Source organism: Spermophilus citellus (genome assembly GCF_964194105.1).
Source record: "Spermophilus citellus genome assembly, chromosome: 1".
NCBI lineage: Eukaryota > Metazoa > Chordata > Mammalia > Rodentia > Sciuridae > Spermophilus > Spermophilus citellus.
Window position 1 is genome coordinate 272,364,262 of NC_138182.1, and position 121,896 is coordinate 272,486,157.

The following is a 121,896-nucleotide window of genomic DNA, read 5'->3' on the forward strand; positions in this document are numbered from 1 at the left end:
AGCACGTGTGAGGCACTGAGTTTGATTCTCAGCACCACATTAAAAAAAAATAAAATAAAGAGATTGTGTCCATCTATGATTAAAAAATATATATATATATATATATATATATATATATATATATATAAATTGAAAGACTCATCAATTCTGATCCTATGAGCAAAGGTCAGGTGGACCCGATTTTAGCCTTCTGCCTTTAGTCAGGGGAGTTGTTTCAATTTGCTAGAACTTTTATCACCCAAGATTGCCTTCTGACAGCTCTCTTCACTCCTCATTATATCCTGGCTTCTGAAGGCCATCCAGTTTGTGACCTGTAGCATAGCAGGTAGGTCAGAAAGCACATACACATCTCACATTTCAACTGAAAAGTACCAAGGGGCTATAACCATAGACAAATGGCTAAGGGAGAACCATCGGGTAGAGTATTTTAGGCTAGTGGCAAGTCATTAAGATAGAATAGTTTGTAGCAAACTTTATTAAAGAGATAAAATTGGAGTTAAGTCCCAAAGCACAGATAAAAATTTGATATATAGCCAGAAGGGATATTCTACGACGTGAACTGTGGATACCAAAGATTATGTGAAATAGAAGCAATACCCTTTAGTGCTAGTACAGCAGCAATATTGGCCAAACCCAGGAAGATGTACTTACAGCCCATCTGCTTATTCTCAGATTATCATTCCTGATCTTATATGAATAAGAACTGAGTAAATTCCTCAGGGGAGAGACTCCTTGTCAAACTGTAAGAATAAAAGACAAAGGCAAGTTAAACTTTTTACATCAGATGTGTTTTAAGAGTGGTTTTCAGAAGTTGAAATTTTTACACATCCCCTTTTATTACGGCTGACATTTCAATATTTCAAGAACTCTTAGGGAATATTTTGATTGTGTGAAAATTTTTCCTTCATTTTGCATGAAAGCAATTCTCAGACTTTTGTAGGGTTTTAAACCTGAAGAATTAAAAAAAAAATGTACTAATTCCTTCTGCCATGTTGAGTATGTATATTAGTTATTGCCACAAAACTGTGAAATAATTGTGTAATAATTCATCTACAAACTCATTGGACTGACACAATAACATTTATTTCAACAGATTTGTGGATTGACAGAGGCGACCGAACTAGGTGGGTTTGGCTTGATGGTGCTGGTGGTCTTGGCTACCTTTGCTATGTCTTAACTTGCTGCAGTAGCCAGATCCAGGCTGGGTGGATTTTTTTGTATGTTTCTTATTCTTCCCTGTGGATCAGGGAAGATGACTAATGGTGCTGATGGAGCTGGAAAAGGCCAAATCCCTGTTTTCAACACGTTTGCATCCATTGGCCAAAGCAAGTCACATGGCTCAGACTAGAATTAGGATGGGAGTTTACTCTCTCTCCACAGAGGACTTTATAAAATTATAAAATGGTAAAAGGTGTTTACAGGAAACGCTAAAGAATTTGGAGCATTAATACAATGGATCACTTGGAGCAGATCAACTCTTATTCAACATGTGCACACAAGGCTGGAAAGCTCAATAGTTTGGGAATTAAAGAACCCTGAAATCACAACTTGCCTCTACTTATTTGTTTGCTCAATTTTACCATCTTGAAAATGGGGATGGTAACACAACCTACTTTTAATGATACAATACCTGCTTTGTATGATTGCATGGAATGCTTAGAATCTAGTCAGGATTTAGCAAATGCTAGATCTCTTCTTCTGCAATTATTTTTTCTCCTGAATTTTTCTCTCTTTATCTTGTTTTTGGGGCTATAGTTTAATACACTCATTTTATAATTTCTATCTTTAGAGAAAGATTCATCTGCTATTGTTTGGTGACTTGAATCAAACACTCATAGAACTTTTTTAATCTTACAGGAGGGATACGGATGAACATATTCTAATGCTATCATACCTTCTCAGGAATAGTGCCTTCAATTATTTTCAAAACATGCTCATTGAAGCTCTCTAGGCATGAACATTTTTTTTTTGACAGAACACAAGTGTAAGCTGGGTGAAGATAGATTTGTGATTTCTAATGAAAGTTATAAAACTAAAAATAAACATGAATTACAAACACACTACAGTGATTTCTGAGCTTTCAGCAGAATGAATTCTAAAATAACAAGGGTGCTGCAGGCTGGCAATGCATGATGTGATGTGTTTGGAGCCAAATTGACATTACAGATCTGTATGGAAACAAATGTGTTGTCATGGTAGAATTGTCAAATTAAAAAAAAAGTTTTTAGGAAAAACACTTGCAGTACTAAAGAATAGAGGTCTTGGTTAGGAAAGGATGCAGATTTGTGTGGGTGAGTAAGAATGAAAAGTTGAGGCCAAATGAAAGTTCCATCAAGAGTGAAAAAAATTCCTGAAATACATGCCATGTTGTCTATTAGGATTATTAGGACAGTTTATCACATATTTCCTTCAAGGGGGCATTTCAGTATTTATTTTTAATAAGCTGAATGGAAGTGATATAATGACTTGTCATATTAGAAATGAAAATAATTCATGATGGTCTGTCTAAACTCATCAGAAATTGAAGTGCATTTATGTGAATGGAGGAGGTCACCTGACTTTGATGGCAGTGTGATCGCCGTCTGATTATAGTCAAGGTCAGCTCCTAAGTGGCCATTTTTGTAATGTCAAAGTTAAGAACAAGGATGAGAATAAGTCTACAGCAGCATTCATTTGAAAAGGGTCATTATTAATCAATGCGCTTATATAACATTTTACCAAACGGAAAGTTCTCGAATAGAATGGATTCAGAAGGCTCAGTCATATAAATTCTTAGTTTGTTTAAAACAAGGTACTGATGGTAATGTCTGCCCTACCACTTCTGCAGGCTTGTTTTGAATATCAAATGAAATGATATATAATGAGAAAGTAATTTTTTAAATGTTGAAGTGTGAAGGTGTAGCTCAGTAGAAGAGCAATGCCGCAGTCTGGCTGGGCAAAATAACCGGTGGGTGACAACCAGCTTGTGAAGATTGAAACTGTGGGAGCTGCTTTATTGTAGGACAGCAAGGTATATATACATAACTGAATACACAGCTTGACTCAATTTAGCATCATCCAGTTACAGCAATTAGTCATTAAGGAATCCTCATTATCTTAATAATTATACACAGCTTAACTTAATTGACATAATCTAGACACAGCAGTCAGTCATTAAGGAATCTCCATAATCTTAATGGCTCACTGGCGTTACTTCTCAAACCACTCCTCCTGGCAAAGTGCCAGGCGCCATCTTGACTTGTCTGTGGCCCTCAACAGAGCAATTGTCTGGCATGCTGGAGGTCCTGGGTTTGATCCCACTACACACACCTATGCATACGTGAACACAAACACAGTACAATAAAATATTTAAGTGCTGTACATATTTCTTTTAGCTGTCACAAAATCCTTATTTTGAAGAACTTTTTCTTTTTTTAGGATCCTTTTGGTCTCGGAAGTTCTTTTGCTGTATTGGTTTTAATTCAACCAAATACCATATTTAAAAAGTATTAGGATTAGGCAACAAATGCTAAGTTCTTAACAGCATTCACTCTTTGTGAACTAATAGTAAGTTCCCAATAAGCAACGAAACATGGAGGCTCATCACAGTGATAATTATAAATACTTAGAATTATAAAACGCAAATATCTTTTAAATCCAAATTGTTCAATAATAAGAGGATATCTGAATAGATCACATTGCTGCCACAACATGGGCATTGTGATGATTTTTTTTAAGGCAATGACATGAGCATAGTGGAAATATTTAACAACCTGTATAGCACAGATTATAATGTATCAGCCATTATGCCATCCTGCTGGAGTAGAGTTCCGGAACTTTCTGACAGCATCACACATATTCCTCCAGCTGACAAAATATGAGAAAGCCTACAGGTTGAAGCCAAGGCATGTTTGCTAGGGGCAAGTGAGGAGACTCAGTGCAGCAACCCTTCCCAAACACTGTGGAAATATATTAAAACTTTAGTAACTCACATGGTTGGACTGCATCTTCTAGCTGAACATCAGCTTACAAGTGAGTTCAAAAATGATGGGATTCAAAGCCATATGTGAAGAACTATCCCATTAAATTATGGGATTAAATTAAGTTGTATGAAAAATGCTAACAATGGCATTATTCTTTATTTTTGTCCACAGGTACTCCATTTGTTCTTTCAATAAGAAGATATTCATCTTTCTAACTCTGGAGAAATTATAGCAGTTATTTGTTAAATTTCCTAAATATCTCCTTGTCTTTATTTTCCTTTTCTTTTGCTTCTGTAATTTCTATTATCAACTTTTATTATGTAGATATCAGAACTTATAATTCTATTTTTCATTTCTGCTTTTTGTTTTTAAATAGCTTTTGCTTTATTTCTCTTTATTTGATCAAAGATAGTTTCTAGAATTCCTAAAAGAATTCACTAGGTCTTTCTTTATGTGTATTCATTTAAATATTTATCTTATCTTTTGTGATTTTAAAGAATTTAAATATAGTTTAAATTTAATATTTTTAATATTAATAAATTCTAGATTTTAATTAGTTTTGTTCTATACTCTTTATTTCTTCCTTTATTTCCTTTGATGTATTTACCCTAATTATTTAAAATTTCTTGGACTATTTATTCTAATTATTTTATTTCCAGTTGTACATTTTGACCATTTTGGGGGAAGTGTTGTGTTTGTACTCTTTAAATCACACATTATTTTGGGTTGTAAGTCTATATTCTTCTAGGGTATTAGCAATTTTTTTTCTGATAATATTCTTTGAGTACAGATAAAATTCTGTGAATTAAATATGAATTTCACATACAACTTTATATCTTTAAGTATTAAGTTGCTAGACATGGAGTTTCTGGGCCAACAAGTATGTATGATATATAGACCACAAATTTATTAATATAAAAAAATCAAATTTAAATTTATATTTACATTTTTTAAAAATCACAAAAGATAAAATAAATATTTAAATTAATACACATAAAGAAAGACCTAATGAATTCTTTTAGGAATTCTAGAAACTGTCCTTGATCAAACGGGGAATGAGAAATAAAGCAAAACTGTTTCAAAAAAGAAAAAAAAGGAAAGAAGCATAAGTGAAAAATAGAATTATAAGTTCTGATATCTACATAATAGAAGTTGATAATAGGAATTCCAGGTGTTAACAGGAGGTGGTGAAAAACATCCCATAATATTCACAATTCCATAAGTTGGGCCATTCTTCCCCTCTTATTTGAACAGTTTTCATATTTATGATATTTTTGTTTGTTTTGAGGAGCCGAAATTCTACACTCTTTGAAATACAAAGGGTTATTGTCTTCATAATTTCTTCATTTATTTTATGCTTACAAAGTATTTGTCACCCTTATTTCCAAAATTTTCTATAGCTATAATGAAAATATATTTAATCCTTTAATCTACTTGGAATTTATTTTTGTGACATAATTAATTGATTGCAACTTTAGTAAGCAGTTGGATATTGATGGGTAATTGAGGGTCCCTTTTAAATTGTTGCTCTTTCAAAACAGCGACAATTATATTTGTTATTGTCTAACAGCACATAATTAGAAAAGTTAACATGTGACCAGCATTTATAAGTGTTCCTTCTTTTACAAATTAAATATTTTTTTGGGAAAAAGAATACAACCAAAATAGTACTTGGCTTCTTTGTGCTCTCAGATTGGCAAAAATGAAAACATTATGATACATATTGTATTATGGAGTGGAAAAAGGAACATAATCAAGTCTCTTTTTGTCTATAAGTTAAACCTTTCAAATGAAGGAAAATTGGCAGTACCAACTGAAATTAGCAGTACCAATTTATGCGTGCTAAAAAAAAAATCACACGAGAATTTTTTTAATTAAAAACTATTTTTAGGGCAATTTTAGGTTTACATAAAAATTGAACTGACAATACAGTTGCATATATCCCTTCTGTCCCTTTAGTTTCTCCTATTATTAGCTTGTTGCATTAGTGTGGTAATTTTGTTGCCATCAATGAATCCACACTGATAACACTATTATTAACTAAAGTGCAGAGTTTACAATTAGAATTTATTTTGTGCTGTTCAATTCTATAGGCTTTGACAAATGGATGTTATAATCTGCCATTATAGCAGCATAGGGAATAGTTTTACTGCCCTAAAATTCCCCTGGCTCCACTTATCCATCCCTTCCGCCCTTCCCTCAATCTTCTAGCAACTATTGATCTTTTTGATGTCTCCAGGGTTTTGCCTTTTCCACAATGTTTGTTAGTTTGAATCATACACAGTGTAATTTTTTTTCAGACTGGCTTATTTCATTTAGTAATATGTACTTAAGAATCTTCCATTTTTTTCATTATTTGAGCTTATTTCCTTTTTTGGTGACTAATATTCCATTGTATGAATATACTATATTTTGCTTATCCATTTGCCTGTTGAAGGATATCTTGATTGTTTATGGATTTTTTAAAAAAATATTATCTGTTTTTTTAGATATACATGACAATAAAGTGTATTTTAACATATTACATATACATGGAGTGTAACTTCCCATTCTTGTGGTTGTATATAATGTGGTGTTTCACTGATCATATAATCATATATGAACATAGGAAAGTTATGTTTGATTAATTCCACTGTTTTTCCTATTCTATCCCCCCTCCCTTCCTTCCTTCCCTTTGTTTAATCCAACAAACTTCTATTCTTTCTCCCCATCCCTCTTATTTTGTGTTAGCATCCACATATCAGAAAGAACATTCAACCTTTGGATTTGTAGGGATTGGTTTATTTCATTTAGCATGATAGTCTCCAGTTTCATCCATCTACCAGTAAATGCCATAATTTCATTCTAGTTTATGGATGAGTTATATTCCATTGTGTATATATACCACATTTTCTTTATCCATTCACCTGTTAAAGGGCACCTGGTTTGATTCTGTAGTTTAGCTGTTATGAATTGAGCTGCCATAAACATTGATGTGGCTTCATTACTGTAGTATGCTGATTTTAAGTCCTTTGGCTATATACTGAGGAGTGGGATAACTGGATCAAATTGTGGTTCCACTCCTAGTTTTTTTATTTTTGAGGAATTTTCATATTGCTTTCCATAATGGTTGTACTATTTGCAGTTCCATCAGCAATGTATGCGTGTACCTTTCCCCACATCTTGCTAACACCTATTGTTACTTGTACTATGAATGATTCCATTCTGACAGGAGTGAGATGGAATCTCAGTGTAGTTTTGATTTGCATTTCTCTAATTGCTAGAGAAGTTGAACATTTTTTCACATATTGTTGACCTTTGTATTTCTTCCTCTGTGAAGTGTCTGTTCAGTTTCTTTGCTCATTTATTGATTGGGTTATTTGTTGTTTTTTTGGTGTTAAGTTTTTTGAGTTCTTTATATATCCTGGAGATTAATATTCTATCTGATGTGCAGGTGGCAAAGATTTTCTCCCATTCTGTAGGTTCTCTCTCATGCTCTTGATTATTTCCTTTGCTGTGAAGAAATTTTTTAGTTTAATAGCATCTTATCTATTGATCCTTGATTTTACTTCCTGTGCTTTAGGAGTCTTATTGAGGAAGTTGGTTGCTAAGCCAACATGATGGCAAGTTGGACCTATGGATATAGAGAAATCAGTTATGAAATTCATTTGGAAAAATAAGAGGCCCAGAATAGCCAAAACAATTCTTAGTGAGAAAAGTAAAGCAGGAAACATAACATATTAGGCCTTAAATTATACTATAACACTATAGTAACAAAAAAGGCATGATATTGCCACAAAAACAAACACACAGACCAATGGTACAGAATAGAAGACATAGAGACAAACCCACATAAATACAGATATCTCATAATAGACAAGGGCACCACCAACAACATCCATTGGAGAAAATATAGCCTATTCAACAAATGGTGCTGGGAAAACTGGAAATCCATATGTAGCAGAATGCAGTTTAACCCTCTCTCTCACCCTGCACAAAACTCAAAGTGGATCAAGGACCTAGGCAATAAACCAGAGACCCTGCTCCTACTAGAGGAAAATGTAGGCCCAACTTTCCATTTTGTCAGCTTAAGAATGGACTCCCTCAATGAGACTCAATATTTACTGTATCCAGAATTGTTAGAATTTTAACCATTCTAATGCAAGAAGTAAAAATCAAGAATCAATAAATGGATGATATCAAATGAAAAAGTGTATGTTTATAGATTTTTTGACAATAATGAATAAAAGTACCATATACGTTTGTGTGCAAATTTTTATATGGATATAAATTTTCAACTCCTTTGGATAAAATTCCAAGAAGCATGACTTATGAATCATACAGTAAGACATCAGCATTGCAACATATAGCATTGTAAGAAACTGCCAAACTGTCTCACAAAGTGGCTAACTCATTCTGCATTTATACCAGCCATGACAGAAATTTCCTATTGTTTCACATTCTTGTCAATATTTACTGTTGCCAGAATTGTGAAAATTTTAAACATTCTAATAGCTGTGTGATGGTATCTTATTGTTGCTTTTATTTTCAGTTCCCTAATGACATGTGACGCTGAACATCCTTTCATATTCTTATTTGTGGTCTATATTATCATACATACTTGTTGGCCCAGAAACTCCAGGTCTAGCAACTTAATACTTAGAGATACAAAGATGTATGTGAAATTCATATTCAATGATGCTCAATAGTGAGTCATTTGTAATAGTCCAAGATTAGATCCTTCTTGATTTCTAAAAATATGGCACTTAATGAAGATGAAAAAATGTGGTCACACCATGTATTCTTTTATGAAACATATGCAGAGCATATAGTTAACTGAAAAAAATGAAGTCATAGAACAACATATAATAGTATAATCCAATTTGTATTCAAAACTATGGGAATTGGAATAAAAATATCTGTATTAATGTAATAAAAATAAATCAATCGTGGTAGCCTCTAAAATGTTTTCCTTTAAAATGATTATATTAATTATTCAAGTTTAACACAGAGTACCATATTATTCTTACAAAATGAGGTTGCCAGATAATCTTAAAAAACTATCAATAATTTTATAAGTTATCTCTTCACAATACTATACAGAACATCTCCCAATTATATGTATCTGTATTATTATGATAAGGTAAATAAAAAACCACATGACTTTTCCTCTACAATCTTACTTGAGCCCCACCTACATGTTAAGAACATTTATCTCAGAGCTGGGACTGTGGCTCAATGGTAGAGAGCCTGCCTAGCACCTGGGTTTGATCCCCAGCACCACATAAAAATAAGTAAATAAAGATATTGTGTCCATCTACAACTAAATATATATATATATATATATATATATATATATATATATATATATTTTTTTTTAAAGAACGTTTATCTCTTGCTAGGATGTTTTGGAATTGTTAGTTGGTTGATTTGTATCATGATATAAAGAGAAACATTCCCTGTGTACATAGACCATATTTAAGTATGATATCTTAAAAAAAAACCTGAGTATTTTTTGTACTAGTTTTCTGGGACTTTCATAGCAAAGTAACCACAAAACTAAAGAATCTGATCTAAATTTCTTATATACATACATGGATATACTACAATGAATCTCACCATCATGTATATTCAAAAGACACTAAGTAAAAACCAAAATAACAAGTAAAAGTAAACAGAAGAAAGATCAATAGAGTAGAGGGAAGGGATCAGGGGAGGGAGAAGGGGAAGGGTAGAGGAAGTACTGGGGACTGAATTAAAGCAAATTATATTCCATGTTTTTATAATGAGGTCAGAATGAATTCCATTGTCATGTCTAACTAAATAGAACCAATAAAAATGAAAAACACTGAATGGTTTAAAACCATAAAAATTCATTGTCTTATAGTTATGAAGGTTGGAAGTCTGAAATCAAAGTGTCAGCAGAACCATCATCCCACTGAAACTTTTGGTCAATTCTAAGCTTCTGGTGTTTTTTCATCAATCCTTGACATTCCTTGGCTTGCAGCTTTGGCATGTCCATGTCTGTTTCTATCACCACATGGTGTATCTGCATCCCTGCATCTCTTCTATTTTGGGGACTCTATTGATATTAGCCTCCTCCAATTTCAGTATGACCTCATCTTGACTTGATTATAACTGCAAGAACCTTATTTCCAAATAAGATCATATTTACCAGCACTGAGGGTTAGGAGTTCATGAGTTTTTTTTTTTTTTGGGGGGGGGATACAATTCGATCCATAATTAATGGATTTGAAAATTATTAAGTAGAGAATATAATCCCTACTATAAAATGTAAAATAAGTAGATCATTATGTACTGATGTAACAAAATGTTAGGATTTATTGCTCATAAGGAAAAAAAAAGATTGCAGACCAATTTGTAAACTATGATCCTGTGTACGTACAAAAGCATCTGTTTTTATTTCTACATAATTTATATATCTATCTCATCTTTACCCATTTTTGTATCTATACATAAATCTTCTTATGAAGAACAATGTCTTTCATAAGGTTTGAAGTAAAATATTTTGTAATATGAATATTATACTATATTTCTGGTATAGTTTTAAAACTACCTAACAAAAATAAAAACAAAACGAAATTTACTAAAGAAAACACTGAGGGACACAGAAATGGGAAAGTGTGTGTGGGGTGTGTGTGGGGTGTGTGTGTGTGTGTATGTGTGTGTGTGTGTGTGTGTGTGTGGAGGAGACAGAGAGAGAGAGAGAGAGAGAGAGAGAGAGAGAGAGAGAGAGAGAGAGAAATTAGCTTCACTCTCATTAACTTCAGCAATGCAAATTATTTGTGGTTTCTGAGATTTGCCTTCTTTTCTAAATCTACAAAAGTTGCTTGCTGCTTTTTCCTCGGTCACACAATTCACTTTATTCAGACAATAATTTTTAAAAGTGACTAAAGGAGCTCAAAGAAAGAAAATGAATAGAGTGATATGATCACTTGAGTTATATACGTGTGACTTGTCTTTGTGGAGACAAGATTTTTTTCAGTAAAAGTGTAGGCAGATGGATCTCACCAACGACCTGTGCAGATAAGATGAACTGGGTTTAAAAGAGCTGGCTGCAATATTAAGCTAAGAAAGCGGTGAAAAACCATGCAATACAGAGAGTAGTTTTTAAACCCAGGATTGGATGGCTTTGAGATCTTAAGGGTCATCTTCTAAGTTCTTAGAAGGCGGTAGCCCTGGCTGAGTCATATTGAAATGCTGAAGTAGCTGAGGCAGAGTGTAGAGGAAGCAAAAACACTAAGGGAAAGAGCGTTGGAAAAGAGACCATGAGCCCACATTTCCTTCACTTTATAGCGGAGACATCAAAAGGGGATAAGGTTTCAAGGGCGGAGTCTTGCTTCTGATGTCTCATGGTCAGCAGATTGACTGACATCCTGGCCAGTCACACCCATCTCAGGTGCTATGTGGGATCACAGGCAGAGCTAGAGGGGGAGGCGCACCTGCATCATGCGATCACTCCCTGACAGGGAGCCTGCAACGACAGGCTTTTCCCTCATTTGGCAACAGTTCACACACACAGCCCGCGGAAGGCTTATGACAGGTGGACAATATTTGACAGGTGGCATTTAAGTTACACTAAAGTTTTGGGTCTCTATCATCCCCCATTATATGTAAGCCTGCCTACCATCTGCTCCTTCTCTTTATCTCTTCCTCTGCTTGTTCCTTCTCTCTCAAGATGCCCAATTCTATTACATTTCAACTTTCTTTCCTTCTTTCATTTAAAAAATCCAAAAATCTTTTGGCTTTGAAATGCTACAGGAGAACAAAAGATTTTAAACTCTCTCATGTGTTTTTGTTGTTTATCTTTTTATTGTAGAAAAATTCAAGTATATATACAAAGTGAGAATGTGTAATAATGGTCATACATGTATCCCCATGTGTCTGTCAATCAACTTTAGTAATTGCCAATATTTTGGTATTCTAATTTTATCTACTCCCTTATACACACACATCTTAAGGTTTTTAGCTTTATTTTGGAGAATTCAAAGAAAATCTCAGATATCATATATCTCAGTTGTAAATAGTTTTGTTTCTGGATCCCTTATAAGTTCTTAAACATTGCTCCTTAGGATATTTTATCTAATGGGCTGGAAGGTAAGACAGTAAAGAAAAGAATTAGTATTCAAGGGTACTCTCTCAAATATAAGATTTAACATCCTGGCAAAGACCCAAACATAAGATTAACATCTAGCAAAGCAGATAGGGAAAGTTAAATCCTGCGTGGCTCTTAGAAGTATAGTTCTTAGAAGGCAATAGCCCTGGCTGAGTGATATTGAAATGCTGAAGTAGCTGAGGCAGAGTGTAGAGGAAGCAAAAACACTGCGGGAGTTTAGCATGCTGGGTGATCACGGTGTGAGGTCAGAAGACCCACCAGAGGATTATGCTGCACAAGAGGATTTGATACCAGAAGGAGGCAAGAATAAAGGAACAACAGGCTTGGAAGGTTGTCCAATTTAATGTTGTGATGCCTTTGTACAGTCATTTTTTTTCCTTGTTGAGCTAATTGTCAGATGAAAACCCAGCGAATTTAGGGGTGGTCAGGTCAAAATGATGAACCCTATCATGGCAAGTGTCTACTATACTATAAAAATATTTCTATTTCTTCCCATTTACTCAGACTGTTGTATATTGAATGCTAGAGAAATGAAGATGTAAAAATATTTTAAAGACTATTGGACACAGAATCTGACCAACAGACATTGATATCCAGACATGTGAAGTGTCATTCTGACTTCCCTGATAGAGCAGAGACTTGTGGGAACTGGGTAATCAATGGAATGCTGCCGAATGCCGGCCTCACCATGGGCACATTTCTTGTCACTGAGTGTCTAATGGCAATTGATAACCCTCATGTTGAGTTTCTGGCTTGTGGCTTAAGAGTGAATAAGATGGGTGAGCTGGGGCTGGGGCTCAGTGGTAGAGCACTTGCCTAGCACGCGTGAGGCACTGGGTTCCATCCTCAGCACCACATAACAATAAATAAATAAAATACAGGCATTTTGTCCATCCACAACTACAAAAAAAAAAAAAGAGTGAATAGATGGGGAAGAACAAATGTTAGATTCTGAAACAGCCTCAGGCCCCAGATACTAGGTATGAAACAGTCCTGAGGTGGGCAGTATATGGAAATTAGTGTTAAACTTAAAAGATACATGATGGTGGCTCCTATAATATTCATCAAATTAGGGGCTGGGGTTGTGGCTCAGCAGTAGAGCTCTTGCCTAGCATGTGTGAGGCACTGTTTGATTCTCAGCACTGCATATAAGTAAATAAATAAAGGTCTATCAACAACTAAAAAAAGTTTTAAAAATTCATCAAATTAGCCAGTCCATCCCCTGTAGAAATCACATGAATGCTTAAGAATTTCTATAAATGTACTTCAGTGTCATCCAAGCAGTAGTCTCAACTGTAGCTGTCATGCGAGATATGTCATGGACAGAGCAAAGTAATAATGACTCAGTTACATTATTTGTAATGTAGCCCTTTATTTGGCAAATATGCTGTTTTCCATTTTTAATAGGAGAGAAATAGTTTGCATCCCATGTGGATCATTGATTTACAGTTTGGCCTTGCACCTGAACCACTTGGATATCCCACATAACCCACACTGATCCATTATACTTACCATGCTGATTGGGCAAATGGTAACTAGTCTGCTGGAGGCCTTGGTATTGCAGAGAGTGGGATATTCTGGAAATTCAGGGACCTGACAGTTCAGAGAAGTTTTTAGGGGTGAAATTGGGGGTGTGTCAGGATATCCCTTCTACAATTTAAAAATTTTAAATTCTGCAAATTAAAGGATATATTTTTGTGCAGTGTCTGTTGGTTTTCTTTAGGTTCCAGAGACAGCATGTTCTCAACCCAACAACTGTACTCTGGCCTACACATAGTAACAAAAGGGCTGCCAGCTTTGACACACTCACCTTTGCCCTTTGTGCCATGTGATTTACAAACATTGGAAGTGTCTGAGGTGAAAAAAAGATTCGTTATGGAATTCATGGTGAGCACCAATAGAAGAATTAAAATGCAGGCCTCTGGTGTTTGGAGAAAGGCCATGTCATCTCCAGTAAAGAATTCTATGCATTTTGAGAGACAGCTCCTGTACTGAATCCTGGTAGAATATATTTGATCACAGGTACCAAGTGACTATCTCAAGTCACCATGCATCTCTAATTTCTAATTATAATCTGGATTTGATCAGACCTGTTGAATCATAAGGTCAGAAAGACCTAGCAGCAGTCTAAGATGGAAGTGGTATGTCCAAATTTGGGACTGTAGAAATCCAAATGATGCATCTAGGATTAAGAACATGAGGTTGCTTTTATACAATGGGCATGGAGAGCAATAGTGTCCCTTTTACTACTCTTTTACCCAATGAGAGTTATGAATGGACAAATGCAGCAACAGTGTTGTGAGAAGAGTGTGATTGCCAGGATCTCAGACTTTTCTGAACCAGGCTGTGGGTAGTATTACTAGGTAGGCACAAAAACTTGCAGAGATGATAACTAAGGTGAGGGGCATTGAGAATAGATGCAGAATTAGGGAGACAATGAGCACCACCTGCAGCTCTAAAATCAAGTAGGGGCTACAGTTTGTCTTATTAAGTTTCCTCTTTTGTTTCCCTCAGTAAGCGAGGCCCAAAAGAAGTTGCTATGGGTCCATGTAGCACAGACAGTGATATCTATGAGACAGGTTGCTCAGACATGTCTTGAAGAGAGAATCTGCTGCAAGGAGTGTCATTAGGTTACAGCCCCCATTTACTTTGGGAGTTGCTACTGCATTCAGCCCAAGGTCATTTTTACTTAGGCTGCTTCCAGATGATGAGTAAGCATGTCCTGGCCACTAGGACCTTTTCTGTCCAATGCATCACCTTTGCTCTGGGGCTGCACATGGACCTGGCTGAGACTTCCCTAGCACTCTATTGCAGTCTGAGGTTCTTTCTCCTTGGTCCACCTTCCCTTTTATTTTTATTTTTTCCCACTGGTGTCAGGTAGAACTTCAGTGTGGTCAGAGACTCCCTGTAGACTTCTGTTTCCTCTTCCTTTTCCTTGATGCCTTCTATCTCACACCCTATCCTGGTGCCTGCTTTCTCTAGGACCCAAAATGATACATTATATTTTGCTTTGTATTTAATGTAATTACTGGCATATTCATATATTTACTATCTTGTTATTTGTCTCAGATTTGTCCTGTTCTTAATTCCTTCTTGTTCTTTTGACTTCCTTTAAATTATATTTTTAATCATTTACATGATCCCTTTATTAACTTCTTGTTTTTTTTGTTTTGTTTTAATATTGTTTAGTTAATACAAATCTAGGGATTACTATCTGCATTCTTGAGATATTAAAATCTAATATGAATCAATACATTTACTACATTCCAGAATATGCTGGGACCTTAATACAATTTAACTCCATTGAGCCTCTTCTCAAATCGTGTCATGCTGCTTTTATAAATTTAATTTTCCCTCTCATAATGTCTTCATATTGTACTTTAATTCTCATGGAAACATCTCCCTACACATATTGTCTCTGTAGTCAGTATTCAACACACATTAGCCTTTTCACTTGCATTACTTCTATCTAGATAATAATTTTCGTTATTTTAGCACAGATGTGATAATGACAAAATCTCTCTGTGTTTCCTTTAAAGTATTTTAAATTTCTTTTATTTTTGAAAAGTGTTTTTGATGAATATAGAATTTATATTAGTAAATGCTTTCTTTTTGCTCCTTAAAATTATCATTGTATTGTCTTTGCCTTCTATTATGTCTGTTTAAAGTCAACTGGGGGCTAATTGTTGATCATTTGAAGATTCTTTCATTTCTTTAATGAGTTTCAAGATTTTTTTTTTATGTTTAGTTATCAACTATTTGACCTTAATGGACCTACATATGGTCCAATTTAGCATTATTTCTAAGTCTTAGCTATAGAAGGTTCAGTTAAACCATGAATTACTTATGAGGAACCATGTTTTTTGTGTGGTTCCTGAACTCAAATTTTTGCCACCTCATGAATTGAACTCATGAAGCTCTTCACAGCTGCTATTTTCAGAGTGGCTTTACTAGAAGAAGAACTTACTACTCTGGACCTCACTCTCTGGAACTTGTACCACACATTCTCACTCACTTGATAGTTTTCTGATGCTTCTGTACCAAGTTCTAAAAAAACTTACCTAGATTTCATAGTTGCTCTCAGTTCGAAGGTTAGTGTGGACAATTCTGGTGCCAGGTACAGACAAGGTACCCAGAGTGATGTACACACTGATAATGTCAATCCATATAATAACATTCATGGTGAAGATTTAATATGTTCTAGTGTACGCCTAGTATTTTCTTTCTGATGACTTCTGTCTTTAAGTCATGAAAATTATCAGCCATGTTTCCTATTCTTTAATTTTAGAACAATTATGAGTTATATTTTGGAACTTCTTGAACTGTTGTATATATCTCTATATCTTTAAATGCCTTTTTTCCTTTTTTATTCTCTTGTGTTGCATACATACTTAGCTAATATCCCCCCCCTTCACAATTTCTCTAGTTGGATTCTTATCCTGTCACTCATTTCGGTGATTGTATTTTTCATTTTTGTGATTTCAGTTTTCCCTCATCTCTGCTTATCCTTGATCCATATTTTCCTGTCTTTGTTCCATAAGTATTGAATTCAGGGGAAGGAAGGGAAGCTCATAGCCCAGCATTTGGCACCATTTTATTTTGTCTTGAGATGTTTTCTGATTTCAGACTCAGGAAATTGAGAAGCTAAACCAAGTTTCTGTGAATTAATAGGAACCAGGTAAAAATTGCAGTTCCTCCCTTTATTTCTTTCAGTGAGTTGTTGTATTAAATGAATCAGTGCCCTTTGGAAGCGACGTAGGCATTCAGTGCATTTTAGCTGCCATTATTTTGTTGCCATTGTTGTCGTATTTCTTCTCATCTTCCTCCCATCTATGAAGATTTTCAAGTCTTTCTGAGAAAAATATCTTGCTATTATTTCAAAGTGATTTCTCTCTCTCTCCTCTCTCTCTCTCTCTCGAGCCTTATGGCATTCACTGTTCTTGTATTCCTGGGCATGTTCATCTTGTGTAGAATTTGTTATATGTTTATGCATGCTTTTATTATATGTTTTATTTCATTTATATATTTTATTATATGTAGAATTTATTATATGTTCAGCAGATTAGCTGAACCCAAGTTTAGGATCTGCTGCTCTTTAGTTAGGAGGGTTCTTTTAATAAAGGCTTTGGTTACAGCAAAGTCACCATTAGATTCATGCTACAAAACTGACCCTGGTTGTCTAAAATATGTGTGACATTTTATGTTGTAACTAACCACATAGAGAAACTGATCACCTACATATTTGTTCTTATTCTATCCTGAAACTCAGTTTCAAGGAGTTCAGCACACCTTGATTTGCCTTTTGGGTCATGAATATTTGGCTAACTTTTAAGAACAAATAAAATTTAAAAATGTTTGTGCAATTTTTAAAAAATTTATAATAAAGATTTATTTATAATAAAGATGTCTATGAACACATCATATCACTTTGACTAGAATTATTATTACTACTATCATCAGCACTAATAGTACTAACAGTAGAAATAGTAATGGCAATTATTGCAGTATTGGCTCACTTTAAGATTGTTATTCCCTAGAAGTCTGATATTTTTTTCAGCTGAACTGTTATAAAGCCTGTATTTGATTTTCTACATGCACAATAACATTTTTGTTGTATATTCATATACTTTTCCAAGCAGAAGGGAGAAACTAGAACATTCTTACAGTCATTAAAACCTATATTTATAACAAACTATATAACAGTCAAGTCATAACAGGTATCTTGAGAACAAGAAAAATTAGTTAGAAAAGTTATGAAAATTCAATGCAAAAGCGATAATAAAACTTTTAAAATTTTAACTTGATAGCAATAGTTCTGTGGGTCATATACTTTTGAGATATTTCATTGCTATTTAATTGTTTCATGAATTCCTTAATTGATTCAATTTTTGTCCTTTTAGTAAATACGTTTTTAAAAATTAAGCATGTAAAAGACATCCAGGCATTTTGTCAAAGGCACACTATGCTGATACCCTGGCAGATTTGGTTCTATATTAACACACTTAGAAATTACAAAGCTGGCAAGAAGCATCTAATTTGAAAGGCTTCCCAGTGAAACACACACAATTGAGCATTTTCTTTGATCATTAAGCAATTTAGTAAAATAGCTACAAAGTAGTTCTTTTCACATCAGTTTTTGTTGTTGTTGTTATTGAATACCCATATGCTGATGTATCCCTGGCAGCTTCTACTTTGTGATTCTTCTCTTCCTCTTTCTATTGTCTCTTCCCTGGGTGATGAGGTTGAGGATTCAATCTCAAGGGAACAATAAATGCATCAGGCAAGCTAATCCAATTAATTTATTTGGATTTTAGTTGTAAAAGGTTGGATTAATCATAATCCCTGGACCACATTTCTCATCATTAGTTTAGGCATGGCCCTCTGTTAGATTTCTGTTTGCTTATGGAATCAAATTTGGACTTCTATTTTGAATACAGATATGCATGGAATTACAAACACGTTGCCATTTTCAATGTGAGGCAGAGCAGAAGGAGGGTTCTCAGACAGGACTCATCTATTTTTTCTTTATGTTTAAAGGCAAAATAATGTATTACTAAGAACATTTGCATTTACGTAGCAGGAGTTGGTAAACTGTATATAAACTTATTTTAAGTGGCCAGAAAAGTCACTGAAATAGTTAAAAAAAATTGAATCAGAGTGTCTTTAGGTGGTATGTACACTGCAGTTTCATCAAAAGAGCCTCTTCCCCGTTCTCCATGATCACATAACTTCATCTTCACCATCTTATATTTCCTGGCTCTGAAAGCATTTGCATTGGCTACCCATATTGAAAACCACAAAATTAACATTTGACCACTCTTGGAAAGTGGAATCCTAACCAAACATTTTTCTGTGCATTGTTTGTATAAATACAGACAGACAAAATAGTACCAAATAGAATTTCTAAACGAAAGTTGATTTAGTATGGTAGAGAGCACTGGAATAAGAGTCAGGATCCTTAGATTCTAAAGTTCTTGTTTTGCCACTATTTGGTGATTATAAGGAAAACTCTGAATTTAAATGGGATTCTCCTTACCATCCTGTCTCATCTCATTCCACCCAGAATCCTGAGACTTAATTTTTGGTGTCTGTCTTTTTCCAATCAATTACATCAAATCTACCAGCAAGTCCTGCAGATCCTACCTTTAACATGCCTCTTGAATCTAGCTATTTCTCTCTTCTGGGTAGTTCTTGCATGACCAAACCTTACCTTCAATCTAATATCTCACTCTTATGTGATGTAGCTGCATTGGTATTATTTCCTCCTCCTTTAAAACAAAAACAAAAACAAACAAACAAAAGCCCCCAAAACTTCTTGAACATAATAATCACAGCTATTTTAATGTCCTATCTCTTAATTCCAATATCTGAGTCAAATGAAAATCTGCATATATTATTATTTTTTTAGGTTATTGGTTATATAACCATTTTGTGGTCCTATTTACATGCTTAGTAATTTTTGATTAAATATCAAGCATTATACATTTAAAAAAAAAAGTAACACCAGAAAACTTTCACCCTTTCCTGACTAAGCAGATTGAGGTGGAGTCTACTGCCTGAGGTGGGCTGAGGTGGGGTTTCAGTTACTCCTAGGCCACTGTGTTCTTAAGGCCTGGTCTTTCAGAGCTTTTCATTGAGAGTCTTATGAGATTTCCTCTCATCCATGGTGAGACATGATACAACTTTCACTCTAATTTTTTTTAAGTTTTTTTTTTCTTTTTTAGCAGGTTTTTCAAGAAATAATTTAAAAACCATAAACTTTGCCTATTTTAAGTGTACAGTGCTCTTTAGTATATTTGCAGAGCTGTGCAGTCATCACTATGATCTCATTTTAGAACATTCCACGAGGTGTTTGAATTGGTTCTTTAGCTTTCCACCTTATGTGGCTTCAGAATTGGCCGATCTCTTGAGGAAGACTTCTGCTATGTGGATGTCCCATAAGTCCCCATTTTTATCACTACCTACCCTCCAGCAATGGCTCATTGTTGGTGATGCAGATTGAATTTTCAGCCTCCAGATGTGCTGATGACCCCATAGTGGCAAATGCCTCTGTGAAAAATGTGGCTGGATGTTGCCAGGGTCAGTCATTTCAGCAATCCCCCAAAGACTGAATTCTTACTTGTTCCTTTCCTCTCAGATCTTCTGCTATTCAGCACCTGGAAACTGTGGCATATACTTGTCTGTTTTTCTGAGGCCTGGGTTTAATGTTTTAGCCTTCTGTTCGGCATCTTTGAAATCTATGTCAGTGTTTGGGGAGATCATGCCCCTGTGCCTGAGGCTCCTCACTTCTCCCATTTTATCACTGGAATCCTATATAACCAAAAGAGCCCCATGGTTTCTCTGGCCCTCAACAGTGGCTCACTACCTGTGTCTGATTCACAGCCGCTTGCCTCGGTCCAGATTCTTCATGTGCCCCCAGAGACTATGGCAGACCCTCAGCTCACCTCTCCAAGGTTCTTTCTCTGAATTGTTGTCTCCTTCAGTCCCATTGCTTCTACAGCCTTCCTGTGCCTCAAATAAATGCTTTTCATATCTGTCTGGCTTTTTGTCTCCAGAGACTTGTTGATCTCTTACCTATGTGACAGCAGAAGTCAAATTAGCGTCATCTCTTGAGAAAGGCCCAGACTCTTCCTCAGCTTAGGTCCTTCACATAAATGGTTCACACTTCTGTCTCCCTGAGACTTCCAGCATCTGGCTTCTGCCACATCTTCAGTTCTCAGCTTGGATGTCTCCTTCCCACAGACATACTTCTTGACTGCTATTTAAAGCAGGTTTTTTTTTATCCTTTCTTCTCATTACCCTCTATCAGAGCATTCTGTTTTCAGTTCCTTCATAGAACTTGTTGCATTTGTAATAAATTATCAATAATTAACAATTATTTTTTATCTGCTCCACAAAAACAGGAGATAACCTTCTCTGTAAGAATTATTTGTGTCCCTAATGGTACTCTTAGTAAGCTCTCAAGTGAATGAATAAATAAATGCTGAAATGAGTTATTGAATGAATAATTCAAAAAAGAATTGGGCTTTAATCTCTTAGGGAAATTGTTTACTTATATAGCTTCTTTTGTGTCACTGGTAGATGATTTCCAATTTCATATTTCTAACCCAATGTTTTCTTTATTTTTCTATGCTTTGACTTTAATCAATTAAATATGCTTTGATCATTTGCTGTGTAAATTGCTTTGCACCAGTTATTCTGAAGTACACCAAGATTTTTAACATAGCTACTTTCTTCATGTACATTACCATCAGTTTGATGAAGCACAATTAGTAAAGCTTACAGTTTTCCTTTGTACATGACAGTCAAGATGTCTCAAACTAAATTTATTTTTTAGCCCAAAATGTTTTCTTCCTGTGATCCATATTTCTACTCAAATAATTGTCATCTTAGATATTGAAGTAAGACCATTTAAAATCACCCTCAGTATTCCTTCTTATTCTCCAAAGGCTGAAAGACTTGTGTTGAAATCTTAACCAGTTCCACTCATGGCCTTGGGAAAGTTATTTTCTTAGAACTTTCCCAATAATGCTGGGCATGGTGGTTCACACCGGTAATCCCAGCTACTGTGGAGGCTGAAGGAGGAGAATCACAAGTTTGAGACCAGCTTCAGGGACTTAGTGAGGCCTTACCTCAAAATAAAAAAAATAAAAAAAGGAATAGGGATGAGGCTCAGTGGTTATGTGCCTCTGGGTTCAATCTCTGGAACCAATCAACCAAACAACAGCAACAAACAACAACAACAACAACAACAACAACAAAATCCTTTATCTGTAAAATTGAGGATATTAAAATTTACTTCATGTGGTCATAAGGTTAACTTATGGATCAAATAAAATATGGACATTATAAGAAAAAAATTTCTCCAGGTATGAAAAGATTAATAAAAGCAAATACTTAATGTATACTATGATTGCATTAATGTATAGGTTTGGTTGGTCAATGTACTAGCAGTTCAGCAGAGGAAGTGTGTAGGAACAGGGCAAGGGGCTGATGGGTTTGTACTCCAGGATAAGAACCCTCCCTGGTCTCCCTCCCCTCTCTAACACTTTCATGAGAACAAGTCCATCTGTAGATAATCTACTCTGGGGCATAGGTGTCTCACAGTATGTATGAGAACACTAGTTGCTGATCCCTGTTAACCTAGGGGGAAGTTCAGTGAGGGCCCCTGGAAGAATACTTTTCCTGTCTTGCCCAGTAAGTTACCAGAAAATGCCTCTCAGATCATTCACCAGGTAGTCTTACTTGTTTCTTTTCATAATGACACATCTTGACACAACCTAGAACAGAAATCAGTTGGATATTTAATGGTTCCTGTTTTTGTTGTAAATGATAGAACAGGGCTCAAAGAGTATTATAAGGTCATTTGTGAAGCTCCCCCCGAGTCTCTCACAATGTAATCGTGGATCCATGTTGAACTATGGAAAACAAAGTCTAAGGCTGAGATGAAAAGGTAGCCTGGAACCAGACTTTGCCCAAGAAAATAGCAAGAGAGTCTCTAACATTTAGAAACGCAGACCTGGGGGATAAAAATATGGCACTACTCAGAATCTGTTGCAGGTTGCCCCCTGCATTCATCTTCCATTGCCATTGTAGATGTAGGAGCACAGGAGCACAGGGGATTGGCTGTCACCAAGAGGCAGAAGCATTCATGGAGTTACAGAAGTGAAGAGAGAATTGTCTCTTAATCTCTCTAGACTACATGGATTAAGGCAGAACACTTAGTGCCATGCAAAATCTTTAGTAGAATCTATATGACTTGGTAATGTTTGGTTGGGATGTGATCAGGTATCGTTTCCTGCTTTGAGATGAGGTACTGCAGAACTGTCCATATAGATTCTAGTTACTGTCAAGATTACATATGTGAAGTGCTTTTTGCAGTGCGTGGTCCATGGGGGTACTTAATTATTAAACTAAATTTGGTCTTCAGCACATCTCTGATATCTGCTTTTTAAAAAAATTTTTATTTCTCCAGCTTTAGTAAGACCCTCTTCATCCACATGGACTTATTTTAGGAGTCTTGTAAGAAGCTTTGGTTTCTCCCAATATTTCCTGCTCCAAACCAGCTGTTTCCATTAGACTAACAGCTACCTTTCTAATCTAAAATTCAAATCAGCTATTCCCTACTGTAACACATTAAAGGATTCTTTTCAGAGTTGACAACCTGAATATCTATTTAAAACAAGACTTCCTGGGTTCTTTACTAAAATACTTCATTAGATTTATAAGAGAAATAACTTTCCATATCCCTCTGTTCCCTTGAGAAAATTACCTGAATTATTTCTAAATTTAAAAAAAGGGGAAAAATATTACCGATCTCATAGAGTTGTAAGCAGGTTTCAGTGTATTAATTCATATCAAGTGCTTTGAACTCTATCCTCAGGTAGGAAATGTTAAATATATTATTGTTACTATTGCTGCATAAATTCAGTACTAGGTCAAATATACTTAAAATGTCTGTCATAGAACAGGTTTTTGCTGGTTTTCATGTGACAAGAGGACTGTGAAAGAATATATTTTAACGTTATCACTAATTGTACAGCTTGCTATAGCCAGATTTTTGTTGTAGCATCAGAAGTTTGTTGATTTACATTCTGGAGTTGGGTCATTATCTTGTTGGAGACCATAATAATAACAGACTGCTCACTTGAAGTACTTGAGGTAATGTTGGTATATGATCTTTGGCACCTTTTTTGATGATTACTAACTTGCAGTACAAATTGCATACCCCTTAACATGACACCTCCATTTGTCTTTGTACTCCTTTACTGTCCATCATTTTTTTCTTCTTATTTTTCCTTTATTCTTCAGTATTTTAAAGAAATAAACTGTGTGGAGGTTATGAGCAGGAATGAAACAACTCTCTAAATAAGCAAGTGTGGATTTCTCTGATTCCAGAATTTTTTTATTATTTATATATTCTAATTTGTTATACACAATGGCAGAATGCAATTCATCTCATATTACACATATAGAACACAGTTTTTTATGTCACTGTACACAAAGTATTTTCACACCATTTGTGTCTTCATACATGTACTTAGGGTAATGATGTCTAACTCATTCCATCATCATTCCTATCCCCTTGCCCCCTCCCCTTTGCCCTATCTAAAGTTCCTCCATTCCTCCCATCCCCCCCTCCATCGCATTATGAGTCAGCATCCTCATATCAAATAAAACATTTGGCCTTTGTTTTTTTGAGATTGGCTTACTTCACTTAACATTATATTCTCTAACTCCTTCCATTTACCTGCAAATGCCATAATTTTATTCTCTTTTAATGCAGAGTAATGTTCCATTGTTTATATATATATATATATACCAAAGTTTCCCTATCCAGTCATCTACTGAAGGCCATCTGGGTTGGTTCCATAATTTAGCTATTGTGAATTGTGCTCCTATAAACATTGATGTGGCTATGTTCCTATAGTATGCTGTTTTTAAGTCCTTTGGATATAAGCCAAGGAGTGGGATAGTTGGGTCAATTGGTGATTCCATTCCCAGTTTTCCAAGGTATCTCCATACTGCTTTCCAGAGTGGCTGCATCAATTTGCAGTCCCACCAGCAGTGTATGAGTGTACCTTTTCCCCCACATGCTCACCAACACTTATTGTTGTCTGTATTCTTGATAGCTGCCATTCTGACTAGAATGAGATGAAATCTTAGAGTAGTTTTGATTTGCATTTCTCTAATTGCTAGAGATGATGAACATTTTTTTTCATATATTTGTTGATTGATACTCTTCTGAGAAGTGTCTGTTCATGTCCTTGGCTCATTTATTGATTGTGTGTGTTTTAAAGGTTTTTGAGTTCTTTATATACCCTAGAAATTGTGCTCTATCTGATGTGCTTCTGATAAAGATTTTCTCCCATTCTGTAGGCTCTTTATTCACCTCACTGATTGTTTCTTTTGAGAAGAAGCTTTTTAGTTTAAATCCATCCCATTTATTGAGTCTTGGTTTTAATTCTTGTGCTATAGGAGTCTTATTAAGGAAGTTGAGGTCTAAACTACAGCACACTAAAGAAAGAAATTAAAGAAGATTTTAAAAGATGGAAAGATTTACCTTGTCCTTGAATAGGCAGAATTAATATTGTCAAAATGACCATACTACCAAAAACACTATACAGATTCAAAGCAATCCCAATCAAAATCCTAATGATATTCCTCATAGAAATAGAAAAAGCAATCATGAAATTAATCTGGAAAAATAAGAGACCCAGAATAGCCCAAGCAATCTTTAGCAAGAAGAGTGAAGCTGGTAGCATTGCTATTCCAGACCCTAAACTCTACTACAGAGCAACAGTAACAAAAAATAGTATGGTATTGGTACGAAAACAGATTTGGTAGACCAATGGTACAGAATACAGGACACAGAGACTTACCCACATAACTAAAATTATTTTATATTAGACAAAGGTGCCAAAAATTTGAGAAAAGATAGCCTCTTCAACAAATGGTGCTAAGAAAACTGGAAATCCACATGAAACAAAATGAAATTAAACCTCTATCTCTTACCATGCACAAAACTCAATTCCCAGTGGATCAAAGACCTAGGAATTAAACCAGAGACCTTGCACATAATGGAAGAAAAAGTAGGTCCAAATCTCCATCATGATTTCAGAATTTAAAGTTAGAATTGGCCAATGGATTTGATCAAACTTGAAGATTTAGGAAGGATGGTTAAGGAATAAATTTTTAGAAAAAATATCTACAGCCTTGTGATATAGTTATACTGACACCTATCTGGGAAAGGGGTGGAGACTTTAAAGTAGGTGTAAGAAAACAGATGAGGTATATATACACATTGGAATATTACTCGAAATAAAAGAGAATAAAATCATGGCATTTGCAGGTAAATGGATGGCGTAGGAGAAGATAATGCTATGTGAAGTTAGCCAATCCCAAAAAAACAAATGCTGAATGTTTTCTCTGATATAAGGGGGGTGACTCATAGTAGGGTAGGGAGGGAGAGCATGAGAGGATTAGATTAATTCTATATAAGGAAGATGGGTGAAAGGGAAAGGGAGGGAGAAGGGGGTTAGCAAGGACTGTAGAATATAATGGTCATCATTATACAAAGTACATGTATGAAGACTTGAATTGGGTGTCAACACACCTTATATACAAACAGATATGAAAAATTGTGGTATATATGTGTATTAAGAATTTGTAATGCAAAAAAGTACATGTATAATGGTATAAATTGACGTGAACATACTTTATATACAGAGATATGAAAAATTGTGCTCCTATATGTGTAATAGGATTGTAATGCATTCCACTGTTGTCGTGTATTTAAAAAAATAATAAAATCAATTTTAAAAAAAGAAAACAGACGAGGATAGAGTTTGGACTAGGGGCAATGTTCAAGGTTTCAGAGCTGGCAGGCAGTTTAATTCCTGATACAGACTGCCTGCCTCAGCCCAGACCTTGAACAGTTAGTTTTCTTGACTAGGTTTTTATCGAGTGTGTGCTATTATTCAAGTTCTTGAGATTTTTTGTTGGTATCAGGTAGCACTAGGGAAACAATATATTGAAAAAGCACTCCAGAAGATTTTGATAACCACCATGTTTGATGAACTGCAATGGTTTGGATAATTGTCCCCCATAGGTCCATGTGTTAGGGTTTGGTCCTCCCCCACAGCCTGTGGTACTATTAGAAGGTGGTGGAACCTTTGGGTCATGGTGTGGGGGGATGTTTCCATGGGACCCTTGTTCCTTTCTGTCTCTCTTTCAGTTCCTATCCATGAGGTGAACAGGTTTTGCTGTGCCATGTACTTCTGCCATGATGTGCTGCCTCACCACAAGCTCAAAAGCAACAAACCAAGCAAGTTACAAACTGAAACCTCCAAATAAGCCAAAATAATTTTCTTCCCTTTATAAATTGATTATCTTGAATATTTGTTATAGTGACAGAGAGTGAACTAACACATGAACCATTGCCAGATCTCGTATTGGAACAATGTCTCCTTTTTCTGAAAGAGGTATTAGTATTTCAGTTCAAGATCCTCATTGATCAATGGGAAGTTTATACTTGGCTGTGCCATTGGACCACCATATGAGTTACGGTAACCAGTCTCAAGGGAAGGAAACCCCACCCCACCCCATGCCAGCCACACACATACTCCCAGAAGGCTAGTGCCATCACATGAACTTACTCCTTTGTCACAGTTGATGGTCTCAGGGGCCAACACCTCACTGAAGCAGGACTAATGAGAATCTTTTAAGACTCATAGAACACAGGTTTAGACCCTTGTATATTTTAAAATCCTGTTTGTCATGTTTTCTACTATGAAATAAAGAATACAGAAGAATGCATATGGAAACTTACATAGGAGTTAGAAAGATAGTTTTGGCAGCTTTGGTTTTATGAGATCAGAAACAAAGATGTTAGATACATTTAGTATTAGGAGGGATGATCTTGCTTTTCTACTTTGTAAAATGATTGTACTCAATCTGAAAAACTTTCAAGTTCTTGGGGGATCCTAAATCCATCAAGGATAATGATATCTGAAGTATAGCAGATGTGATAGACAGAATCAGATTCCCCAAAGATAGTCCTGTACTGATCTTCATAACCTGCGAATATATTACCTTATATTGCCGAAGAGACTCTACAGATGTGATTGATTAAGTTAAAGTTTTGAACTAGGAAGGTTATCCTGAATTATCTGTTTGGGATCAGTATAATCACACAGGTCTTTATAATGGAAAGTGAGAATAAAAAGAACATAAGGGGAGGGAGATGTGACAGAATCAGAGGTTGGAATAATATGATTACTGGCTTTGAAATGAAGAAAGGGGCCCTTGAGTTGAGGAATACGGTGGCCTCAAGGAGCTGGAAATGGCAAAGTAAGGGACTGTCCTGTCCCATAACCTAGTAAGAATACAGTTGTGTTGGTGCCTTGATTTTAGCCAGTGAGATCCACTTTTTGCTTCAGGATTCCATCCCTGAACCAAAAAATAATAAAATTGTGTTGGTTTAAGCCATTAAGTTTGCTAATTTGTTACAAGAGCAATAAAGTCTAACGAGCCAGGTGAAAACAAAGGCACAATTAGAAATATTGTGGCGCTAGTCAGTGGTCAGTTTTATGATGCCAAAACATGGTTTCTGAATTGACCCAGAAAGCCCCAGCCTTAGTTACCCTTCACTTTCTTGCCCATAGTTCTGTGAAAGCATGTTCCATGGCTATAGATTTTGATGCCCTTTCATTGACAGAGGGCCTCAGGCTCTGATTCAGCCCTCCTTCTTTGTTTGAACTCAGTTTCTCTCTTTGAGAAGGGAGGCAAGAAATAGAGTCCTACAAAGACCAAAGGTATTTTTTTTTAATAACTAAGAGCAAAATGTCACAATTATATGGAAAATGCAATTTCTAATTGTGAATTAAGTGGGCATATTGACCAGAAGAAGAAAACTGATAAAGAAAATTTATCCCACAACTCCACTTTAACCTCTGCTCACCTTCTGTTAGTAGAAGCTGTGATGGTCAGTGTATCTACGCAGTATTTCATAGATAGCTGTGGTCAGCTCACCTGTGAAACCAGGCAAGAATCACAAAACAATTCTACTCATAGTTCAATTCTGTTTGTAAAGAACATTTTTTTTTGTATTTTCCCCAATCTGTTGTCATCTATGTTTTTAAATTTGTAAGAGCAAACGTCTTGGCAATGGATGACTGTCTTTGAAGAGTTATCAATTCTCTCTCTCTCTCTCTCTCTCTCTCTCTCTCTCTCACACACACACACACACACACACTCACGCCATATATATATGTGGATATACACATAGCTATATATAGTTCCTAACTCTATGTTCTCTCTCTCTCTATATATATATCTATATCTATCTATCTATCTATCTATATAGATATAGATATAGATATGTTTACAAGTATATTTTTTGTTTTCCCTGAGCCACTGTGAGTAGAAGGTGGACTTCTGTGTGTGTGTGTGTGTGTGTGTGTGTGTGTGTGTGTGGTGCTGGGGATTGAACCCAGGGCCTTATGTATGCAAGGCAAGCACTCTACAACTGAGCTATATTCCCAGCCTGAAGGTAGACATTTTATCGACCCAGTTTCTTGGTGCCAATTTATTACCTTTTATTTATTTATTTATTTATTTATTTATTTATTTATTTTAATTTCTTTTTTTTTATTGGTTGTTCAAAACATCACAAAGCTCTTGACATATCATAATTCATACATTAGATTCAAGTGGGTTATGAACTCCCATTTTTACCCCGTATACAGATTGCAGAATCACATTGGTTACACATCCACATTTTTACATAATGCCATATTAGTAACTGTTGTATTCTGCTACCTTTCCTATCCTCTACTATTCCCCCTCTATTTATTACCTTTTAAATAATTATACAAATAAGTGTTTTGGGAAACAAGCTGTGGCTTTGTCTTGTAGACGTTTTTCAGACAGAAAATAAGCACATGTCAGAATATGTTCTGCATTCCAGATAGTCACAATGCTCTTGTGATTCTTGTTACTCACTGTGAGATGGAAATTCTATTTTACTTCTGAATAGCTCCCTTGCAGATGAATAATGATGCACAGAAATGGAATTATGTAGTCTGTACTATGTGGCTTAACATAAAATTGGATACTACTTTGGGTTGTTAGCTATGGTTTTTTTCTAGGTATGATTTAATCCATGTTATGGTGGAAGGCTTATTTTTAAATACTTTGTAATTTATAGAAAAATCTCAAAAGTAATACAAGGAACTTCCATAGACATTTTACCCAGATTCACCAATTCTCTATCTCTGTCTCTGTCTCTGTCTCTCTCTCTCTCTCTCTCACACACCCATACACACATACAAACACACATATGTTGTGTTTGTGGAAGTATGTATATATATGTATATATATGTATATATATAAAATTTCTAATTATATTCTCTTGCACATGCTCTCTCTATATATATTATAAATATATTTTCCCTTCAGTCACTTGAGAATAAGAGCTGGACATTGTATGTTTTATTCTTAGATATTTTGTTGTGTATGTCCTTGAGAACAGAGACATTCTCTTGTACAATGATTTTGCTTAATTATCACAATGTAACAAACAAATCCACACTTAATAATGTAAAACAGCAGTTACTTTCCATTACTTGTGTATTCTGGGGATCAGGAATTAGGAGTGAGAACAGTTGAAATGGCTTATCTGTTCTTGCTATCAGGAGCTTCAAATGGGAGGGACTCCAAACTCAGAAGATTTCAAATACCTGAATCTGGAAATGTCTGAAGGTTCCTTTATTCACATGTCTTGGGTGGGATTTCTCAAAATTTGGGCTAAATGGTGACTGTTGGCCAGGGTCTTTACATATGGCTTCTTATATGCCTTTGATTTCTTCACAGCGTGGTATCCTCAGGGTCATTGGGCTTCTACATGGCTTCTAGCATGGGCTTCTACTTGCTCAGGACACCAACAGCAAGTATTTCTATGAGCAAGATGAAAACTTCAAAGACTTATTTTTAATAAGCTCTGAAGTCACATAGTCTCACTTTGCCAGGTTCCACTAGTCAAAGTAGTCACAAAGTTGCCAAGATCTAAGGGGAAGGGATTTTAGAACCAGATCTCAAAGGGAAAAGTGCCAAATAATTTGCAATAAACTTTGTAACCACTACCGTAAGCACAGTACAATTCTAAAATCAATGTCACTTTAATATAGTCAGCTGAAGTCCTTGAGTTGGACCCACCATGTGTGAATTCTGTCTTTGCCTTTTAGAAAATGTATGACATTTGTCAAGTAACTGGTCTCTGATCTTTAGTTTTCTCATCTCCAAATGAGCTCTATAACAGTATGCGTCTTAAAGATGTTGTCAGGGTTAAATATTTTAATTATATGATGAGTCTGGGACCTAGTAGTGACTTTCTAACCTTTAGATCTCCCTCCTCATAGAATTAAACATAGTGTTGAGTGCTCAGGGTGCCTATCATTAATTATTGCTTATTTGGGAAGTTTTAGAGGTGGCTGCCTTTGTAAGACATAATGAAGTAATTTATTGTAAATTTATACTTTTTATCTATGAAGTTCAAATTTCGGAAGACTCATTTCCCCCTTTTTAGATGTGAGATAAGTATCTTCAACTCAGTTGGGGAACAATCCTTATTTTTATACAAGTTATAGCTATTTTAGGAGCAAAACTTGTTCTGTTAATCTATCACAAATACGAAAATAAATGTTAACATGATTGTTTCTGAATCAGAATACCTTTGGTTACAAGTAGCAGAAAATCCAACTCAAAAATAGTTCAAACAATAGAGAATTTGATTTTGGTAACAAGACCGGAAGCCTAGAAATTTCTAGTCCAGAATTGGTCAATTCAGTAGCTCAGTGATGTCATCAAAGGTCCTATTCTTTCTATGATTGGCTGGAGTCTCCTCTCTGTGTTGGCTTACACCAGGGACATGCCATGGTGACAAGAGGCCTGCAGCTGTCTCATTTTCAGGTATGACAACTTTCAGGAGAAGAGATCATTTCTTCCTGGGAACTCTTCAAGAATGAGAAGGTCCTCAGAAGTACTCTGGAAGGTGCCCCTCGCCTCCTTCTGCCAACCTGCCTCATGGGCACTCACAGATGTGTCAGAGGAAGAGGGACCTCTTTTCTGACAACAGCCAGTTGAGATCCACTTCTTGTAATTTGTTATACTCACAGTTAACCACAGACAGGTAGGTTAGGTAATGATGTAACAAATAAATCATCCCCAGATTTCAGTGGCTTAAAACAAGAAACGTCTGTCTGTCTGTGTATCTAACCATCTATCTATCTATCTGGACACAACACCTTTATTTTATCTATTTACTTTTATGTGGTGCTGAGGATCAAACCCAGTGCCTCACATGTTCCAGGCAAGTGGTCTACCACTGAGCCACAACCCCAGCCCTAGAAAGGTTTATTTTTGCTCATCCCACATACCCCGCAAAGTTCAAAGGAGTATTAGGAGCTCTGCTCATGTTAGTGACTCAGGGACTCAGGCTGATGGAGTAGCCACCATGTCAAATATGCCACAGGGACAGGGAGCTTTGGGTGAATCTTCATGGCAGCAGTCACATGTTCAATCAAGAAGCAACACATGTGGGCGGAGGCTGTGGCTCAGTGGTGGAGCACTTGCCTGGCATGCCTGAGGCACTGGGTTTGATCCTCATTGCCACATAAAAATAAAATAAAGGTATTAGAAAAAAAATCATGCAATACTTTAAAAAAGAAAAAGCAACACATGTACTTCTGTCACCTTTTATTGATCCAGATTAATTTCATTAATTGCAAATCCCCAACCCTTGGGAGAGCTGGAAAGTGTGGTCCTCCCAGGTCTCCTGAGAGATGTACCAGTATCAGTATCAGTCATCAGTATTTTTGAAGGCTGCAGAGATGTGTCAATGTATATCCCTACATTTCAACTCAAGGGGAGACATGTTCCAAAGCAACTATTTGTTTTCATTTGTAATAAATAATGGAAATGTTGGGCTGGGATTGTAGCTCAGTGGCAGAGTGCTTGCCTAGCGTGTATGAGGCACTGGGTTTGATCCGAGGCACTGGGTTTGATCCTCGGCACTGCATAAAAATAAACAAATAAAATAAAGGCATGCTGTTCATTTACAACTACAAAAAAAAAATAATGGAAATGTTTCCCACTCAGGGTGTTGCTCTAGAATCTGGTGTTATTACAAATACAGTTTTATGAGGGGTAACAACAGCTGCTTGTCGCATGGCTTTGAACCATGATTTGGCTTTACTCTCATGTTAAGGGTCATGTTTTGGTAAAATGGAGACTTTTCTAAATCTACTGTGTTCTTACCTACTGTGGAAGGATTGATGAGGATAATAAACATATAATTCTTGGGGGTGTGTTTCCAACAACCGACTCTAATTTTACCTACTTTTAAATTCATGAATCTTCTGTCCACATGTTTTGTGATCATAGATTTTTATGTTTTTAAGAATTTTTTTAAAAATTTTAAACATCGGGTCATTTCTATTTATTCAGCATGAATAATGTCCTACTCCATTTAAAAGATTTATTGCTTTTTTTTATCAAGAACATCATATGAAGGGTTCATAACTTAATATTGGATATTTAGGGTTTGCCAATATTTGATATTATAAGCAACATTTTGATGAACATCTCTCTGTATTGATCTTTGTGAGCATAATTTTCATTGCACCATATGTCCCCCAGAGAATGTGTTCATTAGTACAGTGAACAAGCACATCTTACCACCTTAGTTTGATATGGATTCTGAATATTTCAGCCATGTCTCTCACCTAAATGATCTAAGTAAGTCCATGGGCTCCTTAACACATCAGGCTTCAATGGCAAGACTGGCAAAGTGAAAGTGTTATGTTACAGAAAATAGAGTGTGAAGTCCAGCCACTCTTTTTCATTGGTGCTAATAATGATACCAAGTAACTGAATGGACATTTCACTGTAGGCCCTTGAGTAGTAGTTGTTTTATCAGATTATCTATCTATCTATCTATCTATCATCTATCTATCTATCTATCTATCTATCTATCTATCTATCTATCTATCTATCTATCTATTTTCCTTTTGCTCTAGCCAAACCTCAGAACAAATAGAGTGAGCTGATATTTTTACCCTGAGAAAAATGAGTGTGGGAGAGGTTTGTCTAAGTTTAAACAGCTACTCAGTCCCTTCAACTGTTATCAGACTTTGAGGATTTAGCTTGATTTTATTTTATTAACTGTTTAGTTTTTAAGACTTATTTCCTGAAGATATTACCTGTACCTGTAGTTTTTAAGGTGCTGTTCACTGTCTTCCACTTTGTACAACACTGGCTTAAGTAGACCTTTATAGTCTTTCCTTTATACTACATATGCCTCCCAAATCTTTGCATGATTAGAGACCTAACTCACAGAAAAACTCAGAAAGTGCATGTGAATGAAGGAATGACCAATGTCCGTCTGTCAAGCTTGGCTAAAAACTCCCTGTGTAGACAAGGGCAGAACAGGGAGGTGTGCTGTACACAGCCCACCACTGTCTGCACATGGGTAGAACTAAGTGTTCTTACCTAAATGGAAGAGAAAAATGTTCAAAATGACTGTTTATCCCACTTAAAAATAGTTACCTGCTGATTGGAGAAAATCTAGACAGTACAGAAAAACATAAATAAGAAAATAAAATTCACTTCAACTTTCAGCAATAGATGTTGTTTTAACCAGTCATTCTTTTGAAAGGCATTTATACACATAATTTGCACAGCTGTAATCACATATACTTTTGTATCCTGGTTTTTAACTTTTTATTGTGCCCATTAAAATGTTTTCAGAAAGACACTATTTGCCTCATATTTTCCCATTGTAGGAACGGTCTTAATTCATTATTGAATATTTGGGGTCTGTCAGTGTTTGGTATTATAAATAGTGTTGTGATGAACATCTTCCTATATAAATCTCCGTGAGCATGACTTTCAATGCACCATCTGTGCCCCAGAGCCCCTTGATTGGTGACACGCACCTCTACTAACTGACATTGGACATGTGAAACTGGAACTATGCAGCCAGAGCTTGTCAAGAAGACAAATAGGGTAGCAGTGGCCTGTCAGAGGAAGAGGGACCTCTTTCATAAAGCAGACTGGAAACAACTATAATTTTGCAGGCCATTTGTTTGGATAGAAGCTGTTTGCCTCATTGATTCCACTCATGATGTATTCTGAAAGAATGAAGGTGACCTTAGAGAGAGCCAGCCATTTGGAATCCAATTAATCAAGCTTCAGGGAAGTTTGGCATCCAACAGCAACCCGAAATATCATGATCTGTCAGATTCTTGTTACTCAGAATTAGAGTCTAGGAAGGGATGTAGATTAGGTGTAGCCTGTGGGTAGTCTTCTGGAGACAACAGAAGAGCTCAATCATCAAAACTAAGCAGTGTTTCTTATAAGAATTGAAGGGTTTTTATACAAAAAAAAACCAAAATCGTATTCTCAAATTTAGTGAGTCTTACTGAAGATTGCCATGTAGAGGAAACCTTAGTTAAATTTGAGTGTCATCTCACCTGAGCTCTAGAATTTTAAGATAGTAGTTTTAGAATCAAGCTTGTGTCTTTGCTCCCTGGGACATCTGAAATATATAATCTGCTATTCATAAAGTTCTTTAAATGGAGGGGTTCACTTATTTTGTCAGTATGTTGCAGAACCAACAAAAATTAAAATCTGTATTTAAAAAAAACACATGAATTGATTTTCAGTTACTTAAGCTACAAGCATGAATGCTTAGCATTCATCTCTAACAGCCTAAGAGGAAAAAGCTTTTACCTTTGATCTAGAATTTATTTAATCTTCTAGGACAGAGTTGGAGAGTCTAGGTCCAAATTCCATGTATTTAATATGCTCCAGTTTTACTGTTTCATGATGATAATTTTATCACTAGCTCTTAACACCTTTTGTACTAAATTGCTATATTAATATTAATATCAGACTGTGAAAAATTCAGCTGGTAAGTGGTATGCAAATTAGCCTAATGCAAACTTTAATGGATTAGTGCACTCAAAAATTTCTTTGAGACAAAGGTAACTGGAATTGAAAAAAAAGACCAACTAATCAACATTAAATGGAAAGATTGCTACAAGTAAAATAATAAAATGCTACAAAGCAAGTGTGACTATTTTAATCAAACAATATGAATGTAATTGCTGGTATAACCCTTGTATTATATGAGGGGCTGTAAACAGGAATTATTTTTGTTCCCAGTCTCAGTGATAAGAGTTGAATAGCATCCCCCCCAAAGTACGCTGAAGTCATTACCCCTGGAACCTGTAAATTTGACCTTATTTTAGAATAGGGTCTTTGAAGATGCAATAAAGTTAAGACAAGGTCATCAGAGTGGGTCTAATCCAATATGATTAATGTACTTATAAGGCAATGGAATTTGGGCAGCCATTCACAGAAGAAAGATGGCAAAGAGGCTGTGTGATGGTGGAGGCAGAAAATGGAGTGCTGCATCTCCAAACAAAAGAATGTCTTCCACACGGTGGGGAATTTCAGGGAGTAGTAGAAGGAGGAAGGCAGCTTCCACTCACTCCGGGTGGATGTTGGCTGGCTGAGGTTTTGAGATCAGTTATAAACTCGGGGTCAGCTGTCTGGTGGCTCATCTCTAAACCAGAGGTTTGCAAAATGTGACTGCCTGATGGCCATCAGCAGTACCACCTGTGATGCTGTTAGAAATACCAATTCTCATGCCCCAATTCAGACTTGCTGATCAGAAATCAGAAGCAAGCCCACAGAATATGTGTTAACACACCCTCTAGGTGGTTCTGAAGCACCCTAATATTTGAGAACTGCTGTTCTAATGATGCCTCTCTTTCCCAATTCAAAATGACACCCTGACTTTTCTAAGAAACAAGTGTCTACTTCATGTGGCTGAATAAAATGATTTGACTTACTTAAAAAATTATTCCTTCAAAATTCTCTGACAATTTTCTTTGCTTATTTGCAATTTTCAGATACTTTAGCTTAAAAGCTTTGTGATACATTTTAGCTGGAGCAAAGAGAATCTCTTTTATCCTGCCTCAAGAATGAAACTCCAGAAGTTTATTTTTAACTACTTTCAACAAGGTGATTTCCACTTGAGTCCAATCTTGCTTAAAGTGATGTTTACTGCTATGGAATATTCCTTGAACAAGATGAGGCTTAAGAATGGGATCCACTCTTGTCTGCTTTGTTCCCTTCAACGTAATGTTCAACATCAAACTTACTACACGTTTTACATGCTTGTTTTGTTTTTGATATTTCTAAATCCATGTGAAGGTGAGTCGTATGTAGGGAGGAGTTTTGCCTACATAATGCTGATTCCCCCAGACCTTGACCAGTATTTGGCACAATGCAGTCACTCAAAAGTTATTTGCTAAATGAATATGTGGATGTTCTTAGTTTTCCAGAATGTGTTTTACAGGTTCTGTAGATTTCAATGTTTATTAATTCATCAAAATGAAAATCATGATTTTTGTTCTTATTTTAATTGTGAGGATGCTTCCTTTCATAGGATCCTCAGAAAATCAATTATTTTTAAGTAACCTGAACAAAAGAATTTGTTAGATGGATGTGGAAATATAACTCAGGGTTACACTCTAGGGTGACATAGATTGGAACATAATAGAGGAGGCTAAAACAGGAGAATTAGAGGTGATTTATGATATAAAACTAACACAAAAGAATTTTTCAGTAACTTCTGGCCATGTGAACATCTCTTTTTTAGGGATTATGTTTATATACAAATCTGAAAGTAACAGTGCTAGGCCAAGCACCTCCCAGGGTGCAGTATTTCCACCTTCCTGTCTGCACACCTCACGGCTCCCACTTCACAGATGTTCGCTGTTTTCTCGCGTGTTGAGGATCCAATTTTGATACAGTAGAGTTGGTTTCCACCCTTGAAGCACTTGGGAGGCAAGAGGCAGACACAACTAGAAGTGGAAGCTACGATGAGAGAGGGAGAGAGACAGTGTGACTTATCACAGGATTTAAAGGGTGTTATGGTTTGGAGATGAGGTGTCCCCGATAGCTCAGGTGAGACAAAATGGAGGAAAGTTCAGATGAAATGACTAGATTATGAGAGCTGTAGCTTAATTGTGGATCAATCATGTGACGGATAAATAATTTGAAAATACTGCTATACTGTAGGCAGGTACAGTGTGGTTGGAGGAAGTAGGTGGCTGAGGGCATGATTTGGGAGTTTATATTTTGTCCGTGGATCCTTATCTTCTCTCTGCTTCCTGGTTTCCCTGAGCTGGGCAGTTTTCTTCTGCTATACCTCTCTGCCATGATGTTCTGCCTCACTTAAACCCACAACAAATGAATCAGTCGGCTGATCATGGACTGAACCTCTGAAATCATGAGTCCCAACTAAACTTTTCTCTTCTAGGTTGTTCTTACCAGGTAGCTCAAGCACAGCAAAGAAAATCTAACTAACACAAAGGCTTAGTTTTACTTGTCCCAAGTGCGGGGGCGGGGGGGGGGGACTCCCTAGTGGCAATGACTGAGAAAGCTGAAACAATGGCAGTCAACCAAAAGACCCAACAGTGGTTAAATGGAGAGGCCTGAATGCAAGACGGCAGGGTGCACCCCTAAGCAGGATTCAGGAGTTGGGCTATCTCTGACCTCTGCCGGTTTCACTGCTCATATCCAGTCAGGATTTAAGCTATCTCTAGCACCTCCCTCTCAATCACCGCCCACATGGAGCTGCTAGTGTTTACCAAGCACTTCACATGCTTTATTTAATTGTCTAAAAACTATACTAGCTCCATTCTACATGGTATAGATTTAGTCAGATTTCAAAGGTCATTCTCATTTTCTATTAGTCTTCCCTTTCCAGTATTAATATTTCTACCTTCTCCATTCCAAGTGGATGAAACTCATCTCAGTTAAAAAACAAACAAACAAAAAGTCCCCAAGTGTCCAAGGTGCCAAAGTGTTCCAGTGTTTGTCCTTCCCTTCATACCACTACCTTATTTTGCCAGACTAAGGTGTTCTTTTCTATTCCAGCCCCCAAGTGTACATTTTCTATAAGTCTCACCTCCTCTATGAAGCATTTCACAAACACTTAACCCCATCTTTTCCTCTACTAACTTTAAGAGTATACATTTTTCAGTACCACATTTGACATTTTCTTGTTAGCTTTCATATGTCCTTTTTCCCAAGACAATTTTAAGTGCTTTGTTTTTAGAACTTCAGTGGTTGCTCATACACCTGTATGTCCTACTCAGCTATTAAACAGATGCTCAACTAATTCTGCTGGAACAATTGATCTTAAATTCTGGATTTGGGGTGAAGATATATGTATAGAAGAAGAATTATATTTTATGGGTCTTGGAAACTGATGTTAACACTTTAAGGGAGTCAGCCTGCATATCAGCAATGCTGTCTTTAATGCCTATCTTCTATTAAGCAGAAGATAGTTATTACCTTTGTGTCTCATAGGAGAAAACAGGGAAAGGAAGTGAAGAATTACTTACATGCACCATATGTACAGCCATCTTGCCCTTGGTAGGAAACATTTTGTGCAAAAATGCATTTCCTTTCTATGTTCTCTGCCAACCAACTAGAGAAGATTCTAGTTGTGGAAAGTCTCATCCATCATTGGAAGGAATAGAGTTTAGAGAAATTCAAGGTACTATTCCACCTCTGGTAAGGAAATTGGTTTTCTTAGCTTTTGGAAAGGCCATGGTCACCCTTCTTTTAGTATGATCATAGTTTAAATGCTCTTAATCTGCTATATATATTTTTTTCAGACTACCAACACCAAAGGGCCCTTCCCACCACTTCCACTAATCAATCCTTGCACAGTCAGTTTTCACATTCTCATGCTTAGGAAACCCTCCCAGGTCAGAAGATTTCTCTCTCCTACAGCTCTTATCACATGTTGCTGTGCATTAAAGTGATTCATGCAATTACTGTGCAATGTTACTCCTCCAACTACTGTGAGAAATTGGAGAGATACAAAGGGTCCTTTATCTTCAGCCCACTCCACAGGCCTTGTTCAGTGACTTCCACATATTGGATGCTAAATGGATTTTTTGCTGAATGAGTTTCCCTTTCTTGTTGGTTGTTGGTGGATATTTTTGAAATTTAGACGGAACATTTAATATTCATAAAAAATAAGCTCCCTGGGGAAGCCATTTCTTTTAACTTTTGAAAAGTGAACTTTATGTTACTTTGAAGTTCTATTCTAAAGTTTTCCTTATTTCATTTTAGATAGAGAAGGAAAAGAGTAGCAAAGAGCACAATGTAATCAAGAACACCATTTAATCAAGGTGACATTCAATTCAACTCAAAATTACTAATATCCCAACTTGCTATGAGTAGGTGGAGTATAAAACACATTTCCAGCTTTCTCTTCCTTTGTAAATGCATTAGCTTGTACACTGATGCTATTCTATAGTGCTACTCCAAACATAATTCTTGGTGACACTAACTTTTGTTCACCAGTTTAAGAAGCCCGGCAGAGACAGACCATATCTTTAGGGAAAAATGCTTTTAGTTTTCTGATTATGTTTGGGATTAAAATATATTTTAAATTACTTAAATCTCTTATTAAGAAATGAACAAGTGTTGGGTTGATTGCCTCAAAATGTCCTGCTAGTTTGAGGAATACTGGTTAAGTATTCAAAATTTTTAGCAACCCCCGCCCCCAACTTAGATTTCTGAAGTCTTTGGGCACTTAGATGCAGGTATAACAGAGGGGTTATAGTAAAGCAGATATTTTGATGAAAGTGTATGCTGTTAGTTAATTTTTGTTTGGACAGATTTGAAAAGAACAATTTGTAGAAAAATAGCCAGAAGAAAAAAAAGAAAGAAAAGAAATTATTTTTAATAAAAGAGTTTCATGAAGACTTTTCTTCATAACAAACAAAGAAGAATGGACACTAACCCTAAACACACTCCCAAATATCTGACCCATCTACCATAGTATGAACAGGTAGATGGGTCAGGTATTTGGGAAATCCTCCCTGATATCCATATTCCTCTTATTTTCTGTGTGTGTGTGTGTGTGTGTGTGTGTGTGTGTGTGTGTATTTGAGAGAGAGAGAGAGAGATTTTTTTAAAATATTTACTTTTTAGTTCTCGGCAGAAACAACATCTTTGTTGGTATGTGGTGCTGAGGATCGAACCCGGGCTGCACGCATGCCAGGCAAGTGCGCTACCGCTTGAGCCACATCCCCAGCCCTCTGTATATATTTTTAATGATATTCTTATGTTAAATTTTTTCAGAGAAAAAAAAAACTTAAGAGTTAGTACAAGAAGAATGCTGTATAATGCCTTCAGGTTTTTTTCTACCCAAATGATTGTTTCTGAGAGAGCTGGCAGTTGGGTAATGGTGTTAACCAAGAACCCAAAATATGAATAATAGAGTTTTTAAATCTATGAGATGAATTAAAAGTGTTTACAGTTGGGCAGTGTACATATAGGGCTCTGTTCTTCTTCATTTTGTGTGAAATTGTTTGGTTCAGATGTGGCATGAAGGTCAGCAGTCCCAGGTATTCACCTCCTGACCTGTGGCCACTAAATGGCCTGTTCATCTGTGCCACTTGTGTGTACCCTCTCTCATGGGCCAACCTTTTGGCCTGTCAAAGAAGTTGAATCTTGATGAACAGCTTTACATGGATCAGGAAGAAATGGGTTTGGGTAATACCTCTTTTCTTTTTAGGACAGTGCTGATTGGGCCAGATAATGAAAGAGAGAGTAAGGGGAACCCTATGATTTCTGCATTTCTTCTTGTAAACTAAGGAGGTTTTAGCAAAAGTTAGATGTAACAATTCAGCAAGTTCCCATTGGATACTTTACCTGCAGATTTGAGATATATTTTTGAAAATGTATTGCAAGGCAAATTTAGATGCCTATTTGAATTCTATTGATTCCTAATCTCTGACCATCTTTGTGTTTTATATGAAGCTTAGTTGGGGCTATTTCAGGGTCAGACTTCATCTTACATCAAATGTACTGCTGTGAAAATCCTACTTCCAAGAAATTCACAAATGTACTGCCAATAGCAACATACTTATGGAAAATGGAGATTTAATGCCTCTTCTTAAGTATTAAATTGGCAGAGATAGGAGCATGATTTTGAGACTTGGTGAAGGTGTGGGAGGACAGTCTCTATTATGTGTTTCAGATTGGAATACAATATGGTAAAATCATCTCTGGAAAGCAAGCTGATGCATTAAATCAGTCAAAACTTTATTCCTAAAAATAATACTTACTTAGAAATTCTATTTTCTGAGTTTTATCCTAAGGAAATAATCTTAAGTTATATATCTCTCTGTGTGATAGATTTATCCATCATAGCGCTGTTGATAATAGAAAAATGCAGGGGGAAATTCAAGAATCAAAACAAAAATTGGTTAAATAAATCACAGAATGACCATTTTGCAGAAATTGAAAATTATATGGAAGAATAACAGATAATGATGAGAAATTTGTTTTATGATCTATTAAGTGAACAACAACAATTTATATATCACATAGAAAGTAATTATATTTTATTTTTTAAAATTTGCATTATGTGCAGGGTCACCCCTGGGGTATGCAAGGCCCCAGGGATAATTTTTATGAGGGCATCTGTCTATGTAAATAATCAGTCACCCAAATTAGTGTGTCAGCACCATACCAGTAGTCCAATATTAAGAACAAGAAGACCCTACCAGTTAATAGGAGCAATCTTGGTTGCTCTCTGGGAGTAAGGATCTACCTCTGGGCTGGAAGTGGCACCATAGGCATGAGTCACACAGCTCTGGGGGGCATTTGGTTGATTTGCATGCATGGTGAGAAAGAGAGGCAGCAGAGGGTTGGAGAATTTCTATAGGAGAGAAACCAAGCCGGGGTCTCTGTGTACTACTGTTTGCTCAGGGTATCTACTTGAAAAACATTGCCAGCCTTGGCTGATTCCAGGTACTGGAAGATATATCTAGCAATTGTTATCTATGTGAAACCTAGTCCTTCCTGGACTACACTGTTGGCCCCTTGTATGTTTGAACCATCCAAAAAAAAATTAGACAATTCTGACCTGAAGCATGAAATCAGAGAAATGCTCTTCTCACTGGGATCTAAAGGTTTTACTGATTTCACTTGAATAGGAAAAAAATTGGAAAGATATACATCCACATTACAGTAATTATTTCTAATCATGGATGGTTTTGTGATGTTTAAATCATTAAATTTTTTTTTTGTATTTGGAATTGAACCCAGGGCACTTTAACCACTGTGTTACATACCTAGTCTTTTTAGTTTTTATTTTGAGACAGGGTCTCTCTAAATTGCTGAGAGTCTTGCTTAGTTTATGAGACTGGCCTCACACTTGGATCCTCTTGTCTCAGACTCCTGAGTCACTGGAATTACAAGCATGTTTCCCCACCTCCCCTTCAACAGATAAATGGCTAAAGAAATCGTGGTATATATACACAATGGAATATTACTCAGTCTTAAAGAAGAATGAAATTTTGGAATCTGCCAGTAAATGGATGGAACTGGGGAATATTATGCTTAGTGAAATAAGCCAATCCCAAGGAACTAAAAGCTGAATATTTTCTCTGATATGTGGATGACAGTTCTCAATAAATTGAGGGGGGCTAGGTAAGAATAGAGGTACTTTGTATTATATGGAGGGGAGTGAAGGGAGGGGAGGGGGTATAAGGAGGAAGGATAGTAGAATGAATTGAACATTATTACCATATGTACATATATGATTACACTACCAGTGCGATTTTACATCATGTACAACCAGAAGAATGAGAAGTTATACTCCATTTATGTGTGACATGTAAAAATTCATCGTACTGCCACGCATTACTAATTAGGACAAATAATAATAAGTTCAAAATGTTTTTCCCCCCCAAAAATGTATTTTTTTTAAATTAAGGAAAGGTTAGTTTTAAATTGATGAAGTGTAAATACCAAGATTCATCATATCTCTTCTGAGCTGCATCATCAGGGAGAGCATGTCTAGGGACAGTTGCGGCTATGGCTTACCTGAACATTTTTCCCAGTCGTAGCACGTATCATAGCCACAGGGTTCCTTCTTTGTGCTATTGGATGCAAGTTTTATCCTTTCAAGTCTCCATTTTAACTGTGGTCCCTCTTGGCAGGTACCAATATGCAGGAAATGGAGTTTCTGATCATTTAAACATTTCTCCGCCAAAAACTTACAAGCAGATGAAGTCAAGTAATGGCTGGAATCCATATCAAACACACAGATATCTTCTGAGTAATGACTGTCCAAGGAAGGAAAGCAAGCATTTATATATGAAGATCGGAAAACATAGATGGCACTTAGTCGATTTAATACGTAAACTTACCACCCAGTTTTCTTCCCTCATTTTTTTTTTTTGCCCAATTTCCCCACTTTCAATCCCTCATTTCATCTTGCAAGCTGCCTGGGATTCATTTTTTTATTCTTGGTATTCCTCCAAATTGACTTCAAGCTAGTCTAAAGAATGCAGTAATAAAGATCTTCCATAATTTGACTCCAAACAACTTTCTTTTCTAAAATTATTTTCTCATTCTCCTAGACACCTCTTTATTACCTGATGGTTGCTTTGATTGCTTTCTTGACTGCTAAGATAATTCTTCCTTTGCTGCCATCCAGCCCTGCTCAGTCGGCACTGTGTTATCTCTCTTCTCTACCTATGTATATCCAGCTCAGTTTCTGGTGACATTTTCAAGTTCACCCAGATCAACCCAGCCCATGACCTTGAGTAGCTTCTCTGAATTCTAAACTACTCATTAATTGAAACATCAACTTAGAACATGTAATATGGATTCTAGAACATTATATTGCTTTTCAAGCGTGTGCTGTACTGTGATTAAGAGGATGAATATTTAAATCGTTCCCCATATAACTTGTTTCATCTTCCTGAGTAGATGGATGGGGCCCGTTACCATCCAGAGGTAACAAGTGACGACAGTTTTTTTTTCTTTTGTTGAGAAATCAAGGTCTCCTTGATTATTCCAAATTTGAGTTTCTTGTCCAATGTCAACCTTAGAGTCAACAATCAATGTGCCAATATGAAAGACTGTTCCCAGGAACTAGAACCCAAAACTGAGAGCAAAAAGCTGTGGCTCCTGTAACACCTTAAACCCCACATTAAAAAAAAAAAAAAAGATCTGAAGTATATAGGAGGAGGGTGGAGAGGAAAATCAGAGATAAAATAGGATTTCCAGGGCACAGCTTGTATTCTCAAGATTTGGTATCACACAAAAAAAGAAAGAAGGTTCCTCTGATTAAATAGACAACGTGAATATCCTGTGTATCTTCCAGAAGACCATCTACTGGTGAGGAGACTGTAGTGGCAAGAAGCCACATGGAGGAGGGTAAACAGAGTCACCTTTGGGCTGAATTATGTCATGGAGATAGATGAAAAGCACCCTATTGGGGCTGGGGCTCGGACTCAGTGGCAGAGCACTTGCCTAGCATGTGTGAGACACTGGGTTTGATCCTTAGCACCACATAAAAATAAATAAAGGCATGCTGTCCATCTACCATTACAAAAAATAAATTTAAGAAATTTTAAAAAGTTGGTGAATAATTTCAATCTTTTAAAAAATATAAAATAATGAAAAAAGAAAAGCACCCTGTTGGACTCTCCGAAAACAACATTTGCATCCTTACAAAAAAAGATATGAAGTATATAGGAGGAGGAATATGACAGCACAGAGGAATATGAGAGCCCAGTCAAAGTAAAGTGTGAAATATTCCCAACTGGACAGAGTCTTGGCTTTCTACCCAAGCATCCATTCTTTCACCTCTTCAGTAATTGAACTCTAATTTTACTCAGAATGGTCATGTGTCCCACTAAAGAAAGGCATTCCTTGCAGTTGCCTGTGGCTCTGGGAATAAGAAAAAGTTAATGAGATAGAAGCAAAGGGTAAGTCTTCTGGGAAAAATTAAAAAGAAAGAATGCACTCTGATTTTGGTCTCCCTTCCTGTTCCAGCAGTTTTGACTGTGAAATAATTTTAAGGATGGTAAAACTGAGAGCAGAAAAGAAATTCTGTCTTATGGAAAATGGGGGAACCACCAAGCTAGCTCTGGACCACCCATCTCTATATTTATTTTGTGACATAAAGAAACAGTATTTTATCTTCAGTGAATGCTACTTTGATTGCTTTTAAATTCAGCCCGAACTACCCCTTAAATTAATGAGCAATGTTGACACTCCAGTTTTGTTTAGTAAGGAAAAAGCAGTTAATCAACAAAGAGGAGACAGTCATGGAAGTCATGTGAGGACATGTCATTTTTCTTCTTAATGATTCCCAGCATGAAGAAAAAATAATCAAGTGGCAAAGATGTGTGTGTGTGTGTGTGTGTGTGTGTGTGTGTGTGTCTGTGTGTGAGGTCCATGATCACACCACTTCCTCTATTTACTTCAAGCTATTGTAGTTGCAACCTTTTCCTGTTCTTAGTAGGGGAAAGAAAGGCTTTTTAGTATAGGTGAGTTTGACATTTTAAAGTGGAGAAGAGTAATTTGAAACCAAAGTGAGACTGTTAAAAAAAAAAAAAAAAGCTATGCAAACTTAGGGAAATAGGCTGAGAAATAATTTTAAAATTTGCTGCCCAGTGGGGAAGGAGCAGTTGCATAGAGCACAGGGTCATCAGTTATGTGGAAATTAATATGCCTCATGTGTGTGCATCAGGAGCTCAGCTTTTCCATCCAGCCGGAAAGACAGTTTTTTCCAGTTTGCCAACACAGTCCACTTACCCACAGTCTTCTTCGGGAGACATACAAATGCATTCAGATCCTGACTGTTTTTGACCTGGCTGACAATGCCCTTTTAATTTTGTCAGAATATCTGAAACAAAAGAAAAGAGAGAAAAGAACCGTGCACAGTGTGGATTCCCGTTGATAAGCATGAATTTAGGAGAAAAAAACCAGGGGCCAAGGGTTCTCATTTATCTCCTAGAGTTCAATCATTCATTTCAGCTTCTTCAAATAGGTTGTCATGAAATATTCCTGCTGAAATGTCTTTTCCAGCTCACCTACACCGTCATTTCCCGTCCAGAAATGCTCTCAAGTTCAGAGAACTAAAGAAAATAAATTGATGGGATTTTTGTTCATTTGTTTTTCAAGTGCTCATTGAACATCTGTGATGTTCCCAGCACTCTGCTAGGTTCTGGGGATAGTGGGTTGGGCAAAACCTGACCTGGTCTGTGCCCACAGAGTTTTCAGTCTTGTGGGGCAGGCGGACGTTGATCAAATACAATAATACATATAGAATTGCAGCCATTATTAAGGCTATTCAAGACAAAGCATATAATCAAGCAAAGTGATGTAGTGGAAAGGTTAGGAATGGCCAAATAGGGAGGAAGACTGTTTGAAGCAGAAGGAACATCAGGTATGAAAGTGCTCCCCAGGGAGGCAGCATGTGACTTTCCTGGAACTGAAAGAAGGGCAGGTTGTGTGGTTGAAGTGCGGAAAGGCTGAAGCATGAAATACGAAATGGCCTGAGAAGCAGGAATGTGGTCAGCTGTGCACGGTATGACAAGGGCCTTTGTCTCTTCATTTTCTAAGCAGTGGAAGGTCTTTGATGGGTTTTAAGCAGGGGGTGGTGTGAAAAAAAGTCAAGTATGGGTTTTGAAAAAGAAATGGATCCTGGCTTCTGTGCAGAGAATAGATTTGGAGAGGCATGGGGATTCAAGAGAGGCATGTCAGAGGATCCGTGGGGCTATTATGGTAATTTGGGTGAAGGGGATGGTAATTTGGGTCAAGGTGCCGTAGGTGAAGTGAAGAGAAATGGATGCATTTGAGTTATACACAGCATGTTAAAACCAATGATATCACATATTATGGTAAGTTGTGAGAGCTTTCAAGTATGATCCTTAGGTGTCTGATTTACATAAGAAACTAGGCATTGTCGTCTCATCTGAATGCAAAATTCTTAGATGATGCTTAGTTTTAGGGAGAGAAAGGAGATGAATGAACAGTCCTCCTCTACATTTGTTGAATTTATCATATCTTTTAGGGGAAACCAAGGGGAAAACCTTGGTTACCTTTGTTTACACTGAGGTCCACCTAGAGAACCTTTAGACTGGTTCTGTTGGGTCTGAAACTGACCTCCTGAGCATGTTGGATGAAACCAATGAAGTCAGAATTAGACAGGCAGAGAGGCAAGGGTGATCCAGAGAATGGAGGCATTGAAATATTAATTCCTTCAGAGCCCTTCCTCCACCCTCATAATCTGCCCCTGCTGCTAAGGTAACCTGTCCCAGGGATTGTCCCTCTTCACAGGGAGTTGGTAATTACCATTCCTTTCTGACTGGATCGCTGCTTCCAGTCCCCTTGGCCCACCTGTTTTCCACCTTTTGGCCATCCAGCTGAGCTTTCCTGGGCCTAGTTGTGTATGCACTTCTTGGGATACCAGGATACCAGCTATGGCCCTTCCTCTTCCTCCAGGGAGAAGTCTATGTTCCCGTTTTAAAATAAGCTCTGCTTTATATGCTTGCCTCGGTGTGCTTCTCTAATATTATACTTCAACATATGAGGGAGCAGAAGTCATCACCGGTAACTGGTGGTATCACCACCTTCTTTGATCTGGATCTGATGAATCAGACACCCACAGGACTAGAATGGCCTTTGGGAACCAGTTAATTGTCCAGGGTGGAAAACTGGCAGTATGAAGAAATTGTCATCGACTGCAGGACAGAACAGTGGGCTCAACCCACAGTCTCTCCTCTTAGCCTATTAGGTGAAAGGTCTGAAAAAGGAAGGAGAGGGGTTTAGGCAAAAAAAAAAAAAAAAAAAAAAAAAAAAATTGGAAAGATCCATAGGTTTTCCTCTTCACAGCTATTTCCATTTCTTACTATTATCCTCTGTTAAGACCCTCATTCCCTCTGGTGAAGTCTGGCCCAGAACCTTTATAAACATAGAGGCCTGTAGTTCTGGAAAGCGGCAGCTACTAGGATTGACAATGACAAGGGATTGATCTTCTTTGTTTTCTTATAGAGTTTTGCTTCTTTGCCCTTTGTAAAGGCCAGAAAAAGGCCCCAAAGAGAACCAACTGTCGAGTAGCCCAGAGCACTGCTCTGTCACTGCTGGTTTGAAATGGTCAGTGGCCACATGCTAGGGGCCTTTGGTCTTCCCCACAGCCTCACGTTGAAGCTGCTGCTGGCTCTAAGCTGCCCACCACCATGTGCAGCACAGGGGCAACTTGGAAATGAGCAATTCTTTCATCTTTGACGTGCTGAGGGCAAGAGGATCTTCTGAGGTGCTGCTGGAGGTGTTGGGTTCTCAGAAGGAAGAAAAAGAAACTGCAACATCTTGCTTCTTCATGGGTAAAACCCTTTTTCACACTGAAAGAATCAAGAATCTTTCCTGGCTATGTGACAGCTTAAAAGTCTCTTTACCTCCTGAGTCCAGGTTGTCCTGTGAAGGTGGTCGATAAATCATTGCTTTGAACTATGAGAAACCCTACGTAGTGAAACGTTGCTTTGGGGAGCCTGGTGGTAAGAGGGTGCCCAGGGAACACCCATTTGCAAGATGATTCCTGTTGATAGGGGAAGTTCTGTGTTTGTCATGGAACTCACTAATTCAAAAAGCTTTGATTTCTAAATCCCATCCGGTCCCGAGGTAGAAAAGATGGGCATAACCTGCTAAGCCCCAAACAACTTGTTTTTCCCATCTTCCTTTTGTTTTCCTGAAGAAGTTTTTCACACTGAGTCCTTTTACTGTACCTTCCCAGCAAAATGACTGCTTGGGCCCCATTTTGATGTTAGATCCAGTCTCCATCAAAGCTGGACCATCCCACAGTGTCCCTCACTTTTCACTAACAAATGAGTCTAATCTTATTTCATAGTTTAATTAATTTTCCTGGTTTAGCTCATCCGTGTGTCGGTTAAGCATCCAGCCGCTGCACTGGCTGTGGCAGACAATACCAGGTTATTATCTTTTTCTTTCTCTGACTGCTTTCCTTAGTCTTTCTGTCAATATTATGTAAGATACGAAATTCACTTCCTTTATACAGATATAGAGCATGAGCAGACGCCCCCAGCCCCCACACCAGCTGACTATCTCACACTGAACTTGCATGGATTGAGGGCCATTCTCTTCTAAAATTTTGCATTATTTGATTTCAACACATCTGGTTGTTTCCTGAGAGTCAGCTTTGTTTGTTTTCAAATCTACTTATGCCAGATATCGTTGTATAAATTGATTCAATATATAAATTGGCAGAGGGGGAGAAATAGAGTTTTTAAAATAAAAACCAAGGTGAAGGTTTTGATCAAGTAAATAAAAGAGATTTTCAAAAGTGACTTTTGAATTAGTTGTGGATGAAACCACTGAAAGATTTAGGAGAAGGTATACAAAAATTCAAAACATTCTCTAAATATTTTGCTTTAAAAATGTTTTTAAATTTTCCTCTTCTTTTCAAAATAATGGTTCTCACCTCTAGTAGAACATTTGGATTAGCTAGGAGAGTTCTTATTAATTTTGCTTATTTTAATTAGAATTTTTATTAATTGACACACAAAAATTGTCCACATTTATGCAATCTCATGTAATGTTTGGATACATGTATACACTGGATAATGTCTAAATTGGAATGAATAAATCTATGTCATCAAATAGTTGTCATTTCTTTTTTGATGAAAACATTCAAAAGCCATTCTGACTAGAGGATTAAAAGAAAAAAAGAAGAAGAAAAGAAAGAAAACCCACAAATGCTGATCCCATTTTAGCTCAATGACCATAGTCTGAAGAATGTGTCTGGAGCAGATTTTTAGAAGTTCACCATCTGGAGGTAAAAGCCTTTGTTTTAGAGAAGTTGATACAAAAAAAAAATGTAGATGATCGTTACGGTTTAGATATCAGGTGTCCCCCAAAGCTCATGTGTGAGATATTGCAATAAAGTTTACAGGAAAAATGATTGGGCTATGAGAGTCTTTCCCTAATCAGTGCATTAATTCTTGATAAGGATTAACTGGGTGGTGACCATAGGCATGTGGGGTGTGGCTGGAGGAGGTGGGACATTGGGGGCATACCTTTGGGGTATTTATTTTGTCCATCATGAGGGGAGATTCTCAGTCTGCTTCCTGGTGCCATGTCCCTAGCTGTTTTTCTCTGCCACACTGTTCTGTTATGATGTTCTGCCTCATCTCAGACCCCGAGGAATGGAGTTGGCCATCTGTGGACCTCTGAAATCATGAATCCCCCCAATAAACTTTCCTCCTCTAATTGTTTTTGTCAGGTCTTTTTAGTCATAGCAGTGAAAAAGCTGACTAAAACAATGATAAATGAAGTTCATTTTGTTCAAAGAGCATTAGGAAATTTCTGTTTTAGGTTAATAGTAACATGTGTACTTAATTAGTGTGTTTCTTACTTCTTTATGGCTCCCCATTTGAACAAAAATTTCAGTTATCCTTCAATTTATGTTGTTTGATGAGAGATCTTCAACTTCTTCTAAATATTAAGGTTTTATATTGGAAGAAACTCAAACTCACCCTATAAAATTTGAAGACATCCACTCAACCAGTTACTTATTATTTGCTGCCTGAAATCATCTACGTGGGGTAGACTATGACCTAGCCTTCCAGTGGAATCTTCTGCTTTCTGACTCCAAAACACAATGAAGAAATAGCGCTGTTGTAGATATAATTTCAGGGATCTTGGCCTTATCAGAATCCTGAATCCTGAGCTGCTACTTACCTTTTTCACAGGTGAGTGAGTTTGAAATGGGTGGTGTCCAGGAATCCCCCTGGCATGTGTACCGTGATGGCCCAGCAATCACAAAACCTTTGGGGCAGGTTAGCTCAATGGATTCCCCAATTTTATATGTTCTCTGGAATGGTGTAAGGGTCAGGCCTTCTTGGACAGCTGGCTTGAGACACTCTACCCCTGCAGGGAGAGAGCAACATTTCAGATGTGGTTAGCGATGCAAATGACTGTAGGCAGATTGTTTGTGACTCAAAAGGTGATGTGAATGAGATTTGTTTAGCTGTTTCCTCTGAGACAATTCTCTGAAAAACTTCTGTGAGTCCTGGTATCTGAGATTGCTTTCTATCGAACTGAGTCCAGGCATATCCAACTTTTATTAGTACATCACTGGGACCTTTTACTTTCAAAGAACAATTTGCTTTCCTTTTCTATCTTTTGGGTTTTCCCCAAAGTGAGTTACCATGTTTGAGTGGCACAGAGGTAGAACATTATAATTGACACTAGTCTTAACTCTGATGCAACATATCCCATAATAATGCATAGGGTCCCCATTTGGGCATTTTTGAATATCAGTGTTTACTGTAGCATGTCTGTGCACAGGACCTACAAGCTCATTCACTGTCTCAGCAGAGGATGTCAGTGTGCTCCAAGAACTATGCCCCAGAGAAAACTGCATCTCACATGGAATCCCATTTCTGATACACAAAGAGTCTAAGTATCATCTTCTTGGGACTCACCAATTTGTATCAATTTGTACACAAGGCAAGACAGATGTCTGCAGTTAGCTATGGTTTGCAGACTTCCTGTATTTCTTTTTAAGAGCATGCTTCACAGTTTTGTGTGCATGAGGCTAATATGCAGGGGCAGAAGAACTGAAATATGAGACATTTTGAAATCTAATTTTAGCAAATGAGCTCCATTTACTGCTTCACTAAATCTTTTCACCATAGTTACTAAAAAATAGTAAAGTATACTGATCTGAAGGTGTGATTTTTCTCTATTTATATTGGGCACATTCAGAGTAGTCACACAAAATGTTTGCCCAGTTCTCACGTTGGCATTCTATATCTCCTTGACTCCAGGTCCCATCTGGTAAGCATCTGAAGTACTGGTATCCAACAGCTCTGAATCCAGTAAGGCATGAAATCTCAACTTCTTCCCCAACTGAGTACAGTTTCTTTTCATTCTAGAATTAAAACAGAACCCCCCAAATTATTAATTCAACAAATTACCATATATAAACATCTCGGGTCAACCTGAATTCTGTCTATCCTATCACCTACAAATAATTTATTCCATCACCTACATATAATTTAAAAATGTTATTCATCTTGTAGTAACCCATTTGTTATTATATACTTTTCTAATTAATAGATAATTAAAGTACAAATACTGTCATGTAGGGATAGGGCTTACTAAAATCTTTAACCAGTACCACCAAAAAAGGAAGAATAAGATTTTCAAGATGACAATGGATCTTATATTTCCAAGTTTTGAATATTAACTTTCACCTACTTTTTCTTTTCTTTTTTTTTTTTGAGAGAGAGAGAGAGAGAGAGAGAGAGAGAGAGAGAGAATTTTTTAATATTTATTTTCTAGTTTTTGGCGGACACAACATCTTTGTTTGTATGTGGTGCTGAGGATGGAACCCGGGCTGCACGCATGCCAGGCGAGCGTGCTACCGCTTGAGCCACATCCCCAGCCCTCACGTACTTTTTCATCTCATAAAACCTATATGCTAGTGAGACACAATTACCTACCATTCTTCAAACATAATTCTCATCTGTGCCTCTATTTCTTCAGTTGCCCCTATCTCTCCACTAAACACCTTTTTTCCTCTCTCTCAAGAATCAGCTGAAATAGAACGTCCTCTGTGAAAACTGCCTTGGTTTCCACAGCTTGTGGTATATCATCCTTTCAATGCTGGGGGCAACCGAAAGAGCTCTATTTTATAAGGTTTATCACATTTATAAGCCCCATGTTGACACATGGTGGCAACTCTACAGATCTCTGTCTCCCAAATACTTATCCAGGCCTTAATAACTTTGAAACTATGCAACCACTATCGCTCCTGGGGGGACTTGTAATGCGACATCCTCTCCTTTTACTAAGAGGCAGGAGAGTGCCAGGAACTTCTTGGTCAGTTATTCTCTGAGAACTGCGGTTGGGGTTCTGAAGGGAGGTGAAGGCTCAGTTGTCAATGTTTACTATTACTTGGGCACATGATTTAACTTGTCCCCTGGAAGAGTCCTAATTTCCTGGATATATAAAGCTGTCCTACTGTCGATTATTGCAGGTGTGTCTTTGTTTCCAAGCAAAATGGAATGATGAAAAGGATTAATGATTTCAGTGTCTTATTCAAAGGCTGCACACTATTTTTGCATGAATTTCTCCTAAAATAAATGATTGTCTTGAACATTTGTTGTTTCCATTTCTCTTACAAAGCTATTATCTACATGTGTATGTTGTAACCATTAAGCTTAAACCACACATCTGCTAGACTGACTAAACAAGAAAACTTTATCTAAAGTCACTGTCACTTGCCCATAGGAATAGGACTTGTCTTGATCACTGAACAGATGTCCCCATGCGTAATAACATGATTATTGTAACCTGGAGTTAGGTGTGTCTGTCTCTGAATCCATACAAGGAGCATTTTCCTGTTGTAACACGTGACTAAATCAGCCAGGGTCACTCCAGGAGAACTAGGCTGGCATGAATTAATGACACACAGACAGAGAAATACCTTTTTATCTGGGTTCTGTGACAGTCCCTCTGACCCAGTTCCCACGAAGGAGGCAAGGCAGGCAAGAAAGGAAGGGAGCATGCCTCCAACCTGGGTTTTATTAACGGGGAGAGCTAATCCATGGAATATTCTATCCAAACAAAACAAAACAAACAAACAAACAAAAATGGCAAAAGGTAGAATTACAACAAACAGGTGGGTGTAACTCAACCCCATCTGGTGATGCCCACTCCCAGAGCTGCACCTTTCTTATCAGAGCAGAGGTAAAGTTCACTTGCATTGCAGAGTGCAATACCTCTTTGCTGAGGACTTAAAGATGTGTGCATAGCTCCTGTTCAGGGTGGCCGCTGAGATTTTCCTACTAGGAAATCCAAAAAGTGCTCATTTGGAAAAAGTAAGGCTGTATTACTTTTGAGTAAAAACTGTTAGCAGATAGAGATCAAACCTTTATAATAAAACAAGGAGTGAATTTATTAATGCAAATAAAAACATACTGCTGTGGTTTGAGTGTTCCTCTTCTAAACTCATGTTGAATATTTAAGTGTTATTGTGACAGTATTAAGAGACAATTAGGTCATGAGGGCTGGTCACCCTCATGAATAGATTAATGCCATTATCCTGATGAAAAGATAAGTTCTGCTCCATCCTTCCTCTGTGACTCAGAATGCTCACTTGCCCTTCATCTGTGTTATGACCTTATGATACATCACTAAGCCCTTATTAGTGTTGGTGCCATAATTTTGAACTTGCCAACTTCCAGAATTGTGAGTTAAATAAATATCTTTTCTTTATAAATTATTCAGTTCTTAGTATTCTGGTATATCAACAGAAAATTGACTAAGACACATAACATTTAATTTTATAATGGAGTCATAAGAATCATAAATTACAGTTTAGAGACTTTGCATGTTTTTAAAATTAGGATGTCAACAGTTTGAACATTTTTTTTTCTGTGAAGCTATAATGGATTGAAAGTTATTTAGGTAGTTGGATCTGATCAAATGTAATTTTGACAATACTGTTTTAGAGCAGGACCAGCAAACCTTTTCTATAAAGAGCTGGATAGTCAGTTGCAAGCCATAAGGTGTCTGTCACAAGTAGTCACCTCTGCCATTATTGTGTGAAAGTAGTCATAGACAGTATATAAATAAGTAAATGTGACTGTGTTCTAATAATACTTTATTTTAAAAGAGTAGGAGGCCAGATTTGGTCATTAGAGCATAGTTTGCTGGCCCCTGTTCTAATGGGTTAATTCTCAAGGTGAGACTTCCTGACCTAGCAGCATCAGTACTGTGTTTGATATGGATACTTTGGGGCTTCACCCAAGACCTACTGAATCAGAAACTGTGGGGAAGGGACAGTGACCTAACAAGCTCTTCAGTGCTTTGGTGAATTTGAGAACCTCTGTTCTAGAATAAACACTAGCTAAAATTACCTCCCTCCAATAATTTTCCTCCTCTTAAAATCTTCAGGCATGATACTTTGCACATAGACAGAACATAAGTGACCAGGAAAGACACATTAGCTCAGCCTATAGCCTATGGATATTTATGTGCTAGGCTTGGAGAATCAAGGGTTATTGATCTTTAATCATAAATGTGATAAAATTAGAAAAACACTAATTTAAAGGTTTAAGAAATGTAAAATGAATAGGGACCATGCCTTCTGTGATCAATTTTAAGTATTATGTATCTACTGAAAGATTTACATCTTAAAGCCAGACTGTTTGAGGACTGCATTTGATTTTCAGAAAAAGCATAAAACCATTTTGTGGCTTAATAAAAACAGATTAAATTAAAAGGTGCATTACAATGGTATTGACTGCTTCAGGATTCTACAGATTCCTCACCTTATCAGACAGTACAGACACAGGGACTTCTATGATAGATTATGGCTAACTCTAGTTTATCTTTTTTGATGACATACCTTAAATGAAGGAATTATTTTTTTCTCAAACTCAGAAATAAACAACCAGACTTAGTTGAAGATTGTTACAAGTCATCCAAACCTATATTATGCAGGAGTTCCATTCTCTATTCAACAAATATACCATTATCATTTGACTAAGTGGTACCAAGGAACACAAGCAACCTACTGTCCTTTGATCAAATCAACAGGTATGAAGACATCTTCAGTGAGTTCAAGATGAAAGAGTGGTCAAGCATTCTAAATATTACTTTGATTACATAAAAATATTACAAAGATTATTGAAATTGAAAAATAATAACTCCACTTAAAAGAAAATACACATTTTTCAAGTTTGTTTTTGTTTTTGTTTTTTAACTTCAAAACAAACTGAAGGTCAAGATACTTACCCAGATAAATCCATTTTCTGGAAGAACTGGCTGACGACATCCAGAGTCTACTTCTAGCTCAGGAAGATCTACCTCTTTAATTTCTTCATTATCACTGATACACGGCTGCCCACTAAAAGGGGAAAACAACGTGTGTATATGTTCACATATATTTACACACTGATTACATACAGTATGTAGATTGAATGGAAAATATTACTCAGAGACAAGGGTAACAGCAGATTCAATGCTTCACTAATAAGTTGTGTTGACATAGATAAAATTCAAATTATTTCTTTACTTAGCAGCAGAATAATCAATATCCAAACTGTGTTAGTGAAGGAAATGACTTCACTTTCCTCTTTCCTTTTACCCAAGCTTACATATTTTCCATTATTGAAAATGTGCAGTCCTCCTCTTGACGCCCCTCTCCCTCGCAGCCCCTTCCTCCCTGTTGAGGAGCAGGGTTATTGCACTCTCGGGTTCTTGATCTCTTATAAGTGGGATTGCACATGCTCCAGGAAGACCAGCAGCCCCAATTTCCATCCACTGCACCTGGAAGAAAGGAAAGCCCCCCTGTCATCATGGTGCATCTGAGAGAATTTGCGCCTTGAAAAAAGGCCAGCCTGACCTGCTTTGTGGAATATTACAGGATCCTAATAAAGATTAAAATAAATAGTTGCTGACAGGGATCTGATACAAGGCCTGATTTTCTATTCCTGTTCCCATAGGTCTTAATAAAATGGCAGAAATTATGGATCATTTTCACTATAAATGTTTTATGATTTAGATATGGTATCCCCCGAAAGCTCAGGTGTGAGACAATGTAAGAAGGCTTGGAGGAGAAATGACTGAGTTATAGCCTTAGCCTAACAGGTGAGTTAATTCCTGATGGGATTAACTGAAGTGGTAGGATGTGGCTGGAGGAGATGAGAATTGCTGAGTGGCTTTGGAGTATATATTTATATCTGATGGGCAGACTCTCACTCTCTGCTTCTTGATCACCATGATATGAACTGCTTCCTTCTGCCACACACTCCACCATGATGTTCAGCCTCATCTTGAGCCCCCAGAAAATGGAGGCCTTCTATGGACTAAGACCTCTGAAACCATGAGCCCTCAAATAAATTATTCTTCCTCTATAGTTATTTTGGTCAGATCCTTCAGCCACAGCAGCAAAAAAGCTGACGAGTAAATATATATATGCATGTACAGATACACATATGTGTATATGTACAAACATGAACATTTTCTGAATAGAATATATATCAAATTATTTTTCAAAGGTAGTAGGATATGTTCTTAATCCCATGCATTATTCTCTTTCTAAGGATAATTTGGGGTAATTTTGAACATTACTTAGCTCTGAATGAAAACTTTGGTTGTGACTTAATCTATCCCATATTGCAATGTCATCCTTTTATATTATGATACATTAGAGGTTTATGATAATACTATCATAATTTTATAATTTTTTACTTTTTATTTATTTAATGTTACAGGTATTATGTTATGTATAATAAATCACAAATAAACAAATAAATACATTTTATTGCTTGGATACATACTAGGATTATCCTCATTTGATGGATGAACAGATTATGTCATGGAGATTTTCCAGCATCACATAACTGGTAGGTTGTAGCTGAGACTAATATGAAGTCATTTGACGTTAGAGTCTTAATTTTTTGAAGGCTTATTTTCTTTATGCATTTATAAAAGGTGGAGTTTGCTAGAAAAATTGTCTTAATTGGCCAACCTAGAATATCTTTTGGAGGGGAAAAGGTGACTACCACACAATCAAGTACTGATACTTACTAGATTTATAATCTGGAGACCGTATCTCACAGTTCTTGCCATAGGTGCCACTCTGACACACACACAGACATTCGGTCCCTGAGAGCACAGGACGGCCATTATTAGGGCATGGAGCACACTGGCAAGGGTCAAACTTGGCTGTGTATTCTTGAAAAGCTTTCCTCAGGTTGTTACGTTTAGTCACTGCACAGGGAATGTTTCTTACTAAGTCCATGATGGGAGCAAGCTAGGAAGAGCCAAGAGAGAGGAGATCTAGTCACATGCCATCTGACAATACACTGCCATCACTGTCCAGTTCTCATGGAATGAGAGGCAAGGTCTGAGAAAATCCTGACTTCAAAGGTATTATTGTAAAATCTACAAGAGCTGCCCATTAAGCCAGTAGAGAAAGGCCCTCTACCTGAGGGCAGGTGTGAACTACCTGAAACTCATCTTCCCTGCACTTCTACTGTGGAGGAAGTCATATGTGACACATTGCTTACTTGGACTTGCATCATGTTATTCATTAAGGATCAAAGTACTGAGATGGTTGACCAAGGGCTATGTAGCACACAAATGCTCTGCTGAAACCTCATCAAGTTTGATTCATGCAAAAAAATCTAGAGAGGCTGCTGAAGACTATTTTTCTTGTTCTCTGTATTGGTAAGGACAGTACTGGCTTTTGGTGGAGCCAGAAGAGAAAATGTGGAATAGGAGAAAATGAAGAGAGGAACTTGCCAGTGGGATGGATAGAAAAATTACAGTAACAAATAAGGAAGCTAACAACAATAAAAGAAAGGCAGTGCTTATTTTAATTTTATTAGCATTTTAAAATCCCAAAGAAATGGCCGTTTAAGGTGCTATATGACTAAAAAGTGCCCAGATGGGTAGCCCGCGCCTCATTTTTCCACCACAACCTTTGGAGCTCAATATGTTTTCATGCTGCATGTAAATGGCTCCATTTTCATAATAATTGAATTCCTTTATCTTCATTTAAATGAAGTAAGCATAATAGCCTCTTTGGAGGCCTTTTAAAATGTGGTTGTTAAATGCAAAACTGATTCTAAGTGGAATATGACTGGTATGTGGGCAAAGTACTCCATAAATAACAAAAATCAACTTTTAATGTAATTACAGCAAATACAAAACTGGTAAATTGAATCAATGGTGATAGAAACAGGAAGTCAAATGGATCTAAAATCCCATTTATCCCACATCATTATAAATAAAGATTTATAAGTGCTCATCAAATGAAGAGTTGCCAGAAAGATATAGAAACTAAATTTATTTTATGCATGGGTGAGATGAAGAGTACTACTCATGGTGAGTTTGAACAGTTTTATTCACAAAATTTCCTTTTCCAGTGTTTCATAGATGCTAGGAATTCTAAATACTGTACCAGAATGCTTGTTTGAATAGCAAAAGCACTAGATGTGCATTTTTTAAAAAAGCATATTGTGCGTACATATTAAAGAAATACATTTCCTTATCATCTGAAAAGAAAATGGAAAAAGAATTGCACAATGTAAAATTTGATTTCTAGAGAACTACTTTAGCTCTCTTACCTTCAATGCATTTTAATCTTACCTCAAAGTCAATCACAGCAGGATTTTCCTTCACTGATTCCAGCCACTCAGAAAATACTTTTTCCTCTGGACCTGAGGTCCCTTTCTCCCAGGCCAAAGCTGCTGAATACTTGCTCCTTCCACCTTGGACCAAAGATATAGACTTTTCTGCTCCCTGCAAAAATGAACCTACAAGGTGTTCAAGAAAATTATCCATTAAATTGTATTGAAAATTTATTCTTTAAAGAAATGTCAATTTGCACAGGACAGAGAAGTAGATGGTATAGTCAAGCATCTCCAATAAGAAAAGCTAAGTGGAAAAACAAGAGAACAATTCTCATTCCCACAGAGACTTCAATAGAGACATGATAATAACAGTGCAAACACTACCACTTACTTATTGAGAATATGGCATCTGCCAGGGACTTCCTACACATTGTGGTATATAATTGTCAAAACAACCCTGAGCAGTAGACATTAGTAGCTATTAGTTTAAATGTATATATTGAAACTGAAAATAATTTGTCCTGGAACACATGTTTAGGGAGAGGCATTACTGGCATGCAAATACAACAGAGTTCTTGAGTACTTTTCCCTTTATGGTTTGATGCCAACTCTCCAGCTTTTGATTTACAGACATGGGCCCCTAAAATAACATAACCACATAGCTCTGGTATTTGATCAATTGCCTGCCACATTGGAAACTTTCAATTGCAGATAAAAAATGATAGAATGCCTTTAAACTTAAACTTTAAACTTAAAAGCATTATATGTAAAAGGAAAAAAATACTGGAAAAGGAAATTTTGTGAATAAAACTGTTCAAACTCACCATGAGTAGTGAGTTTGAAACAGTGTTGACACTGTTTCTTTAGAGGAACTACACAGCACAGATATTTAATACAAATTTCAAATTAATTCCCATTAACTAATGATAATTTTAACAATATGGGTAGGATCTGAGTAGTAGGCAATTATAGTGAGAACAAATATCAAATGAAAACTTCTTGTGTTCATGTCAAAATTTCAAGGAGTTGCTTTCTTGTTAATAGGAAGACTTGGTCTAAGCATAAGTAGCCACCACTGTGGGGAAAACAACAAAAAATTCTGTTTATTTCATCTAAACTGTCTTCTGTAACTTTTTTATATATTTGCATATTTTGGGCATACTATATTTTTAGAATAATAAATTTATACAACTCGTTAGTAAGTATATATATCCATACATGTATTAGGTGTATTAGTTTAAAATAACTTTCTACAATATTTTGGATTTGAAAAGTTTGGAGTCCAATTGCTTAAGTGAAAAAATTTAGAGCTAGAAATGGACAAATCTGTGTTGCCGTGTATGCTTTTTCCTCAATATGCTATTGATTTGGGGTAAATGACATTAACAAGAAGTTGTTGAGAAGTTGCCATATGCCAGAAGACTGAGAGAAATGTAAAATATTGACCCTCCATGAGGAGACAGCATAGGTACAGAAATACACTAGCAAAACTATAAAAGAAAAAATTAAATGAAGGATGAGGAAGGAAGGAAAAGAGGAAGGGAAGGACAATATGAGGCAATACTATTATTGTCATCAGACTACTAGAAAACTGGGTGGACCTAAAGGAACTGGAAGAGAAAATGTCCAGCACAGAGTCATAGTTCTCCATTTATAGAGGGAGATGGGAAGGGGAGGAAGGGAGAAATGGAAAGAAAAGATATAAAACATAACAAAAGAACAACAATGCAAATAGTTTTGCCAAGTATTACTGAGTAGTGTGAGCAATTCATGATTCTGGAGTTAAGAAGGTGAAAGAATGCCATGATCTGGGAGTTAGGGAGGGTGGCACTCTGAAAAGAGGACTGTCGTGACCATGGGGCATAGGTAAGACTTGCTATGAAGATGGTGGGCTTCAAAACCTGGGACACCACAGGCACATGCCCAAATCTGGTCGATGTGCTATATCTGGAAGAGAAGGCAGATGGGCATCAGTCTGAGTTAAATTTGAAGAGGAAGAATGGCAGAATTAAGAAGATCTGAATGGAAAATGAAGAAACCTGGGTTTATTCTCTAGGCTTCAAAACCACTGCATTCTCTAGAATCAATAAAAGGTTTTGTGATGGGGAAGGGAGAGGATTCGGGTACATTAGCAGTACTGTGCCAACTGGGTAGCCGTGGGAGACTGACACACCAGTTTGAAAACTATTATGCCTGTCCCTAATTTTGCAGTGTCCTCTCATTCCAACAAGTTGAAAACCAGGCTCCGTATATGGTATTTTCTAATCCCAATACCTCTCTATCAATTCAGTTTCCAAAGTAGTCCTGATTCTAATCTAGTATTGCCTCTCATATATTTAAGTAAACTTTTCTACTGAAGTATAATTTTCACACATAAAAGCACACCATCGTAAGTATGCAACTCAATTAATTTTTTAAAAGTGAACATGCCCTCATAGTCATTGCCCACATTAACCAAGAGCACCAGCAGCACCCTCAAAGTCTCCTTGATGGCTTCTGTCAACTGTTATTTCATTCTCAAATCCAACCCACAGCTTCACTATCCTTGTATATTAGTTTTGCCTGTTTCTGAATTTCAAATGAAAAGGTATAAAATGTGTACTTTGTTGTGATGGTTTTTTTCACTCAGACTTATGTTTGTGGGATTTGTCTACATTGTGTGTAGCATTCATTAATTCATATCCCTGTCCATTTTATTCTTGATATAGACACTTGAGTCATATCCAGTTTTTGATCAGATATTTGAGTTGTACCCAGTTATATATGTATTCAAACTAACATTTGAAAATGTTACTGTGCATATTTTTGTACATTACTTTTTTAGCATATTTGTCCATGTTTCTATTGGGAACAAACAGTAGTATAATTGCTAGATTATTAATACATACATTATATATACATATATTCATGTGCAGAAACAGACATAGCTATCAATAAACATTTTATATATATAAAATTTATATATATATAAATTTTTTATATTTATATAAATATATATATATAAATTTTTATATATAAAAAATATATAAAATGTTTATTGATAGCTATGTCTATATATATAAAAAATACCACTTCAGTAAGCACTTCCAGTGTCCAAATAGTTTCATCAATTTAAATTTCTATCAGCAGTTTCGGTGATTGGTTCCATACTCTGTCAAAATTTGTCAATTAAAAATTTTTTACCTGAAAGGGAGGGACATGAGGAAGTACCAAGGAACAAAATCTACTAAATTATGCTATGCCTATGTACAAATATACCACTCCATATATATATATATATGTATGTATGTATATATATATATATATACACATACATACATATATATATATACATACATATATATATGTATATATATATAAATTTAATGCACTACATAATAATAATAATAATAATAATAATAATAATAATAATAGAAGGGAGATCAATAGAGTAGAGCAAGAGGTTCAGGAGGAAGGAGGGGAGAAGAGAAAGGGGAGGGACTGGTGAGTGAGACTGATAAATTTATGTTATGTGCAGGTATGAATATGCCATGCTGAATCCCACTATTATGAATAATTATAATGTACCAATAAAAACATGAAAAAAATTTAAAAAATTTCAGCAAAAGCCAAAACAAAAATTAAAAATTTCACCATTTGTATGAGGTAGTATCTTATGGGATTTAAATTTATTTCAACTCCTGATAATGTTCTTTTCATGTTTGCTCTTTGAATATCTTCTTTCATGACAGGCTTACTTGATATGTTTGCCTATTTCTAAATTTCTACTATTTCCCTACATTACATGTCTTTACTATATGTCACCTAGACAAGTGCCAAAGGATAACTTATACGAGCTCAGTATTTAGTACAAGACAGGCTTTATTCTTATCATTTTATATAGACTGTTAAGTTCTCATGAAACATACATTAAATAAATAATATTAGTTTCATTTTATATGTCAAAAACCCAAAGCAAAGCAAAGAAGGGTCTTGATGTTGGTTACATTGTTAATCAATAGTGGAGCCAAAATTTGAATTTATATAGTTTGTCTTGTAAATTTAATAGAAATGCAATGTACTTAATCCATCACAGCTAGAAATAATCTGTAAAGGAGAGTTTACTTCCATACTTAGTAATTTTTACTGTTTTTCTACTGAATTCACCAGAGTGTTTGGCCCAATACTAAATCTAAATTTCTTGGTTAGGCCTTTTTTTGGGGAGAGAGGGTGTGGTAACTGCATACCATATAGGGTTATTGAAAAAAGAAAATCATAGTGTTCTTCATGATTTTAAAAACTTAGAGGAGTTCTCTTTAACTATTTTTTACACTGGGAGTTTTCAAATTTAAAGATGCAACAACTCCCTTTTCACACTTAACACCTATTACCGTCCTGAAGATCCTAAGTGCTATAGTGAGAATATTTAAATAGGATTAAGTCCAAATATTTAACCAAGGCATACAGTCCTGCTTTTTTAAAAAATATTTATTTTTTAGTGGTAGTTGGACACAATACCTTTATTTTACTTATTTATTTTTATGTGGTGCCGAGGATTGATCCCAGGACCTTGCATGTGCTAGGCGAGTGTTCTACCGCTGAGCCACAACCCCAGCCCCCAGTCCTGCTTAATACAGAAAAAACTGCTTTCCGTGGTTTATTTCACAAATTTATGCTAAAAAAATAGAAATATTCACTTATGTATTCAACCTTTGCCTCTCTGTGCTTCTGTTTCCTCATCTATAAGGTAATAACTGAAGCAGTCTCCTGGGGTCACTAAGAGGATGAAAAGTTCACACACACAAAGCAATTAGAGTGGAACCTGGAACATAATAGGAACTTACTAAATGTTGATCATTCGTGCATCATTTCTTTCAATTTTTCATGTTTATAGAAATACATTGATTAATGGGAGATGAGATTGATCAAATCATGTTATATGCACATATAAGTTTGGCATAACGAATCCCACTATTCTGTATCCAACAATAAAAATAAATACATTGATTAAACATTCATATTGTGTTAGGCATGGTGGACATAAAGACTATATCACTGTCCTAAATTTGTTCACATCTTAATGAAGGAAATAGGAAGTAAACAGTGCATTGAGTGCTATGATACTGTGAATAGGGGTTGCAGTGAGATTAAACAGAAGTGTAGCTACTTTAATCATGAATAACAACAGGTGGTAAACAGAATGGCTCCTTGGACTGCCTGATAAGTTAATAATTTATAGACTTGTTTGTTTTGAAACAAATATTGCATTTTGAGCATATTAAATATTTAAGCAATTCAGAAAAACAAAATCCTCATTCCCCTTACTTAATGTTAGTTTTATATATTAAATGATTCAGTCTTCCTTGACTCGTGTTTGCCCACTGTTTCTTCACTCCTAAATTCTTTTTTTATTTATTGGATTAAAGTCTTGGTATTAACTCTTGTCTGTTTCCTTAATTTTTTGGTCTTCAGCAATTTATTTATTTATTTTTTGTTCTTTTTTTGTTACACATGACAGTAGAGTATAATTTGACATATTTATACTAACATGAAGTACATATTATTCTAATTAGGATCTCAGTCTTATTGTCAATAAGCTTTCCATGTGTTTTTAAGCTCTATCTCTGCCATTCCTCTCACAATTAAAGCCACATCGTGGGTTTTTCAATAGTACAGCCTCAAAATAGAGAAGATTGACAGAAAAAAAGAATAAAAAACCTTTCTTCTGAATTCTCAAGTATACTTTTGAATCTAGCAGAAATTATAGACCTAAAGGCCATGGTTTTCAAAGTCAAGAACCAGGCTGTTGAAAGAGAAAAGAATTCTTGGAATTCTTAAAACTTTAACTTAAATACCAAGAGCCAAACCTGCTAGGATTCAAACCATAGAATTTATAATACCAGTCATAGAATGAAAAACTGAACAATGACATAAGAACCCCTTTCTTTCTCAAATGGAAAAAAAAATAGATTTTTGAGTGGAAGGGAAAATGGAGAATGTTAGATATGGTATAATGAAAATTTAGACGTGATGAATTTCTTAGCTCAGACCTGGGATTCTATTGCACTGAGCAGTCTTGGGAGGGATGGTAATACAAGAGAAATTTGATAGCAATGCATAGTCGTTTGTATCTAAATCTTCTCTATGAGTAGAATGAGAATGGTGACACTTGTAGAGAATATTTTATATCCCACATGGTGCCCAAGCAAATGGTCCCCTGAGTTGCTTTAAAGGCACTCACAGTTTGCTATTATGTGTTCAGGAAAGAGTTAGGAGTTGCCTAAATCTTAAAGAAGATGAGGAAATCTTGAGAGAGGGTTTTAGACAAAGGGGCATGATGTTGGTTGATATGAAGAAGATTCAAAGGGTATGGCAGGACCATTAGCATTGGTGGTGGGTGCCAGTATCTAATGATGAGGACCAAGGTAGGCAAATAATAGATCAGCTGAGGGCAGCAAAGACAAAAGGGCTTTGTGCTAACAAAGGTTTCATTTTTCCTCTGATGCTAGGATACCCTTCCCCCAATGCATGTACAAATGTACACACATACACATGCATGCACATGTACACACACATAAACACACACACAGAATATCCCTGAGAAACATCAAAGGAGAAAGGTGAGGGAATCTTACATTTGACTGAAAATTGAAAAATGAAACACTGAATAACTGTGTTACATTACATTGGGCATTTTTATATTTTTTATTACTTAGAAGAAATGGGCATTTGAGAAAGACTTTAAGTTCCACTTTATAAAAAAGCCCTATCTGAACATGCGAATTATTCCAATTGTTCTTTTTCATTTTTTTCTTTGTGACATGATTTTGAGTATTTTTTTTTATCAGTAAGTACTCAAGAATGTATATCACCAGAATTCTTTCATGTTTTGATAACGTCTTCCTGTTATTTTTCCATATGGAGGCATTTCTTTCCCCTGTTCAGAAATCTGTGGGATTTCTCCAATAGCTTGTTACGCAGAATGTTGTTATGGAGAAGTCTAGGACAACCAGGTTTTGTCATTGTTGTGTATAAAACTTGTGTTTTTCAACTGAGATACTTGTAGAGTTCATTTTCTAAATCTTTGGATTTAGTAAAAAAAAAAAAATCAGTTTTTTTTCCCTTGAAGTTGCATACGTAAACCATATGTCTTTTCAATGTTTTTATTAGTATCTTATAGTTATACATAATATTGGGGGTTAACTCTGACATAATTATACATATAAAATTTATTCATTTATTTTGAAGACTCTTATTTTATGGTACTTGTGATTGAATCCAAGGTACTCTACTGTAGAGCTATAGGCCTTTTCTTTATTTTTTGTTTTGAAACAGGATCTTGTTAAGTTGCTGAAGCTGGCACTGAACTTCCGATCCTCCCGCCTCAGCCTCCCAAGTAGGTGGGATTATCGGTGTGTGTCACCCAGGATAGATTCTTACAAAACACTGCTATTATTGTTGTGTGCATGTTTTAATAGTTTCATTATTTTTTAAATTAAAAAATTTTATTGGTGCATTATAATTACACACATTAGTAGGATTTGTTACATATTTGTACATGAACTTACATGGTTTGTCATTCATTCTATTTTCATTAGATTTTCTTTAATAATAACTGATTTTTTTTCTGTACTTATTGTGATTTCTTTAGATAATTCTTACATGTGTTTAACTTTATTAATTTTATATTCAGACCATTATGTTTTGTCCATTCAGTGTCTAATTTATTTATAATGATAACGGTAATGCTGCTCAATGTTTTTACCTTGACTTTGAAGTCTTCCTTTTCCTTTAATTTGCACATTTAAATTTTTATCTTTGAGCTTTCGACTTATCGAATTCATGTTCTTATTAAAATATTCTCTTTCATGATAAGCTAGTAAAGAATCTGTATCCATTCTTTGATTTATATTACTAAATTACTTGTCTGTTTTGTATGTTGTTTTGCCTTCATTTTCTTTCCTTTTTTGTTTTGCTAGAATGCAAATGTAATTGTTAATACAGTTCTTCTCATTATACTTATATTCAAGCCAAATTTCTATGTATTTAGAATAATATATTTATTATTTTGGTGATGAATATTACATTTTTATTTTTCTTTCATATTCCTTATGAGAGTGTCAGTTTCAAATCTAGGAGTTTCTGTGATCCTGTTTCCTTTCCTTTGTTCTGAAAAAATGAGTGGCAGTCAGGCAAAGTAAGAGAATAAAAAAAATTGTGCACAGAGTAAAGAGTTATTTATAGAGGCAAGGCATAGCCGAGAGCATGACGTGTTTAGGAGATGACATAAAGTTGAGCTATGCAGAGAGATGTGCGGGCTTATCCTTGAGGCTATAAGGGACCATGACATATTTAAAGCATAAGGGTTTCATGAATAAGATTTGTCTTGGAGAAAATCCCTCTCACAAAAATGTGTAGAATAGACTGCAAGAAGGGAATACTCAGAACAAGGAGACCAGTTTTAGAGACTTTTGTGATAGTCCAGGTTGGATATAATGAATGGAGTTATGTACATGGAATTAAAGAGAAGAGAACACTTTGAGAGGTATTCAGGAGACAGAATTGATTATACATGGTTACTTATTAAATATGGGGGTTAGAAAGAAGGAAAAAAATCAAAGGCGATTCCCAGATTCCTGGCTTGGTTGACCTGGTGGATGGCACCACCATGCCTCAAGCCTGGGAATGTTGAAGGAGAGGGGAAAAGAGGTAGGCACAGTTTGCTGGTTCCTATGCTAGTCGTACTGTTAAGTCTTCACAATAGTCCCTATAGGCTGTGAAACTAAGGCAACACTAGATAATGATGAGAACAGCTTGAGAAAGGAAAGAACATACTGATGTTCAGGTAGATTTGCTTGGTAAACATCTGGTGTCTGGAGCTCAGAAGAGAAATCTGGGTTGGGGATTAGGATGTAAGAGGGCAGTAGCCAAAACACTGGGAAAGAGGAAGATATTCTGCAAAACCTGACTAGTGTCTTTTTTCTTTGAAAGGTTGGCCTGGATTTTCTTTCTCCTCCTCTTCATTTGCCAAAGTCAACTTCTGCCTTCAATGCATGGCCCCCAAATAGTTCTTGTCACAAGACCATCTGCCCATCTTTTTCAGCCCAATGTACTTTCATAGCCTTTAAAAAATACCTCTTCTAAACATTTATCAGTCTATTTTTAATGGTCATTTATATATATCCTTACTCTGTAAGTTTCTTAATAAGAATGTCCAGATCTTACTCCTTCGCCTTACAAAGCTTCATACTGAATTCTACCCATGGGGATACTTAGAAATTGTTCATTAAATTAAACAGCTTTAGCCAGGCGCAATCCCAGCAGCAACTTAGTGAGGCCCTTAGCAACTCAGTGAGACCCTGTCTCTAAATAAAATACAAAATAGGACTAGGATGTGACACAGTGGTCAAGTGCCACTTGAGTTCAATCTCCAGGAGCCTCTCCACCCAAATTTAACAGCTTAAGAATTAGATAAAGAAAACTTTAGCCACTACTTGAAAATATTTTAAGTAGTGCTAATGTTATTTTATTTGCACCTTTCCCCTGTCACACACAGGGCTGTGAGGCAGGTGAATGAAATGTTAAATGTTAAAGATAGCACAGTCATATGCAATATAGTACTTAAGTTACAGGCAGTCCCAGGACACACTGGACAAGTGGCTAAGAAAGGACCATTACCTTCATATTTTTCTGACAGCTTGTTAGTAGTACATTTCTTCTCTACTTTTGTTTTCTTAACAAAAAGAATACGCTTCTTCTTTTCAATATGGATACAGTTTCGGATTTCTTCCTCTGTTAACCCTAGAAAATGGAATACAAACAAAACCCACTTAGACTGTGCCATTGAGCATTCAGAGGAGGAACATGAAACTCTGGTCCCTTTTAGAGTGAGACACTCTAAGCCTCTGTCCTTAATTCCAGTAGACGGTGTTTTATACTGATTCAGATTTGCATAGGACCAGAGATAATGAACAGAAAGTGTGTCTTTGAGTTCCTGCATCTCCTGCTGCAACACTGACCCTAGGAAGCATCTATGAGAACACTGTAGCCCACCCCATAGGGTTGTGTTAGCTTCTCCCTGTTTCTATTCACTGTTGCCCAGGACCTTAAAGCCTATCTTTTCTTCTGCACATGGCCATTGAATATCCCTGAAAATCAAGAGATTTAGACATGCTCTGTTCTGAACCCCACTATAAGGCCTGCTTTCTGGGTCACAGCTGATTCCATGAGACCTAAGCGTATTTCACCTGTACATGACCTAAAATGTAAATGCCGAACATCTCTCCTTCCCTGAACACTCATTTTCATCTTCTATGCGTCCTCTCCAGGACTCAGCTTTTCACTCTTTCCTACCTCCCAACATTTCTTATTTTAATCCCAGAAATTCTGACTCCCTGAACTATGAGCTCTTCATCTCCTCCCTGGCTCTCCTGAATTCAAACCTGTATTCCATCCTGTTTCCCTGTTGTCTCTGCGGGAGGTCGACACTGCCTTATTTCCACCCCTTTAGTTGTGGGATCTGGGATTGACATCTCCCTAGTTTCTTAAAGTTGCTTTTACTGGATGACTTTTTACAGTCTTATAAGTCTTGTAAAATCCTTGATGCTCTAAGGCTTGGGTTATATGGTACCTTTAATTCTCATTGTTTTTGTCCTTTTCCAAACTCCCAGTCCTCATCCATTGAATATTTTGCCATCTGAATCACTCCCACTGCAATGTCTGTGGTCATTCTCAGTGACCTCAATACCACGTATGAGTAGAATACAGTGCAAGGAAATAGACTGAGCACATTTATACACCTAGTGGTTCCTACCTATCTGGGCTAATTTGAAGGGAATCCATGATTGAGTTCCTGCATCTCCTGCTGCAACACTGACCCTAGGAAGCATCTATGAGAACACTGTAGCCCACCCCATAGGGTTGTGTTAGCTTCTCCCTGTTTCTATTCACTGTTGCCCAGGACCTTAAAGCCTGTCTTTTTCTTAAAACAGCTCTCCAATCTTCCTGACTCACTGCCAGAAATATCAAAATTAGAATCCAGGTTTTTTATTTAGTTGAAAGTTGCCTTACAAAAAACAAGTTCATGAGAGTTATCACTGTTACTATCAGATTTTAAGCACCTTAAAGCAACATATTTTTTTTCAAATACTGATATTTAGGGTTGTAGGTTATAATAAACAGGGAAGAGCACTTTTAAAGATTGAGGCACCAGTTGGGCATGATGGGGCATGCAAACCTGAAGGCACAGATCTCTGAGAAATAAGGCTGGGTATTGTGAATTAGATCTGCTTTCTACACAGGTCTTTTCTTTTTTGGCAGTTTGACATATTTGAAGAGATGTGTTACTAGTTGGGAGTAAAAAATTATTAGCTTGGAGCCCTCATGTTTACCTGGCCTGTTCAACGCTAGCAAAAAAGATGACTATTTGAAGCTGGCTAAATAAATACAGTTTCCTTTTCTTGGTGGTAGCACTGTTTTATAAGTGGATCAGCAAAATCCTTGGGAAACGCTAGGAATTTAGTTTCATAACACACAGTTCCTTTCTTTAGGTTTTTATTATTTATAAGTGAAAATTGAATTTTATATGTCCAGTTAATTAACTATGACACACACACACAAAAACTATAAACTCAATTTTATTTCCTGAGGGCTATCTGTGAATCCCAAAGAAGCTGAAGTCTGAGTCTTTCTTATGGCATTGAAAGCAGAATCATTAAGATATTAGTTCTTTATCAATAAATTTCTGCACAAGCTTTTTCTTCCCCATCATATGTCCTGTCATTGCTGCCTGGTTTCTATCTACTAATTAACCAAGGAGCTTCCAATATCCAAATTTCACACCTAAGTGTCCTCCTGCTGCAACACAGGGATCAGTATTTCTATCAGGTCCTCAGGTACTCTAAGTCAATAGTGTTAGTGAAAATATCATCCTAATACATAGTATTGTGAATACTTTTTCACCTCAAATTCAGAGCAGAAGATGACTTCCCAACAAAAGTTTTAAATTACCATTTTTTATGATACTTTAATTGCTTAATGTTTTCACTGTGTTTCTGAAATTCTTTTCATCTTGCACACTGAAGAAATGTCAACTTTTATTCAAAGTTTTAACATGACTATGGGACACTGAATAATAGAGGAATAAATCAAGGAATGAAAACAAAAAGCAATTTTATTTTATTTCATTCAAGTTTCAAGTAACTTTCTCAAAGGCAAAGAGTATAATGCTCATTGAATATAGTATAACAGAAACTAATTCTATACTCTACTTTCATATTATGTCTAGGTAAAGGGTGAAGAAATAGAAAGAGAGAAAAGAGAGAAGACCAGAATGTATGTTGCAGAAGCAGGCAAGCCCACCCATTGTCTAATTCCATTTTATTGAGCTTTGTTTCTATGTGAATGTGCTTCATTTTAACTACAATTAAAATTGCACAGCCATATTATTATTGTGACTTAGAAACATCTATGTACGTATAGGTATAATATGTCTATTTACTGTACATCAGAATATTCAGAACCTAAGAATATTGAATACAACGTTGTAAAGTATATTAAATACATACACATATATATTCTGTTCATATGCACACTATAAGTAATATATATATAGTGTGAATTTATGTATAGCATGTGTCTATGTATATCTGGTGTGTACATGGATATATAAATATGTATGAGCATTAATTTTAGTGACTCAATGCACCTCAAACTCTCTCTTTCCTTCATAATGTATGTCTAATAGTCAATCTCTATTTACAGAGAAAGAGAGGGGAGGTGAGAGTGTTTTAGCTGTAAAGTTTAGCCTATCAGTCTTCACCTATTGAAACATTAGGTGGTTGATTAGAGATCTACACAGTTCTTTAACTGACCTGATCTCTAAGCTTTTAAAGGCTTTGCTTTGAATATGTGAGTATACTCATCAAATAGGAAATTATTGTCTGGGCTCCACAGCATCTAAAAGGAGCTAGGATTTGCCCCAGCCTTTTTTTGCTCAGGATTAGCATTGATACTATAGCAGTGGCTGAAGACATCAAATTCATTATGTAAGCTTGGCTACAGTAGAATGAATAAAGAAATGGAACTCAAGGGGCAGACAGTATAATAGTTAAATAAAATAATATTATAATAATAATATAATAGTTAAATAAACAGCATAAATAGTTTGGATTTTAGTAAACATGTCAGATAAAAATTTATTAAAACCTTCTTATTAAAAATCCTTCTGAAAGATATTTTTCCCAGTATTTTTCTTAGGAAATAGATTATAAAGTACCTTAAGATTTGGAGGGACTCAGGGAAGCCATATTAAACATTAGTAGTTGCCACAATGAGATATAAGAACAGAGGGACTAAAATTGTATTGACCCAAGGGCTAGCCTGTTACTGTACTTTAAAATAAATTTCTGGTTTCTTCTGATAAAAGTTTAATGATGAATAATTTTGATTTATTTAGGGGAATTGATGAGTTCAGTTCTGGTTATCATAGTTTCCCAATTTTATCCTTTTTTTTTTTTTAAGAAAACCATTTTTTCTTTAGTTGTCAATGGACTTTTATTTTTTTTTTTAATTTTTATATGAGGTACATGACAATTGAACCTAGTGCCTCACACATGCTAGGAAAGCACTCTACCACTGAGCCACGATCCCAGGCCCCCAGTTTTGTTCTTAAGAGAAACATGATAGTCATCACAAGGATCCTTGGTCATTTCACACAGGAGCTAGAAAAAAAATAATAATCCAAAGGAACTTAAACTATAATGATAATTAATATTGACAATTTCAGATAATATTTAAGAAAGAGGTTTATGTTGTTATTTTATATGCAAGCACAAAAATGTCTGCTCCAAACCTCAAGACATGAAGTTGTAACCTTTCCTCAAATAAAATAACTTCAAATTTGGTTTCATGTTCTATCACTAGTAGTATGTACGGGCCTGTAGTAACTCAGTCCCTTTTCAGTTTCCTTATTGTTCTTCCACTTTATGCCCTTGACTTTTACTTAAAATCATTAAAAGTAAATGATTGCTATTGAATTTGCTATAAATGTTGCTCTATATAATTATCTGCAATAAAAATGCTATAAGTAAATTATCTTCAGAATGGAGTTCCAGGACAACCTTTGTTTTCCTTGTGGTATTGGAAAACCTCTCTCTTTTATGTATCTTCTGCTGTGTAGCTTATGATGCTTTGAGATGTCAGGAAATTCAGAGACAAATACAATGCCCAATCACAGAGACTAGGCATACTTATTTTTTGGTACAATTCTCTATTTTTAATTTATCTGAGTATGAACTTTTTATTGTTCTTCATATCATTCTGGAAATAAAGCAGGTCTAAATAAAGTCAACGAAGAATTATTCAAATAGCAGAGTAGGAGAAAAAAATGTATTGCATGCCATCCTACCACTTTAAAAAGGGGAGGGGGCGGCTGAGGGAAACGTACCTGAGTTCTTCAGCTCTTCACGGCTAAACTGGTAGAGAAGGTCATACACACCTCCCAGGGAGCCGGAGGTGAAGTAGTGTGTACCAAAGTTCTCAAATATCTGGCTGTATAGAGCAGAGTTGTATTCTAAAGGCAGATGGTTAAGGGCTTTCAAAAAGATGTCAGAAAGCTGCAGATCCTCTGCTTTCATTGTGAAGTTTAAGACCTTTATCACTTTATGGATCCTAACGAAACTAGAATCCTAAATGAAATTTAAAAAAAGTTAAGAAATAAAAATAAAAAGGAAGATCAAAGGTAATGAAAGCTTTTAAGTGCCATTAATTTATCATTAAGCTTGTTTCCTTCCACAGTATGAGAACAATTTTAACTCTATTGCATATTATCTCATACACAATTATAATTTTCATTTTATGTTCCAGTACCTTTTCCTGAGATGTTCAGAGCACTAAACAGATGAGATTATCTCAATAATGGGAACTGTGTGACTGAGGCCTATGTTCTGTACCAAAAAAGAAATGATCAATCTTTCTCTCTTGATTGCCCACCATGGCTGCATCCCCACTGAGTTTTTATTTAGAATGCCTTACTAATGCAAACCATTGAAAAATGATTGTGTAAAGATTCAAGTGGAGTTTGGCAACTGTGTAGCTTCATCACTAACTGGAAAAAGCATTTAAATTTTCTAAACTTTTGTTGTCCAGTGACAAGATGAGGGCAGTGCTCCAAGGAATACTTTACACTTCCTTTCAATGACAAAATGCTGTGATTCCAAATGATTTAGGGGTGAATTTGAAACAAATTTTTTTATATTCTTTCTCCTTTACCCATAGGCAAAAATAGATGTGGGTTTTTGTTTGTTTCATCATTTCTTTTTATGTTAGGTTAATTAGGATTAGATGGTTGTTATAACGCTTAAAATCTCATTTCTTGCCAGGTACGGTGGGGCACGCTTGTAATCCTAGGGACTCCTGACTCCTGAGGACTCCAGGAGGATTACAATTTAGAAACCAGCCTCAGCAATGTAGCAAGTTCCCAAAACAACTTAGCCTCACCTTGTCTCAAAATAAATAAAAAGAACTGGGGATGTGGCTCAGTGGTTAAGCGCTCCTAGGTTCAATCCCTGGTAATAAATAAATAAATGAATAAATAAATAAATAAATAAATAAAATCTCTTTTCTTTATATTGTCCTAAATGGCCACTGAGGCCTATGAGAATATTCACATATAGTAGCTTATTAAAAAATAGATACTTTATTTGGTCTTTCAATTATAACACAATGTAATGTTTGAATAATAGTAACAGAATGAATGACCATATTTTAACAAAAGAACTATAACTGGTAATTATTAAGCAGCCATCCATCTTTCTGTATACTATAATTATGGCACCAAATGACTGCTAAAGCAAAAGAAAGAAAATCACAAGGATCAAAAGACTCAGGGTTCATTTTCCTCTCTTTGCTTTTTCCTTTCTCCTTCTTACCTTTTTGCCTTCCATTAATTTATTTTTCAGCCATCAAATACTATGGATGTAGAAGGCACAAGGTAACCAAAGATTGTGCCCTTGTGGAGCTCACATTTTAGTAAGTACCCATTAATTCTATTTTTAACTTTAACACTTGAATTTTGTGATAGAACCACAGTTTTCAACAGTTAGAGGGGCTTTTGCTTTTAGAGAGAAGTATATAATCTCCCTGGGTATCTGAAATGCCTGTTATGGGAGGTTCAATATTTCCATTTTTTAAAAAAATGGAATGATAGAAAATACAAATTAAACTTAGCACAAGCACAGGCATACTATTCTTCTCACCAATATGGGATAGCTGGAACTGGCTGTTTTAGACTAAAGAATACTATTATGGTAGTTTATTAAAAACATGCATTTAATCATTTGTGAGATCTTACTGCATTTTAGTCATATCTATGTAGTTTCAATTTTGTAAATCAGAAAAGCCCTGGATCTTACAGAGCTGATTGTTATTTTTTTTTAATAGATTCTTTGCTCACCTCCCCCCACCCCCCAAAAAAGTCATTGGTTTCATCCAATAAAATAAAGCATTAAGATCAAATGAAGGGCTTGGATTAAATTTCAAGTGTGTGGCATGCTGATTTCACTGCTTGAAGATGGAGAGGAGTTGCAGTAGCATTTTCATCTAGACTAACATTTCCTTATTCTATTCAGATCTAATTGAAGATAGCAGTCATGATTTTGGATGACAATTTTGTAAGACAAAATTGTTGAATGACAGTAGTTTCATATGTTCTGACTTGATACTGCAAATGACCCTGCATGTTTCTGCTTGGGAGAAAATTCTTAGGGATCAAAAAATGCCTGTTTATCTACAAATGAGGGTTTTACACCTGTTCTTTAGAATGTTTAAAACATTTATAAACCAACTCGGTGAAAATGTTTTAATATCAGGACTGATACCTACATCTGTGTCTCTTTAGCATCTCCATTTCCCTCCCATTTTTTTGGGATCTACTTGTAGGTAGTTACTTTGAGTCCTGAATGCTATATTAGAGATTTTAAAAAAGAAAAGCCAAAGGACCAGACATGTGCAGCCTCAGATATTCCAAATCAGTAGATTAAAAGAAGCTCATAGAGATGTGTATTTCACTTCCTGGTGATACTGGCACTCACTTGTCTTACTAATAAGTTTAGCTAAATTTGGAGGAAGTATAAAAACCATAGTCCATTTGAAACTAAAGGAACAATATGTTATTAATGGAATCTATTTTATTCTCATTTTCTACATGCCTATCACCAGGGCTGTACTCTTTCCACAGTTTGTTAAAATTAAGAATAAATAAATGAATGATTATCAAATATATTGAAATGTAATGTAATGTATAAGAACAATGGATAAAAGTCAGGATAACTGAGTTCAGTTCCTAACTCTGACATTTACTGACTGCCAAGATCACTGAAAGTCACTTAGCTTCTTTTTGGGGGTGGTGCTTTTGCTAGGGATTGAACCCAGGGCGTCACACATGTTAAACATACATTCTACCACTGAGCTACACCCCTAGGCACACAGCATCTTTACTGAAGTGCACTGTCTTCCACAAGTAGGTATTTAATAAGTGTTTATTGAATTAAAAATAAATACATATACTTCAACTTGTTCTTCTACCAAAATGTAATATGATATCTATTCTGATTACCTCTTAGGGTTTCTTTGAAGATAAATGGAATGCTTAGGAAAATTATCTGTGAGGTGATATAAGGTCCCATTTTGATATAAGTAGATAAATGTGTCAATGATAAAGTATGAGGGACTCTATGGTAAAGGCAGCAGGAGCCACATAATGGTCCCTCCAGTTGCTGGTCTCATTGGCTCCAGTGTTAGTCCTGTCCTTTTCCCTCCTCACTGCCAGGTTCTACAATTCAGAGCTCACTCTCCTAATTCATCTCTTGGGGAAAAAACAAATGCTACTCAGAATGGTGGTTGTAGAGGAGAATGACACTATTTTAAAAGACCTTTGCAAATGTATGAAAATTTCTATCAGAAACCTGTTTCCTATAAAATTTAAGAGTTGCAGGATATACTTAAGAGATTTCACATGCCACAATGGAGAAAGTGAAATAGATGAAGAAAGATTAACAAAGATTTCCTTATACATTGAAAGTATTTTGTAAAAAGCTTTTGGCAAGGAAAATAGGAAAAATCTAATACATAGTTATACCCTAAATTCTAAGTGTAAAAAAAATAAATTCTCATAAATTTCCAGACAGTGAAAATAACAACAAAAAATCAGCTTTTCATATTATTTTCCTACACAACAATGGAAATCAGAAGACCATGGAATATCATCTACTGTCAAGAGAAGAGGACTATGATACAAACAGGATATTCTTTATCTTCATTGCTCAGGGAAAAGGCAAATAATTTTAGATATATAAGGACTTAGGAAATAAACCTCATGTGCATCCTATTTGAGGAAAACACTAAAAAAATCTCAGGAAAGAGAAGATGAGAGTAAAGGAAATGGTGGCACATGCATAAAGATACATATATTATATATTACACAAATATAAAATATAGATTATTGTTAGGCACATTGCATTATATGAGAAATCTTTATAAAATAACCAGAATAAAACACAAACTAATACAGATAATATTTTAAAAAATACAAAACAATCTCTAGGAACAGCTTAGAATGTGTAGGTTTTTAACTACTTCAATAAAGCTATGGTATTGGAAGCCTATGAACAAGAAAGCAAATGTACCCTCAAGAAAGGGGGCTGGGGTTGTGGCTTGGCAATAGAGTCCTTGCCTAGCACCTTGCCTAGTTAGGTGCTGGGTTAGGTCCTAGGCACCGCATAAAAAAATAAGTAAATAATATAGTAAAAACATACTTAAAAAAAAAACAGTGGGGTCAGTACCCTAGAACTTAAAAGTACAGTAGAAGTTCTAAAATGACCAAAAAGACAAATGGGAATAGATAAAAATGTGAAAAAACAGAAAAAGTAAGAAAACTAAAATATATACACTGTGTTCAAACACAGTGAGATGAAAAAAAAATTAAAAATGGAAAGAGTATGATCAAATGTTTCAGCGAGTACACTAATGTAACTTGGCTGAATTTCCCTAATAAAGGCTTGAGATTTTTATGTTCCACAAAAAGACAAAGTTTTCTTACATGTGATTTATAAGAGAAACACATCTATAATGACATAATGAAGAAAATAGAAAACAAAAACACAATCAAATGTTAAAAGGAAGCATTCATCTATCTATCTATCTATGATATATCATAGATAGATAGATATATCTTCTGTAACTTTTAAAGTGGTATTTACAATGCAAAACAAAAAGGACATCTATTGAAGTGTGTGTTAGAAATTCAACTGTTGGGGCTGGGGATGTGGCTCAAGCGGTAGCCGCTCGCCTGGCATGCGTGCGGCCCGGGTTCGATCCTCAGCACCACATACCAACAAAGATGTTGTGTCCGCCGAGAACTAAAAAATAAATATTAAAAATTCTCTCACTCTCTCTCCTCTCTCACTCTCTCTTTAAAAAGAAATAAAAAAAAGAAATTGAACTGTTAGTATATAAAAACTCTCCCCTTTTTGCACCTGATTGCTTTCATTGGTGTTAATTTTTCAAGAAAGAATGAACAGATAAGAAAAGATTTTTATTACCTTTGTTTTGGAGGCCTGAATGGCTTGTTTGAAGCCTGAGTTATGTTGGACATTTTTACTTTTTTGTGAGGAATAAAAAATTGGTACATAAAAAGAATTCTCCTTTTCCCCTGATGATAAGGCTTGTTGTTTTTCATTTTTTTCAAAGTCAATTAAATCCCTGTAGAAATCGGTCTTCAGATCATCTTCTTCAGTTTGTACCTGAGAAATGATCCATATGAAGTAAAGTATAACATGGGAAATGTTAAAGCTGCTTGTGAATATCAAATGCAATGATCACTCATTCATTTGTGCATTCAACAATTCAACGTGCATTCATTGAAGACTCATAGTTAGAGGACAAGGAATAATGTTAGTGCTTACATTCAGGGAGTTAATCAGGGAGTTAGGGAGAGTGATAACCACAAACACTTAATGCAATGTGGTATGTGTTGTGCTGCCAATCAGATTCCACGGATAAATACAAGATCTATAGGAGCAATATTTCCTGAAACGGTGCCTAAACTGGGACTTCATGATAAACAATGAAGGCTAGTTTTAGTCTGTGCCTTTGATTCAGTGTTCAGTGTAACTTAAGGTACCTTTCAGAAAAATAATAACTAGCAAAAGTGGGGAGAGATTCTGTCTGATCCTGCTTTCATTCTACCTGTGTGCTCTTTGCTTTATTGAGATCTTGAACTTCAGTACTCTACTGGCCATGTTTCTGAAATGGAAGACTATTGATCAATTGGTTCTGCCCGGTGGGTGATTAATAGTATTACTTGGTTTGAAGTAGGAGTAAGAGGAAAAAAATACCTGGTGGGACCCATTTGAGCTAAGGGTAGAAAAGTGAATTTCTCAAGAAGAAGTAAAACTATTATGATTATGCAGGTATGAAGAGATAATAGATGAATTTCTAAAATTTCAAAATTGAAGAGAACTTCTTAATGTTAAATATACCTGTCTGATTTGCAATGGAAAATATCTTGTTTTGAAATACTTAATATTAAGTAAGAGGCCCTGAGAGATAAACCACTTGTCACCATTAAATAACTTGCAAAATTAGTCAAGACAAAATAACACAGCTGCAAAAGAGTATAGTTAACAGTAAAATATAGTCAAGAGTTCAGTGTGACTTTCAGATATTGTAGTGTATGCTAGTTCACATTTAAAGTGTTCACAAAGTAAAGCCCTTAGTTAATAACAAAGAAATGAAATTATTTTATTTAAATATATTGTTGCTTACATTTTCTTACTATCTCTTTAAAAAACTCAGATTACAAATATTTGGTTTTACAAATTGCTCTCAAGAAGAAAATATATGACACACCAAAGAAAAAGATGTTAGTGTGTCAACAGGGAGCACTGGGCATCTTGAACAAAAACTCAGAGAAAATCCGACTGTATGTATTATGGTGGGGCAGGAGGGACTACACATGAGCAGTAGTGAAAAATTAGACTGGGACATTGGAGCCAGATTTTGTATGCCCTCCAAAAGTATTTGGATTTTATTCTAAAGGCAAGAATTTGTATATTATAATATTATGAGTTCTTAATAAATATGAAGTAAATGAGTGAAATATTCAGAGTGCCCATCTTTTGCAAAGATGGTGTTGCCAAGATATTGAGGAGGAAAATTAACAGAAGTCATTGATCAAACAGATGTGGGGAAGAGAAGAAGGAACGGACAGTGTAGATAATGGGTATGCTACTTTGTAAAGGGAATAGAGAAATCCAGGGCCACTTTTGAAAGGAGGTGCAAGAAATAGCAGGTAGGTACATTAAAAAAAAAATGTTGTATTTTGAAAGTGAGCTTATGAGCTGGTTGTTTAGGAACTAGAAAGATTCTTCCAGTAGAGTAACATTATATATAAATGTTTACCTTTTATCTCTGTCTGCAAATCCTGTTGAATATAATGCATCTTAATAGTAGTATCGTTCGTCTTCCCAGAGGTATTTAAATATGACAGTAGAGTCCCACGCCTTCCCAAAATTTATTTATGTATATTAGACGATTTTAAATTGAGTGTATCAAATTTAAAAATGTCTGTATTTACATGTATAAGAAGGTCTCTTTAAAGGAAGGGTCAAATGACTGCTTGGTGAACGCATACTGTCAAAAACTATAGTTGGATCTTTTGAAACTTTCTCCACTATGTCACATTTATATGCATGGATTTCACAATTAAAATCATGTATTTTCTGTTTCACTTAACACAAGTTAAGTAGTTTGCTCACCTTAGCATAACAAGTATGGAGCATTTACATGTGAAGCACTGGGGTAGATTCTGAGAACAGGCAGTTGCTACAGGCAGTAGCTCATTGCTACTTTGAAAAACAAGCAAAAACAACCAAACCAACTAATACAATAGAAAGGAAGGTAAGCAGAATTAGTTTATCATACTTGGATTACTCCTGATTTTTCTTGGGTTCCCAACACTTTCTTACGTCTAAATGTCATTGTTATAGAAGAAAACTAGATATGATATGAGAAAATTTGGAATAAATTGAGCCTTTTATCTATGTGAGATATGCTAGAGGTCTATCTTTTACTGGAGAAAAGATGAATTTTAATCAGGGAAACCTGGACTTGGCCCTCTAATCCACTTCTTCCTATAGTTTATTTAAAGTTAGATGTCTTAGATTTTTTTCATCTGTAAATTTACCATAACACTAACCTCATTGGGTTACGGAACAATTAAATTTAAAATTGTTCACTACCTTTCTATTCTGTTCATTTCTCACTAATTTTTCATTATAATTTTAGTTTGTAATCATGGTGGTGGAGCTGCCACCATGGTAGACTAGCATACCTTAAAGTTGACACTTTCCAGATTGGCCGGAACACGGTATGGATTACTTGCTCTACTGCTTTTGACAGTCTTACATATTCCTCCAGTGAAAGAGTTATCGAGGACTTCTCCTCTGGGCTCTCCTGCCAGAAAGTGAAACCTAGAAACAAAGTAATTTTCAAAAATTCAATAGATGTAAACCAATCTTTAAAATTTACCTTACTTATATGAAAGAAATTTCTTTTCCTGGACAATTTTGACTCATGACAAATGACTGGAAGAAAAACCCATTTTTTTCTAATCCATGGTGAAGCATCCAAAGAGGGATAAAAGCCCAAACTCTGTCCCATGACTCAATAAAATTCTCTTTTTTTCTAGATTTTCAATATAAAATAAAAATTGAATTCATAATTTTTTATGCCTTAAAAAGCCAGTGCAAATTTTGTAATCAGATTATAAAATAATGAGTATCATCTGGGGCCACTCCCTTCAGTATACTACAATAAAGGAATTCTTATAGAGAGGTAGTAATGAGATAGTAATATCAACATGGTAATGAAATTAGAATAAATTATTATTCTTATCAATTGCTCATTATAATATTTAAGATTTATTTAACAAATGCTTATAGTAATTGCTTTGCAAATATTAACTCATTTGATACGTATTATAACCATATGATATACATATACATATACGATTATTACAATCATTTTACAGATGAAGAATTGAGGCACAAAGAGGTTAATTAACTCAGCACAAATTTAAGAAGTTTAACTCAATCACACATTTAAGAAGTTCTTTTTGATGGATGAAAAACTTCTTCAAGATGCTACTATTTTTTCAGATTCATAGAGATTGTAAAATGCATTCTGTAAATAAATAGTTTTTGTCAAAAAGTTTAGTAAATGTATTATGTAGTGATAAATATATCTTCTGTCATGCCAAAGCCTTTAAAAATATGAATTTTCTGTTTTCAAATACATTTGATGAGATAACCTTGTATTCCACAGAGCATATAACATAGTTAGAGAATACCTTTGGGAAATTCCATGTAGCAGAGGAATATCCCTCCCAGCCTCCCTCCTTCATGATCCATAGGTACACCTGTCTGTTCTGGTGGTGGTGGGGTACTTGAGAGGACTTAAGAAGGTCATCTACCACCTACATGTCTATTTATTTTGTACATCTATAATATTAACTCAAAAGGAAAAATGAACTGAACAGATTTCACCCCTCTCAGAGGCTGCAATATTATATTCCATAACTACCTTACAGAGGTGAGAAAAGACAGACTCACCTGGTTGGGAAGACATCAAGAAGTTAGGTCACTAGATGAGACTTTTGTGATCTTTTATTACACATTTGGATTTAAAGTAAAAAATTCAATCAATTATTTAGACACTTAATCTAATCAACTAACAGCACCATTCTACCCAAGAAATGCAGGGATAATTCTTGAAGTTGTAAATTAATGTTAAAAATAAATTATTGGCTGATAAAAGTGCTTGTGAATTCTCAACTAATATAATTACATTGATGTAAACACACACACACACAAAGAATTTAAAGTTCTTAAAATAAAAACTACAATGAGATATCATTTTAATCTAGTTCTAATGGCGATTATAAAAAAAGACAAAAATAACAAATGCTAGCAAGGCTATAGAGAAAGGAGAACTCATATATGTTGTTCGTGGGAATGTACATTAGCACAACCATTATGAAAAACAATGTGGAGCTTCCTGAAAAAACTAGAAATAGAACTATCACATCATAAATCAATCCCATTGTGGAGTATATATTTAAAGGAATTGAAATAGTGTGTCAAAGAAATACTGCAGTCACATGTTTATTGGAGTCCCATTCATAATAGCAAATATATAGAATCAACTCATGTGTCTACTGACAGATGAATGAAATAAGAAAATATGGTACATTTGCACAAGGGAATATTATTCAGCCACAAGAGTAAAATTCTGTCATTTGCAGAAACATGGGCAGAACTGAAGGCTATCATGTTAAGCAAAATAAGCAGGCACAGAAAGGCAAATGCCACGTGTTCTAATTTGTATGGGGATGCTAAAGTTGATGTCAAAGAAGGAGAAACTAGAATAGCTGTCACCAGAGCCTAGGAGGACAGAGGGATGGAGAAAGGATGGTTAATGAGTCCAGGAGTATGGTGGTATAGAAGAAATGGCTTTTAATGTTCTATAGCACAATATGGTAACTATGGTTAGCAACAATTAATTGAATATTTCAAAATACCAGAGAAGATTTTGAGTATTCCTAGCCTAAAAAATTGTTATATGTCTGAGATGATAGACAGGACAATTACCCAGATCTGATTAATACACAGTGTATGTGTGTACTGAAATTCCACAATATACATCATAAATTGAATTAGTATTCAAAATATTGAATATTAAAAATCAAATATATTTCTATATAATAGTGATGAACATGTCAATAATAAAATTAAGAAAAAAATTCTATTTATAATAGTATCTAAAAGAAATAAAATCCTAGGGATGTATTTTTAAAATGTAGCCTAAAACCTATATACTTAAAAGTATGAAAAACTGTTGAAAGATACTAAATAGGATTTCAATAAATAAAAAGACATTGCATAGGGCTGGGGATGTGGCTCAAGCGGTAGCGCGCTCGCCTGGCATGCGTGTGGCCCGGGTTCGATCCTCAGCACCACATACCAATAAAGATGTTGTGTCCGCCGAGAACTAAAAAAATAAATAAATATTAAAAATTCTCTCTCTCTCTCTCCTCTCTCACTCTCTCTTTAAAAAAAAAAAAAGACATTGCATATTCATGGGATAAAAGATTTTAGTTAAAATGGAAGTTCTTCCCATATTGACCTACAGATTCAAAATATTACCTATCAAAATCCAAATTGCCTTTATTTTCTAAAAATTGATAAGCTAATCTTAAAATTCAACTGAAAATAAAGGAGATCCAGGATAGCCAAAACAATCTTGAGAAAGAAGGACAAATTTTGAGGAAACACATTTCCTGGTAGAAAGATTGCTTTAAAGCCAGAGTAATCATGAGAGTGTGGTACTAGAGTAAGGACAGACATATTAATCAATAGGGAAGATTAAGAGTCCAGAAATAAATCCACGTCAGTTGATTTTCAACAAGAGTGCCAAGAAAACTTGATGAGGCAAAACTGATTTTTAACAAAGAGTGGTGGGACAGCTTGAAAGTCATATCAAGTCATAAATGAAGTTGGAACCTTTCTCATATTATATGGAAAATTCATTCAAACTAGATCAGAAACTTAAATTTTAGAGTTAAAACTACAGAATTCTTAGAAGTAAGCATAGGATTAAATCTTTGTGAACTTAGATTGAAGAAGGCCTTCTCAGATATGACACCAAATGCACATACTACAAAATAAGAAATTAATATATTGAACTTTATCAGAATTGAACAATTTTGTGATTCAAAGACACCTTTAAGAAAGTGAAAAGACAACTCACAGTGGGAGAAAGTATTCGTAAATCATATGTATGCTGAGTATCTTGTATTCAAAACAGATAAAATCTCTTAGAAACCAATAATAAAAAATCAAATTATTCAGTTAAAAATTGGGTAAGGGATCAGAAAACTAAATATTTCTTTAAAGAAGACATGTAAATTGCCAAAGAGTACATGAAAAGATGCTCAATGTTATTAGTTATTCAAGAAATACAAATCAAAACCACAATGTGAGGTAGCATTTCACAGCATTTTGATTACATGGCTGTAATCAAAAAGATGGATGAAAACAAACTGTGGTGGAGATTTGGAGAAATAGATTTCAATCAAGCATAACTAGTGTGAATGTAAAATGATGCAACCATTTTGGAAAACAGGTGCAGAGGGTTTTTTTTAGGGGCACGTGTGTGTGGAGGAATACAGGTATGAAAATATTCTAAAATAATATTGTGATAGTTACATATGTCTTTGATTTCACTAAGCACTATTGAATTTTATACTTTAAATGGCTGAATTGTATAATATGTGCATTATAAATTACATTTTTTTTTAAAAAAGAACGATTCTTGTGTGTTCTCCAAGATGCACCTTACAATTCAGGAACTGAAAGCACAACATGAGATGTGCTTTCATTCATATTTGAATTTCTATCACTGGGTGTTTGAAGGAGAAAGTATGAGATATTGATCGGGGAATTACTTTCCAAACTGCTTATATTCACATGACAGACACAAGTGGGCTTGAGACTCATTTTTTGCATTTTCTAAGTCAAGAGGAATTGATGTGGAAAAAAGAACTCTTGGTCTTATAAGGCCTCATACTATGTACTTCTGTTTGTTATTTGAGGAAAGTGGCTCCCAGGCTGGGGGAAATCTATGAAGCTAGCAGCCACCTGCAGAGAGTCTGGAGATAGGATTCTGATGAAGGAGGCTCCATCAGGGCATGCCCATGGAATCTTTGGGGAGCTAAGCTAACTATGGAACAGTTTTTATCTTCAATCTTGCCCTCCCCTCTGAGATGTTTATATTGACTTTAAATGTTTTCATGTTTCAAATACATAGTGACATGTAATACCTTTTCTTTCTCAAGTGCTTTTATTTCATTTTCTTTGCCTGTTTACTTTGTAACTTTTTTAGTTTTTATTTTTGTCTGAGCTGGACAATGCAGGACCTTGCAAATGTTAGGCAAGGGTTCTACTACTAATTAAAAATATATAAACTAAAATTATACATATATAAACATGCATATTTACACATACACACACACACGAATATGTGTACATTTATATTTGCACCTTGAATGAGCCTGATTAAAAAAAAAAAAAACAAGCAGCATACTATTATTGCCAGATTCTTAATTCAGATGTAGGACCTGGTGACTAATGTTGGCAATGTAGGGATTTTGGTATATTTTGTTAAAATTTTTCTTGGAGTGATGTCATTGTACAAAAGGAACAGCCACCTTAGGATATCTTTTGTGGATTGAAATGTGCGTGGGCAGGGCAGGAGAGGAGGCAAAGATTCTAAGGCCAGCAGATGAGAAAGAAATTACAGTAAGCAACTCTTAATTCTCAGTCCCTGCAGAGCAAGGAGAGGACTGGCTGTCCCTGAGCCAGCAGTTTTTGCTCATTTCTGAGAATCCTTGGGACAACTTCTCAGGTTGGCAGAAGGCCACACAGTCCTCCTGCCAAAGTACACATAGCATGTGGTCCTTCCCATCTGTAACTGCAGAGTCTAGACCCACAGAACAAGAGGTAAGTCTGTAATGTCTCCTTTCACCAGTAAGAATATTAGAAAATGTTATTATTAGTAGGAGTTTTTGGCTGAGGATTTCTTCAGAGAAAGGAAAATAAGGAAATCATTTCTACACATTGATTAAAAAAAAAAAAAAAGGTCTGTTGACGTGCTCTCAGTGAAATCAGCAGTAATTAGAAACTCTTAGAACAGAAACTCAAATCAGTTTGTAACCTTCCAAAATACAGATGAGAAAACTGAGGCCCAGAGATGTTAAGTAACTTGGCTGTGATGTAGTGAGTTATTGGAGCACCAGGCCTACAACCCAGCTCCTCTTACTTCCATACTAATATCTTTTCTTTACTGGTGCCTCTGAGTTTGGTCAATGGCTTCTGGCTTTTATTCTAAATCAAAAGAGGTTACATTTACAATTGTGGCTGTTCTTCAGGCCTCAAGATTTCATATTATGCAACTCTGGCAACATAAGTGAAGACTTACATTTTTAAAGTCCAGTATGAAGCAATAGATGCTGATAGCAGCCTGCCTGCCCTCAGCCCAAATGGAAAGGGGGAATGGAGGGTACTGGAGACTGACCTTACTGATTTTTTTTTTTTAATGATTCAAACTAAGGATCAACTCTTCTGTTTCCCCTGATTTCTCTTTTATCTCCTAAACTATCCCAAGGTACTGGCTCAGCCTAATGAATTTGGAAATTCTTGCTAAACTCCCAATGCCCTTCATGACTGAATATTCCTGAAACAGGAAAATTAGAATTTCTGGGCTCTATTCAAACACAGGGCTGTGTGGTCTCTTGAGGATTTCCCCAGTATTTTTCTGTCTTTAAGCAGATTTTTTCCTGAATCAGCATGAAATGAAAGAAATAATAACTTGAATTTTGAAGTCTGGATTTGAATCCTGTTTTCACCATTTACTACTTGGTAGATTTGAAACATTACCATATGTTCTCAACTTCTGTCTTTAGACTATATTGGCCTATCTATGCATCCCTAGTCATATTCATAAAAATTTTACTCTTACTTTTTTTCTTTCATATTTTCTGTTTTCCCAACTCCTTTCTTTCTGCCTTTGTCTCCTATTATTGACTCTTGGGCTTGCTTCTTATACCAAAGGACTGACTATACTTCTCTCCTAATTATGAGTGAGTGACCTCAACACACTCACTCATAATTCTGCAATCTCATCATGGTGAACCTGCTGTAGAGATCATGTTCCATAGAAATAGAATTTTCAATAGGTTCAGAATTTTCTTTTCATTCAGACTTTTCTGATACCCTCCTTCTCAATTTGCTCCTAGTATTTTTAAGTGGTTACTTATCTATTCAAGACCTAGTCCGAAGATTCCATGCTGGTGACTCCTAGACTGGCTTGCCTCCAGCTAACCTACCTGATCCATAACAGGGCTTTCAGAGGCATGTGTGAGAATTAGAACAAGAAAAAGAACCCATAACATTTCCAAATTATTTTATACCCTAGCAATGAGGATCGGGACCACATGCTGCCTGAACGTGATAGCTAACACAGTATCAGACGGGGCTCGTGGAAATTGTAAGAAGTTAATGAGGAAGATGGCTCATGATGTGGCTCTCTGTTGCACTGCTGCCTCTAGCTCACTCATTCTGAGATACCTTTCCCCCAAATGATAAAAAAACTGTTACATACCCAGCGCCCATCAACTCTACACTGGGGATGGGATTATACTTCCGTGGGCATACCGCCTTTGTTATTCCACAGTCCCTTTCATCTGAATTATCTCCACAGTCATTTTCTCCATTGCATTCTAACTTGCTGGCAATACATCGCCCTGGTCAAGGAAAGCACACAACAGTGTTGTAACACATTCACATTTAAGAAAGTGTACTAAGTTGAGACACAAACATTTTACATTTTAAGGGAAGGGTGACAGAAGTTTTTATTACTTTTCATAACAGTTTAGTATGGAAAGGGAGTGCTAAACTGATATTTTCCCTTAGATTTTGAGTCTATACGAGTCACCATAGGATGATTTAGTTGCTGACAGTTCTCATTATTTTTTAAAAGAAAAGTAATTCTGCAATCTCATCATGCTGAACCTGCTGTAGAGATCATGCTCTATAGAAATAGAATTTCCCGTAGGTTCAGAATTTTCTTTTCATTCAGATGATAAGGCTGGGCCCCTGGGTTTTTTGTTTCTTTTGTTTTGGTATCCAGGGGATTTTACCATTAAGCCACACCCTCAGCCCTTTTTATTTATTTTGAGACAGGGTTTCAACAAGTTGCTAAATTGCTGTGGCTGACCTTGAACTTGCCATTCTTCTGCCTCAGTCTCCCAAGTTGCTGAGATTACAGGTGTGCACCACCACATCTGGCTTGAGTCCTTTTTATTGAAAAAAATATTATTTTACACTCACTCACTCACTCACTCACTCACTCTACTGGTACCAAGAATAACATGGCTGAATCTCTAAAGATTTATGTTGAGCAAAAGAAGGCACACATAAGAGTCAAGCTGTATAATTCCTGTATGATTTTCAAGAACAAGAATAAGGTGAGGCATTGACTAGAAGGAAGAGGGGAACTTTTTGAGCATATGGAAACTTTCAAAATCTTCACTGGGGGTTGTTTATATGGTCGTAAAAAAATGTGTACACATTTGTTAAAATCAAACCGCACACTTGGGATCTGTGTGTTTTAAATAAGTCACTATTTCACTGTAAATTGTTATTTATTTGATAAAATAGACTTGCTATATATTTTCCTAGATATAATTACTGTATATAATTGTTTTTATACATGTAACTTATCATCTGAAATTATATTTTTGGACAATTTAAGTGCCATGGTAACAAAGTAAGTGCTGAGGCAGCAAGTTACCTGAGTTTGACAAATAATACAAACTCCATGAACTCAGATAATTTCCTTCCCTTTTTGTCTTGCTGACTTTCATAAGGATCCTTGAAATCAGTGAGTAACTGCATATTGTGCAAATTAAAATGCCTTGGCTATAATGACAGCCCTCCTTCCTATCCTTTAGTCTCTTGCTTTGTGTACCGTTGTTACTGGTATCACTGGCAAAAATTAAATGCCTTACTCATGATTATCTGGTTGACTAGTTTAAATGGTGATTGGAATCTCACTATAGCTATGCATTACTCTTTTGACTAAAATGGTTAGGGAAATTGGGTATTCTGTTCAATCAAATTTTTGAAATATTTTTCCTTATTTTACTAGCATGATATATTGAGGTCTAACTGATTTATATGTTGTTAGAGCCAGTTTTCTGAAGATTTTTTTTATCCACAATCAAGAGGGATATTGTTTTATAATTTTCTTACGACACTTCTGCTTGGCGTAGTGGTATGAATTGGGATGTGTTCCTGTCTCTTTAAAAAGCATTTTTAATAGTACATTATAGTTACACATAATAGTGGGTTCATTTTGATATAATAATATATGCATGAAATGTTGCTGCATTTCAGTTCCCAGTGCCTCCTCTTTTCCCTCTCCTTTTCCAACTTCCTATTCCTCATCCTCTACTCCACTGTTCTCCCATTATTTATTTATTTATTTATTTATTTATTTATTTTTAATTGGTGATTTACAGATATACATAAAGGTGGAATTTACTGTTATATTAATATATGAACAGAGTACAATTTGGCCAGTTTTATTCTGCAGATCTCTCTTTTCCCATTGTTCCTGCCTCCCCCTTAACCCACTTCCTCTATTCCTCTGATCTTCCTTCTATTTTAATGGGATTCCCTGAGCATCTTTTCCCCCTCATTTTGGTCTAGCTTCTACACATGAGAGAAAATATTTGGATCCTTAACTTTTGGTTCTGCCTTATTTTACTTAGCATGATATTCTCTAGTTTCATCCATTTACAAGAAAATGCCACAATTTCATTCTTTATGGCTGAATAAAACTGCATTTTGAATATATACAACATTTTCTTTATCCATTTGTCTGTTGATGGGCACCTGGGCTGGTTCCATGACTGGGCTATTATGAACTGAGCTGCCATAAACATTGATATGCCTATAGCCTATATCACTATAGTATTCTGGGTTTAGGTTTTTTTTTTTTAATAAATACCAAGGAGTGGGATAGCTGGGGTTCCTCAAAAAGCACTTAGTTTCAAGTCTTTTATTTAATAATCTTCACATAAAAAGTAGGGTGTAATGAAAATAATTATCTTCCTTTGATTATTCAAGATCTTGCATTGTGTCCAGACCATTATTATAATTATACCTGCAAGAAGCATAATCATACAAAAATGAAAATGTAGATGAAATTGAATTTCTGTCAATCTCAAGATATAACCTGGAAGAGGTGTCTAAAAAAAAAAACATACACACACACACACACACACACACAACAATGTATCTTTAATTTGCTTTAAAGGAAAGAACAGAATGGATGATTTAATTTGAAACAGAGATGATTCCATTTGAAAAATGAAAAAATGAATCTACATTACATTTAGAATTTTTTTGAACCTGGCACTTACAAATTTAAGAAGAATCTAATTTTTGGTATAGTTTCACCTTATGAAAGCATGATGTTTTATTAAGAAGTCAGGATACCCATGCAGGTTATGTTTGTTATTAGCCTAGCTTTGTAGTTAGGGCATAGGATACAGGAGAATATAAGCAAATCTATTCATTTGATACTGAAAGGGGCCAATTAGCAAGTAGAGGAATGAAAGAAAGATGATACCTTGATGAGGACCACAACCAAGTCAAGATGGCGCCTGGCAGTATGTTAGGAGGAGTGGTTTCTGAGTAACGCCAGCGAGCCATTAAGATGATGGAGATTCCTTAATGACTGACTGCTGTGTCTAGGTGATGTCAATTCAGTTAAGCTGTGTGTAATCATTAAGATGATGAGGATTCCTTATGGGTTGACTGCTGTATCTAGTTTGTGTTAATTAAGATAAGCTGTGTGTAATTAGTTAAGTATATATACCTCTGCTGTCCTGCAAAAAAGCAGCTCCCGCTGTAGTATCAATCTTCACAAGTTGCTCATCACACCCCCCCCCCCCCTGTTGGTTAGTTTGCCCAGCCAGACTGTGGCAATACCTCTTGAGTGATGTTTAGGAATATGTGACAACAGTAATATAGTCCTAGTGGGACATAGCTGAGAATAAAACTCAGTGGAATACAACACAGAAAGGAACCAATATTCTAAGTCACAAATATATCTTATAGGCAGGGAAAGACGAAGGGCAGTTTTAATATTACAGGATTCATAGAGTTAGTATATTTTAGCTAGCACATGCACATACAGCCTTCTTAATATGTGAGAATTAGGTTTCAAGACTCTGTGCCTGAAATTTCTGATAGTGTCAAATCCTATATATTAACTATGATAGTGTCAAATCCTATACATTAACTAAAGTGCCTTTTACATCTTAACTAAACAGCTAACACACACTGTGACGATAACTTTGGCAATTTGAGGTCTGAAAGCCAAATCAGCACACGTTTCTTTTTCCTGCTTCATAATTTGATCGATAGTAGATTCAGTCTTATCCTAGATCTTAGCGACCTCAGCTTACTATTTTAAAATGTTCTTTAAGTCAAGAACTTTTGCCTTTTCACTTAAAGGAAGCACTTTATGGTTTCTCTTTGACATATCTGAATTTCCACCACTACTGTAGAGCTTTGGAGTACATTATTAATGATTTAGTAAACACAAGCATTGCCACAAGTTGGTAGTTGATCTGATAACTGAAACTAATGGGTGGGTAGTGTATACAGTGTGAATATACTAGACAGAGGGAAGATTCATGTCCTGGTCAGGACAAAATGTAATGGCACAAGATTTCATCACTCTATTCAGAATAAAATGTAATTGTGCAATTTAAAATTTAAAAATTGTTTTTTTTTTTAAATTTTTCCTTTAGTATTTTGGGACTGTAGTTGACCATGGGAAACTAAAACCATGAAAGTGAAACTGTGGATAGGGGGTGATTACTGTATATACTGACCCTTGGAAATATGCAATCCTTTAGATGTTGTTCAGGTGTTTCCTGCCTACTTGAACTGATTTCTGTTACTGCAATACCAGGGTTGTTTTATTTTGTTCTGTTTTATCAATAGTTATGAACATATTGCTGGTCAATGAAAACCTGCTATACTTGCACTGTTTTTTTTTTTAATCAGTGTAAATTCTCTAATCTTTTATGCTTAAAATTAGGGCTTTGAGAGAGAAGTGCTCACAGGGCATGGGAATTAGTCTTATGAAGAATTCTCAAAATCCATGTGTACATTAAAATAATATATTTAATCTTGGGGACTCTTGGGATAGTCTGTACAGTGATTATGAGGGAAGAAATAAAACAAGGTGAGTCTGTTTAACATAGAGTATTAGTTTTAACTAATTCTTGTTAAGTGAGGGCCAAATAACATCCTAAGTCAGGCAAACAATTGTCCATCCAAACCCTCATTCTCATCCCCAGTGGCATTTGTGGGTTTTTAAAAGGATCATACAACAGCATATCACATACAATGGAATAGTTAAAGACAAAAAGCCATGGAATCCCTAAATCAGAAAGGATATCAACCAAACCTGTGCTGGGGGCTAACCAGTCAGTGGATGGACTGTGGGGACATCTAAAAGCTCTGGGTAAATGGGTCTGGACAGGGGAGCTCTGGGTGTTATCTGCTTACCAAATACTACAGACATGCAATAATGCAGGGTTTGGAGTTGTGCGTGTATGTGTGTGTGTGTGTGTGTGTGTGTGTGTGTGTGTGTATGTGTGTGTGTGTTTTCCATCAAAAATGTCTATGGACATTTAACTGATGAATTGGAAACTAGCTGTACTTACACGGCTAACTTTTCTGAAATCAGTCATTGTGTCCTGGTGATTCATGGATAAATCAAAAGCCTTCTCAAGCTTGTGAATATTTTTGGCTTATTAAAAACTCTTTTGTAATGAATTTCATAACATCTACTGAAATAAAGGAGCCTTTTCTGGTTATTTGTTGCAAAAACCATCTTTACAGCTTCAAATAGTTGTAATTCAGTTCTAAATCTTGATTTTAACTCAATTTGTCGCATCATTCCAAAATGTGGGATGATCTGGAAACATGTATGAAAGTTTCAATATGGTACATGATGTACAATATAATTATTGGGGCTGGGATTGTGGTTCAGTGGTAGAGAGCTTGCCTAGCACATGTGAGGCAGTGGGTTCCATCCTCAGCAACACATAAAAATAAATAAATAAAATAAAGGCATTGTGTCCATCTACAACTAAAAAATTAAAAAGATAATATAATTATTCTATCATTATTGTATAACTATAGTTTAATTTAATAATATATATAAACTAGATTATTATTTCCAAATTATTTTAATGCAACTGTGCCAATTTCACTGAAATATTCACACAGTTGAAACCTGGTTAATATTCTGGATGTAATGCTCTCATCTGTATCACCCTCAGCCATTGTCATTAAAATTTTGTTTGTTTTTTCTCTTCAAGTCAATTTGTGACATGACCTTATTCATGTAGACATGATGTATATTTCCCTACCCAAATCCCACTCTCATTTCCCAGAATTGGGGTAGCATAAAGGGAAAGTGTGACATCAGAATTTCTGCCTGACATCCAGAAATGTTGGCAAAGCTAAAGGCAAGAGGCAGGGACTATTAAGCAGGTGGTGGGGGTTGTGTGGGGGAGGGTTAGTTCCAAGCTCTTGGGTAAATTTTCTAAGGAATTTGAAATTTGCTATCTTGTTATAAATACTTTACTTTTCAGTAGATCCCAGAGTACATAGAAATGACATAGAGTTTATTCATCTGAAATCTAATTTAGTTGTAACTTCACATTGACTATTTAGACAGGATGTCAGTGAATAAGGGCTCATGTGCTAACACTGACCTGTTTCTGTATAAAATTTTAATGGAGCATGGCCATGCTCATTTGTTTATATACTGTCAAGGACAGCTTTGGTACTATAGTGCCAGAGCAGAGGGGTAGCAAGATAGACCATATGGCCTACAAAAGCTAAAATATTTGCCATCTGGTCCTTTACTGAAAGTTTGCAGAAATCTGATGTAGAATATTCAAAATGGTAACCATTAAAGAGCTGTTAATTAACAAAAGAATACATAAGATTAATATAGTCCAGATTTGATTATAATATGATACTTAGATATCAGATTTCATGCATGTGAAGAGGATTGGACTTGTAGATAATGTTACCATCATTCAAATCATTTTCATCTTGTCTTCTGGAATTTCCTTTGAGTCGATCTAGAAAATTTGCTACATCATTTCAAGTCATCCCTCTAACATATTTCAATATTATTGTCTTAATAAACTATTAATATTTTTTAATCTGTTACCTCTTTTCAATTATTCTTACATACAGTCGTGTTTATTAATAGCCAATTTTTAAAAAAATGTGCCTTTATTTTTTTCCCATTCTTCTCTCTGTAGGGGCCTTAGCACCACTACTTGGTAAACAAGTAGTCAGTTGTACTAGCTTTGATTTAGTCAGGTCATTTTTTTATGGCGACTGAACATTTTACAAAAGTACATTACCACTGTCACAGCGGAATTTATTCTTGCAGTCAGTCTCTTCAATTTGGCAGAGCTTAGATGGAATGCATGGTTGGAAGGTCACCAGGGGCTCTGTACATGGTTGTCCCTCAAATTGACTAGGACGCAAGACAGATCTAACTTTAGTCTAAAAGGAAAGGAGAAAAATGTAAGTAACTTCAAGGCAGGACGAAGGTCAAAATGCATCTAAGAAAACTGGGCTTTCCAATTACAGTGGTGATTCCTCCTGTGGTAGTGTTTCCTAAGTTTTATTAGCATATTTAGGGAAACCGTTACCTTCTTGGACCTCAGTTTCCTGACGTGTAAAATGTAGAAGTGGGGCAAAATGATTTCTAAGGGTTCCTCTATTGCATCAACATCAAATGTATAACTGTTTACTGAGCATCTCTTGAGCACAGTAAATTCTTCCAAGCAATAACAATAGTCCTTCTATATCTCAAAGACTTTGTGAGGTGAGAGATATGAAAGGATTTTGAGGTTCTTTTTGCATAAGGAAGTCACCATGGAAACTAAGGTTGACACAATCTCCACACTTTAAAAGGATTTTAAATGGTGAGTAGTAAAATTGAGAGTCAGGGAAGGACAGAAATATGACAAGACTAACAAGTATTGACTTTGACAATGGAAAAGTTCAAGTTCAAAATGTAGCTGCTTCATTAATTAATGGTATATATTCTTGGGCAACTTATTTAACCCTTAATGAGCTATAACTTACTCTTCTATAAAATGGGTAGAAAAATATTACGTGATGTGAAGTTTGAATAAAGTGGTACATGTAAGGGACCCAGAATAGTTTTTCTCAGAGAATGTGTGCTCCATACATGAGTTTCATTTTCTTCTCTAAAATGTGCATACTCAGCACACATGACCCTGACTGGGTTCACATGGGTCATTGCCCTTACAGGAATGAGCATGAGGTGGGTAAATATTGAAGCTGGGAACAATAAACATAATGGGGGACTTTCCTACAGGGAGAGGTGACTTAGAGGTAGAGCAAAAAGTCAGGCTTTTGATTCATTCCTCTCACCTCTGGTTAGTTTGAAGCACTGGACTGGAATCTGTACCTGATTTCTCTTTCAAAATTCTCAGAAGGTAAAGGCAGTGGAATTCAGATATGGATAAAAATAAGAGCAATCCTGGAAGTAGAATTTCCTTTTGGTATTCATAAGACGTCAAGGCATAGAAAGTGAATCCTTCTTCCACCCCCTCCAAAAATCAACTGCTAAATGAAAAAATTCTCCCAGTGGTAGTGGAATAGTTTATCTTTAGAATCTGAAGCAATTTAGTATTTCTGTGCTGTTAAACCTATCAGGGATCAGAGAACTACTGGGTTGTGATTCAGATATCCTGGGTGAGTCCAGGCATTACTTACCTGTTTTTGAATACATGGGTCACAGTCTGACCACGGCCCATAATCTCCCAAGAGGCAGTTGATAGGACATGTTTGCAAGTTACATAGCCTGGTCTCCTCTTTGGTACAAAGCTGGTCACATGAGTTATCCCAATAGTAATTATTTACTACTATTTGTCTGCAACAATAAGGAAAAAAATTTGCTTAGAGTTATTCACTTTGGCCCTAACTCTGTAAAAAAAAAATGTCATTAAACATTACAGAGAATAAAAGAAGAGCAAGTTTTCATGGGAATTTGGGCAGGTTGGCATATTTATGGTTTACACACTAGGAACTCAGATCAGCTCCAGAATTTTTGAGGCCCAGTACAAAAAAAAAAAAAAAAAGGGATCTCTTGTTCCAAAGCAAAGAATTTCAAGACAGTGATGACAGATCATGTAACCAAGCATGAAGCCATTCTAAGCTTGGGGGTCTGTGCCACTGTACTGGTCACATTCATGAAGCTGGCCTTATAGATCTCCTGGAAAGGACCAGAAGGAAAAGAAAAGAAAGAATACAGGAAAGAAAATCCCTGTAAATTTCTTAAAAGGTGAAAACAAAATGTGTAAGTACAATGATTCAGACAGGGTCAGGGTAATGTGAGGCTGAAGATCGAAATACAAAGTGACAGGAGAGACATCTTGATTAATGTATGTGAATTCCCCAGATAAAAGGCGTAAGGTATTCAGAGGGAATGACAAAATTAGAGTTGAAAGAGAGAGTGAGAAGCTTGTATGACCATCCAGGAAGGAGTGTGTGATTGAGAGGCATGGCATATATTGTACTTTATTTGGTAGGTAGAGAGGTCCTGAAGGACTCTTGAGTAGAAGAGTATTATAAGCAAATCTTTTGTCATACACTTAGTGAATGATTTATTGGAAGTCAATTGGTACTTTTCATGTAATTCACACTACATATGTAAAAATAGTTTTCTAAAATAAGTCTGTAAAATGTGCTATAATAGTTAAAACAGATTAACCATATGCCCTTCTCTCTCAAGTCATGTGAGCATCTCCATGGTACAGAAACATTTAACAAAGTTACAGAAATTATGAGGGGTGGGTAATATGAATTGGTGAAAAGACTAAATACTACATCCTATCAAGTAACAGTTTTCTTGCCATCTTGTGTATGCCAACAATCAGTGCTGCTCAACTGAGGTCCTGTTAGGCTCAGTTTAATGAGTAGAAAATTCTTTGTAATTAACTTACTCACTGTAAGCAAGCAGAGTTATATGTTGTTTGAAAAAAGCTTGCAAAGCAATTCTGAGTAAGTCAGTCAACTGAAGATATCACACAGATTCTTAATTAACTTTTTTGGTGTCCTTTGTTTTTATAGAGAGAACAAAAGTAGGCTTTGCTCACAATTCACAATAGCCAAACTGTAGAACCAGCCTAAGTGTCCATCAACAGATGAATGAATAAGGAAAATGTTGCATAGACATGATGGGAGCTTTATTCAGCCACAAAGGAAAACGAAATGATGTCATTTACAGGAGGGTGGATGGAAGTTGAAAACATTATGTTAAGCAAAATAAGCTAAATCTAGAAAGTCGGGGGGTTGTTATGTTTTCTGTCATATATGGAAGCTAGAGAAGAAAAGGTGAAGAAAGGTCTTAGGAGGGATTTCATGAAAATTGAAGGGAGATCAATAGAATAGAAGAAAAGAACCAAGAGGAGGGAGGAGGGAGGGAAAGGGGAAGAAATGGGGTGTGATGTTGGGCCTAATTATATTGTTACATTGTGTGCATTTACGAATATGTAAACAACAAATCCCGCCCGTATGAAAAACTATAATGCGTTAATAAAAATATGGAAGAATAAAAACAAATACAAATAAAAATACAAAAAAAGTTTGTTTTAACTTTATGTGCAAAAGATTTCAAATTCCATTCAAATTTATTAGCTCTTGTTTGAGATATATTTTTCCCTATATCTTAGTGTGGCACCTCTGATACTGTTCTCTCCATCCTCAAGGTCTCCCAGGACACAAAGGAAAACTACATAGCTCACACCTACCTCTGCCTTCTCTGGATTCCAGAATTGCAGGTTTTTGAGCAACTGGACCACTGAGTCCATGGGTAGTGATCACAGAAGCAGCATTGTGCTCTGTCAATCAGCGCAGTCAGCAGGATGAAATAGAAGATGAAGTGTCTGGCCATGTCTTGAGAGCCTCCAGGCCCTGGGGTGGAATAATGTAATACATATTCAATATTTGTTGGGGATAATACTACAAGTCATTCTAAGTCACAGACTCAAATGTAATTTTAGGAAACATTTGCATTTTCTACCTTCCTTAAGGCAAGTGAACATACAAATTCATATGTTTATGAGTACAAGTTTGATTTTAAAGATTTTTGGGGATGGAGATTACCATGGCTATAAGATCCAGTATATTATATTAACTTTCTTTGAACTAGAGTGGTAGAATACAAGATAAAGTATGTAGTAAATATCTGTAACTCATTTCATCCCATAAAATGTTAGAGATTTATGTAATCTTATTTTTTTCTCAAAGTGACTGCTCATTTTATGTGGGAAGTACCCATAATTACATTTCCGCTTTATGCTTTTTGGGGGACTGGGGAAAGTAGCTTGGGCTACTTCTGTACATCCTAAAAACCTGCTAAAGAAAGTTCGATGTCTTTCTCCACGATGTATGGAGTCACAGAAGTTATAGCTGGAATGGATCTTCAAAACCTGTAAGTCAAAGTCTTTCTCATTATGGAGATGAAAATGAGGTACAAGGAGGAGGAAAAGGATTGAGACAGAATGAGAAGACTTCAAGACTCCTGGTTCTTAGGTGAGGTGCATTCCTTCACTGAATTTCCAGCAACACTAATTACTGTGTTAATGGAGCATCAAGCTGCCTGGAGCTCTACAACCCAGGTCACAAGAGAGTTTGATCCATATATACCAATGAAAACCTCTACCAGTGGTTCCCTACTATGTGCTCTAGACACATGAGCACCTGTCAATTATTTGCAAAATCATGTATGCCCCCAAATATTGCTAATTGGATCTTCATATAGCTAACAAAATGCAACAGGATTCATACATACATACATATGTATACACATATATATGTGTATATATATGCAGATATACATGTTTATAGATATAAATATACACAATATTGCTGGATTAATATAGTGACTCTCACTTCAAAAAGAGTAATGCCATCCACCTAACTTCTTTTTCTCTCAGTTTCATTATCTACAACATAATACTTTTACCTCTTTTGTAAAGTTTTTGTTAGAATTAAATAAGAAAGCTTAGAACAATCCTTAGCTTAGATTCATCATTCAATAAAAATTAGCTTTTCGAATTAGAAATGACATTTAGGAGTGTTACAGACTTACAGGATACAAATCAGCATACAAAAAATCAATAGTTTTCTTATACACCTATAATAAATTTTCTGAAATCAAATCAGGAAAACAATCCCATTCACAATAATACCCCTCCACCCACAAAATAAAGTACCAGAAATAAAATTAATGAAGGATATGAAAAAGCTCTACAATGAAAGTTATAGAATACTGAAGAAAGAAATTGAAAATACACTATAATAAGGAAAGACCTTTTATGTTCATGGATAGGAAGAATTAAGATTAAAATGGCCACATTACCAAAAGCAATACACAGATTTAATGCCATCCCCATGAAAATATCAAAGGCATTCTTCATCACAATACCCAATTTCAAATTATATTACAGAATTATAGTGACAAACACTGCATTGTACTGCAGCGTATGTGTAGTCCGTTAATGACTCATGAAATCAGTTCTGTGAATCATTTAAAAAAATGAACAACTTTTTAAAATAAAATAAAATATAAAATATCCAAAAGCTTTGTGTAGACCCTTGGCCTAAATTGTACATGTTTCAAGGAATTTGGAGGTACATTTTAATATACAAGAAAAGCATTTGATGGAAGGGATAGGATGAATAAAATATATATTGGCAAAGGGATGATTTGCTACCTTTGCTTGCAGCTGTCAGTGTTCACAGCAAGTATACTGTTGTGCAGTATAGCTTGATATTAACATGACTCTCAGCGAGATGAAAAGTCTGAGATAGTCAACTCAGTTCATGTGCAAATTTCGAGTTCAATTTTTGGAAAGATGTTACCTATATTTTTTCTTTCTTTGAGTTAGCAGCAATTATTATACTTTATGAAAATTAGAATAAATTACTGTTAAAACCGATCATTTCTTTATAAAAAGAAAGAGGATAATGAATGAAATATATAGAAAATGTGTTCTGGATCCGTAATTGTAGAAATTGACAATACTGAGCAAAATATTGACTGTAATCTTCCAACTTCAACTTCATTTGAACCACATTTCAGAAAGGAAAAAGTAAGTACAAAATATTATAATGAAGAGTACTTAAAATATGGTTTTATCAAATGTGAAAAACCTTTTGAAAATGACAGACCTCAGTGTGTTATTTGTAATAATATTCTTGCAAATGAAAGTTTAAAACCTTTAAAATTAAAAAGATACTTAGAAACTCAGCATACTGAACATATTGATAAGCCTCTTGAATATTTCCAAGGAAGAAAAAAGACATAAAGATATCAACACAATTTTTCTTCATTGGCCTACTGCTAATGGGGAGAAGATCTTACTGTCATCATATTTTCTTGCTAATCAAGAAAAGGTTCAGACAACTGTTGAAGAAAATTGTCCTTCCAGCACGTTTGGTATATTATAATTTTGATGACAATTCAGCTGATAAATTAAAAACTACACCTATGCGGAAGACAGTCTAAAGGAAAAGAGAGAAAATCAGTGGGGGTGGGAGGATTCCATCAAAATAGAAGAAAGGTCAGTGAAAGAGAAAGAGGGGGGTGAGGGGGAGGGAGGAGAGACAAGAAAAGGGAATAACAAATATGAATATGTCACAGTGAGTCTCAGCATTATGTACATTCATAATACATTTTTAAAAAAAGCTGTAGGAAAAGAGCAAAAAGTCAGTAGAGTAAAGGAAATAGAGGGATGGAGGAGAGTAAGGGGAAGTAATGGAACCTGAAAACAAAACAAAACAAACAAAAAACCAGTACTTAGTTATAACACAATATCTCTTGGAAATTGTACTATTGAAGAACATTTAGAAACAACACTTATTATTTGGTTTCAATCTGGTATAAATTTTTCAATCCAGCTGGATGGAAACACTGATATTGGAAGTTACACAGCCCTTCTAGTTTATGTTAGATTTTATGATGGATTTTTTTGTACCTCTTAAATTTAAACTCACATCCAAGTGAATTTGATACAGAAAAATGAAAGCGCATTGTGGGTCAATATAAATTCAACTGGAAAAACTATAAAGTATTACAAGTAATAGAACAGCAAGAATAACTGGAAAACATTGCAGAGAAATTAAAAAGTTGCTGGGAGTTACTAATAATGCTGCTGTGTGGAATCATTGTTTTATAAATCATGAAGCTTTAGCATCCAGAGAAATTCCAGAGTCTCATGGAAGTATTGGAAAATGCAGTAAATGCTGTTAATGTTATTAAAGGAATCTCACTGAATAGCCAGCTTCTTGAGGCAGTTTGTTCATAATTGGAACTAATCATATGCATGTACTGCATCATCCCAAAGTTATTTCTTCATATATACTGACAAACAATTATGAGACTTAGGTTTGTTTTTTTTAAAATTTTGTTTTGTTTTTCCTGGTGGTGCTGGGGATTGAACCCAGAGCCTTGTGGATGTTTGGCAAGCACTCTACCAACTGAGCTATATCCCCATTCCTGAGACCCTAAGTTTATCAGCATTTCAGAAGATATTCCTTTGCTAGATAGAAGGAGTATCCTGCTATTACTACTATTCATGAGAACTAGTTAGTGTGAGCTGGAGTTTTCAATTTAACCCAGTTAAAATCAAAGGAAGAAATGGGCTGAATGGTGTGGTAGGTATGTAGATAGAGTTATCTTCTGTGCTCCTGACTGGAAGGAGCTTTTAAACAGGAAAACACACTCATCACATTAAATAAAATCTTACTTAGCTTTTGTTTTTGTATTATTTAATGTTATTTTGTAATATTTTCTATTTCATATAAATGTTAATGTGACATTGTATGTGACAACTTTGTTATGTTTTACAGTTGCTATATTTAAATATTAATACAATCAAGTGATTCCATGTTCATAGAAAAAAGAGAGAAAAAGAAAAAGGAATTTTTGTTACTTGTAGGAAAATGGATGGAACTTGATACTATTAGATTAAGTGAAATAAGCCAAAATCAGAATGCCAAGGGTCATATGTTTTCTCTCTTATGTGGAAGCTGGAGAGGGAAAAGGAAAACAAAAATGTGTGTGTGTTGGGGTGGGTGTCTTATGAAAATTGAAGGAAAATCAGTAGAGGAAAGGGACCCGAGGGTTAGAGGAAGGAAAGGGGAAATACTGGGGATTGGCCAAATTTCATATTGTTATATTGTGAATATTATGAATATGTGACAAAGAATCCCACCATTATGTACAACTATAATGTACCAATAAAAATACGGAAAAGAATGCAAACAGTAATAAATGCTGGAGGGAATGCAAAGTAAAAGGAACAATTTTACACTGTTGGTGGGATTGTAAATTAGTACAGTGACTATGGAAATCACTATAGAGTTTCCTCAAAATACTAGGGATGGAACCACCATCCTTGGAAGAGTAGATTAAGAAATGTGGTATATATTCACAATAGAATTTTACTAGGCTACAAAAAGAATAACATTATGTCATTTTCAGGAAAATGGATGGATCTTGAAGGCATTATGTTAAGTAAAATAAACCATCCTCAGAAAGTCAAGAGTCATATGTTTTCTCTCATATGTGGAAACATGAGAAAGGAAAATCAAGGTATGTATTGATGAATGAAGATAAGAGGACCAGTAGAGTGGAAGAAGGATATCAGGAGTGGGGAGCCGGGGCGGGAATGGAGAAATACTAGGGAGTGATAGTGACCAAATTATATTGTTTTATTTTGTGCATGTATAAGTATGCAACAGCAAATCTCATTATTATTTGTAAGTACAGTGCATCAATAAAATATGGAAATAAAACCAAAAAGAGTAACATACAATAATTTCATGAGCCTGTATATTTAGCTTCTGTAGTTATTGAGGAACTATTGGCATGATTTTAAAGTCAATTTTATTTTTTTAAAGAATTATGATTATTTGCAACAGATTCCATCTTACATTTTTGTTCTGTTCATGACATCATCAAAATTAACTTTCATTATTTGCATACTTCTAATAGTATGGACTGGGTGATATGATCAGTGTGGTAATATGCATTAATATATAAATAAAAATTTTTTAGATATTTCCTGTGAGTTTCCAAACTAAGTGATACTGTATTGTAAACCTTCCTGCCAGGTGGTATTAGTTATAGCATAAATGGTGATGAATTCTTGTATACCTGTCACCAGGTCTGCACACATATAATTACTTTTTCCTCTTTAATACAATTCCAGGACACAGTCCATTCTTGACCAAAACAGCAGGCGGTGTACAACTTTACATATTTATTTTACATAATTTGTAAAATAACAGAAAAATATAAAAATGTTACTTATTTAAAAAGGTGTTACAAATTTAATAGCAACTGTTAGTCATGCATTAAAAAAATGAGGAGTTTCCCAAATTATAGCAAACAAGGATTAAAAATATGTTTTGAGGAATGCCATTGGGATTTTGATCAGAATTGCATTAAATATGTATAAAAATATGTTTTGATATTAAATAAGGCTATTTATTTGCAAAATATTTAGAAGTACAGCTTTAGTTACTTTGCTTCTTACAAATAAAATCCGATTTCTGACCATGGTATTTGAAACAGCAGTTTTTACTAGTGTTTCCTATGTACCTTTACTGCTTTATTTTCTGTTATACATCTGCTTCTAATATAGTGTATTATTTATATTTAATTTTATTTACATTTAATACATTATTAGTTAAGTTTAAATATGTCTCCTCTTCCTTTTATCTTCCCTCACTGGAATGCAAACACTACGATGGTCTTTCCTGTCCCTTTTGTTCATTTTAGCATTTAGAAGAAGGAAAGCAAACATAGCATATATTGAATACAAATATTTGCTGAATTCAGTAAGTCCAGGATAAATTTTAGAAACAGGTTGGAATCATGCAATTTGGGCCTATTCTTCTTGCCACTTCAGCATAATACTAGTCTAAAAATTTCTAGCAGACTGTGCATATTTCATAGCCCTTAGGGTTGGACTTGTCTGTCCAGGAGTCACCTGTTGCTTCTGCAAGAGTGACAGCCTGCAGCGAGACTGGTTTATCACTAGTTTGTAGTGATCATGGATCAAAATGGAAAATTAGGTTTCTCAAGATTCAGATTTATTTTTAAAAGACACAATTCATTTAGTCTATTTTTATTTGATATTGGTTATTGTGTTTTGAAAATATAGAAATGTATGAAGAAAATTTACACATCTTACAATGCAACCAAATGGAAATCCATCTCTAGATTTGAAAATTATAAACAGAATAAAATGTGTGTGTGTGTGTGTGTGTGTGTGTGTGGTTGTGGAAATAAAACCTGGTTCTTGTATACCTGTCATCAGGTCTGCACACGTATAATTACTGTTTCCTCTTTTTTTATAGGATATATATATATATATATATATATATATATATATATATATATAGGAGAAGATAGGATATTTTATACCATATGGATGAGGTATTGGATTTAATCATTATCCTTTCTGTGGACATTCAGTACACATGCTGCAGTATCTTGGTAATTATATCTTGGCATATATTTATTGTATGTCCATGGAACCAGCAAGTATATTGCTAGCAATAGAATGGTTCAGTCAAGTGATTTATAAATTTCAAATTATTAATACTGCCAAATTGCCCTATGGATATATAGCTCCCTCAAGTGTCTTAGAGGCTGAGCTTCTGATTGCATTTTAACAGGATTAGTTTATGTTTCTGAATTGTGATGAAAGGATACTTTGATAAAAATAAAATGGGGTTAATCATTTCATAAATCTTGGTTTAAAACAAGACATCAAGGGTAGATAAGAAGTGTTTTGCCAATATTCTCAGAAATGAGAGCATTTCTTATTAATAAATCAGTACCCTTTTTGAAGTCTTCTACAAGCTGAGAGAAAAATGATGGAATAAAAGTAACCAAATCGATTGGCATATGGCTGAATATGTCCAATTTAAAATGGAATCCATACATATTTAAGTGTCCATTCTGTGCTGCTGGACAGTACATAGAAATAGAAACCATTATCACTGTCTGGGGAGGGTGGAGGGACCTAGATATTTAGATATTTCCTGTGAGTCTCCTGGTCCCCTACTCCCTCCCTTCCCAGAACCATTCATGCTTTTTATCCAAGCTTTTTCATCCAACTCATAGATAAACTGCTACATCCCTAAGCTTTTTCAATAATAAAAATGAGAATCTCCTGTAAAGATCACTCTACTCACCTGCTGATTGTGGTTTCCTAGTAAACAACTCATGTCCTGTTTTTTTCTCAGCATCCCAGAATGACTGGATCAAGAATCACCAGAAAGAATCTAGGTTGGGATGAGACTGAATGGTGTGAGTCCTAAATACCTAACCTGAGTTCCAGATTGAGTGTTTTTTTTTTCTTATTTCTTTTTCTCACTGGCTTTTATCAGGGCCCTTGGGAGCTGAGGGTCCTAAACAATGTGAAGCTTCTCTGTCAAACATTAAACCCATTAGAGATATCCCGCCTTCACCACCACCCCCCCCCCACTGTTGAAATTAAGTTCTTCTCATACAGAAAAGTTTTCAGTAAGAAAACCTAAACTCAAATGAGAGTACCAGGGTTCTCAAGATGATGGATTAGCATGAGGCAGCATTTCTCTTAGCTCAGCGACCCAGAACTCAAACAGCAGGAATAACACATCTCCCCAAGGTCTAAAGAGAAAATTCCTGATTCTGAAGGGCCTGTCTGCCTTAGCCTATCCAGAGACTGTTTTACTCATTAATAAGATACATATTAAATAACAAAAAACAAAAAAAACCCAAAAACCCTCTCCACTGGTTCGAGACTCAGGATCCATCCTGAGACTGCAAGGCGACAGAGCCTAAGGGAACTGGAAACCCACATCCATGACTTTGCACTTCACCCTATGAAAACAGATGAGATGCAGGAGAAAGCTGGACTCTCCCCAGCTCCATGACCCCAGAGGCTCCTGGGGACTGAGGGACTAGTTACAGTGGGTAGAAGTCAGAAGGTTCGAAGACGGTGTGAGGGCATTTTGCCTCCAGCTTGCCCAGCCAGCCTGTCCAGCACCCACCAGGTTCCTGGGGCCCACCTAGGGCCAGCACTTGGCCAGGACCCTGTACAGCCTGGTCCCCTGCTCCCTCCCTTCCCAGTACAGCATCCACCACTCCCTGAGTCCAGTCCAGAACCCAATAGGTGCCTCCAGCTCTCCAGAGTCCCCAGTCTCTCCTTGGCCCCTGACCAGGCCCATCACTTGCAGCTTTGTGGCCTGCCCACAGGTCACGGCACCCAGCCTTGATCCGTCCTGTTGCAGAACAGATGACAATAGCACCTGACTGCTGCAAAAGGAAGCTGAGAAACTTGAACTCCAATAGAAACAACTGTTCAATTTTTCATCAAGATCTTTCTTTTCTCTTTTCTTTTTGCTCACATTTCTACTATTTTTGAAATCAACTATTTTTCATGCATCAGTTATGTGCCACCTGATGTTTTGGTCAAGAACAGACTGTGTCCTGAAATTGTACTTAAGGTGGCCCAGTAAGAATTTATCACCATTTGTGCTGTAACTGATACCACTTGGCAGGCAGCTTTACGATACAGTATCACTTAGTTTGGAGACTCACAGGAAATATCTAAAATGGGATGTCTGAATATTATATTTCAGTTTCGTTTTTCATTCTTTCATTTATACCTCTTTCTTTCTATTTTTAAACTTTAATTTTTTTATTTTATATATATTTCTCTCATGTATCTGTTTGGTTCCCTTGATTCTCTCTTTTCCTGCTAAAAATCAACCTCAATTATTCCCTCTTTCACTCTTATAATTTTTTACTTCTATCCTCTCTCTTCCTTCCTCATAAACATCCCATCCTACACCACTCCTGTTTTTTCTTGGTCCACCACCTGAAATTGTAAACCCTTTTGCAAACTCACTGCTTTTATCATAGACGATAACTAAGCACATCGTTTCTGTTTATTGGGACAATACTGGTGTCATAGGAGGGGCTATTTGGTTTATGGCTATATATAGCATGAAAAAACAAGGGAACAAATCGTCCAAAACCAACCAAGATGCACCAACAATAGAGACCAATGACATCACAGTGGAAAAAAAATGTCAGAGAAGGAGTTTAGAATGTACATACTTGAACTGCTCTGTGAAGTAAAGTAAGGAGTGAAATTGGAGAGAAAATTCAGGAGGTAAAAGAATACTTCAGTGAAGAGATAGAGATTCTGAAAAGAAACCAAGCAGGCAAAGACATCCATAGACCCAAGTTAAAAGATGGGAAAAAAAACATATCACTCACATGGATTGACTAAACAAGCAATACCATAAACACTTTATCTTAATATCAGATATAATGGACTTTAAGCCAAAGTTACTCATAAGGACATTCCACACTGCTTAAGGGATTATATATCAGCAAGACATAACAATCATACATATTTATGCCCCAAACAATGGAGCGTATACATACATCAAACAAATCCTTCTCAATTTCAAGAACCAAAAAGACCACAGTACAATAATTCTGGGTGACATTAATACACTTCTGTCACTACTGGATAGACCCTCCAAATAAAAACCACACACACAAAAAAAATTACAGAACTAAATAATACAATCAATAATTTAGACTTAACAGACATTTATAGACTATTTCATCCATCAACACATGAATACACTTTCTTCTCAGCAGCACATGAATCCTCTAAGATAGACCATATCTTATGCCACAAAACAATTCTTATCAAAGAGAGAGAGAGAGAGAGAGAGAGAGAGAGAGAGAGAGAATACTCTTCATACTATCAGATCATAGTGGAATGAAATTAGATATCAATGATAAAATTTTAAAAATAGAAGCTATTTTAAAGCCTGGAGACTAAATAATATGCTATTAAATAACAAATGGATAGCAGAAGAAATCAGGGATGAAATAAAAAATACTTAGAGGTAAATGAGAATACTGATACAATATATCAAAATCTCTGAGATACTGTGAGGGTAGTGCTAAAAGGAAAATTTATTGCATTAAGCTTATCCATTAAAATAATAGAAAGTCAATAAATAAATGACCTAACATTACATCTCAAAGTCCTAGAGAAAGAACAAATCAACACCAAAAGCAATAGAAGACAGGGAATAATTAAATACAGAGCTAAAATCAATTAAATTATAACAACAACAACAACAACAAACAACTCTGAATATTGACAAAAGTTGGTTCTTTGAAAAGATAAATAAAATTGATAAACTCTTAGCCATGCTAACGAAGAGAAAGAGAAAAATTCAAATTACTAAAATTCATGCTGAAAAATGAAATATGAAAACAGACACTACTGAAATACAGAAGATAATCAGAAATTATTTTGAAAGTCTATACTGCAATAAAAAAGAAAATCTTGTAACATCAACAAATTTCTTGAGACATATGACCTACTCAAACTGAATCAGTAGGTCATGCACCCTTTAAACAGATCAATTTCAAACAATGAAATAAAAGATGCCATCAAAAGCCTACTAATTAAGAAAAGCCCAGGACCAGACAGATTCTTAGCTTAGTTTTACAAGACCTTTAAAGAAGAATTAACACCAGTATTCCTCAAATTATTCCATTAAATAGAAAAAGAGGAAACTATTCAACTCACTCTATGAAGCTAGTGATATCACCCTGATAACAAAACCAGATACCAAAACCAGGTAAGGACACATAAAGGAAAGAAAACTTTAGACCAATATCCCTGATGAACATAGATGCAAAAATTCTCAATAAAATTATGGCAAATTACATTAAAAAACATATCAAAAAATTCAAATGGGGTTAATCCCAGGGATGGAAGGTTGGTTTAACCTATGGAAATCAATAAATGTAATACATCACATCAGTAGACTCAAAGACAAGAATCAGATGATCATAACGATAAATGCAGAAAAAACATTTGACAAAATATAATACCCCTTTGTTCTCAAAACACTAGAAAAACTAGGGATAGTAGAAGCATACCTCAACATTTTAAAAGCTACATATGCTAAACCCAAGGCCAACATCATTCTAAATGGAGAAAAATTGAAAGCATTTCCTCTAAGAACTGGAACAAGACAAGGATGACCTCTTTCACTACTTTTATTCAACATTGTCCTTGAAAGTCTGGCCAGAGCAATTACACAGAAGAAAGAAATTAAAGTGATATGAATAGGAAACGAAGAACTCAAACTATCACTATTGGCCAATGACATGATTCCATATTTAGAATATTCAAAAAAATACACCAAAACACTTCTAGAACTAATAAATGAATTCAGCAAAGTAGCAGGATATAAAATCAACACTTATAAATCAAATGCACTTCTTTATATCAGTGATGAGTCCACTGCAAAAGAAATTAGAAAAACCATTCCATTCACAATAGCCTAAAAAATATTTGGTAATCTAACAAAAGAGGGGAAAGACCTCTACAAAAAAAAATACAGAACACTAAATAGAGAAATTGAAGAAGATATTCAGAGACAGAAGGATCTCTCATGATCTCAGATAAGCAGAATTAACATTCTCCAAACTACCAAAAGCATTATACAGATTTAATGTAATCCCTATTAAAATCCCAATGATTCTTCCTAAAACAAGAAAAAGCAATCACAAAATTCATTTGGAAATATAATAGACCCAGAATAGCCAAAGCAATACTTAGCAAGAAGAGTGAAGCAGGAGGCATCACAATACTAGACCTTAAACTATAGTATAGAGCCAAAGTAACAAAAGTGGTAGGGTATTGGTATCAAAACAGACACATAGACCAATGGTACAGAATAGAAGACAGAGACAAATCCACATATATACAGTTATCTCATACTAGACATAGGCATCAAAAACATATATTGGAGAAAAGATATCCTCTTCAATAAATGGTGCTGGGAAAATAGAAAATCCATATGTAGCAAAATAAAATTAAACCCCTTTCTCTTCACCCTGCACAAAAGTCAACTTGAAGTGGATCAAGGACTTAGACGCTAAAACAAGAGATCCTGTGCCTAATAGAAGAAAAAAGTAGACTTAGATTGTCAGCAGGTCAGCTTAGGAAATGATTTCCTTAACAAAACCCTAAAGAACAAGAGGTAAAATCAAGAATCAATAAGTGGGACGGAATCAAACTAAAAAGCTTCTTCACAGAAAAGGAAGCAATCAAAAATGTGAATAGAGAACCTACAGAATGGGACAAAATATTTACCACATGCACCTCAGATAGAGCATTAATATCCAGGGTATACAAAGAACTAAAACAAAAAACCTTAACACCCCCAAATAAATAAATAACCAACCCAATCAATAAATAGACTAAGCACCTGAATAGACACTTCACAGAAGAAATACAATTGATAAACAAACATATGGAAAAAAATGTTCCATATCTCTAGAAATTAGAGAAATGCAAATCAAAACTACACTGAGATTTCATCTCACTCCAGTCAGAATGGCAATTATCAAGAACATAAGCAACAATTAATGTTGGCGAGGATGTAGGAGAAAAGGTACACTCATACATTGCTGATGGGACTGCAAATTGGTGCACCACTATGGAAAGAGGTATAGAGATTCCTCAGAAACTTGGAATGAAACCACCATTTGAGCCAGTTATCCCAGTCCTCAGCATATATCCAAAGGACTCACAATTAGCATACTACAGTGATGCAGCCACATCAATGCTTATAGCAGCACAATTCAAAATAGCTAACCTATGGAACCAACCTAGGTGCCCTTCAACAGATGAATAGATAAAAGAAAATGTGGTATATATACACAATAGAATACTACTCAACCTTAAGGAAGAATGAAATTATGGCATTTGCTGGTAAATGGATGGAGCTGGAGAATATCCTGCTAAGCAAAATAAGCTAAAACCCAAATCCAAAGGCTGAATGTTGTCTCTGATATGTGGCTCCTAATTCAAAATAAGGCTGGGCGTGGCTAGGAAAGAATAATGTTTGGATTAGACAGAGGGGAGTAAAGGGAGGCCAACAGGTATGGAGGTAGGAAGGAATGTAGAATAAATTGGACATTATTACCCTATGTGCATATATGATTACATTACATGTGTTATTCTATATTATGTACAAGCAGAAGAATGAGAAGTTATACTCTATTTATGTATGATGTGTCAAAATGCATTCTACAGTCATGTATAACTAATTAGAATAAAAAAGAATATATTCATTGAAAAAAAAAAAGAAAACCTAAACTCATGTTTGTTGTTGTTGTTGCTTATGTGTGGTCAGCATGGAAATGATGGCAGGAGTGAAACTGGAAGAAATGATCAGTTCTCAGTTTTCATCAGATATTATCTGTTTTAATTTATAAAAGCTTGAAGGTATAGGTGGATTTTATTTCAATTATCATAAAAAACTGCAAGAACAGAACCTATGTAAAATATTTTGATCTCTTCTTTAGTTATAAGCATTCTGAGGCAATTTGGAAAACATTATAAATTAAGATGGTAACATTAAAACTGGATGAGGTGAAAAAGAAGATCTAATTATAGCTTTTCATTTAAAAATACTTTGCAGGAGCTGCCGAATTAAATGAAACAGCTGATAAGATGAGAGACAATTTAAAATCCAAGTGAACCGAGAACACGCACTGAGCCCTGATCTGCTGAATTCAAACTCCCGGTCACCTGCTTCCCGCAGACAAACAGTGATGACTCGGCATTAATCCATCCGGCTGAAACAACTGGTCAGCCCTTCTCATCATACGAAGGTAAATGCCTACCGAGTCTTCATAAGTAGTGGCCACAGGTTTGAAACGGGGCTTGAGAGAGAAGGACCCACCCGTTGCATTGGTAGCCCAGCAAAGGGAAACAACGTCATCAGACTGCTGTGGAGGAGATAACGTCGTTGAAACCAACAGCTACAGGTGTGTGATCCCACAGCCTTCCCTCTCCACACATCGGGAAAACCTTAAGGGCCACTCCCAGCTCTCCCGTAAGGGCCCCTCCCAGCTCTCCCACGAGTGCTACAGCCAGCCCGAGGGAATCAGAGGTGGTGCGGGTCCCGCGGCGCGGATCTACCGCTCCCACCAGGGCTGACTGCTGAGGTCTCTTGCACCAGCTACGGGGAAGTGGATACCGGAGGGCAAGTAAAATCCGCTGAGGATTCTCAGCCCCAAGCTCTACAAACTTAGGGTCTGAGGGAATGGCAAACTGGAAGAGTGTGCCCAGTCGTTCATGAAAACAGGGCTCCCGGGAGCAGCAGACCTGGCTTGTAGCCAGTATTGTGGTGAGAGGGGCCTGGCTAGAGAAAAAGTGGGAAGTGACTAGACACAAGAGGAGGCCCTAGACACTCAGGATTGGAGACTCGCCCAGTCTGGGAGGAGCTGCTGCACAGTGATTGGTTCCCGCGTATTGACAGGAGAAACTTGGCCTGGTGGACAAAGTGCCACCTACTGGAAGAGAAATTAATCAAACTCTAAGACGGCATTTATTAGGTTTTTTTTTTTTTTCCTTTTTCTTTTCTCTCTCTTTTTTTTTTTTTTTTGATTTGGGTTTTTCTTTCAGTTGCAATTTTTTCTTTCCTGTTGTTTAATTAATTTTTTTTTAAATTTTTTTCTACTAATTTTAATTTAAATTTCTTTTAATTATTATTAGTATTTTTTTAATTATTATTATTTTTTTTAATTTTTTTTTTCTTTTTTAGTTCCTATTTTTTTCTTCTTTAGTCTTTTCATTTCTCTTATCCCCCCTTTCCTTGAATTCTACCTGCCTACTCTCATTCTCTTTAGTGACTTCACCCCTTCCCTTCAAATACCTTTCCTCCCAAACATCAAATTAATTTATAGGAGTAAACAGTAACCCAGCAGTCAAACAGAACAAGAAGTAACATGAGCAGCTTCAAAAAACAAGGAAGAAAAGGACTACAAACAATGCAGGACAGCCTAAATATTCAGGAGGACCTAGAGTCATCAGAAAAATGGTCATATAAAGAACTCAAGGAACACCTTAGACAGATGGAATGGAACCTTAAGGAGGATACAAGACAGCAAATTCAAGCAGCGAAAGAACACATTGAGAATGAATTTCATAAACAGATAAAAGAAGAAGTTAAGCATCTCTATCAGGAGATAGAGATTATAAAAAATAATCAAACAATAATTCTAGAAATGAAGGAAATGATAAACCAAATTAAAAACTCAATTGAGAGTATCACTAACAGAGTGGAGCAAGTAGAAACCAGAACGTCAGATAATGAAGACAAAATATACCATCTTGAAAAGAGTCTAGCCAACTTAGAAAGGCTGGTAAAAAATCACGAGACAAACATCCAAGAGTTATGGGATAACATGAAGAAACCAAACTTACGAGTCATCGGGATAGAAGAAGGTACAGAGATTCAAACCAAGGGAATGAGTAACCTGCTGGATGAAATAATTACAGAAAACTTTCCAGAAATAAAAAAGGAAACAGATATACAAATTGAAGATGCATACAGGACACCAAGCACACAAAATCACAGTAGACCAACGCCAAGACACATTGTTATGAAGATATCCAATATACAGAACAAAGAGAAAATATTAAAAGCTACAAGAGAAAGGAGAGAGATTACATTTAGGGGTAAACCAATACGGTTAACAACGGATTTTTCATCACAGACACTGAAAGCAAGAAGGTCATGGAACAATGTATTTCAAACACTGAAAGACAATGGATGCCAACCAAGAATCCTGTATCCAGCAAAATTAAGCTTCAGGTATGACAACGAAATAAAAATCTTTCATGATAAACAAAAGTTAAAAGAATTTGCAGCCAGAAAACCAGCATTGCAAAGCATTTTGAGCAAAACACTACACGAAGAAGAAATGAAAAACAATAACCAAAACCATCAGTGGGAAGTGCCTCAGTAAAGACAGAGGGCAAGGGGAAAGACAATCATGGTGAAACAAACTAAATTTTTTTTTTTTTTAAAAAAAAGGATAAACAATCAATCATGGATGGAAGTTCAAACCATATATCAATAGTAACTCTGAATGTTAATGGCTTAAACTCTCCAATAAAGCAACATAGGCTGGTATCATGGATTAAAAAAACAAATCCAACAATATGCTGCCTCCAGGAGACACATCTGATTGGAAAAGACATACACAGGCTAAAGGTGAAAGGATGGGAAAAAATATACCACGCACACGGTCCTCGCAAGCAAGCAGGGGTGGCCATCCTCATATCAAATAAAATCGACTTCAAGACTAAGTTAATCAAAAGGGATAAAGAAGGTCATTATATACTGTTAAAAGGAACCATTCACCAACAAGACATAACAATTATCAATATTTACGCACCAAATAATGGTGCTGCGACATTCATAAAACAAATTCTTCTCAAATTCAAGAATCAAATAGACCACAACACAATAATTATGGGAGACTTCAACACACCTCTCTCACCATTGGACAGATCCTCCAAACAAAAGTTGAATAAAGAAACTATAGATCTCAATAACACAATCAATAACCTAGACTTAACTGACTTATATAGAATATATCAACCATCATCAAATGGCTATACTTTTTTCTCAGCAGAACATGGATCCTTCTCAAAAATAGACCATATATTATGCCATAGGGCAACCCTCAGTAAATATAAAGGGGTGGAGATAATACCATGCATTTTATCTGATCATAATGGAATGAAACTGGAAATCAATGATAAAAGAAGGAAGGAAAAATCCTACATCACATGGAAAATGAACAATATATTACTGAATGATCAATGGGTTACAGAAGACATAAAGGAGGAAATCAAAAAATTCTTAGAGATAAACGAAAATACAGACACAACATATCGGAATCTATGGGACACAATGAAAGCAGTTTTAAGAGGAAAATTCATCGCCTGGTGGTCATTCCTCAAAAAAAGAAGAAACCAACAAATAAATGAGCTGACACTCCAACTCAAAGCCCTAGAAAAGGAAGAGCAAAACAACAGCAAATGTAGCAGAAGGCAAGAAATAATTAAAATCAGAGCAGAAATCAATGAAATTGAAACAAAAGAAACTATTGAAAAAATTAACAAAACTACAAGTTGGTTCTTCGAAAAAATAAATAAGATCGACAGACCTTTAGCCATGCTAACGAAGAGAAGAAGAGAGAGAACTCAAATTACTAACATACGGGATGAAAAAGACAATATCACAACAGATGCTACAGAAATACAGAAGACAATTAGAAATTATTTTGAAAACCTATATTCCAATAAAATAGAGGATAGTGAAGACATCGATTAATTTCTTAAGTCATATGATTTGCCCAGACTGAGTCAGGAGGATACACAGAATCTGAACAGACCAATATCAATGGATGAAATTGAAGAAACCATCAAAAGACTACCAACCAAGAAAAGTCCAGGACCGGATGGGTATACAGCGGAGTTTTACAATACCTTCAAAGAAGAATTAAAACCAATACTTTTCAAGTTATTTCAGGAAATAGAAAAAGAGGGAGCTCTTCCAAATTCATTCTATGAGGCCAACATCACCCTGATTCCGAAACCAGACAAAGACACCTCAAAGAAAGAAAACTACAGACCAATATCTCTAATGAACCTAGATGCAAAAATCCTCAATAAAATTCTGGCGAATCGAATACAAAAACACATCAAAAAAATTGTGCACCATGATCAAGTAGGATTCATCCCTGGGATGCAAGGATAGTTCAACATACGGAAATCAATAAGTGTTATTCACCACATCAATAGACTTAAAGATAAGAACCATATGATCATCTCGATAGATGCAGAGAAAGCATTCGACAAAGTACAGCATCCCTTTATGTTCAAAACATTAGAAAAACTAGGGATAACAGGAACTTACCTTAACATTGTAAAAGCTATCTATGCTAAGCCTCAGGCTAGCATTATTCTGAATGGACAAAAGTTGAAGGCATTCCCTCTAAAATCCGGAACAAGACAGGGATGCCCTTTATCTCCACTTCTATTCAATATAGTTCTTGAAACACTGGCCAGAGCAATTAGACAGACGAAAGAAATTAAAGGCATAAAAATTGGAAAAGAAGAACTTAAATTATCACTATTTGCAGATGACATGATTCTATACCTAGAAGACCCAAAAGGGTCTACAAAGAAACTACTAGAACTAATAAATGAATTCAGCAAAGTGGCAGGATATAAAATCAACACGCATAAATCAAAGGCATTTCTGTATATCAGCGACAAAACTTCTGAAATGGAAATGAGGAGAAACACTCCATTCACAATATCCTCAAAAAAAATAAAATACTTGGGAATCAACCTAACAAAAGAGGTGAAAGATTTATACAATGAAAACTACAGAACCCTAAAGAGAGAAGTAGAAGAAGATCTTAGAAGATGGAAAAGTATACCCTGTTCATGGATAGGCAGAACTAACATCATCAAAATGGCGATATTACCAAAAGTTCTCTATAGATTAAATGCAATGCCAATCAAAATCCCAACGGCATTTCTTGTAGAAATAGATAAAGCAATCATGAAATTCATATGGAAAAATAAAAGACCCAGAATAGCAAAAGCAATTCTAAGCAGAAAGTGTGAATCAGGCGGTATAGCGATACCAGATTTCAAACTATATTACAGAGCAATAGTGACAAAAACAGCATGGTACTGGTACCAAAACAGACGGGTGGACCAATGGTATAAAATAGAGGACACAGAGACTAATCCACAAAGCTACAACTATCTTATATTTGATAAAGGGGCTATAAGCATGCAATGGAGGAAGGATAGCATCTTCAACAAATGGTGTTGGGAAAACTGGAAATCCATATGCAACAAAATGAAACTGAATCCCTTTCTCTCGCCATGCACAAAAGTTAACTCAAAATGGATCAAGGAGCTTGATATCAAATCAGAAACTCTGCGTCTGATAGAAGAAAAAGTTGGCTCCGATCTACAGATTGTGGGGTCGGGCTCCAAATTCCTTAATAGGACTCCCATAGCACAAGAGTTAACAACTAGAATCAACAAATGGGACTTAATTAAACTTAAAAGTTTTTTCTCAGCAAAAGAAACAATAAGAGAGGTAAATAGGGAGCCTACATCCTGGGAACAAATTTTTACTCCTCACACCTCAGATAGAGCCCTAATATCCAGAGTATACAAAGAACTCAAAAAATTAGACAATAAGATAACAAATAACCCAATCAACAAATGGGCCAAGGACCTGAACAGACACTTCTCAGAGGAGGATATACAATCAATCAACAAGTACATGAAAAAATGCTCTCCATCTCTAGCAGTCAGAGAAATGCAAATCAAAACCACACTAAGATACCATCTCACCCCAGTAAGATTGGCAGCCACTATGAAGTCAAACAACAACAAGTGCTGGCGAGGATGTGGAGAAAAGGGTACACTTGTACATTGCTGGTGGGACTGCAAATTGCTGCGGCCAATTTGGAAAGCAGTATGGAGATTCCTGGGAAAGCTGGGAATGGAACCACCATTTGACCCAGCTATTGCCCTTCTCGGACTATTCCCTGAAGACCTTAAAAAAGCATGCTACAGGGATACTGCCACATCGATGTTCATAGCAGCACAATTCACAATAGCTAGACTGTGGAACCAACCCAGATGCCCTTCAATAGATGAATGGATAAAAAAAATGTGGCATCTATACACAATGGAGTACTATGCAGCAATAAAAAATGACAAAATCATAGAATTTTCAGGGAAATGGATGGCACTAGAGCAGATTATGCTTAGTGAAGCTAGCCAATCCCTAAAAAACAAATACCAAATGTCTTCTTTGATATAATGAGAGCAACTATGAACAGAGTAGGGAGGAAGAGCAGGAAGAAAAGAATAACTTTAAACAGAGACATGAGGTGGGAGGGGAAGGGAGAGAAAAGGGAAATTGCATGGAAATGGAGGGAGACCCTCATTGCTATACAAAATTACATATAAGAGGTTGTGAGGGGAATGGGAAAATAAACAAGGAGAGAAATGAACTACAGTAGATGGGGTAGAGAGAGAAGTTGGGAGGGGAGGGGAGGGGGGATAGTAGGGGATAGGAAAGGTAGCAGAATACAACAATTACTAATAGGGCATTATGTGAAATTGTGGATGTGTAACCGACGTGATTCTGCAATCTGCATTGGGGGTAAAATTGTGGGTTCATAACCCACTTCAATCTAATATATGAAATATGATATGTCAAGAGCTTTGTAATGTTGTGAACAACCAATAAAAAATTAAAAAAAATACTTTGCAGTTATGGATAAAAGTTGTTTTGTGTTAGGAAAATTTTTATTCAAATAAAGGTTTTTTGTTTAAACAGCTCACCACATGTTTCCTTATTTACTAATTTCTAATATCTCTAGATATTTTGGAGGTAGCTAGTATTCATGCTGGCATTTTACCCACTTTTTACAATTGTCATACAACAGGAATCAGATGTTAAGTGACTAGAGGGAGAGTTAGGAATCATCTTCTGCTTCAGGGCTGTGGGAGAAGAGCAGCAATTCTGCAGTCTTCTCATTTCTGTTGTCCCCTCCTGAACTCTCTAAAATTCAGTTATCTCATTCAACCATGAAACTGGCTTTGTGAGCAGTAGAGAATTCTAGTTCAGAAGAAGGTCCTCCTTATTCTAGCCTGTTAGCTTCTGGTGTCCTTGACTCACATGAGCCATGTGTCCACAAGGCAGTTCATCTAACCTGACACATTTCAAAGGATGCTTTGGTTTATTCCCAATTGTGGGTTCTTCCTATTCATCTTCTTGTAAACTTTTCAAATCTCTTATTTCCTATTTTTATTTTTGAACATGCCCCAGAGGCTCAAAAAATTATATTTACCATTGCTAGAGTAGGCTAGGGAGTCTAGGCACACGATTGACCTTGGTTAAAGAATGTGTTTGCTTCACTTTTAGCTGTAGTTTAACTCAGAGAGAAACTCCATCTCAAATGTCCTCTGAGAGGACACTTTAAAAAAATGAACATTTGATTTTTTTTGTTTTGTTTTGTTTTAGATTTAAACAAAGGAATTTCTTGGTTTGAAAGAAAGACAAATAATTTCTTGGTTTGAACGAAAGTACATCTAAGTGATGTACTTTCATACATGGAAGAGTTTGTTAGAATCGTGATCTGTGATTTTGAAATATTAAGATTAAAAATGAAATAATCAGGTCACTCACCTTTTAACAGAGTTTGTGAGGTCCAGGGTCTTAATCTGCAAATGATTGAGGAAATAATAGGTTTGCACAGTGAAGCGGGTTTCTATGATAATCCAAACAAGGTTCCTTTCCCTAATGCTAGTTAATACAAAGTAGCACTGTGTATCCCAGAGACCTAACGATAACCCAGAGCATTGCCAAAATAAACATTATGTTGAAACTTGGACTTTGTAAGTGAGTATTCCAGTCAGGACTTAACCCTGAAACTCTAAGCATGATATATATCATACAGGGTCCTGGATATTCACATTCAAGGTTATTGCAAAAACTTGCTACCACAGAAAAGAAGAAATCTTTGAAACTATTTTTAAAAACCTTACAAAATAATTGTTTTTCATTCCTTTCACCAATAGACATGTGACCATTTAATTAACACATGTATTGTGTTTTATTATAGCATACTTATTGAGATTTAAAATTTATTATTTGTAAACAATATCATTGCTTAGGAAAAAAATTCACAAGAACTGAAAGACAAGCCTTAGAATTAATAAATGAATTTAGTTAGATTGCTGGATACAAGTTCATTAGAAAAAATGTTTCTATACACCCACAGAAACAAATGTGAAATATAATTTCCACTAGAGAGATGCAAAGTCAGCAGCCAGTAGAATGAGTCTAAATGGGGCTGCTGATTAACCTGAGCCATGGGAAGGACTGAGAAATGAGATAGTGGTACGCCACTGCACAGGAAAAGCACAGGCAGAAAGAATGGAAGATGGTATGGCAAAGTTTTTGACAGGGAGTACAAATGTCTGATCCAAATACTAAAACTGACCAGGAATCAGCTGTGAATATTGCATCTTTTCAATGATGTATTTGGTTTCCCCATCTTGGGTGCCAAGAATAGTTAAATAATATATCCCATTCATGAGGCCTTTCCTAGAGCAGGGGTTTGTAAACTACAAATCAGTGAGTCAAATCTAGCCTGCTGCCTGTTTTCATAACTAATGTCATATTGGATTAAAGTCTCACAATTAGTTATAGCCTATCTGCTTTTGGACCACAACAGAGTGGAATAGTTGCAACAGACACTATATTTAGCCTGCAAGGCCTGAAATATTTACTAGCTGGTCCTATACAGAAAACGTTATTCTGGTCTGATAAATACAACCACAGTGTCCAGTGATTCTTCCATCCTTGAAATTTATATAGCTCCTTTTGGGAGCACATCGAATATTGCCCAGTATTATGATCATTGCATATTACCTATTATCTTTTACTCCATCTAATAGACTCAA

The 121,896-nt window shown here is 35.8% G+C and overlaps 1 protein-coding gene across 1 annotated transcript; it reads right to left on the reverse strand.

Moving 5' to 3' along the window:
- Positions 1–37,051: 37,051 nt before the first annotated feature.
- Positions 37,052–120,722, reverse strand: C6 (complement C6). The gene is made up of 18 exons (XM_081302820.1): positions 120,617–120,722; positions 99,214–99,376; positions 97,178–97,334; positions 95,788–95,932; positions 88,914–89,055; positions 82,027–82,165; positions 79,235–79,435; positions 74,083–74,323; positions 69,315–69,437; positions 59,674–59,840; positions 58,108–58,333; positions 56,673–56,844; positions 56,311–56,422; positions 52,303–52,435; positions 51,241–51,429; positions 46,300–46,390; positions 43,573–43,814; positions 37,052–37,527 (listed from the first exon to the last, which is right to left on the reverse strand). The coding sequence occupies exons 2-18, from the start codon at positions 99,354–99,356 to the stop codon at positions 37,346–37,348; spliced, it is 2,805 nt and encodes a 934-aa protein (XP_081158946.1). The 5' UTR covers positions 99,357–99,376; positions 120,617–120,722; the 3' UTR covers positions 37,052–37,345.
- Between the last annotated feature and the right edge of the window lie 1,174 nt (positions 120,723–121,896).

Bases quoted from the DNA above. Each gene is read 5' to 3' on its own strand.
- C6 (XM_081302820.1), bottom strand. From the start codon at position 99,356: ATGGCCAGACACTTCATCTTCTATTTCATCCTGCTGACTGCGCTGATT. The intron at 82,166-88,913 runs GTATGTAACAGT...CTTTGTTTCTAG, and splicing joins GTAGAGTTGATGGGCGCTGG to GTTTCACTTTCTGGCAGGAG. The intron at 56,845-58,107 runs GTAAGTATCAGT...CCTTTCTTCCAG, and splicing joins GTCTCCAGATTATAAATCTA to GTGCAGTGGATGGAAATTGG.